The sequence below is a fragment of the Mercurialis annua genome, linkage group LG8 (assembly GCF_937616625.2).
Source record: "Mercurialis annua linkage group LG8, ddMerAnnu1.2, whole genome shotgun sequence".
Taxonomy (NCBI): domain Eukaryota; kingdom Viridiplantae; phylum Streptophyta; class Magnoliopsida; order Malpighiales; family Euphorbiaceae; genus Mercurialis; species Mercurialis annua.
The window spans coordinates 11,041,899-11,186,077 of NC_065577.1; the positions used below are offsets into that span (position 1 = coordinate 11,041,899).

General features: G+C 33.6%; 6 protein-coding genes and 2 long non-coding RNA genes across 28 annotated transcripts in view; 1 reads left to right on the forward strand and 7 right to left on the reverse strand.

The window, feature by feature from the left end:
* The window catches only part of LOC126662370 (E3 ubiquitin-protein ligase BIG BROTHER), a 3,447-nt gene extending 1,368 nt beyond the window's left edge, over positions 1–2,079 (reverse strand). The window contains exons 1-5 of the mRNA XM_050356337.2: positions 1,857–2,079; positions 992–1,211; positions 601–635; positions 469–513; positions 1–125 (exon numbers count right to left, since the gene is read on the reverse strand). The exon at positions 1–125 is cut by the window's left edge and continues 3 nt beyond it. Of these exons, the coding sequence (XP_050212294.1) occupies positions 1–125; positions 469–513; positions 601–635; positions 992–1,211; positions 1,857–2,006 (575 nt within the window). The 5' untranslated portion in view covers positions 2,007–2,079. The remainder of the gene's footprint in view (positions 126–468; positions 514–600; positions 636–991; positions 1,212–1,856) is intronic.
* Positions 2,080–13,377: 11,298 nt separating this feature from the next.
* On the reverse strand, positions 13,378–16,779 carry LOC130014523 (uncharacterized). Of its 4 annotated transcripts, none has more exons than XM_050353642.2 (4): positions 16,575–16,779; positions 16,383–16,465; positions 14,819–14,902; positions 13,378–13,641 (listed from the first exon to the last, which is right to left on the reverse strand). In XM_050353642.2, the coding sequence occupies exons 2-4, from the start codon at positions 16,454–16,456 to the stop codon at positions 13,536–13,538; spliced, it is 264 nt and encodes an 87-aa protein (XP_050209599.1). In that variant the 5' UTR covers positions 16,457–16,465; positions 16,575–16,779; the 3' UTR covers positions 13,378–13,535. The 4 variants fall into 4 exon arrangements, with proteins under 4 accessions (XP_050209599.1, XP_050209598.1, XP_050209592.1 ...); XM_050353641.2 differs by having other exon boundaries at positions 16,559–16,774; XM_050353635.2 differs by having other exon boundaries at positions 13,379–13,641; positions 16,383–16,772.
* A 39,818-nt stretch (positions 16,780–56,597) lies between these two features.
* On the reverse strand, positions 56,598–64,614 carry LOC126660256 (uncharacterized). 3 transcript variants are annotated; one of them, XR_008789722.1, is made up of 5 exons: positions 64,459–64,614; positions 64,160–64,236; positions 63,136–63,221; positions 57,793–57,852; positions 56,598–57,010 (listed from the first exon to the last, which is right to left on the reverse strand). It is a non-coding gene; the product is annotated as an uncharacterized LOC126660256 (long non-coding RNA). The 3 variants fall into 3 exon arrangements; XR_008789723.1 differs by having other exon boundaries at positions 64,160–64,614; XR_008789724.1 differs by lacking the exons at positions 56,598–57,010; positions 57,793–57,852 and adding an exon at positions 61,679–61,898 and having other exon boundaries at positions 64,160–64,614.
* A 4,560-nt stretch (positions 64,615–69,174) lies between these two features.
* Positions 69,175–72,146, reverse strand: LOC130014590 (uncharacterized). Of its 5 annotated transcripts, XR_007635300.2 has the most exons (4): positions 71,955–72,135; positions 71,656–71,732; positions 70,632–70,717; positions 69,175–69,394 (listed from the first exon to the last, which is right to left on the reverse strand). XR_007635300.2 is itself a non-coding variant. In XM_056103901.1 (3 exons), exons 1-3 carry the CDS (start codon positions 72,137–72,139, stop codon positions 69,289–69,291), a joined length of 357 nt encoding a protein of 118 aa, XP_055959876.1. In that variant the 5' UTR covers positions 72,140–72,146; the 3' UTR covers positions 69,175–69,288. The 5 variants fall into 5 exon arrangements, 3 of the variants coding, with proteins under 3 accessions (XP_055959876.1, XP_055959878.1, XP_055959877.1); XR_007635315.2 differs by lacking the exon at positions 70,632–70,717; XM_056103901.1 differs by lacking the exon at positions 70,632–70,717 and having other exon boundaries at positions 71,656–71,721; positions 71,955–72,146.
* Positions 72,147–76,667: 4,521 nt separating this feature from the next.
* LOC130014524 (uncharacterized) lies at positions 76,668–79,639 on the reverse strand. Of its 6 annotated transcripts, XR_007635302.1 has the most exons (4): positions 79,448–79,628; positions 79,149–79,225; positions 78,125–78,210; positions 76,668–76,887 (listed from the first exon to the last, which is right to left on the reverse strand). XR_007635302.1 is itself a non-coding variant. In XM_056103904.1 (3 exons), exons 1-3 carry the CDS (start codon positions 79,630–79,632, stop codon positions 76,782–76,784), a joined length of 357 nt encoding a protein of 118 aa, XP_055959879.1. In that variant the 5' UTR covers positions 79,633–79,639; the 3' UTR covers positions 76,668–76,781. The 6 variants fall into 6 exon arrangements, 3 of the variants coding, with proteins under 3 accessions (XP_055959879.1, XP_055959881.1, XP_055959880.1); XR_007635308.1 differs by lacking the exon at positions 78,125–78,210; XR_008789634.1 differs by having other exon boundaries at positions 79,149–79,628.
* Positions 79,640–84,162: 4,523 nt separating this feature from the next.
* Positions 84,163–87,134, reverse strand: LOC130014526 (uncharacterized). Of its 6 annotated transcripts, XR_007635305.1 has the most exons (4): positions 86,943–87,123; positions 86,644–86,720; positions 85,620–85,705; positions 84,163–84,382 (listed from the first exon to the last, which is right to left on the reverse strand). XR_007635305.1 is itself a non-coding variant. In XM_050353646.2 (3 exons), exons 1-3 carry the CDS (start codon positions 87,125–87,127, stop codon positions 84,277–84,279), a joined length of 357 nt encoding a protein of 118 aa, XP_050209603.1. In that variant the 5' UTR covers positions 87,128–87,134; the 3' UTR covers positions 84,163–84,276. The 6 variants fall into 6 exon arrangements, 3 of the variants coding, with proteins under 3 accessions (XP_050209603.1, XP_050209605.1, XP_055959874.1); XR_007635311.1 differs by lacking the exon at positions 85,620–85,705; XR_008789627.1 differs by having other exon boundaries at positions 86,644–87,123.
* A 10,300-nt stretch (positions 87,135–97,434) lies between these two features.
* LOC126661610 (GDSL esterase/lipase At2g30310-like) lies at positions 97,435–98,995 on the forward strand. Its single transcript, XM_050355462.1, has 3 exons — positions 97,435–98,055; positions 98,459–98,723; positions 98,802–98,995. Exons 1-3 carry the CDS (start codon positions 97,435–97,437, stop codon positions 98,993–98,995), a joined length of 1,080 nt encoding a protein of 359 aa, XP_050211419.1.
* A 988-nt stretch (positions 98,996–99,983) lies between these two features.
* LOC126659709 (uncharacterized) lies at positions 99,984–103,377 on the reverse strand. Of its 2 annotated transcripts, XR_007635055.2 has the most exons (4): positions 103,244–103,377; positions 102,157–102,253; positions 100,905–100,972; positions 99,984–100,301 (listed from the first exon to the last, which is right to left on the reverse strand). It is a non-coding gene; the product is annotated as an uncharacterized LOC126659709 (long non-coding RNA). The 2 variants fall into 2 exon arrangements; XR_007635054.2 differs by lacking the exon at positions 99,984–100,301 and having other exon boundaries at positions 100,327–100,972.
* Positions 103,378–144,179: the final 40,802 nt, after the last annotated feature.

Sequence of the window (144,179 nt, forward strand, 5' to 3'; positions counted from 1 at the left end):
TCCCCAGCTTTTCTCCTGGAGAAAAAGCTTCCAAATTTGCATCTTGATGTTGGAAGCAAACTAATAAGTTCCTGTGGCAGGCCTCTACTTTGAGTTCCAACTGCCTCACCTAAGTCCAGTAATTCCTGCAGTACCAAGAACAAATAGCTGATATAGTCATATGATGCTTTCTACATTAAGGATTATATCTATCTAAAAGCATGAGAAGCTGATATACATCCATCAAGTTTCATAAATGCTTGGTTTAAGTTTGTAATGATAGCTCAATGAGATGCAGAAGGATTCTAATAAAAAAAATCAAATGACTAGATATTCAGTTTTTTTAAACTCGGCAACACAAACCCTGGTTGCAATTTTATCAGGCTTGATTCACATATTTATTGATGAAAATAACAATATTCAGCTCTACCATCAAACAAATGCATCTCAACAGAAGAAAGAGAACAGGACAAGTGACTTGAAGCAGACCTCATACGTCATGGTATCTGGATCAATATCATCTTGCCAAACAGCCTGCAAAAATGGCACCAAAGTTCTGATGGTTTAGTTAACTTATATATCAGTCCATATGAAGACATCATCAACAAGAGAGCTTCATACCTGAGGACTTTCACTGGTTGAATGATTTGGGATACCTGCAAAAAGAAAGCAATTGTCAAACAACCTCAGCTGTAATCTCGGAAAATAAGCAGACAAAGAAATTCTTCAACTTCCGATAAATATGCACATGAGTTTAAATGTTAAACAGGAGGAAAAGCTTAACTCAACTGTCAACCGCAGAATATATATTTAGGTCTCTCACATCAATAACATAAACATAAACAAGGCCCTTTAGCTTTTAAAAATGTTAGGTGACGTGAATCTACAAATTGCCAAGAGACTAAATGGCGTCATATCCATTCTGATGAATAAATAAAAATTAGACCTCAAATGTACAAGTAGGATAACCATGCAGCCAAAGATGTAAGATGGACAAAAATTTGTAACTAACATTCTTCTGGTGAAGCATGCACCCCAACAACTGCATCTCCTTCGGATTGTGTATCTATATTTGTTGGCTCTTCTATGTTCAACGCTGAAGGGTGTTCCCAAGTTGCCCTACTAAGATCAATTCTTGGTACATTATCATTTACCTCGTATGAATCATAATAAGTATTCCCAGAAAATCCATATTTATATGCATTCATGTTCATTGACCAATACGCGTACTCCTGTGCAAAGAGAAAGAAAAAGTTGATACGATGGAAAAAATTATTCAATACATAAAGTCATAAACCATTAAGAGAAGTATACAGAGCAATCCTAAAACACTGAAACTACAACAGTGTGTTACATACATGCATAACAGAGGACTACTAGAACATCGTCATAGATAGATCGTTATGCACTACCCAGGTTTCAGTCATCTAAAAGCAATGAATCCAACGAATATTGTTAAATAGGCACCTTGCCAGTAACTTAAGCTTTTCCATTTATTCATTTTTTGGTTCTATCTCATAGCTTAAGCTGTTGAAATGCTACCTTAATCAATAAATGTCACATATGACATTGACATCGGAACATCTTGCAGTTCGTTTCAATTTTCAGACAACAATGGACTATCAGCCTCTCTCTCCTTCAGAGTCTACATAATTTATAACACACCAGTTCACAAGCCGCATAATTTACTTCGTGGACATGTGCGCCTAAAAAAGAGGTGCATAAATACACATCCCTGGTCCATAATAGCATAGGCTAACTACTTTTATACATTGTAAAAACATGATCAACCTAATCAGAGACATTTGACGATCAGGCACATTAAGTTGTGGGTTAATCAAACCCGAATTCAAATAGGAAACTTTAAGAAGCACTACCTGAACTTGATCAAGCATTTGTCCGGCATGAGCATAATGCAGAGGCACATGTGTTGCCCCATCAAACAAGTTCATAAAACTCTCAGTGACCGTATAAGGGAAGCCGGTATTTATGTATTGCACCTCCATTTGTCTATTATCTTCATTCATTGCAAAAAACACTCCACCAAATCCTTAATCTAGTTCATCAAAAGAAACTAAAAATTTACGGCAACAATTACACCTGCAAAACCAAAAACACCAAACATAGCTATCATATCTTAATCAAAATAAGCACCAAAACAAATTTCATCTTCACAATTTTTTTAAAATCAAACCCAATTATTCCTTTTTAACATTTCACAAACCTTCAAACCTTCCGAATTTACGCAACTCATCCCGACGCAATTAAAACCTCATTATCCTGTAAAAATTACAAAGAAATGATTAGAACTAAACCATATTAACTGAAAAATTAGCAGTTTCTGTTGAAATTTGAGGCAAAAGGAAAAAAAAAACTCACATAAATTGAAATAAAGCAAATAATTTCACATATTTCAAACAAATACAACACTTGAAAAGGGAAATTTGCAACAGAGTCTAAAAATGGACAATCTTCATGTACAAATAGCTCATTAATATTTTAAATGGCAAAATTAGAAAGAAAGAAAAAGCAAACAGAAACTGAACCAAAAAATACGCAAAATATTGAGAAAAAGCAACAGAATTTCTGTTAGGATTTCTTATAATATTTTTGATTATATGGAAAATATATTTAAATAAAAGGAATGTGTACCTCAGACAGCAAAATCTCTCCACATTTTGACTGGCAAAAGAAGATTTCCTAACAAACAAACAAAGAAGAACTAGAAAATGTCAAAAGAAATTTTAAAAACACAATTAATTTAAATTTAAAGAGAATTAAAATAGAATGCTGCTAGAAAATTACAAGAAAAATGGTGCCTCAATTTAGTCTCTGAAATATTAAATTTGTGTGAAGTTTGGAGGATTTTGGTGTGTTGTAAGAGAGGAGTGAAAGAGAAAGTGAAAAAGCAGTATTTATGTGAAATGAAATTGGTTGAATGTTTCAATAGGATAAAACTATTTCATCATTTTATGTTTTAACAATTTGTTTTTTGTTTTTTTCTTATGTTTTTCTATCAATCTTATTTTAATTGTCCTTTTTTTTTGTCAAAGATTATAATTGTCCTTTTCACTACAACTTCATTGCAATTACAAATTTTAAGTTTAGGAAATATTATAAAAATAACCCCATTGTTTAGGAGTTATAATTAATCCATATTAAATTTTACATAACAAAATTCATTGTAATGTTTAAAACATTTCAAAAAAATGACACTTGTTAATCTTTATGCCATATAAGGTCAAAAGAAATTACATCTTCTCCCCCAAAATTAAAATAAAGTGTCAAGTTGATTAAAATTATATTATTTAGCAGTTTAGTCCTAATTTTAATAGAATTAAAGAAAAATAAAGTTTTCTATTAATCTAGAGCAGAGAAAAGTTAGTTTAATAAAATAAAAAAAATTAATTATTGTAGACACCTATTTTGCGGACAGGTGAAAAGTGAGAAGCAACTGAAGCGTCCAGCGATGATTTTCAGAAAAACTCGTCAGATAACGAGCTAGCGATCCGTGTGTTTGAATTTAAGCGGGCTAAACTCGTCAGATGACGAATTAGCGATCTGTGTGACGAATTTAAGGGATTGAAGCGTAATTAGCCGCAAATAGCCCATAAAAGTCCAAAGGGTAACAATAAAAGTCTAACAAATTAGACTAATTGTAATGCTTTTAAAGTTTATGGTCCAATTTATAAGTTTGACGGATTAAATTGGCCATATTCAAATCCTTGTGGCCCTAAAAATCCTTTTTAATATTTTCAAGCATCAAAACAGCCTTTTAGCCACCTTTTTTTTATGGCATTTATCATTTGTTTCGAATTGAATTAATTAATTATCTAGTATAAACATTTAATCTAATCTAAATACCTAAAGGAATAGTTATAACCTAAGTTAGAATCTAGGAACCCTAACCCTTAACATTATAAATTCAGCTTTATTAAACCTAATCAGGGGAGGCACCGATACATAAGAAATCAAATATACAAACCTTAATTCTACCCTATTTGGTCGAACCACCCCATCAAAACACACACCGCACTCATTCCAGTCCAGAAATCAAGCTATTACGCTTCAATCAATCAAGAATCTACTACTACCTATAAATTGAGAGCGGGATCCTACATCCGGATTCTAGAAGACGAGGCAAAGACTCAAAATGGTACTTTTGAGGACCCAATCTAATCTTCATCACTTTTTTTTATTGCCATGTGATTTGCTTTCAATTCTGTCAATTGGGATGCATGCTATAGACACCTATTTTCCGGACAAGTAAAAAGTGATAAGAGATTAAAGCGTCCAATGATGATTTCCAAAGAAATTTATCCGGGTAAAGAGCTATCAATTTTCTTGCTGGAATCTAAGTAGACGTAATCAGTTTATAGCAGCAAATTTGGAGGATTAAAATGTAATTAGCTGCAAATAGCCTATAAAAACCCGAAGAGATTGTAGTCTAAGTCTATAAATTGGACAAATTGCAATATCTTAGAAGTGTATGGACCAATTTGCAAGTTTGACGGACTGAAATTGACCATATCAGGGTCCCAAGAGTCGTTTTTAATACGTTCGGGCACCAAAATAAGCATATAACCCTGTGTTTCTTAGCCATCAAGTTCAGATACGAATTTAATTAAAAAAATTAGAGTTATTAGCTAATCCTAATACCTGATGATCTATCACTTAACACTTCTTTAACCTTAACCTTAACCTAAATTCTAATTAGACAAAATGGTAAATAGACTTAAGTAAACTCTAAACCCTAATTGACCACTATATAAACAGTCTTAAGACAGCTTAGCCAGAGGTCGGACCAGAAACACAAAAACCTAGAGCAAAATTCGACCACACCTAAAAAACCTAGTCTGGCCGAATTTCACACCACACACACACACACCAATCGCACTCGATTCCAGTCTTAAAATATAAAAAAACGCTTTAATTCTCTAATAACATAGCCCTACACATATTTGAAGCTGGATTCCGCATCCACTTCGCCAGCAAACGAGTGAAGGACTCAAACCGGTAATTTTGAGGACCCTCTATATATCACATCAATTTTTATGCCATGATTATCATATTTGCTGAATTTGTATGAATTAGGATGCATGTTTAGTCTTTTGTGAATTTTGTCATGAGATTGCCATAATCGCCAAATTATACATTTTTAATAAATTGCCATGAAATCGAAGAGAAAGCATGTTAATGGCTGAATTGATGTGTTTTGTGTGCTCAATAGCAGAATCCCACTAAATTAAAACACCTAGAGTGCATGTTTAGGTTGTTCATTTGCCATGAAAAATACTTGCTTAAAGTTGTTGTAAATTGGTATTTCGATGTTCAGAATCAGTTGTAAACACTCTTTAGTCGCCATATTTACATTCTTTGTTTCATTAATTTTGACTATTTTTGCACGGAAAACATAACTGAAACGACGAAACGATAAACTGCTGCATCTGTTGTCTCAGAAGCCGCCGCTGCCGCCACGGCAAACTACCGGCGCCGCCGACACTGAAGGTGGCGGCACCGTGAGTTCATGCCCCATGCCTAGAAATGTTTTTTCCAGATTTCCAGACTTCGGTCCAAAACTTCAAATTAGGTTTCCCGGGCTCGTTTGGGTTCGGAATGAGGCCCAGTTTGAACCCATGCATAGGGAATTCAATCTACTTTAAGTTTATGCACAACAACAATTTAGAACCGATGTAATCACCTCAAAGTCCATTGTTGTAACATAAAGAAAAAACTGGGCCTATGAGCCCACAACCGGTAAACCCAGCCACATCTAACACGAGTTCAGGGACCTGAACTCTGAATCGACCCTGATTCAAATTGATAGAACCGTATCAACGAGACGGACAACTTCAGTGTTCTGACCGAGAACCAACTCTGACCATACTAACGGTCAAACCTGTGCGGGTGCTAGGCACTCAAAAGTCAACGAGGTTTAAAAGTATTCCTCACCTTGTATGCATCCCAACTCCCCGTGAGCACATGTGCAATATGTTTACCGCTTTCCAAAAGCATACCAAATCCAAATATTAACAAGCTAAAGGACTAACCACGTTAAATTAGCTAATCAAATCAAATCCAGCCAGTCACTTAGACATCTTAGGACTGTGTAGTAAATGATTGTATATGGAATTTAAGATAACCTAATAAAATCAATCAAACTTAAACTTCCGGTTTAGGCTTTGTGCTGGTAATTAATCCAGACTAACTAGACTTCTGCTATTTGTTAGAAACCGCTAGGGTTAGATGTATGCTTAGGTGTATCTGCTACTTGCTTTACATGACCATTCCAGATCGAGTCCATGCGAGTCTATTTGTTTACACGCTTTCAGACTTGTTTATATTTCCAGTATTATATCCTGTGGACTGCCAAATGTATGTTGAGATGAGATAAATGAATATCCGGTAAGTAAAGCTAGTAACTGATAAGTTAAGCACACGAGTCTCGTGGAGGTCCACGAACCCGGTCTTTTGGTTTGATGCACGATAATCTTACCCATAAGCGAGTAAGGTTGGTATAAAAGGCATTTCCTAGTTGAACTAGGTGGCGACTCCATTTGCAAATCATTTCCAAATCAAGAAGTCAGCCATAGGCCTGGGCGAGCGGCCCCCGAACCCAGCTTCACTCACACATGCTTAGTTATTTTTATAGCAACTGCCGTAACTACTGTACTTGCCATGATTGTCATGCTTTGATCTTAGAAACATGTTCTAGGGTTGTTTTTACTATCTTTCATCAATATATTTTGATTCCAGATTTTTCCAGATTGTTTCTTATGTATTTTTATTATTTTTGCATGATTTTTTGGACTAAAAACCAAACCGATGTGAAAATGCCCCGGACTATGAAATGTGGCGTCGCTGCAGCCACAATGAAGTGGCGCCGCCGCCACTTCTTTTGGCGCCGCCACTCGTTCTTCTGGCGCCAGTGTTCGCCACTCCAGACCCTCTCCAAATCTTCAGCTTGTAGTTGTAGGTTTGTTATTGTGTTTTTGTGCTTGTTTGAGCCCGAAATTGGGACCCGTTTGAGCCCACGGACTTGTAATAGATGTAAGGTTATGTTTTTGTAATTTCCCGGACCCATATCAATTAGCATCGGCCTGCCACATCAGATACAAGCTTCTATATCATTGTGCGCATCGAAGGCCAAGCCTGGAAATGACCAGAAATTTCTGCGATTTCAGGTTTGTTTGAACTCGGAATTGACTTCGGTTTGGACCAGTAGACCCAGATCGATCTGACGAAGAACTTCCTTGTTCTATCCGGATCTTGATTCCAATTCCACAGACAGACAAACAACAAACAACTGCTAGACATTCCATATCTTCAAGGTTTAATAGTGTCTCTAACCTTACATGTATATCAATTGTATGTGTATATGTTCAAATTTTTTTTGTCGCTTTCCAAAGCATATCCAAATCCACTATTTAACAGGCTAAATAAGATAATCACATTAATTAGCTCTAAAATCCAACAAATCACCTAGAAATATTAGGATTGCCATGAAAAAGTAATTAAAGGTTGTATAGGCATTCAAGATGACTAAATTAAAATCAATCTCACATATACATCCGGTTTAGGCTTTGTGCATGCAAAATGAATAAAATCCACCTATGTTTGCTGCATGATAGAAACCATATGATTAGATGCTTGTTTAGGAGTATTGCTACATGCTCATATACCAGTCCAAATTGTGTCATATGTGCGTCTCACATATTTTCCAACTTTCCATTTACCAGCTTCCAAAACTTGTTTACTTTTCAACACCATTAGCATGTGGAATATTTGTATGATTGAAATGAGATATTACAAATATGCTTAGTAAATGAATGTAATCGATAAGTCAAGTACAAGAGTTTTGTTAGTGTACATCGAACATGGTCTTTCGGTTCAATGTACGATAATCTCACCTATAAGCATGTGAGGTTGTCTAGTCGGTATAATAGGCATTTTCTAGCTAAGATAGGTGGCGACTCTATTTTTTAAAACCTAATCAGATTCAAAGTCAGCTATAAGTTTGAGCGAGCGCCCCTGAAACCCGCTCCGCTCGAAGTGGAGACTCCACTGGGGATGACTAAAAAAATGTTTTTAAAAATTAAGAACCCAAAATATTTTCAAAGTTTTCCAAAAACAGTTGCCATGGACATAACCACACGACTTGCGTCTCATCGATCACATTCATTTACCAAATATATCCACACATGATGCATTGTATTAGATATTTCTCTTCTTATCTTACTTTCTAGTCCCTCTATCAGCCCCAATACTTATAGCCGATCTCACGTTCTGGCATTGAACTCCAGTGCCCAAAGCGTCTTATGCGGAGTAGCATCACTCACATCTCAATACCTCGGTCACTTGCACTCGTGATTGAGGAGACCTATCAAAGGTATAATATCTGTAGGAAACTTAAGCCGACTACTACCAAATCTATCGACTCAGTCCAATTGCATTCGCGATTAGACAATTTCATCTAAGGAAATACCCAACATAATGTCAATGTAAGGGTTCTAAACCCATTTTTTTCCAAATTACTCAGTTTTTAATCTCAGTTTTAGGTCATACCTAAAAACTTTTATCCAGTTTTTCTAAAAATAACCTAGTTAGGATGTACCTAAATACAACCATCCAATCAAGTAAAGTCCATTTACTTAATCAGCACACATATCCAGCTCCAATCAAGTTAAATCCATTTACTTGGCCAACCTCAATATCTAGTTCAATCAAGTAAATTCCATTTACTTGATCACCCCCCCTATTCGATTCCCGCCAAGTAAACTCCATTTGCTTGATCAGCCCTCTTATTCAATCTCAATCAAGTAAAGTATGTTTACTTGATTTGCCAACATATCCAATCCCGATTAAGTATACTTTATTTACTTAATTAGCCACGAGGCTCAATTATCTTTTTAATAAGTCACATTCCAGTCCTGACCTTCTAGGTCACCCTCTTTCCTGACCATAAGTCATTTCCAATCCCGACCTTCCGGTCTAGCTCTTTCGTGACTATAAGTCATATTTAAGTCCTGATCTTCCCGGTCACCCTCTCTCTCGTGACCATAAGTCACATTCCATATTTTGACCTTTAGGGTCGTTCTTTTTCCAAACTTCTATTCCAGTTACATCGACAATGCCGCTTGTTTTTTTTATAGAACTACTAGAAGAGAGTTTGCTTATACACGTCGACAAATAGTATTTCAGATGCGACAGTCTAAACCAAAACTCCTAGGAATTAACCTCGCTCAGAATTGTGTGCGAGAGTAATAAGGTTGGAAGAAACAACATATCTCTGTGATATCAACTGTTCCACGTGCTACGTGTTAATTAACCATGTGCATCATAAGCATGCATATCATTTATATCATGCCTCAAGTATGCCATGCATCATACACTAACCCTTTGTAGATGCATCCATCCTATCGACTGTTCTTTCGGTTACCCAGTCTAACATCTAGAATGTCAAGAATAAGTCAAGTTGTTAGTTGAAGCCAACATGGAAGCAACCAAAAGCAGGAATCATGGATTAAATTATGAAATAAGGGGAAGATTATTCAAACAGCTCAGTCCTACCAAGTCTTTCATGACTCCACATCGGAAATCTAGACAACCAAATGGATCAGCAAACAGTCCTACCAAGTCTTCCACGATTCCACCATTAATGATACAGACAACTAGATGGATCAACAAACGGTCCTACCAAGTCTTCCACGACTCCAGCATCAATCATACTAGACAACTAGATGGATCAACAAGCGGTCCTACCAAGTCTTCCACGACTCCGGCATTGGCAATCCAGACAACCAGATGGCTCACCAAACGATCCTATCAAGTATTCTACGACTACAACATCGACATTCCAGACAGCCAGGTGGGTCAAAAAACAGTTAAGAAATCCTTCCTTCAGAAGATCTTCCTCCAGAAGAAGTTCCAGATAAGCCAACTCAGCCATTATGCCAAAATCAACTAAGAGGGGATTACCAATACTCTCACAGACTATCAGAGGGGAATTTGTTGAAGCCAATTGATAAGTGACAAATTCATCACCAATTCCATGCATCCCCTAAGCTTGAGTGCACAATATTGATCAACGTAATGTGCTCAGACCAGAAGCTAATCTATTGTGAGGCATCCATCAAGCATCATGAGCTTCACAAGTAATAGCTCAAGTGATAGAGCATTCTGATTGAAGGATAAAATTGAGAATTCCAAACATAGCATATGGAAAGATATAGAAGTTCAGCTCAATGACTCTCAAGATCAAAAAAGTGGACTACAACAGAGTTCCAATGCATATATGATAACAATCATATGGAACAACAGAGGTTTCATGGTATCCAGAACAACCAAATGGAACAGTGAAGATTTCACATATCGACGACTTACTCAGATCCCAGAGAAAGATTCTACTACATACTCGGCGTCCTTTGTCAACCTCAACATCTGTGATGTTGCCACCGAGATAGAAGTGGTGACCCAGTTCATGTTTGGAGCATTCAGAGAATTTGTTTTTTCGAATGAACAATGCCTTTTTCCATTTTTACCATGCATTTAATTTTTTGAGCAATTTATTTATGTGATTTATTTATAGTTCCAGAGTTGATGATCAACTCTAATTTTGCTTATTTGTGTGATGTCTTGCCTGATGGGCATGTTAGTTTTAATTGTCATGCATGCATGAATGATAAACTTATATATATATATATATATATATATATATATATATATATATATATATATATATATATATAATTTGCACATTCAATACCCGGTATAAGGAAACGATGAAATCGATGTCTGGATGTAATTTGTTTTAATAGGTTCTACCCCTGAAAGGTGAGGGAGTGAAATTACAAATGAATACACTGTCTCAAAAAGGATAGTAACAGTCCTCTGAGAGGAACCCACAAGAAACTCTTAGGAAAAAATATTAGGCAAACAAAATTGGAGATTTCATACGACCCATAAATATCCTAGAAAGTAGGAGGGAAACATCAAATTCAAATTCAAACAGATTGATTTACCTAGATAGGAGTCAAGAGAGAGAGCTTCCCACTAGCTATGAAAGTCCAGCACCCAACAAACGCTCAGTCGACTATCATAGAGTAGGAAAATCTAAGTAGTGAGAGGAGGAGATCATTAAAGTCCTTTTGGGGATTATCGACCCGCTACAATGTTGTGTGAAACAAAAGGCGAGAGAGAGAGAGAGACGAAATAGTCAATTATGAAATTTCGTAAGGACTAGTTGACGACATAAAAAATCTCACTATGTCGATTATTTAATGAACCAGTAAAATGGATCTTTTGTCAGGTATGTATGTTGTAATTATTGACCAACACATGTTCCTAGAAATAATGGACAAACGACCGCCGTCGCCATCATGGATTGGCACCGCCGCTACTCCCATTTTTGTCGTAGTTCCCTCTTGATCCTCATCCTAGAATTGATTCCTAAATCTTCCAAACTCTAATCCAAACCTATTTTCATATTTTCAGGTTCGTCTGTTTGAGCCCACGTGTACATAATTAGTTTTAGATTCGTAATATGTGCTCTAATGGGCCCGTCCTAATTTATTTCAGGCCTCAAAGCCCATAATTATAATCTGCGCAGCCAACCGGGCTCTAAAGCCCATAACCGACAAAACCAACAACTTCCAAACACAATTTTGGGATTGTGTGAACTCACAATCAACCTTGGTTCAAACCAGTGGATCCATATCGATGGGACGAAGAACTTTCATGTTTTGACCAAGTCCTGATTCCAACCACCTCGATGGCCAAATCGCATCGAGTGATAGACACTCAGGTCTACAAGTTTTAAAAGTATTCTAACCTTGTATGTTTATCACTTATTCTTCGTGCATGTTGATATTGTTTAAAAGTTTTCTAAAAGCATGTCCAAATCAAAATATTTACAGGATAAAGGACTAATCACAGTAATTTAGTAATCAAATCCAGCAAGTCCAACAAACCACCTAAAAATCATAGGATTGCCATGAAAAATAAATTAGAAGGTTGAATTCAAGATGACTAATAAAATCAATCTCACTTAGACATCCGGTTTTAGGTTTTGTGCATGTAAAATGATCCAGACTTGCCATTATTTGATACGTGATAGAGACCACCAGGGTTAGATGTATGTTTAGGAGTACCTACTACTTGCCTCACATGCTAGTTCGAACCGTATGTGCGTCTTATATAGGTCCCTTTGCCGCTTTCATACGTATTTAATTTCAGCAAATCATACTATGAACTACATGAATGTCGAGATGAGAATAACCAAAATGTCCAGTAATAACAACGTAATCGATAAGTCAAGTACACGAGTTTCAATAGAATGTCCACGAGCCCAGTCTTTTGGTTCGGCGTATTGATAATCTCACCCATAAGCAAGTGAGGTTATCAAGTCGATAGAAAAGTCATTTCCTAGCTGAGCTAGGTGGCGACTCCACCTTTTCAAACCTTTCCAAAATAGAGGTCAGCCATATGTGTGGCGAGCGACCCCTGAACCCCACTTCGCTCACAAATTCAATAAGGATTTTTGAATAAATCCAAGCCAGAATAAGAATAACTTCTATTATAACTTTTATAAATAGACACCGCCTTAGTGAAACTACTAGATCACATTATGTTTTGAAACCGCTTTATCTTGAAAAATTATGTTGTTTCTACACTTCCAAATCTCCCAAACAATCAGAAACCAAAGAATCCGCCATAACTCGGAATAAGGGACCTTCAGGAAAATTTCCTGCCAAAGCACATAGAAATCGACAAAAGCATTCTGGGAAACCCACCTAATCTCCAACTTATGAAGAAGACTACACCACACTTCTCTTGCAAAACGACAATGAATGAATAAATGTTTTTATGTTTCCTCCACATCGCATAGAGAACACTTATCATTGTTCATATTGATAATATTTTCTCTAACAAGAAGTCTAAAGTCGACACTCTATCATGGAAAGTAACCCGTATGAATAACTTGACTCTAGGAGGCGCTTTCGATTTCCAAATCTGATTGAACAAAAGTCTACCATTATCACTCGTAAATCTAGCCATTTTGACCTCTACACCGTTGCTATTGTTCCCCCTACAACCAAATTTACCTCATATAGGTTTGTAGGAACCGATTTTCAAGCAACCAAGCCCCTGGCGTAATCCGTACCTGCTTGATGATGAGCCGCGTTTATCTCCAGATCAACGACTGAATGATAATTTTGAGCAGTAGCAACACTGGCGTTGCCTGTATTCCTCCTAGCAGCAGTGACTCGATGGCCTTATTCATCCCGAATCAGACCAGCAACACTAAACTCATCATTGCCAAGAACATCGATAAGATTCACTATAGCATTTGTGTCACGACCCGATTTCTCGAGCCGCGACCGGCGTTAGGGAATGGGAGTGGTAGCTCCGAAACCCGTAGCAAGCCTAAAAACCTGTGTAAATTTTTCGCAAATCACATCATTTTTTTTTTATATATCAAAATACATGTGACCCCATTTTACAAAAATATCAGAGTTAAAATACGCTAGTCAAATACATAGACAAAAACATCTAGACTACTGCGGACTGCTAGAATGAAAACCTTCTTTCACTTCTTGTGCAAATGACTTCCGAGAATTAAAACTTCGGAAGCTTGACTTTCCAAATGATATCATACCATCCCTGAAAAATGGGAGGAGCAACGGGGTCAGTATAAAACTGAGTGAGTTCACCAAATTACACGCAATATCACATAAAGGGTTAAAACATTTGAAAACCCATTTTATATATAGAAAATACTCTTTTGAAATCATATTGTATACTCTATTTACTTTCCTTCATAACTCTTTATTTATTTCATAAACTTATAGTCTATACGTATCTGACATCTTTGATTTCTTATTATGGTATTGATATTTTTCTTTCTCGTTTTGTTGTAATAGTTTTCGATCGGATCTTAAATCTTAGGTTATATCATCATGATTCTAAATCGAATTAAATCATTGGCAAGTCTCTTGTGACTTGATCCTTATGGTTGGGTCCCGAGATAGTTCAACCGAGTTACCCATAACCATATGGTACAGTCCCGAGATAATTCAACCGAGTTACTTGTACCATTTCTCAATCCCAAACGATCGATAGGAGTCCCGAGATAATTCAACCGAGTTACTCCTTAGACACGGGTCCCGAGATAGTTCAACCGAGTTACCTTCGTGTCTGCATTCGGACTCTGCACCCTGCAGGTCTTTTGAACTTAACTGTCGATTCATATAATTTCTATTGACATTTAATAGGAGTGTTTGTTCACATTGTGTCTCGATCTTGTTTCGTATTGATTCTCGATGTATCGTACTTACTTTTTATTACGTATGAGTTCCGAGAATTATCATCGAGAATGGATGAGATACAGGTTCCGGGATAATTCTATCGAGTTCAACCTTGTATCTCAGTTCTTATTATTGGGTGTACCATAGTACAATTCTCATTTTACGTTTACTAGTTGATTTTGTATTTTTCGTTATGTTATATTGATCCTTTATGGACCATGGCATGCACATTACATCTACAAGCATACATCTATAACACACGCACGTATGGGTATTTATTATGTTTGATAGTACATATCGGAATGTACTATATTCCCTTATTCATATTTGATTCGATTCATGTCATTTTACTTTACCCATCCCCGGTGCCTTAACATTTATGTTATTATCAAAATAACACATTACGATAAAACATCATTTTCAAAGCATACATTTTACAAACAAACATTTCAAATATATAAATATTCATATAGCTTTTCGTATTAAAATACGTAGCTTTATGAATATTAGCGAGTAATTTAAAGTGTACTCACCACTTGCTATCCAAATTCTTCAAATAAGCATGAAGATATCTCGATCCGTTTGCCTCAAACCTTGTCGATATTCGCTCGTCCGATCTACGCAAATATAATAATAGCAAGAATTAATTAAATTCTAGCTATTATTAACTTAACCAAAAATATGTTTCTAGCCAATTTCGGCTATCGAAACCGCTTACTTAAAATAGTCCGACCCCTAAACAAAATTGACATTCTTAAAGTTTAGAATGTCGCCTACAACTTTCATTTAGGTCTCAGACCATGAAATGCACCCGAAGGTGTCGGAAAATGGGTCGGAAGTTGGTTCTCTGATTTAACCTTTTAAGGCTGCACAAATAGTCCACTAGGGCTGCTACTTTGGGCCTTAAAACCGAGTATGTACAATGATCATTTTTCGAAACAAACTCGACATATTCAAACTTCATATTCATATTTACAACTTCCGTGAAGACTTCGACTAGTTTTGACATCTCGATTATTCACAATGAATTTCCAAAGTTGACTCCTTAATTCTTTTTAATCCAAATTCAGCATTTTTCATGCATTTTTGAGCTTTAGATTCACTTATCTTAAAGCATCAAAACTGTGATTAAATTGTTAATATTTAATCTATGTAATACGGTCTACAATTTCCATTTAGGTCCGAACTTGATTCGGTATGCGTAGGGGGTCGGAAAACGCACTCGAACTGCCTATCCTGCACCATTTGAAAACTGTTGGCAGCCCCTAAAACTGCCTAACAAGCCTACTTTGGATTGTTGTGGAGGGCATATTCTGCCTCGTGGGGCAGAACCGAGTTGTTCGGGGTTTAGTCCGACATGCACCCACGCCATACGTACAATTTCAGACATGAAAGATAATCCTAACGACCTCCGAAACCGCTCTCAAACTTAACTCAAACACAACTATTAAAACAGTATTTTATTAACATAAAATACGTTTAATCCATTTTTAATTCGACTTTTTCGAAGCCTATATCCTTTTTAACTTCGATAATTCATACTTTACACCTCCGACTATCCAATTTATTTTTCTTATAATTTTTCCTTAAAATTAATTATTTTTCCAAAGTGACTAACTAGTCGACTTTGGGCCGATAAACGACATGCTTACAAACAGCCAATGACCAAACTAATTGTGCATTCTTACTCATCAACATCCCGACTATATTTTTCGTTCAGACTTGAACCAAATCCGAGGTGCGTACGGCCGCCTGGGAGCTGCCAAAACAGCTCCCATGAGCTGCCCTGTTTCTGGGCAGAAACAGCCCAGAACAGGGCTGCATCTGCTCTGGTGAGCAGCCATGTTCTGCTCACCGGAGCAGATGGGTACTGCTCATTTGAGCAGAACCACCACTTCCGTGGTAAAGTCCGACATGCCCTCTTTCATTCCGACTTATTTCCAGCCATTAATACCGACTACAACACCCCTAAATCATAGCTCAAACTTGACTCCTTAACACCATCACAAACAGTTTTATAATTCAACAAAACTCAACAAACTTCAATTCATTCCAACTCATTTAACCATCAAACATCCAAAAATTCAAAGTCTATACCTTGGGTGATGTGGTAACTCCATGGAAGAATGAAGACCTCCAAGAATTCTCCAAATTTCAAACTTCAAAATCATTAATTTCACCTCACATACAATCAAATAAATGAAATCAATATTTAGCTCATAAACCCTACTCTTTCTAATCAACATACCATCAAAATAAACCATGGAACTTACAAATTGTTGAGTCTACCTTGATGTCTTTCACTCCATGATCATTTTGCCTCAAAGATTGTTGATTTTCATCAAGAAATGGTGACCCTAGGGGTTGATGAAGATGGTTCGGCCATCTTGAGAGAAAGATGAGGTTTTTGGATCTTTTTCTCTTCTTTCTTAAGTCAAATGATCAAATGAAGGTGGTGATAAGATTAAATCCCAACCTTATCAAGTTGATGAAGTCATTAATTGGCTAAAATTCCACTTTAACTCCAAGGGCTTAATTTTATTTTTAATCCAAACTCTTATTAACTCGACACACTTGCTTTTAATTCGATTTCGTAAATTTACAAAACTTTGGCAAATATACTTTGACGATAAATAATGAATGTTATCGTATTATTTATCGATCCGGGTCCAATAATTTATTTATTTAAATTTCTTTTTCCGAATATCCAAATCCCGCTTAATAAAATATTTCCGTCCAATTTTATGAATTTTAATCTTACATTCCATAATTGTATTTTACGATTTCTATCGTAAAATTTATTAGCTCGGGAATTTCCAATATTTTATTTTATTTTCTTTAGTCCCAACTAAATCCAACTTCTCGCATAATAATTTTCCATTAAAATTATTATTTTATGATAATTCCAATAGACCCACTTCGGTCTAAGTCCTTATTATCCAATCTAAATCTGATATTCTCGTTCTTAATCATTACAATTATGCCTCGTGGCACTACACGTAATACCTCAAAAATTTCAGTTATTACAATCTTCCCCCCTTACAAAAATTCGTCCTCGAATTTTCATAATCTCCTAATATCACTTAACCAATCCTTGTTCAAACCTTATCATTCACTTCCTTCCACACTTCCGCTGCGATACTCTGATTAGTTATTCACTAACTGTTGACTTTACAATTAGGTTTATACGGTCCTCTCGATATACTTATCGAGTAACTTCTTATGCTAACAATCCTAACCATCTTGTTATTTCTTAATTCATAACTATTATGAATTAATTCTCTTTATTTGACCTTTTTGAACAACATATGTTTGTTCGTAGGGTTCATATCCCCTGACGTAACTAACTTCTATGTTCGATTTCCTCGTCCTAGAGGTAAACGTGCTTCGAGTTTAATCATGGCCGCTATCACTTTACATGTTTGTAAAGTAGCGTCGTTGTTCTTGTATTTAATATACAAGACCGACATTAGAGATTTGCAATTCAAATCTCGATACGTTGCGATTCGCATTACACTACTCGTCGTTCTATATACTTGTCGTGTTACATACGTATGTTTTCATATAGGCCTAACAAGGTGATCAGTCTTGTTCTATGCCTCTATATACAGAGTCTCTGTCTGAGCTTACTTACGTTAGAAAACTCATCCGTTTAAAATCACGATACTTTTCATTTCTCAAATCATGTCATAATTGTGCGCCGGTGTGATGACTTCTCTCATCACAAGAGTTGCAATGACACTCCTCTTTTTCATTTTCAAACATACACAATGTATATGATGCATGTCCTATTAGTGAATGCAATATGGATGTAGTGATACAATTCTATTCGTGTCAATGCGATGTTTTTATGATTCGTGTCCGGGCACAATTATGTCTTTTCAAAACATTTTATTTCGATCAAATACTTTTCTTTTCATAAAACGGGATTTACGTAAGTTTTTCTCGACATAAGACTCTGCACTATTTATCGATTATCGTTCTATCTGGTTTTGTCTAACCAGACGTCATCGTGACAACTCTGTCTTCTAAGAAGAAAGTTGATTCGCGTTACCCGTGGTATCCTATAACACGGGGTGTTGCATTATTTCACATAATGAATTTACTACTTCCATGGTACGCATTCATTCGTCACAACTTAACATCTATCTATGTCCTTTCTACCGCATTGCGAGACAGAAGATTTTCAAGGTTGGTAACTTCCTTATTCCGATTGCAAACCAATGGTTCTAGCCTTCTTGGCTACTTTTATAGTATATATTTCGTATGAATCCGACTATATCATCTCTTTACTTCTCTTATACTTCTTGATCATTTCATATCATAATTCTTGTATTAATCTTTATCGTGTCTCTTAGTTTACAAAAGACACTTTGTTTACTCATTCTCGATGAGTTTCTCAATTCATCCAGTTCTTCTTGTCATGTGCTGCCTTCGGCAGTGTCTCTACTTGCATGTCTATCACTTATCTTGATTATTGATTTTCGGGTCTATGAACCCACTATTTTCCATTTGTCCTTGTTTATCTCCTTATTTTTGCGGGGAGCTTTGCCCATTCCTATGGCACTTGTTAATATCCTTTGCAATCTTTATGATATCTTTATCCTTGTGATTATTATCGTGTTTGAATCCTCTTTGTCATCGTATTGGCATCTTATGACTTATTCTCACCAAGTCTCCTTTGGACAATGTTTTCTTTTTCATCGTATTTTCACTATTCGCAACAAAGCGAATTCGTCTTTTAGGTTATTATTAACTATAGCATTAACCCTTGGGTTAATCTTATCGTTAATATCTTACTTCTCACTTATTTTCACCGTTTGTCATTCGTCTGCTTGGAATTCACAAGCAGTTTCTTCCACTTCTTTAGTAATTTATGTATGTCAATATCGAACCTCTATATGTATTCCTCTCTACATATTGATACTATCTTTGTATCTATCGTCCTATTATTGGTATACAATTCCTTATATCAGTTACTTCTGCTGTCGACTGATTACTATCATTACTGGGTTGTTACGGCACTCCTGGTGCCTGTACATTCCCAGTTTGTCTACTCTAGATCGCTTTTAACCCCCGCCTTATTCGCGACCTCTACTTGTCGAATGGACTGGGTATATTCACCTTCCTACTTCGGGTCTCTTCTCTGGTCTCATATACTTGCTATGTTGTAGCACACGCTCGAGTAGTTCTTCGTTTCGCCATACTATATATAAAGAATCCTGATGAATTCCTTAAACATTGGTATACGCCAGCCAGCGCAATTAAACGTTGTACGCGTAGGCTGAACCTTAGGAACTATCTCATTCCTTTAGGTCTTCTATGGATACGTTCGTTCTTTATGTCCCATGAGTATTTTACCCATTTTAGACTTAATAATCTCAGAATCATGTACTCGCGTCGTACATATTCTATGCGTGTCACTATCGTAGCTATAAACGATCTATGTTAGCCGAATCTAAAGAAAATCGGTGTTCCCTAGATTTTCCTTGGCTACGTCGCCAATCTTATGTCTTGCGAGCATTTCGCTCAGCATAGACTTAGCAAAACTTTAGGAACATATATTCACAACATTCATGTTCTATTCATACTCTACGCATATCTATAAACAATCTATGTTGGTCAAATCCAAAGAAAATCGGTGTCACCTAGATTTTCTTCGGCTATTTCGCGTATTTTAAGTCTCGCGAGCCTTTGGCTCACCATAGACTTAGCAAATTAAGCAACGTTCAATTATAAGGCACAAATCCTATTCAAAGCAATCAATCATGGTATACACATTTCATGTATTATATAAATTACCACAGGTTTACGTACCTGTGAGCATATCACTCTCCTGAGTGATTGCACTGCAAAACAATTCATATCTTATTCATCAATCATATAATATTCAATTAACTCGATCATAATCCATAACAACATTTTTATACAATATGAGTCTCGAGAGTGTACAACTCTTCGGAGACTATATATACTCGAAAGCGTATTGCTCATTCGAGTAAACACAGTTCATAGATTGTGTAATACACACATCTAACTCGACTCCTAAAAGCACATATAGAAGAGGACATTTTTGGTAAAACGTTTCAAAAATCGATGAAAATGATGATAACGTTCAAAAGACATGACTGGAAATCCCTATAATCCGCAGTAGTTCCTAGGATGTAACTGACTATTTCCTAAACTCCAATCACAAAAGAACAATGGCCTAGGAACACTAAACCAGGCTTTGATACCACCTTTGTCACGACCCGATTTCTCGAGCCGCGACCGGCGCTAGGGAATGGGAGTGGTAGCTCCGAAACCCGTAGCAAGCCTAAAAACCTGTGTAAATTTTTCGCAAATAACATCATTTTTTTTTTATATATCAAAATACATGTGACCCCATTTTACAAAAATATCAGAGTTAAAATACGCTAGTCAAATACATAGACAAAAACATCTAGACTACTGCGGACTGCTAGAATGAAAACCTTCTTTCACTTCTTGTGCAAATGACTTCCGAGAATTAAAACTTCGGAAGCTTGACTTTCCAAATGATATCATACCATCCCTGAAAAATGGGAGGAGCAACGGGGTCAGTATAAAACTGAGTGAGTTCACCAAATTACACGCAATATCACATAAAGGGTTAAAACATTTGAAAACCCATTTTATATATAGAAAATACTCTTTTGAAATCATATTGTATACTCTATTTACTTTCCTTCATAACTCTTTATTTATTTCATAAACTTATAGTCTATACGTATCTGACATCTTTGATTTCTTATTATGGTATTGATATTTTTCTTTCTCGTTTTGTTGTAATAGTTTTCGATCGGATCTTAAATCTTAGGTTATATCATCATGATTCTAAATCGAATTAAATCATTGGCAAGTCTCTTGTGACTTGATCCTTATGGTTGGGTCCCGAGATAGTTGTCACGACCCGATTCCCGGATCGAGACCGGCGCTAGGGAATGGGAGTGGTTGCTCCGAAACCCGTAGCAAGCCTTAAAATAAAATCCATTTTTCCCATTAAAACAATTTAACTTTTCTTTAAAAAGTTTTCTCATATAAATTTTTTTCGAAATTCACTATAAATTTTTCGCGGAATAAAATCATACATTTTAAATTCCGAAACGTAAATACTAGGTCACCCGTTTCATGGGACCTCTTTTCCATTTTCACAACATGTCAACTTTTATAACCCTTTTTCAAAACGTTTTTAGGGTAAGACATGCAAATCTCATTTATGCCACGTCGGGCCCACATATACATTTTGTTTCGATGCCAACAGTTTCATTTACTGTTTTCCACATTTATCTCGGTATCTCAAATACCCGAGAGGCATCACAAAATAACCATAACAAGCATGCATATATAAATATAATAATAACAAAGCGATGATAATTAAACAGAGTATTATCGTGGCAATTCATCGCAAATTAAAGCATGCTAAAGAGTTCCGTCTATCTAGACATTACTACTGCAGAGCTAAGATAGGAGAAGTATTTACAAATACCACATCGCCCAAAATAGAGACTTCACGAAACAAGAATATGAAGCCTCACCAAAAATGACAGTCTACGTACCTGAAAAATTGGTACAACAACGGGGTCAGATATACTGGTGAGTTGACATCTTACAAACACACATTAAATACTTAACTCGTTATAAAATAGGTATATTTAAATATATACTACCGGTTCAATCACAGAAACGTTAAAGCTTTTGAAATGAAATGCAATTTCTAATCCATATTCCTCTAAGTCTCCTTTCAGACTTAGATTAATAAACTAGTCGGCTGAACCCGTAGATTCACTCGACTCTAGTTTATTTTCCACTATCCTTTACAGTTCTAAACCTTTCTTTAGACTGTTCCCAACTTTTCTCATGAACTCAACGACCGATAACATTAAGTGTTCCATGACGCCGTTAGTTCTTAAATCAATCGGCCGAACTCTATCGTTCTGTCACCGTTAACTTGTTCGGGGTTCTAGACCGTCGTCATAGAAGCTCTCCCGCAATGTCTGGACCGTCGTCTCAGACTTCTAGACCGTCGTCTAGATTCACACAGTACATTCCTCTTTACGTAAAAATAAATATGCATGCAATAACTAGTGATCACATAGTCCTATTATAGCCCAAATAGGATGGCACGTTTCATAGACTCATTCCATAATAATTTTATTTACTCAAAATAAATATACGATATATTTAAAATGCTTTATGATATTAATTTTCCACATTAAAGTAATAATAGTAATTTTATTACTTTAATGTATGCATGTAATAATGCAAACTCACAGACTGTCGTTCCACAATAATTTACGCATGCTAATCCACAATTAGCTCCTCGACAATTACTCAATCATTGCCCCGTGAATGTCTCGCATTCCGAGATTGACCTTTCGTCAATTCTCTAAACGTTTGTTAATCAAAACGTTTCCCACTAATCATCACGATCGACATCGTGGCTCGTACATACACTACGTATCGGGTTCAATCTTAGGAATCCAATTAAATTTCATAATTTGGTCCTATCTAAATCTTAGGTAAATTTTACCATTTTACCCTTTCGAAAAAATTCCCATATTTTAGAAAATACTATTCGGTCCTTATAAATTTTCATATTCTAAAATACCCTTATTCAAAATCCTCTTTTATAAAAATATGATATACATATATACATCCTTTAATTAAAATTTTCCAATTTTAATTAAACAAAACATTAATTAGTTTATATCAACTAATTAATTCCAATTCATTTTAGAATATAAATCTTTTGGGTCCAAGCCCAAATTAAAAGTTTAGAATCTTAAAAAACTTTTAATTAAATAAATTCAAGATTTCACTTACCTTTTAAGTCCACCAAAAATCCATTTAGGACATATTAGTCCTTATACTTTCAAATCTTGCATTTTAGTCCTTTTACCAAATTTTAATTAATTACTTACCTTTTTAACTTTTTAACTTTGGGTCCAAATTATTTAGTCAAGTCTAAATAAAAGTCCAAAGTTCTAGTCCGGGATCTAATTACGGTTTCGGCCCCCTCTTGGCCTTGGTCCATTTTGGTTCGGTTTCAACCCGACCAAATCTTGGCTCGGTTAAACAGAGACACCGTGCTCCGTTTACCGGCCGGTAGTGGTTCGCCGACCACCACCCCACTCTCTAAACCACCTATACCAAAATTAGCCAATCAATTTCAAATTGAATGAATTTTAACTCTACTAAAATATTTAATCACACTTGATTAAATATACAACACTAACCACATCATAAACAATTAAACAATCACACCATATAGCCATCTATCCGGCCAACATACCAAATTTATCATATAACACAATTTTTAACAATTAAACATTTTCATGGCATGGTTATTAACTCAACAATTAATCAAGAAATTTAAAAGTAAAATTTCTTTTAAATCATAGATTTATTCGGCTTTTAGCCAAAATTTATCACTTCAAATATTTAACCCCCATAACATGTAAACATAATTTCAATCTCATCTAATCACCAAATAACATGCCATTTAAACAATACAAATCATTTATTTGCATTTTCATTTATTCGGCTAACAACTATTTATTATTCAAAATTAACATGTAAATCTAATACATACAATTTCAACAATTACCCATAATCAAGTTTCCACAAATTAAGCATGCAATTTCAAAGACATATTCGGCCAACCAAGAATTTTACAAACAAAATCTATAAATTCCTACTATCAACATATAACATGACAATCCCCATAAATCATTTTACAATAATTACATAAATCACACATATATACATTTCGGCATACCCATTAAATAATTTTCATAATATTTTCATGCCATCATAGAATTATATTCGGCCACATTAAAATTCTACTAACACATTTTATCAAAAATTACATCATGCATCACATTTAAATTGATCTTTGAACAATCTAATTAATCATGCAAACATTATAATAAACACAACAAATTATCAAGGAATGGAAAATCATAACACTATTCGGCAAATCACAAATTAATTACCCACAAATTTTTATTTCAAAATCTTAGACACATTTCACACATGATCACCCATTTTAACAACTTTCAAACTCAAAACAATTTATCTCATAAATATTCCTTTTTAATCTTATTATTTTCGGTTCAAAAGAAAAATTGTTAAATTTTTACACTTTGATCTTTGAAACCACTAAATTTCTTAAGAAATTTTAAATCATTTTAAATCATGAAATTTCAAACCCTACTTCATGAAAAATCATGAAAATATTCGGCCTTTTAACACCACAATTTAACCCTTTAAATTCTTCCTTTAAAAACCTTTAAGTTTTCTCAAGAATCAAGCTTTAACACTAAAATATAAATTTCCAGCATTTTTAAGCTTTGTTCAAACACTTGTTCAAGTTAAAATTTTAACACTTAACTACTTTAAAAACTTTGAATCTTTTAAAACCAACTCTTACCCATGTTTTATCTTACTCATTAAAGACACAATCCATGATTGCATGTAGGTTTTAAACCCTTGAACTAAAATTTTATCAAAACCGAAATTTTTCAAAAACAAATAACACCCAATTATTTGATCCTCTTAATAACCCATATTTTAAAAGAAAGATCATAAAAAAAAAACTTTGATTAAAACCTCCCATTTAAGCATGAAACCGTAGAAGAAGGAGAAGAATAAGAACTCACAAAACAATAATCACATAACACCCATTTAAAAGCTTTTAATCTTACCTTTTCAAAAGCTTGAGTTAAAAAAATAATGGGGTTTGTTATTTTCCTAGGGTGTGGTTCGGCCAAGACAAGAAAATATGAGTGACTTTTGGGTTTCTCTACAATCTACTTTTTCTCCTAAGAAAGTGGGGAAGAAAAAGATTTTCCACTTATAGCATTTTAGATTGAAAAATTGTGGGGTCTAATTTGCCTTTTTTTTAATTTCAATCATTAGCTCAACTCCTAGGCTACATGCATGTTGACAAGTGTCCAATATGTGTCATTTTCTTACTCACTTGCTTTCTCCCCAAGTTAAGTTAATCTTAGCTTATTTACTTATTTTTACGGTTTTCGAAGTTCCGTAAAATCTTTCTCGAAAAACGTTTCCGAACTAAATTAATTTCTTATATGATCAAATCTTGAGCAAATATATTTATAACTTAATTTTTTTAACGTTTTAATTATTTAAATCGGTTTTATCAATTAATGGCCGAAAATTACGAAAATGCCACCCATGCACAATAAATCAATTTTCGTAGCCATGCACACGTAAACATTTAAATAATTAATCACACATCGCAAATAAATCAATCACATGCATTATAACACCGAAAATAAATTTCTAAGCCGGTACTCTACCGCCGCTACTTTCCAATTCACCGCATTTTCAAAAATTCCATATTTTGAAAATTAGGGGTATTACATTCACTCCCCCTTATAAAAATTCGTCCTCGAATTTTCATAATCCTTTTCCCTTTCAACTTTATACCTTTCTTTCCATTTCCGTAACTCGGAACTTTTTCCGACTCAAAGGTAACTCTACCTTTCACACTACAACATTTCTTTTACGGAAATTCTCACATACTAAAACACACTCGCTAAGGCTATACTTAGTCTTAACTTAGGCATACCACCAAAATAACATCTACTCCGAGACTTAATATTTTCATGGGATTTCTATAGTCAAGTTTAACTAGGTTCTAGTTATCACTTAACTACCCAATTATCCTATACTCAATTAGGATAACCATATAATGTCTATACCACTTTTATCTTCTATTACTTCCTCATTTATTTTAATTTTTTTTTTTCTATAGACATTCCAACTCATACATATATTTTTCTTTAGGAATAACTCATTCTCATTATTCTAAAGATTTTAGAAGTTGACATACTTAACCAAAATAAAAATTTTAATTATACAAAATTTTCATTATTTTCGGGAGTACTTACCCGTTTTTACTCACTTTAAAAATTCTCCAAAAATTTATTATATATTTTTTTTTTTATAAAATTTTGGTCGACACAACTTTTTCTTGAAAACATAAAATTTTCATTCATCATTTCTCATATAACCATAGCTCGGGATAATGACGGCTCTCACTATCAAAGAGTTGCATTTCTCTTTTAAATTTTATTTTCATGATGAATGTAAATATTACCTTTATGCATTTTCAATATTTTACATGCATGCCAAATATTTTATGTTGGGTCCGAGCTTGCTATACCGTTTTTAAATACAAACATTAAAATTTCATAGAAAAATCTTCGTAAGTTACTTTTGGATTTGTACTCCGAGAATAATTAAGATTTTCTTAATCCTAAATTTCTCTTATGATTTCTATTGCCCCTTTCTTTTTATCTTATTCCATTATTTTATTTATTTACCATAAAATTCACAATCCATTCTACAACCGAATTATACTCCATTTTTTTTTATACACTATATTATTCCAATTACTAATTCATTGAGTGAATTTATTTTACTAATTCCATTTTACCTTTTTTTCATTCATGCTTCATTCTTATTATTTTGTTTTCTATTCATTTTATCATACTATTATTTCTATTTGCCAATTGTCTAACTTTAAACTTAAAACGTAACTTAATCTTAAAGAATACCTGTCGCTACTCCCGAGATCTAAATCTCACTCCTAATCCAACGGAACATACTCCTCGGGATCCTCCTCCGGGTCTTCTTCCGGATCCTCCTCTTGCTCCCCATCATCGGGTATCATCGCTCCAAAGATAGGATTCTCGGTATAGGGATAAAAATAAGCTTGCGGTGGTGTTCCTCGGGCTAACATATACTCCTCTAATGCTAACGCACGACCGTATAAGTACGGAAGTGGCCTCGCCCTCTCATTCAACAATCCGTAAAACTCATCACCTAAACCGTAAATGAAACGGGAATGAACATCCTCCGTATTCATCATCAAATCCGGTACCGCCGAATTAAACCTCATAAACTCCTCCATATACTCTCGAACCGATTTGCTTCCCCTAGTCAAAGTATCGAGATAACCTCCCAACAACACATACCTATACCTCTCACGGCTCTCGGTTCTAGCCACATCATCTAAGGCTTCGGCAACCCTTTCCTTAGCCTCTATAGCATTCATCTTAGCCTCCTTAAACTTGTCCACTCCCTTGGTGAACCAATCGGCTCTAAAGCTAGGGTTCGGTGGTTGCAACCCAACCGATTCCGATTGAAAGCCATTTCCAATAGCATTACTACCATTTTCAGCATTTGCGGTTTCCGGGGTCACGCTTCTTAAAAATTGCTCTACATTCACGTTGACCGATCCGGCATCCGCAACATACCGATTCCCTTGTGACATGTTATCCGAAAATCTAGACATACTGTCACAAAATAAAACCCACGTGAATCCCGTGCACATCAAACACACAACAATCACAATTATCACAATTTTCACATTATCACCGAACACATTTCGGTTCAACCAACACACCACGCAAAAATTAAATCACATACTCACTTTGCACATTTTTCACATAGCAATTACATCATAAATTTTTCGGTTTCAATAACCCAATCAAATCTCAATTATCAATCACGTAATTGCAAATATTCACAAAATCACATTCCCAATTATTACATCAAACAATTGCAATTAATCACCAAATCACATTTTCAAGCATTAAATCACGTAATTGCAATCAATCACAAAATCACATTATCGTTTAATCACAACAACACAAATTCAATTCCTAGGGAACGCTACGGAATAGAATTTTGAAAAACGATAACTTAGTCAAGACATGACATCAATTTCCTATTTTGCTGCAGTAGATTTCCTAGGGATACTCATTCCTTCCTATGAACTCGATAAACAACTCAACTTTTCACATAACGCCACATCATCAAAAATTTTCGATTCGCACATCGAAATAAAATCACAATTTTTCATTTTCTCAAAAATTTTCGATTTTTCTTTTCGAAAATAAAATCACTTTTTCACGCAATGGCCCAATTAATCGACCATTGCTCTGATACCACCTTTGTCACGACCCGATTCCCGGATCGAGACCGGCGCTAGGGAATGGGAGTGGTTGCTCCGAAACCCGTAGCAAGCCTTAAAATAAAATCCATTTTTCCCATTAAAACAATTTAACTTTTCTTTAAAAAGTTTTCTCATATAAATTTGTTTCGAAATTCACTATAAATTTTTCGCGGAATAAAATCATACATTTTAAATTCCGAAACGTAAATACTAGGTCACCCGTTTCATGGGACCTCTTTTCCATTTTCACAACATGTCAACTTTTATAACCCTTTTTCAAAACGTTTTTAGGGTAAGACATGCAAATCTCATTTATGCCACGTCGGGCCCACATATACATTTTGTTTCGATGCCAACAGTTTCATTTACTGTTTTCCACATTTATCTCGGTATCTCAAATACCCGAGAGGCATCACAAAATAACCATAACAAGCATGCATATATAAATATAATAATAACAAAGCGATGATAATTAAACAGAGTATTATCGTGGCAATTCATCGCAAATTAAAGCATGCTAAAGAGTTCCGTCTATCTAGACATTACTACTGCAGAGCTAAGATAGGAGAAGTATTTACAAATACCACATCGCCCAAAATAGAGACTTCACGAAACAAGAATATGAAGCCTCACCAAAAATGACAGTCTACGTACCTGAAAAATTGGTACAACAACGGGGTCAGATATACTGGTGAGTTGACATCTTACAAACACACATTAAATACTTAACTCGTTATAAAATAGGTATATTTAAATATATACTACCGGTTCAATCACAGAAACGTTAAAGCTTTTGAAATGAAATGCAATTTCTAATCCATATTCCTCTAAGTCTCCTTTCAGACTTAGATTAATAAACTAGTCGGCTGAACCCGTAGATTCACTCGACTCTAGTTTATTTTCCACTATCCTTTACAGTTCTAAACCTTTCTTTAGACTGTTCCCAACTTTTCTCATGAACTCAACGACCGATAACATTAAGTGTTCCATGACGCCGTTAGTTCTTAAATCAATCGGCCGAACTCTATCGTTCTGTCACCGTTAACTTGTTCGGGGTTCTAGACCGTCGTCATAGAAGCTCTCCCGCAATGTCTGGACCGTCGTCTCAGACTTCTAGACCGTCGTCTAGATTCACACAGTACATTCCTCTTTACGTAAAAATAAATATGCATGCAATAACTAGTGATCACATAGTCCTATTATAGCCCAAATAGGATGGCACGTTTCATAGACTCATTCCATAATAATTTTATTTACTCAAAATAAATATACGATATATTTAAAATGCTTTATGATATTAATTTTCCACATTAAAGTAATAATAGTAATTTTATTACTTTAATGTATGCATGTAATAATGCAAACTCACAGACTGTCGTTCCACAATAATTTACGCATGCTAATCCACAATTAGCTCCTCGACAATTACTCAATCATTGCCCCGTGAATGTCTCGCATTCCGAGATTGACCTTTCGTCAATTCTCTAAACGTTTGTTAATCAAAACGTTTCCCACTAATCATCACGATCGACATCGTGGCTCGTACATACACTACGTATCGGGTTCAATCTTAGGAATCCAATTAAATTTCATAATTTGGTCCTATCTAAATCTTAGGTAAATTTTACCATTTTACCCTTTCGAAAAAATTCCCATATTTTAGAAAATACTATTCGGTCCTTATAAATTTTCATATTCCAAAATACCCTTATTCAAAATCCTCTTTTATAAAAATATGATATACATATATACATCCTTTAATTAAAATTTTCCAATTTTAATTAAACAAAACATTAATTAGTTTATATCAACTAATTAATTCCAATTCATTTTAGAATATAAATCTTTTGGGTCCAAGCCCAAATTAAAAGTTTAGAATCTTAAAAAACTTTTAATTAAATAAATTCAAGATTTCACTTACCTTTTAAGTCCACCAAAAATCCATTTAGGACATATTAGTCCTTATACTTTCAAATCTTGCATTTTAGTCCTTTTACCAAATTTTAATTAATTACTTACCTTTTTAACTTTTTAACTTTGGGTCCAAATTATTTAGTCAAGTCTAAATAAAAGTCCAAAGTTCTAGTCCGGGATCTAATTACGGTTTCGGCCCCCTCTTGGCCTTGGTCCATTTTGGTTCGGTTTCAACCCGACCAAATCTTGGCTCGGTTAAACAGAGACACCGTGCTCCGTTTACCGGCCGGTAGTGGTTCGCCGACCACCACCCCACTCTCTAAACCACCTATACCAAAATTAGCCAATCAATTTCAAATTGAATGAATTTTAACTCTACTAAAATATTTAATCACACTTGATTAAATATACAACACTAACCACATCATAAACAATTAAACAATCACACCATATAGCCATCTATCCGGCCAACATACCAAATTTATCATATAACACAATTTTTAACAATTAAACATTTTCATGGCATGGTTATTAACTCAACAATTAATCAAGAAATTTAAAAGTAAAATTTCTTTTAAATCATAGATTTATTCGGCTTTTAGCCAAAATTTATCACTTCAAATATTTAACCCCCATAACATGTAAACATAATTTCAATCTCATCTAATCACCAAATAACATGCCATTTAAACAATACAAATCATTTATTTGCATTTTCATTTATTCGGCTAACAACTATTTATTATTCAAAATTAACATGTAAATCTAATACATACAATTTCAACAATTACCCATAATCAAGTTTCCACAAATTAAGCATGCAATTTCAAAGACATATTCGGCCAACCAAGAATTTTACAAACAAAATCTATAAATTCCTACTATCAACATATAACATGGCAATCCCCATAAATCATTTTACAATAATTACATAAATCACACATATATACATTTCGGCATACCCATTAAATAATTTTCATAATATTTTCATGCCATCATAGAATTATATTCGGCCACATTAAAATTCTACTAACACATTTTATCAAAAATTACATCATGCATCACATTTAAATTGATCTTTGAACAATCTAATTAATCATGCAAACATTATAATAAACACAACAAATTATCAAGGAATGGAAAATCATAACACTATTCGGCAAATCACAAATTAATTACCCACAAATTTTTATTTCAAAATCTTAGACACATTTCACACATGATCACCCATTTTAACAACTTTCAAACTCAAAACAATTTATCTCATAAATATTCCTTTTTAATCTTATTATTTTCGGTTCAAAAGAAAAATTGTTAAATTTTTACACTTTGATCTTTGAAACCACTAAATTTCTTAAGAAATTTTAAATCATTTTAAATCATGAAATTTCAAACCCTACTTCATGAAAAATCATGAAAATATTCGGCCTTTTAACACCACAATTTAACCCTTTAAATTCTTCCTTTAAAAACCTTTAAGTTCTCTCAAGAATCAAGCTTTAACACTAAAATATAAATTTCCAGCATTTTTAAGCTTTGTTCAAACACTTGTTCAAGTTAAAATTTTAACACTTAACTACTTTAAAAACTTTGAATCTTTTAAAACCAACTCTTACCCATGTTTTATCTTACTCATTAAAGACACAATCCATGATTGCATGTAGGTTTTAAACCCTTGAACTAAAATTTTATCAAAACCGAAATTTTTCAAAAACAAATAACACCCAATTATTTGATCCTCTTAATAACCCATATTTTAAAAGAAAGATCATAAAAAAAAAACTTTGATTAAAACCTCCCATTTAAGCATGAAACCGTAGAAGAAGGAGAAGAATAAGAACTCACAAAACAATAATCACATAACACCCATTTAAAAGCTTTTAATCTTACCTTTTCAAAAGCTTGAGTTAAAAAAATAATGGGGTTTGTTATTTTCCTAGGGTGTGGTTCGGCCAAGACAAGAAAATATGAGTGACTTTTGGGTTTCTCTACAATCTACTTTTTCTCCTAAGAAAGTGGGGAAGAAAAAGATTTTCCACTTATAGCATTTTAGATTGAAAAATTGTGGGGTCTAATTTGCCTTTTTTTTAATTTCAATCATTAGCTCAACTCCTAGGCTACATGCATGTTGACAAGTGTCCAATATGTGTCATTTTCTTACTCACTTGCTTTCTCCCCAAGTTAAGTTAATCTTAGCTTATTTACTTATTTTTACGGTTTTCGAAGTTCCGTAAAATCTTTCTCGAAAAACGTTTCCGAACTAAATTAATTTCTTATATGATCAAATCTTGAGCAAATATATTTATAACTTAATTTTTTTAACGTTTTAATTATTTAAATCGGTTTTATCAATTAATGGCCGAAAATTACGAAAATGCCACCCATGCACAATAAATCAATTTTCGTAGCCATGCACACGTAAACATTTAAATAATTAATCACACATCGCAAATAAATCAATCACATGCATTATAACACCGAAAATAAATTTCTAAGCCGGTACTCTACCGCCGCTACTTTCCAATTCACCGCATTTTCAAAAATTCCATATTTTGAAAATTAGGGGTATTACAATAGTTCAACCGAGTTACCCATAACCATATGGTACAGTCCCGAGATAATTCAACCGAGTTACTTGTACCATTTCTCAATCCCAAACGATCGATAGGAGTCCCGAGATAATTCAACCGAGTTACTCCTTAGACACGGGTCCCGAGATAGTTCAACCGAGTTACCTTCGTGTCTGCATTCGGACTCTGCACCCTGCAGGTCTTTTGAACTTAACTGTCGATTCATATAATTTCTATTGACATTTAATAGGAGTGTTTGTTCACATTGTGTCTCGATCTTGTTTCGTATTGATTCTCGATGTATCGTACTTACTTTTTATTACGTATGAGTTCCGAGAATTATCATCGAGAATGGATGAGATACAGGTTCCGGGATAATTCTATCGAGTTCAACCTTGTATCTCAGTTCTTATTATTGGGTGTACCATAGTACAATTCTCATTTTACGTTTACTAGTTGATTTTGTATTTTTCGTTATGTTATATTGATCCTTTATGGACCATGGCATGCACATTACATCTACAAGCATACATCTATAACACACGCACGTATGGGTATTTATTATGTTTGATAGTACATATCGGAATGTACTATATTCCCTTATTCATATTTGATTCGATTCATGTCATTTTACTTTACCCATCCCCGGTGCCTTAACATTTATGTTATTATCAAAATAACACATTACGATAAAACATCATTTTCAAAGCATACATTTTACAAACAAACATTTCAAATATATAAATATTCATATAGCTTTTCGTATTAAAATACGTAGCTTTATGAATATTAGCGAGTAATTTAAAGTGTACTCACCACTTGCTATCCATAATCTTCAAATAAGCATGAAGATATCTCGATCCGTTTGCCTCAAACCTTGTCGATATTCGCTCGTCCGATCTACGCAAATATAATAATAGCAAGAATTAATAAAATTCTAGCTATTATTAACTTAACCAAAAATATGTTTCTAGCCAATTTCGGCTATCGAAACCGCTTACTTAAAATAGTCCGACCCCTAAACAAAATTGACATTCTTAAAGTTTAGAATGTCGCCTACAACTTTTATTTAGGTCTCAGACCATGAAATGCACCCGAAGGTGTCGGAAAATGGGTCGGAAGTTGGTTCTCTGATTTAACCTTTTAAGGCTGCACAAATAGTCCACTAGGGCTGCTACTTTGGGCCTTAAAACCGAGTATGTACAATGATCATTTTTCGAAACAAACTCGACATATTCAAACTTCATATTCATATTTACAACTTCCGTGAAGACTTCGACTAGTTTTGACATCTCGATTATTCACAATGAATTTCCAAAGTTGACTCCTTAATTCTTTTTAATCCAAATTCAACATTTTTCATGCATTTTTGAGCTTTAGATTCACTTACCTTAAAGCATCAAAACTGTGATTAAATTGTTAATATTTAATCTATGTAATACGGTCTACAATTTCCATTTAGGTCCAAACTTGATTCGGTATGCGTAGGGGGTCGGAAAACGCACTCGAACTGCCTATCCTGCACCATTTGAAAACTGTTGGCAGCCCCTAAAACTGCCTAACAAGCCTACTTTGGATTGTTGTGGAGGGCATATTCTGCCTCGTGGGGCAGAACCGAGTTGTTCGGGGTTTAGTCCGACATGCACCCACGCCATACGTACAATTTCAGACATGAAAGATAATCCTAACGACCTCCGAAACCGCTCTCAAACTTAACTCAAACACAACTATTAAAACAGTATTTTATTAACATAAAATACGTTTAATCCATTTTTAATTCGACTTTTTCGAAGCCTATATCCTTTTTAACTTCGATAATTCATACTTTACACCTCCGACTATCCAATTTATTTTTCTTATAATTTTTCCTTAAAATTAATTATTTTTCCAAAGTGACTAACTAGTCGACTTTGGGCCGATAAACGACATGCTTACAAACAGCCAATGACCAAACTAATTGTGCATTCTTACTCATCAACATCCCGACTATATTTTTCGTTCAGACTTGAACCAAATCCGAGGTGCGTACGGCCGCCTGGGAGCTGCCAAAACAGCTCCCATGAGCTGCCCTGTTTCTGGGCAGAAACAGCCCAGAAACAGGGCTGCATCTGCTCTGGTGAGCAGCCATGTTCTGCTCACCGGAGCAGATGGGTACTGCTCATTTGAGCAGAACCACCACTTCCGTGGTAAAGTCCGACATGCCCTCTTTCATTCCGACTTATTTCCAGCCATTAATACCGACTACAACACCCCTAAATCATAGCTCAAACTTGACTCCTTAACACCATCACAAACAGTTTTATAATTCAACAAAACTCAACAAACTTCAATTCATTCCAACTCATTTAACCATCAAACATCCAAAAATTCAAAGTCTATACCTTGGGTGATGTGGTAACTCCATGGAAGAATGAAGACCTCCAAGAATTCTCCAAATTTCAAACTTCAAAATCATTAATTTCACCTCACATACAATCAAATAAATGAAATCAATATTTAGCTCATAAACCCTACTCTTTCTAATCAACATACCATCAAAATAAACCATGGAACTTACAAATTGTTGAGTCTACCTTGATGTCTTTCACTCCATGATCATTTTGCCTCAAAGATTGTTGATTTTCATCAAGAAATGGTGACCCTAGGGGTTGATGAAGATGGTTCGGCCATCTTGAGAGAAAGATGAGGTTTTTGGATCTTTTTCTCTTCTTTCTTAAGTCAAATGATCAAATGAAGGTGGTGATAAGATTAAATCCCAACCTTATCAAGTTGATGAAGTCATTAATTGGCTAAAATTCCACTTTAACTCCAAGGGCTTAATTTTATTTTTAATCCAAACTCTTATTAACTCGACACACTTGCTTTTAATTCGATTTCGTAAATTTACGAAACTTTGGCAAATATACTTTGACGATAAATAATGAATGTTATCGTATTATTTATCGATCCGGGTCCAATAATTTATTTATTTAAATTTTTTTTTCCGAATATCCAAATCCCGCTTAATAAAATATTTCCGTCCAATTTTATGAATTTTAATCTTACATTCCATAATTGTATTTTACGATTTCTATCGTAAAATTTATTAGCTCGGGAATTTCCAATATTTTATTTTATTTTCTTTAGTCCCAACTAAATCCAACTTCTCGCATAATAATTTTCCATTAAAATTATTATTTTATGATAATTCCAATAGACCCACTTCGGTCTAAGTCCTTATTATCCAATCTAAATCTGATATTCTCGTTCTTAATCATTACAATTATGCCTCGTGGCACTACACGTAATACCTCAAAAATTTCAGTTATTACAATTTGAGACGAAATTTACACCCTAATTTGCATTAAATTCCGCCCAGGCATTGATGTAAGAAGCCTTACATATACTTCTCTAGCTGCAAAGACACAGTAGTTCTCATACTATGAAGGGACATATAATAAACCGGAATATTGAACATGACATATTTTGTGAGAACTAACCTTCCTGCAGGAGATAATAGAGATCCCTTCCATAAAGCCAACTACGATTTAAATCGCTCAATCACATGATCTCAGGCTCTAGAGGAAAGCTTCTGATTAGCCAGAGGAACATACATATACTTAATCGGAAAAGACTCAACTTTGTATCCCACCATTATAGCCGTCGGACTCATTGACATTAATTTCTATTAAAGAGCTTGTATGGAAGTTAATTGTCAATCCAGAAGCTAACTCGTAACAAAGCATGATCCAAATTATTTGACTTTATCTAATATAAAAATTATTATTAAAAGATTATCAATATAGTTAATATTTTCAAATAATTTATTACTAACATTATAATATATATTTATTTTATTAGTTTTCATAAAAAATTACATTTCTTTATAGAAATTTTTAAATAAAATTATTATTTAAATAAAGATTAATTTGATTATGCGTATACACGCGGGGTTTAAGACTAGTTTTAAAATTATCTATGTAAATTTATTAATCTTATATTCAATTCAAACTATGAAGTTTTTAAACCTATGAATTTCATTCACACTTCATAAATTTAAAATTCATAAATTTTTTTAAGTCCGTAATTTTTTTTTGAAGTCAATTTAAATGATGATATATGTATATCTTGAACACAATTAAATTTAGGCCAAATAGCCAAAAAAATCCAAGCCTTTAATGAAAGATTCACAAAAGTCCAAATTTTTCAATTTTATCAAATTTATCCTAAAATGCATGATTTCGTTTCAATTATGTCCAACTACACAATTTTGGTTATATGATGCTGATGTGTGGCATGCCACATCAGAACCACGTAGGCGTCACATGAGCAAAATTACATAATTGGACATAATTAAAACGAAATCATGTGTTTCGGGACAAATAGGATTAAATTGGAACGTTTGGACTTTTGTGACACTTTCATGAAAAGTTTGGTCTTTTTTGATCATTTGACCTTAAATTTATTTATTCGTTTGTAGTTATTAATTATTTATCAATGACAAATTTTAAAGAATATTTTATGTGAACTTAAGAAAATTATCAGATTTTTTCTAAATAAAAAATATAAAACACTAGAATTAATTTAATTTATTAAATAAAAATCTTCCAAGCTCCTATAAAAAGACAATTGATTCATAAAAAAGAAAAGCAATAAAGAAAGCCAATTAAGCAGCCGGTAAGAAGACTGAGGCAGCCGCACTAGGCAGAGGTTAAAGTGTCGGTTTCTACACAATATTTGTCGTGCAACCTGTACGATTTGTTCACTACTCATTAGCATGATCCAATATCCTTTACAGTACACCCTAGCTTTATCAACTTGGCCCCCAAACTTTTTTTTTTATATTTATTTTGTTTCATAAATATAAAAAAAAAGTAGGCATTTTTTTCATAAAAATAAAAAAAGTAACAATATTTATTAATAATTTAAAATAAAATTATCAAATTATCTTTATAATTTTATTATATGAGTATTAAGTGCAATAGTTTTATAATACTTCATTTTAAAAAATTAAAAGTCATTGGAGGAATATTTAAGTATATTAATCATAATTAATAAGTTTTTTAATTAATTTTTATAAAAATCACTATTTTTTCTATTTTTATAGAACGTAGAAATTACTAAATAAAAGTAATTTCATGAACAGATCTAGCAATGAAGTTAGGGGAGTTCTACCATATGCAAATTTAAAACGTATACACCAAACCCTATGTTTTCTATTACAATGTGTTTGCATCTATTTGTTAGTGATATGCAATAGGTCAATCATGTTTGACTATGTTTTGACTTTATCATTTTATTATTTATTGATTGGCAGTTTTTATTATTTTATACTAATGATTAAAATACTTGAATGGTTAATTCTTTCTAAGGTCATCAAGTATGTGACTTGATAGTAGAACCTTAGGTTTTATAAAAAAATTATATACCATCTATCTTTAGTCTTAATAGAACATTGAGACTAGTATGATGTTGACTGATGATTATGTTTTACTAATCATGTATATGAGATATTAAGTCAAATCATAGGTGCTATTTGAGAAATAAGGCACCCACTATGAGAATACTACATAGATCACCGTCATAAGTAATTTTCATTACAGTTCTATTAGTATAATCCTTTAACCTTGAAATCATCATGGATTTCTACATAGCTATTTCATATTTTGATACAGTTTAACATTATCTTTAACATGAAAATAGAATATATTGACATTGGATATAAAAGTAACTATGTGAGAAATGTGAGTGACTGAGAAGGAATTTGTCCCTCATTTATTTGAGTAAGATATTTATGGGCCCCTTGAAGAAGATAGACTGAAGGAAATGCATGGTCATGCTAAATGAATTGATAAAGAGTTATCATTTTCAGTCTACTTAGACTCAAGAAACTAATGATTGAATATTATAAGGATGACAGGACTATGCCTTATATTCAATCTGGATATCGAGTGATAAAGGGATTAAAATATTATTATAAATGGATAAATCGATATTTTTGTTTGTATAACTTGGGTAATCGTATAGGTCGAACAAAAAACCCTCTCTGTCCATAATTGACTAACATACGTTTAATGGGTGACGTGGCTCTAAGAAAAAAAATTCAAAAACACCCTTAATTTTCAAAATACTTACCAAATTCATATCTCAAACTTTTTGTATTATTCTCCCCCAAAATAAGTTCAAAAATACTCTTAATTTTTAATAAATTTATCAATTTATAATTATAATTTTTTTATTGATTCACCCTCTTCTGCCTAATTAGTCTAATTTTTTTTAAAATCAATTTAAAATTATACCACTGTAACCCGACACTTCCGAAACAAATGACTGTTTGTCAAATCTGTTCACTGAAAACGTTTCTTATTTATTTTTCACGTATACTATATTTTTTAATTTATTTTAATCGATGACAATAACACTAATCTATTGCCTGAAAAAATATCTAAAAATTAAATAAAAATTTAAATAATTTAATTTTTTTCCCAATTCCGGAGACCCACTGATAGGAGTATTTTACTCCTATAATTAGGGTCGATTTTGCTCGGTTTTCATCATGTGTAGTATTGTTTTTATACATTATTTGGCGTTTTTACGTTTAATAGTGTTTGTTAGTGTTTCAGTGGAAATTAGGTGAAAAACGACTATTTGGGGCAAATTTATGGTGGATTGCGTGTACGAGTAAAAGCGTAGCTTGCGGACGAAGAAATTGAAGATTCACGAACGAGATTGAGCAAAATGGGTTGTTCCCGTTCGAAACAAAGGTTTCTCGAACGGGAACCATGCAGAATGAGCATGACTCTCGAACGAGAAAGCCTTGTCTCGTTCGGGACTCAAGAAGAAATCAACATCTCAAAGCTCTCGGTTTAAGTTTTTTCGAACGTGAACGAGGCTCCCGTTCGGGAACCATGTTAAAATTGGGCATGTCACGAACGGGACTATGGTTTCCCGAACGGAAAAGAAGGAAAATACACGTGCAACAGACTTTGAATTGGACTGAAATTCCTCCTCAAATTACAATTACAATTCCTATTACAAATTGATTTGTAATACGAATTAGAAGACTCCGGAACTTCTCCTACTATATAAAGACCTTGTACTAGACTCAATTGAAGATGTAGAATAGATTAGACATTAGATTAGAGTAGTTATAATTTAGTTTTTATTAAATAGCTTTTAGTTTAGTTTTTTTCCAGCAGTTTATAAGTAGTTTATAATTAGTTTCTGCAAGACGATTATTGAAGATTTCAAGTTTAATCAAGACGATTCTCTCCGAAATTGACAACTCCGGTATTTATTGTTTAATTATGCTTTCTTCTTCATCATCCTTCTTGTTTTGTTTCAGTTTTATTATGAGTAACTAAAACCCTTGTTCGAGGGTTGATATGAACTTATAAATTGGTAATTATTTGGAGTGGATGGATTAGTATTAATTCGTGTCTTAATTATTAATCTTATTGCTTGGATTAAATTAGCTACTTAGTTCATGATTTTGTGTTTAGTTAACTAATTGAGAGATTGTTAATTAAATAGACATAGATAATTAAGAACTTAGAGAAAAACGCCGTGAGAGCGGGTTGGAATTTAGGTAGTCGTTGAGTTTGCTTCATAATTATAATTTGATTATTTAATTCAGTTTTAATATCGTGAGAGCGAGTTAATAATTGGTTAGTTAATTAGGTTGTGATTTTATTCGGATCTTTGAGGCTTGAGAGGGCGGGATTCGGTGCTTTAGAATAGCTCGATTCGCGATAAAATCACTAAGAAATCCTATTCCATAATTTTGCTTATTTATTTGGGGTTATCAATCCTTGAACTTTTTAATCTTATTGTTTTAAACCCTATTTTATTATTTGTTTTCAGTTTATATTAGTTTAATTAAATTACAAAACCCTATTGATTTTTCTAGCTAGCCGATTAAAGAATATTTGAAATTAGTGATTAAGTCCATTGTCTCTGTGGGATCGATACTTGGTCTTCCAAGTTATATTACTTGAGCGATATCGTACACTTGCGATTATTTGCCAACAAGTTTTTGGCGCCGTTGCCGGGGACAATTGCGTACTTAATAAATTAAGAGTATTATATTCTTGATTGTGTTAGCTTTTATTTTCTGTTTTTTTTTTTTGTGTTTATTGGATTTTACGTGGGGTGTTCTTGTTTTTGGGTGTGCAGGAAATTTGATATTTGTTGGTTTATCCTCAATTTGTTTTTGGTGTACCTATTTTGGAAAGAGTAATGGCATGGAATCAAAATTATATGCAGTACCAAAATTTTCAGTATAATTGTGAAATTTGTGGGGATTTTGGTCATACTCGAGCTGACTGTCATGTACTCTATCCAGATTGGAATGGACATGCCAACTATATGGGTGATCAATGGCAAGCTAGTGAAACTTATGGTTGGAATGATACTTGGGAGAACTTCAATGAAAATTTGAACTTTAATTCAAGTTATCACCCACATAAAAACGAATGGGATTTCAATTCTAACTTTGATAATGAACCACAACAATCACCGGATTTTCAGCAAAATTGGAATGTGGATGAAGGAAGCAAGATTGACGAATTCATTGAGGAGATGAGAACCGGTTTCCAAAATCAAGCCGCGGTCAACCACCGTCTTGAGACGCAAATTTCTCAATTGGCTATTTTGATTCAAAATATAGCTCAAGATGGTCTACCATCTACAACAGAATCAAATCTAAAAGAGCAAGTAAAAGTAATTGAGCTTCGAAGCGGAAAATCACTTGACAATCCGCATGTTATGAAGGTGGTTCAAGTTGACGATGTGCCGATCAATAGTGAGGATGAGATGGCTGAAATTCCATATGTCAATGCTTTAGTTGGACATCATCCAACAAAGGTACATGTAGATGTCGAAAAAGAACAGTGGGAGGATGGCGAACTTGAAACTCCGATTTTCCACCCAGTCACAACACCCATGAGCTTAAATAATGAAAGTGGAGAGCAATTTGGTATTACGGTACTCTACAAGGAATTTAATAAAACCTTTGATTTTAAAGATCCATTCTTAGAAGGGTTTGATTCCAAGTATGATGGAAATAATACTAAATATATGAATATGCTTCATACTCCTCATGTTCCCTGCTATAGAGTACAAGCATACTCTATATCATCCGAGTTTTATTTGAAGGAGCCAACAAGGAAAAAGAGGAAGAAAATGCTACCAAGACGGCTTCCTCATGTTAGGTTGTATTTTTAGCAACCTTACCCGAAGAGTCAAGCTTTAGACTCTAACTAAAGCGCACTTGGGAGGCAATCCCAAGAGGTATTATTTTTCTTTCATCTTACACTCATGTTTTTCAATTTTTTTTATTTCATTACACTGAGGACATTGCATGAAATAGTGTGAAGATGGAGGAAAAACATATCGTTTAGTTAGGATTTTGATTTATTTATTATTGTTTGTTTATTTATGTTTTTTTAGGTTTAGTTTGTGTTTGTTTTTTATTAATATTTTATTTTTCTTGTGTTTTTATGCTTTAATAGATTGTTTTAGGGTGTTGTTAGGGTGTTAGTAGTTTATTTTCAATGTCTTGTATCGGTTTAAATCTTTGTCTTTCAAGTATGAAAAAAGTGTTAGTTGATTTGGTGTTATCTTTAAAATTTGTCAATCTTAGATTTCCCCAAATCAATGAATGTATGAACGCGACTTCTTAATTCGACAATTGATAAGTGATGCTTGCTTAATGACTTAATAATTCGTTGACATAATCCGATGAAATAAGGGTGAATTCAAAAATTAGACTTGTTCAAATCGTTAAAACATAATTGAATAACTTGATGCGGATTCATTACATGTCGATTGTTTATTTTTATAATCGTTTTTAAATTTTTGGCATAAGTAGCATAATTTTTGTAGGAATTGAGTTTATGGCATAACACTACACACCTTTTGAGAGTTTTTGAGCTTAATTTTCTTTTTGTGAGTGTTGATTTCATGTTTTATTCCTAGAACTTGCTCGGTGTCCGTTTAAAGTTACACGATTGAGTTTTCAACAATTAGATGATTATGGCAATTAGGTATACCCTTTTCTTTTAGACCACTTAAATAGACTACCCTTTATCCCCTAGATTACACCAATTTGAGCTTTAAGCCTTTTTATTGTTTTTACCGTATTTTACCCCTTTACCGTTCTATGCTTTACCTCTTTTGTTTACCTTATCGACTTTATATATTATTTGTTATGATTATGATGAATATAGGTGATTAATAACTCGAGATTAGTGAAAAGAGAAAGTGAACTACATTGTGCTTAAAAGATTAAGATTGCGCCTTGAAAAAAAAGATTGAAAAAAAGAAAAAAAAAAGAGAGATAGAAATTTGCAAGCAAAAGCTTCAAAAGAAAAAAAAAATTCTGAGATTGCAAAAAGCAATGAGGAGAGCGTAATTCAAAAAGAAAAGAAAGTTATAAGTTCATATAAACGCAAAACCGGAGTTAGATCAACCTAGAAGTTAATAGTAGTAATAAATAGTGTATTAAGTTGATAATTAGCCTTTGTTTAACCTTTTTACCTACCCTTTACCTTAGCCACATTACAACCCAATAAAAGACCATATGATTTTTGTTGATTACCGAATCAAGTAGCGGAGTCCGGGACTATGAGCAAGCTTATGGTGAATATTCATGTTTTCAATTGTGAGCTTTCTTTGTTATATACCCTACTTGTTGAATTATTGATGCCATTAGCTTAGTTTTTACTAAATTGTGCTATGATTTGCCTAAGTGAAAAATTGATTATTTTCCATGTCCCGCAAGTGATAGTGAAGCTTGAAGTGTGATTCAATTTGACCTTGTACTAATGAGTTAGTAACCGTTGTTATATTGAATTATGTCATAAAATTATTATTGTTATTCGATTGCATCATTATTTAGTTGTCGGTTTTAGAAGGTTGTTTTTCATATTATTCATAGGGTCGGGGATTTCTTTGATTGATTTATTGTTAAGTTATATGCTAAGGATTTCTAACATATTTTGTAGAGTAAGATTTATTTCTTGCTTGAGGACAAGCAAAGGTTAATTGTGAGGAGGTTTGATAGGAGTATTTTACTCCTATAATTAGGGTCGATTTTGCTCGGTTTTCATCATGTGTAGTATTGTTTTTATACATTATTTGGCGTTTTTACGTTTAATAGTGTTTGTTAGTGTTTCAGTGGAAATTAGGTGAAAAACGACTATTTGGGGCAAATTTATGGTGGATTGCGTGTACGAGTAAAAGCGTAGCTTGCGGACGAAGAAATTGAAGATTCACGAACGAGATTGAGTAAAATGGGTTGTTCCCGTTCGAAACAAAGGTTTCTCGAACGGGAACCATGCAGAATGAGCATGACTCTCGAACGAGAAAGCCTTGTCTCGTTCGGGACTCAAGAAGAAATCAACATCTCAAAGCTCTCGGTTTAAGTTTTTTCGAACGTGAACGAGGCTCCCGTTCGGGAACCATGTTAAAATTGGACATGTCACGAACGGGACTATGGTTTCCCGAACGGGAAAGAAGGAAAATACACGTGCAGCAGACTTTGAATTGGACTGAAATTCCTCCTCAAATTACAATTACAATTCCTATTACAAATTGATTTGTAATACGAATTAGAAGACTCCGGAACTTCTCCTACTATATAAAGACCTTGTACTAGACTCAATTGAAGATGTAGAATAGATTAGACATTAGATTAGAGTAGTTATAATTTAGTTTTTATTAAATAGCTTTTAGTTTAGTTTTTTTCCAGCAGTTTATAAGTAGTTTATAATTAGTTTCTGCAAGACGATTATTGAAGATTTCAAGCTTAATCAAGACGATTCTCTCCGAAATTGACAACTCCGGTATTTATTGTTTAATTATGCTTTCTTCTTCATCATCCTTCTTGTTTTGTTTCAGTTTTATTATGAGTAACTAAAACCCTTGTTCGAGGGTTGATATGAACTTATAAATTGGTAATTATTTGGAGTGGATGGATTAGTATTAATTCGTGTCTTAATTATTAATCTTATTGCTTGGATTAAATTAGCTACTTAGTTCATGATTTTGTGTTTAGTTAACTAATTGAGAGATTGTTAATTAAATAGACATAGATAATTAAGAACTTAGAGAAAAACGCCGTGAGAGCGTGTTGGAATTTAGGTAGTCGTTGAGTTTGCTTCATAATTATAATTTGATTATTTAATTCAGTTTTAATATCGTGAGAGCGAGTTAATAATTGGTTAGTTAATTAGGTTGTGATTTTATTCGGATCTTTGAGGCTTGAGAGGGCGGGATTCGGTGCTTTAGAATAGCTCGATTCGCGATAAAATCACTAAGAAATCCTATTCCATAATTTTGCTTATTTATTTGGGGTTATCAATCCTTGAACTTTTTAATCTTATTGTTTTAAACCCTATTTTATTATTTGTTTTCAGTTTATATTAGTTTAATTAAATTACAAAACCCTATTGATTTTTCTAGCTAGCCGATTAAAGAATATTTGAAATTAGTGATTAAGTCCATTGTCTCTGTGGGATCGATACTTGGTCTTCCAAGTTATATTACTTGAGCGATATCGTACACTTGCGATTATTTGCCAACACCCACCGGGGGGTCGAACAGACCCACCGATGGGTCTGCTAATCTGAGATCCACATGTAGAACATACCCACCTATAGAACAGACCCACCTGCGGTGGGTCTGAAAAAACGGACCCACCGATGGTGGGTCGGTGGTTTAAAAAAAATTAATTAATTTTTTGACGGTTTTAAAGGTAAAAGTGTATTTACATTTTTAATTTAAAATTTTAAAGGGTTTAATTTGGAAATTATTAAAAAAAAGTTAATCTGGTACACCGACGGTCATTTGTTTTGGGAGTGTCGAGTTATAGTTGTATAATTTTAAATTGATTTAAAAAAAATTAGATTAATTAGGAAGATGAGGGTGAATTAATAAAAAAATTATAATTGTAAAATTGATAAATGTTTTAAAAATCAAAAATATTTTTGAACTTTTTTGAGGGAGAAATTATACAAAAGTTCGAAATATAAATTTGGTAAGTATTTTAAAAATTAAGGGTTTTTTTGAACTTTTTTTCAAGTGCCACGTCACCCATTTAAACGTCTGTTAGTCAAAGTTATGGGCGGAGGGGGTTTTTTGTTGAAAAAATAAATTTAAGGAGCTGTCTTGTGCCCAAAAAAAAATTTAGGGCTGTCTTTTGCTTTTAGGATAATTTTAGAGGTTTTTTTCATACCTTTTGCTTTTTATATATTTTATATTTAAAAGTGTATTTTTTATTTATTTATTTTTAAATTTGAATCCCTCTGGAAAAAATAATTTGCGTCCGTTAGTGAGTCAGTGAGTGAATGGTCGAAATGTTCCAGCTTCTGAATGCAATCTAATGGCTAAATCTACGTAGCTAGAAGGATTAGTGAGTTTGGATACAGACCGTTATAATTTAAAAATTTCTCAGTGTTGCCTAGCTGGTTATATTAAGCTAATAATTCGGAAATTCGATTATTTTAATCCGTTTTTTTTGAAACAGAACCGAATTGAAATAATCAGAATTTTCATTTTTTAAAACCGAACCCAAAATTTTCTATAAAAAACTGAACCGAAATTTCAAAATTGGTTCGGTTCGAAAATTCAGATTCAGTCGGTTTTTGCACATCTCTAAAGGTGGATTTAGACTTGGACGTTTTACACAAATAACCAAGACTTAGTAAGAATTTACTTTTATACGGATTCATATTTAACATTTCAAAACTATCATACAAAGAAGAATTTATTACTTTTATACCGTTCATATAATAGAACCCTAATAACACAAACCCTTATAATTACAATTATTTTCTCTCTTCTTTCTCTCAACTCATGTTTCACACAAATTTCAGATCTGTTCTTCGCACCGTTCCGTCTCCGCCGTTCCGCCTCTTTCGTTTCGCCTTCGTCTCACCGTCATCTTTCTTTTATCGTTTTGATTTCAGATCAGAAATCTATTGTTCGTTTTTTGCAATTTGTTTGTTTTTTACTATTTTTTTGCCATTAAACATGTATAAATGTTATGTTTAAAGAATGCAATACTCATTTCAAGTTATGTAGAATAGTTTTGTGATTTTATAAAATAAAATTCTGTTATTTTTGCATTTTTCTTGTGTTTTATTGTATTTCTTCAACTCGATTTGTTGATGATGGTTGATTGCTGAATTATTGTAATGTTAAAGTGTTATTGATTTTATGTTGACTTTATGTTGATATCAATTGAAATTTTTTTTTGATTTTAAAATTGATAAATAAGATAATATTATCGGTGAAATAAATTAAGAAAATTAAATTAAATTAAATTGAGACTAGATAATAATATTTAGTATCCGGGATGAAGACAAATAATAATATTGAATTATTATTATCTTACAATGTTGATATTGTGTTGATTTCCTGTTGATATTTTGTAAATTTTAGCATTGGTGAAAAAAACAATAATAATATTAAATTATTGTAATGTTATAATGTTAAATTTTATGTTGATATTGTGTTGACATTATGTTGATATTTAGTTGATTTTAATATTAACAAAAAAGACCATATCATATGTGAACTAAAATAAAAATTGAAATTAAATTAAAACAATGTTGAAAAAATAAAATTTAGTGTAGAAAAGATTGAAAATTTTAAATTAGTCAGTTTATTATATAATGTTGATTTCGTGTTGATAATGTGTTGATATTAAAATTGACGAACAACATCAATATTAAAAAAAGTTAAAATCTAAAAAAAAATATCTATATATGATATATATTAAGTGCAGGAATATAATCGTGAAAAAATTTAAATATGATGAAAGAAAATATTAAAATAAATGAGAGTTAATATAAAAATAAATTTTTTTCAAGAAGTAGTATAAAAGAAAAAAAAACTGATATAATTTAAAAGAGATAGTAAAGAAAATAAATGTTTGAGAAAAAATAATAGTTCATATAAAAAGTTCTTTAAATTTATTTAGACCATACCAATTAAGTCTAACTCTTTGAAGAAATTGTATTTTTTTATTTATTTATTGTCAAAATATTTTAAGCAAATTACTTTAAGGCTCATCACGTTTGTCATAATTCACAGTTTGGTACCCCTTATTTGAAAATCAAACTATTTGCTACCTCAATTTTGATTTTGTAAACTATAAGGCCCTTCTATTAAATATAGGTATCAAATCGTTAACGGAATGAAACGTGAGGTACCAAATCGTTTGATTTTTAAGTAAAAGGTATCAAACTGTAAATGATGACAAACGCGAGGAGCCTTAAAGTAATTTGCTCTATAATCATTCATGGACCTCACTTAAAAATCCCCTTGCACTAAACCCTCCAAATTTAACAAACTTACACTAAACCTCATAAATTATGATTTTTGATCATGTGAGTCCCTTCTATTAAAAATAAGACTAACACCGTAAAAAATGATAAAAAAGAAAAATTAAAAGTATTTTAGCTATTTTAAATTTTTAGTGAGGTGACAACTGACGTGAAGTTATGTGTGAATTTATTTTAAGTGACACCTCATTATTTTTGACGGGTTAGCCTCATTTCTGACGTAAGAGATTTACATGATTAAGAACCATAATTTAGGGGGTTTAGTATAAATTTTTAAAATTTAAAGGGTTTAGTATAAGGGTACCATAAAATGAGATGTCATGGGTGATTATTAGCTTTTAACATGCTAATTTATTATATGAACCAAATGGTGATGCTATTCTAATTAAATCTATTCAAATAGGAATTTTTTTATTTTTATTTAATTGTTTAATTAAAATTTATTAATATTTTTCTTTTTTAACTTTTTACCATTATTAATTTCTAAATATTATTTACTTTACTTAAATATTATTTTTAATAATTTTTATTTTTTATTAACTTTTATTTTAATTAATTTTTTTATCTTTTGTTTAATTATTTTTTAAATTAAATCTTAATTATCTTTAGATAACATTTATAGTAACAATTTATTGTTTTTTATTTTTTACAGTAGTATCATTTTTTATTTTACTTAAGAAACAATAAATAGATCGATTAATAACACCAGCTTATTTTATCAAATTAGTATTTCTTGAAATTGTCACCTGGTAGTCATATCAATGCGGTTTGCCTGCTGCAAATAATTTTTTTTTGATGAAATCATAAATTGAATGAAACGTCACAAGAACTGCTAAAAACTTCCATTTCAAAATTGATGACATAGCAAATAAACCGATCTCAACAAGAGGCCACAAAAACCGAAAACAGATATAACCGAACCAATATAAACCGAAACATACATATGAACACATACCATAAAGGCCCACTTCAGGAGAATACAAACCCGATTAAGGGTAAATTCGGACAAACCGATCATTATGACACCAAAAGCCAAATACACATATCCCCGGTCTCACCGACCTTTAACTCTCTGATTATTAGGCGACAGCCTGACAGAAGGTACTCTGACACTTTCAACAATCTCTACACAGACAAAGAGAATTACATCAGACTTGTCGGTCAAGATAAAAAGGAGCAAAGGTATAGTATAAAAGTCTAGGAAAAAGTAGGTAAAAAGGTTAATACTCTTTTTCGGATATTAAACTCCCTGGGTCATTCAAGTCTCAGGAAATTTCAAAAAGGTCACTAAAGTCAATTTTTTTACAAAGTGGTCACTGAACTATACTTTCTATTACAAAAATAAATCTATTGTTACGAAAAGAACACTAAACTTTTTGTGAACTACAAAAAAATCATTAGGTCATTCCTTTTATTACAAAAAGGTCACTGAATTATGTTCCTTTTTGTAATTTTGTCTCGCCACGTAAGCAAAAATGTTAGGTTTTTACGTCGTTTTATATGGGTGAACCCTTTTGTAATAAAATGTATAGTTCAGTTACCATTTTGTAAGAAAATTGACTTTAGTGACTTTTTTTAAATTTTTCTGAAATTTGAGTGACCTAGGGAGTTTAATATCCACTCTTTTTCTTCCAGCTCTTAACTCCTTTCACTTCTCATTTCTTTCTCTCACTAAAACACTCATTGACTTGTCGGAGCGGTCCGCCGAAATCCCTTCCAGCGCCCTTCTAACTGTTGCGTTGTGATTTTCAGGTATTCCCTTGAAGACATCTCGAGACCTGAGACAAGCATCTCATTCACAAGTTATCAACAATTTTCACACAAAAAATAATTTATTAAGGAGCATATTAAAAGCTACGACTTAAAAAGAAGGCTAAAAAATTTACAAGGAGGAAAATAAAATATAGTATGGATTTCTAAAAAAATCCAAACCAAAATAAGAAAAACTCCGATTATAACTTTTAGAAATAAAAACTCCCTGAGAAAAAAAAATCTAAAGATCACTTCTTCCTTTAAAATAACTTTACGCTGAAAGACTATTTTGTTTCTACATTTTCAGATCTCCCATACAAACAGAAACCACAAAATACGCCAAAGAATCAAGTAATGCCCTTGTCGGGAAATATCCTGCCATTGCGCGTAAAAACCATAAAAGAGTTAGGAAAGACCCAAATAACATCTAATTTTTGAAGCACACTAAACCAAATACTTCTAGTAAAACCACACTGTATAAATAAATGATCTGGAGTTCCCACCACATCACAGCGGGTGCATTTATTATTATCCGTAATAATGATCGAACGTTTTGCCAAAAACTCCAGAGTTGGTATATCCTATTGTGAAAAGCGATTCATATGAAGAATTTGACCCTGGGACGAGCGTTTGATTTGTAGATTTGAATAAACATGTGATTACCTACATCCCTGTCTACTCTCCAACCAGTGTCGTGGTGAAAGGCACCGTCTCGGTTATCCTGTTCATCATCCACTAAGTTATGAACATTACTTAATTAAATCGAATTACCTTTACTAACCTAATCATATATTTCTTCTCAGTTCATTAATTAAACTTGTTCTTCTTGAGTTTAAAATACCTACACTCCCGCCATTGACAGAACAAATAGCCTATAAATTGCAAAATGAAGCAGTTGAATAAACACCAGACACTGAATTCCAATAAAGGTCATTTTGATTTTGACGAAGGCAAGCAAAAACCGTTTGGAAAGAAGTCAATCCTTCCTTTTCATTACCCCTCAATCAACGTCTCTAACGCTAACCTCGATCCCACACTTCAGTATTACAACATGTTTCATGTTGGAAAGGTTATATAGACGAGGGAAAAGAGAAAATGCTGGACCATTTCCCATCCAATTATCACTCCAAAGCGATATCAAATTTCTATCACCAACTATAAAATTGATATTTGAAATAAAGATACCCTAAACTATATTTTTCAGAATAAAAGAAGACTTAATTTTACCAATCCGAATCAATTATAGATGAAAGAACTTAAAAAAATTTGAAAACCACTCCTGATGACCTGAAGTGAACCTAGGTTTTTGCGCCATAACATGCACAGCTCGGTTAGCAGATCGCCTAACAAAACAAAATTTAAATTAAGGGATTGATTCGCCAATTCAGCACAATCAACAATAAGAACGTTGGGTTCCCCTCTATTTGGATTCCTAATGTCCATAACCACCTCCATAGCATCCGAATCCACCACTACTACATTAGACCATCCCTTTAACTATGACAACACTTCTTTGGATGCCAATAGCCTCAGAATTTTTAGGGGAGAACGAGTCTCGAATGACCATATTTTTTGCTTGAACAATATCGCCCTCATGATCACGAACAACACAGCCAATGCCAATACTGTCCCTGTCCCCAAATAACGTCGCGTTTATGTTACACTTCAACCAACCAACTTCAGGCAGCCGCCAACTAAAAACCCCATCTCCCATCTCAACTGAGCCCGACTTGCAGTCCTAACGACCAATATTAGCGAATTTGTAAGTTGCTAGCTACTACTCAACAGCGCTAACAATACATGAAGGCTTTCCTAAAATTTGAGACAACCAGATTTGCCAACAAATAACCGCTGAAATACAAGCCTTGTCTAGGCAAAGTTTAAACAGCCAGCTCCTGCACCAATCCACAATAGAATATACCTGAACACTGGTCACCTACAACTTGGAAATTCTCCAATAATCCAACGCAAAAGGGCACAGAAGAGATGCAAATCAGTTTCTTCGAATGAAGAACAAATTGGACATTGAGAATTTAAATCCGTAGATTTTAAAATTCCATCGTTTGAATTGAAAACAAACTCAATGGATTTTTAACATTATTTATATCATTTATAAAAAATAGTGGATTTGGACTTTCCCACCTAATAGGTGGGAAATCAAAACCCTCTGTCACGACCCGATTCCCGGATCGAGACCGGCGCTAGGAAATGGGAGTGATTGCTCCGAAACCCGTAACAAGCCTTAAATAAAATTCATTTTTCCTTTAAAAATAATTGAACTTTTCTTATAAAAGTTTTCTCATGTTAATTTGTTCCGAAATTCACTATAAATTTTTCGCGGAATAAAAATCATACTTTTTCAACTCCGAAAACATTATCATTCGGTCAACCATTTCACGGGACCTTTTTCCATTTTCACAACATGTCAATTATCACAACCCTATTCCGATACATATTAGGGTAAGACATGCAAATCACATTTATGCCACGTTGGGCCCACATAGACTTTTCGTCTCGATGCCAACAGTTTCATTACTGTTTTTCACATTTATCTCAATATCTCACATACTCGAGAGGCATCGCAAAATAACCATAACAAGCATGCATTTCAAATACATAAATATAAGCGATGATAATTAAACAGAGTTCTAACGTGGCAGTTCATCGCAAAATAAAAGCATGCTAAAAGTTACGTCTGTCTAGACAATTCTACTGCAGCGCTACGATAGGAAATATTTACAATATCACTACGCCAAAACAGAGACTTCACGGATCAAGAAATGAAGTCTCGCCAAAAAGACAGTCTACGTACCTGAAAAATGGTACAACAACGAGGTCAGATTAACTGGTGAGTTGACATCTTACAAACACACATTAAATAGTTTAACACGTTATAAAATAGATATATTTAAATATTTACTACCGGTTCAATCACAGAAACGTAAAGCTTTTAAATGAAATGCCATTTCTAATCCATTTTCCTCTAAGTCTCCTTTCAGACTTAGGTTATTAAACTAGTCGGCTGAACCCGTACATTCGCTCGACTCTAGTTTATTTTTCCACAATCCTTTACAGTTCTAAACCTTTCTTTAGACTGTTTCCAACTTTTCTCACGGACTCAACGACCGATAACATTTAATGTTCCATGACGCTGTTAGTCCTTAAATCAATCGGCCGAACTCTATCGTTCTGTCGCCGTTAACTTGTTTGGGGTTCTAGACCGTCGTCTTAGAAGCTCTCCCGCTATGTCTGGACCGTCGTCTCAGACTTCCAGACCGTCGTCCGGATTCACACAGCCATTCCACTTTACTCATAAAAATAAATATGCATGCAATAACTAGTGATCACATAGTCCTATTATAGCCCAAATAGGATGGTACGTTTCATAGACTCATTCCATAATAATTTTACTTACTCAAAGTAAATATACGATATATTTAAAATGGTTTATGATATTAATTTTCCACATTAAAGTAATAATAGTAATTTTATTACTTTAATATATGCATGTAATAATGTAAACTCACAGACTGTCGTTCCACAAATTATTTTACGTCACGCTAATCCACTTTTAGCTCCTCGGCATTTATTCATTCAACGCCCCGTGAATGCATCTCATTCCGAGATTGACATTTCGTCAATTCTTTTAACGTTAGATAATCATAACGTTTTCCACTAATTCTCACGATCGCCATCGTGGCCCGTACATATACTACGTATCGGGTTCAATCTTAGGAATCCAATTAATTTTAAAATTTGGTCCATTCTACACCCTTATGTAAATTTTACCATTTTACCCTTTCGGAAAAATTTCCATATTTAAAAAAAAAAAAATTCGGACCTCCTTAATTTCCATATTCCAAAATACCATTATTTTCAAATCCCTCTTTTATAAAAATAATATATATATATATATATATATATATATATATATATATATATATATATATATATATATATATATATATATATATATATATATATATATATTCTTTAATTAAAATTTTCCAATTTTAATTAAATAAATCATTAATTAGTTTATGTCCAATTAATTAATACTAACCCATTTAAAATACAAATTTTTTGGGTCAAAGCCCAAATTAAAAGTTTAAAAACTTTAAAAACTTTTAATTTAAAACAATTCAAGGCTCCACTTGCCTTTCAAGTCCACCAAAATTCCATTTAGAACATATTAGTCCTTATTCTTTTAAATCTTCCATTTTAGTCCTTTTAACCAATTTTTTCATTTATTACTTACCTTTTAAATTTAACTTTGGGTCCAAACTTTTTTAGTTCAAGTCTAAATAAAAAGTCCAAAGTTCTAAGTCCGGAGTCTATTTTTACGGTTTTGGCCCCACTTGGCCCCGGTCCATATCGGTTCGGTTTTAACCCAACCGAGTCTTGGCTCGGTAAAACAGAGCCACCGTGCTCCGTTTACCGGCCGGTAGTGGTTCGCCGATCACTACCCCACCCTCTACACCTATACCAAAATTTAGCGAATCAATTTCAAATAAAATGTAATTCAACACCACTTAAAATATTTAATCCCATACTTAGATTAAATATTACAACATCAAAATTCACATTTTCAATCATTATAAATAATCATGTTCTCACCAAATAATTTTCACCAAAATTATCAAAATTAATTTTAGTCTATTCGGCTAACACACAAAATTACCATTTAACAAATTCTCTAATAATTAAACATTTCTATTGCATGCTTATAACCATAGAATTAAATAAATTCTAATTCATGCTTCCTAATCCAATATTCCAATATTTAATCCAACAAACATATAATCACCAAATAATTTACACAATTAACACCATAAAATTTCTCAATAAAAATCTCTACTATATTCGGCCAAATCAAAATTTCACCAACACATTTTATAAATTTCTACCATTAACCACATTTCAACATATCATCCAATACAATCTAAATAGCATGAAAATTTCTATAGAGCATGTCACAATACCAATGGAAAAATCATAATATACTACGGCATTATCAAATAAAATATCAAATAATTTTCATTTTAAAATCTCAACTATATTTCACATATTTTCACCCATATAAAAAAACTTCAACACCAAATTCCACACTCAAATTATTTTCAAAAATAAAAACCAATTAATTCCCTTTTAAATCAAATTATTGTTTTAATCAATGCAAAATATAATTTCTCCCTAATTATTCGGTACATCAATTTAAATGTCCAAGATTAAATCTTTTTCCCATATTAACAATTTCATAGTCAAAATAATCTAACTTATAATTATTTTTAATTTTATTGTTTTCGGCTCCACCGAAAATATTAAATTTTTGAACTTTAAATTTTATAACCATAAAAATTTCCTCAAGAAATTTGCTTCATAAAAATTTAAATCTCACCTCTTGAATTTTATAAAAACCTTCGGTTTTCAAATCAAAAATTTAACCCTTTTAACTCATTTTTTTTAATACTTAATCTTCTTCAAAAATCACCATTTAATACATAAGAACACCCATTTTCAGCCTTTTAAGCTTAGCTACTAAAACTTGTTCAAGTTAGAAAAATTTAAAAACATAACTACTAATTTTTTTTTTAAATTTTTCAAAACTAATCTTTACCCAAGTTTTATTCTACTCTTTAAACTCATAATCCAAGATTGCATGTAAACTTTGAAACCTTAAACCACATTTTCTTGTTAATACCAAAATTTCCAAAAATAATCAACACCCACAAATTTGATCTTAAAAACCCATACCTTGAAAGAAAATCATATTTTAGTTTCATTAAACAAAATCACCCACACAAGTACAAAGATTCAAAAGAAAAATACCCCAAATCAAGAAGTTCATAAAAAAAGCACTTAAAGAAACCTTTAATCTTACCTTAAAAGCTTGTGTTTTTAACAAAACAATTATGGGGTTTAGTCTTGGTGTATTCGGCAAAGACAAGAAGAAAAGAAAATGACTTTTTATTTTCTCTAGCTAATTCTTTTTACTCCTAAGAAAATGGAGAAAAAGAAATTTCTAATTATAGCATTTTGGATAGAAAAGACGTGGGGCCTAATTTGCCTTTTTTATTTCTAATCATTAATGCCACCATTAGTCATAACATACCCTACATGCAACATGACAAGTGTCTCATTATGTGTCTTTTCCCAACTAATCCCTTTTGCCCAAAGTCAAATTTAGTCTAGTTTAATTAATTAATTATTTTTACGGTTTTCGAGGTTCCGTAAAAATTTTCTCGAAAAACGTTTCCGCACTAATTTAATCTCTTACAAGATCAAATCTCGAACGAATATATTTATAGTTTATTTTTTTTAATGTTTTAATAATTTAAATCGATTTTTACCATCTAATGGCCGAAAATTACAAAAATGCCACCCATGCACAATTAATCAATTCACGTAGCCATGCACACATAAAAATTAAATAATTAAAAATCTAACATCACAAATAAATCAATCGCACGAAATTAACAACCAAAAATTAATTTCTAAGCCAGTATTCCACCGCCGCTAGTTTCCGATTCACCGAATTTCCAAAAATTCCATATTTTGAAAATTAGGGGTATTACACCCTCAAAATGATGGATTGTAAAAAAATAAGGGAATTTATAAATTCATGGATTATATTAATTTTTTCCTAGGCAAACGGTGGATTTTGTCCAAATTCATAGATTGTTTAGAATATATCGTTTAAAATCCATCAATTCAAACGGTGCTTAAAAGCAGGGACTGAAATTTTCTAACTCCTTTCAACCTTTACTAATTCTTCTCAAATCTCAATCCAAATAAAAAGGAGATATTTTTCGATATTGTAATATTGTAAAGAATGTCGAGAGTAAATGAAAGAATCGAGAGAAATAAAAAATGTATGACTAGAATAAAAACTCTGCCGGCGGGTCTCTTGCCTTGTGAGAAACAAAGAAGCCATTGGAAGGTGAAGGTAGTTTTGATTCGTCGCCAAAACCAGCCGGTGTCACATATATCTGCGACTGCTGATAATAATAAGCCGATGAAAATGAAGGTGGAGATTAACGAGAGGACGATGCTGTGGATTGCAGGGATTGGACCGAGTGAAATGCGACAGTGAAATGGACAGTGGCGATGAGGAAGGAAGATCACAAATTCACGATGACGAGATCCCAACTGAGAAGGAATGAAAAGATGAGAAGAAAATGAAAAATTAGTATAAAAATAAAAATCAAATCCTCGTACCGTAGTTTAGAAAATAGAAAGTTGGTTCCGTATATTTGTAAACCGAAAGAGAATCTTAGTTATTTCTAAAAAACCCTCCGATAAATAAGACAAGTTTAATTTATTTAGGAGAAATCTATCTTGAGTCTCTTATACTTTATTAGTTTTATTCAGAAAATTCCTACCACAAACTTGTTCACATTCAGATCTCTCTCTTTTTCCAATTTCAATTTGCACATCCTTTTGCTGAAAGTGAAAGAAAAATATTTTATAAATAGAGAAACTGGAAGAGAACAAAAAATGATATACATACATACATACATACATACATACATACATACATACATACATACATACATACATACATACATACATACATACATACATATATATATATATATATATATAAGATAAGTAGAGAGATTAAAAAGAAATATTTTTATAATAGGGGCTTTCTGAATAAAATGGTAAAATACATGAGTTTCAGGATGAGCTTAGTCATTTATTTTCAAAAATATAGAATCTTGAATTTGTTAGGATTTTTTTTATCAAAAGATTATGATATTAAGGTTATTAAAACAATATTACAATCTAATGTTAAAGTATATTGTAAATCAAATTTTTATCAAAATATTACAGTAAAATCTAATAATTGATCTACTAGAAAAAAATGGAACAAGAACAAAAATTTAAAAATAAAATATTGTAAGTAATAATATATAAGAAAAACTCACGTGTTGAAAAATCTCCGCCACTATTTATAGCTTTAGAACTTCCCTTTTTAGCTTATTCCGCTGCAAATATAATTAAACGATATGAGCAGAATCTCGTTTATTAAGAATATAAATATGAAGTTTGAACAAATGCTATCAAAGATTAATGTAAACAATTGAACATTAACAAAAGGTAAAACGCACAAAATCACACGTAAATCTACACAAAACATAACAATTTATTCGAAAAACCAAGAAAACAAAAAAAATAAATGAAGTAAGAGGCGATAATTTCTGGTTAAGAGCCGAAAATCACCGTATGAAGTGCTCGAAACCGAAAAAAATCAACTCTCTCTAGAATAATTATTTCTCTCTCTAAAAAGATAAGCTTCACCGCTATTTTTAAGTAGTTTGTTATGATAACAACTAGTACTAACTTGTGCATAAGCTTTTTTGGAAACTTGTATGATAGCTCATTTTGCAATATTACTACAAACAGTTGAAGATATCCCACCAAAACCAGCTGTAGCTCCATTGTATTACTTTTTTTTAAAAGGCTAAGTAATTTTTTTAATAAAAAATATGTTTTGAACACTATAATAATATAGTATAATAATAAATGTTTTGTATATTATTTATCGAAATATTGCCAAGTGTTATGAATTATAAAAATATAAGTGTTTATGATTTAAATTTGAAGATCAAATTTAGTATTAAAATTGTGAAGTATATTCAATTTAACAATTTATTTTGAAATTAATCATCTTTAAGTATTTCTTTTGAAAGATTTAAGCATTTATAATAAATGAATATTTAAAATAATAAATATAGATAATATGATTAGATAGATGTCATTTGACCATTTTAGTTCAAGGGTTACATTAGATTAGTAATTTTTAAATTCTTTGAGTGTAATTTAAGGTGACATGACATTAAATAATAAAACTGACGATACATTTATAATAAAATTAGAAAAAGTATTGTTTATTATAAATTATTTTTCAATTTTCTATTGGTGTCATAAACAATGATGTAGCGATAAACAAGCATAATTTTAATAGATGTTGATTACAAAAATACCAGCTATTAAATTTCTATCAAGAACGAATAGTAGAATCTAGACATTAAATAACATTGATTTAAAAGAGTACCGATATTTATAAAATACACAAATATTGTCTGACCAACACCAAAACAACGTTTATTGACTCATAAAGTTGTTTAAATATTGAAACAAGGAAAGAAAAAGGTGACTTCCGGATCAAGAATAATAAATAAAATTGAAACAAGATAAAATCGTATATCGAAACGACTTCTGGCATCGCCGGAAGGATCGAAACCACATTCGTAGGCCTACAATTTTTCTGGATAGGTCAAACTATTGGAAGCAAATGGAAAAGGAACACCTCTAAAATAAACATAAACGAAAATGAAATAATAAGTCTAAATATATGACATACTCAAAAATTGTCATTTCGGAGGCTTAGATGATGAAATTCTACCCAAAAGCGACATAGATCATAAATAAAGTTGATGAGTATTGATCGTTGGTCCGTTTACAATACATTTAGGCTCAGAAACCACCCAAATTGTACATCTCCAATTTTGATAAAATTATGAAACAACCATTATGCTACTTTCTCCATGAACTCAAAATCTGTCTTCACAACCGCATCATTCCCGCCAAGATAGAAAAAATTCGACCTCAGATTTGCAACAGCCTCATCATCAGAAGAATCACCATGAAAAGAGATCAAATGCTTGACGTTGAACACATCAGTCATTCGGACATGGCTAGCCAGTTTAAAACGATAAGAATTGGGGTTGATTTTCTTGATGATCTCAAGTAGCCCAATCTTCTTGGCAAACAGCTTGTTATAGTCACCAACCAAAACTACTTCTTGATCTGATCAATGCAAACATAATCACCACTTCATACTCAACAAAATGACGCTCCCCATCCGCAGCTTGCTTGTATTGCGAGTTTGCTTGTTGTAAGTTAGCATGAACCGCTAGATGAACTTCCTGCAACCATACATAAAATTTACAGCCTTCAAATGCACTTTGACATTGCTCGATAATGGCATCAATATCCAAAGAACCTTTGGAGGCGATCGAGTACACCACCATAAAAGGACTACATCTAGTACTCTCACATGGTTATAAGCGAATTTCGCATAACACAAGATCCCAACTCCTCAAATGTGTGTCGAACAAACTCCAGAAAAAATGGCCCAACGACCGATTCACAACTTCAGTAGGCACTACTGAAATTCAGCTGCGTGTTCACCATCTTCCACAAGCTACGTCAAAAATGAATGAGGAGCCAAGTTTCTCTATCTGACACGATAAACGTGGACAACCCATGAAGATTGTACACCTCCCGAAATAACAGTTATGCAACTGAAACAAAATATGTCGACTTCTTGCAAGGAATAAAGTGGACCATTTTATAAAAACGATCAACAAAAACATAGATAGAATCATACCCTCCCTTAGTACGCGGTTACCCTAACATAAAATCCATGTTAATATCCGCCCATGACTGTTATGGCACTCGTAGCGGCATGTACAAACCCGCATTAGTTGTTGTCCCCTTTGAAACTTGACAAACACGACACCTCTGCACATACTTCTCCACCTCTTTTCGAATGGTTGACTAAAACTAAGATGACTGAACCAGCTGCAAAGCCACGGCCAACATGTCCCTCTCTATGCGGCTCATGAATAATATGCATCAGCAAACTACTTTCCGACATGCACATTGATTCCTTTTGAACAGAAATCCATCATACAACAAAAACTTCGCATGTTCTCATGCTTGCACTTTCCTCATGACCATAGAAAATAAGGATTAGTTTCAAGAAAATCAGTAAACGAGTCTGAACCGGGTACCTCAACACGTAATGATACCAGAAAGTTGCTGCAATGACCAAATGCATCCACCGCCCTATTTGTAACCCCAGCTTTATGTTTGATCACAAAAGTAAATTGTTGCAGATAAGCCACCCAGGTAGCATGACTTGGTGAGACTTTATCGTGGCGATGCAAATGCTTCAATGCCTCGAGGTTAGTTTACAGAACAAATTCCTTGTGGTACAAGTAATGTTTCTTAGTAGTACGTGCCCTAGTGCAATTTGATCGTGTATATTTGTAGAACTAATTCCAATGGCAAAAATATATATGTCTCATTTGAATTAAGTATTTCATTAACTAAGTGTTCATTTAGACACATTGTCCTTATCATGTTGTGAAATAATTTTTTCTTAAGTGTTAAGAATATAATTAACAGATTCTTTTATACAAGTGATATAAATAACCGTTCACGATCGATAGGGTCCTATGAATAAGGGCATCAGATTATTCCGAAAAGATCGTCACATCTGTATATTCTCCCAATTAGTAAAAAGCTAATAATGAGCAGAGGTAGTGAATTTTATGCTACTTAGTGAAGATCAAAATAAACAAGTGGACACTCAATGGTTGAGTAGGTCGAACAAGTGACACTAGATGACTTATACATGGTATTTCATATAAGTGAATATAACATCATCTAGTTCATGATTGTATGTAGACTTGCAGGACTATATCTCGTATATACGTGATTAGAGTTTGATACTCCTTATCACAAGATCTTTCATGAGCTAGGATCGTATGATATTTCTGGTCTAGTTAGTTGTATACGAAGATAGGTGTTCATCCAAGAGAGGATTCATTATTCTGGATGAACAGAGATAAGATTCTATGCTATCTCGAGTTGTTCTTTATAGATGAATTCTTGGCCAAGAGAATATGACTGTATTGGAAGAGTTATAATGTCACGACCCAAAATTATGAGCCGCGACCGGCGCTAGGGAATGGGAGTGGTAGCTCCGAAACCCGTAGCAAGCCTAAAAACCTGTGTAAATTTTTCGCAAATCAAATCATTTTTTTGTCATATATCAAAATACATGTGACCCCATTTTACAAAAATATCAGAGTTAAAATGCGCTAGTCAAATACATAGACAAAAACATCTAGACTACTGCGGACTGCTAGAATGAAAACCTTCTTTCACTTCTTGTGCAAATGACTTCCGAGAATTAAAACTTTGGAAGCTTGACTTTCCAAATAATATCATGATATCCCTGAAAAATGGGAGGAGCAACGGGGTCAGTATAAAACTGAGTGAGTTCACCAAATTACACGTAATATCTCATAAAGGGTTAAAACATTTGAAAACCCATTTTATATATAGAAAATACTCTTTTGAAATCATATTGCATACTCTATTTACTTTCCTTCATAACTCTTTGTTTATTTCATAAACTTATAGTTTATACGTATCTGACATCTTTGATTTCTTATTATGGTATTGATATTTTTCTTTCTCGTTTTGTTGTAATAGTTTTCGATCGGATCTTAAATCTTAGGTTATATCATCATGATTCTAAATCGAATTAAATCATTGGCAAGTCTCTTGTGACTTGATCCTTATGGTTGGGTCCCGAGATAGTTCAACCGAGTTACCCATAACCATATGGTACAGTCCCGAGATAATTCAACCGAGTTACTTGTACCATTTCTTAATCCCAAACGATCGATAGGAGTCCCGAGATAATTCAACCGAGTTACTCCTTAGACATGGGTCCCGAGATAGTTCAACCGAGTTACCTTCGTGTCTGCATTCGGACTCTGCACCCTGCAGGTCTTTTGAACTTAACTATCGATTCATATAATTTCTATTGACATTTAATAGGAGTGTTTGTTCACATTGTGTCTCGATCTTGTTTCGTATTGATTCTCGATGTATCGTACTTACTTTTTATTACGTATGAGTTTCGAGGATTATCATCGAGAATGGATGAGATACAGGTCCCGGGATAATTCTACCGAGTTCCACCTTATATCTCAGTTCTTATTATTGAATATGCCAGAGTTCACTTTTTCTTATCTCATGTATTTATCATTTCGATGATTTATGTTGGGTTTTCTTGATCCTTTATGGACCATGACATGCACATTACAATCTACAAGCATACATCTATAACACACGCACGTATGGGTATTCATTATAATTAAAAGTACGTGTAGGAACGTACAATGTATCTTTATAAATATATGAATAATAGTACATATAGGCATGTACTATATTTTTCTTATTTGTATTTGGTTCGATTTATGTCATTTTACTTTACCCATCCCCGGTGTCTTAACATTTATGTTATTATCAAAATAACATATTACGATAAAGCATCATTTTCAAAGCATACATACGTATACATTTTAAAAGTAAACATCTCAAATATATAAATATTCATATAGCTTTTCGTATTAAAATACGTAGCTTTATGAATATTAACGAGTAATTTAAAGTGTACTCACCACTTGCTATCCATATACTTTAAAGCGGCTAAGCGATGTCACAATCTTCTAAATTCCGAGCCTTGTCGATAGTCGCTTCTTCGAGTCTACGCAAATTCGATAACGCTACGAATTAATAAATTTTCTAAGTATAACAAATTTATCAAAAAGCTATTTTTCTAGTCTAATTCAGCTAACAAAACTCTTATCTAAAAATAGTCCAAACCCAAAACAAAATTGACATTCTTAAAGTTCGGAATGTCGCCTACAACTTTCATTTAGGTCTCGAAACGAAATTCGCACCCGAAGGTGTCAGCATCTAGCCCATAAGGTTTTTACATAGGGCTGTCCTAAAACTGCAGACCTGCTCTGAGCAATAAAATGTTCTGCTCAATTTGACCATCTTAGAGGCAGAATTAGAGAAAGCTTAAAACTAGACAATTGTAGAGGACACATTCAAGTTTATGTACAATCAAACAGAACCTGATTTGGAGTTATATAACTCCAGATATGGTCCTCGTAACATGACTCTTATGCAGAACAGTTTTCTGCAATTCGTCAATCTAGTTCGTACATTTGATTCGTAACTATAACCCGTCAAGACTCACACCTCTCGACTTCATGTTCATATACCAACACAATTCAGACCTTATACATCAATACCAATCTCAAATCCAAGATATAACATTGTTCAAGTTCACTTGAACAAGAACTTCACATCAAGGTCAAAACACTAATCCATTTTTCATTCAATTTTTACAATCTTCTTTACTAATCAAACACAACTTGACTTCAGCTCTAATTGACTCATAATCAATTCCTATATTCATACTTGAATCTCATATAATCATCATAGCTTAGGGGCCGAAACCCTTAGCCCTTTCTCCTTTCAAAGTTTCAATCAATCTTACTCAACACTACACAATTTCTTACAATCAATTCATCAACCACCTATAGCTCATGTTTATTGCCAACTCTATATGCCATTTCCATCATTCAATACATCAATCAACAATTCACAAATTTCAGAATTCAAAAATCTCACCTTGATGATTGTCTCTTGGCCGAAGGTTTCATGCCCAAATTCATCATCAAAAACCTTCCATGGAAGCTTGTAAACACCTCACAAAACAAATTAATAAAAATCCCTAAATTAGCTCATGAACACTAACCAAGAACAACTCTCACACTCATCATAATCAATCAATTTTCATCCATAATCACTACAACTAATCAACTACATAGCATAAACATCAAGTCTTAGTTAATCAAGCATCATCACCATCAAACTTGTAAAACTCGAAATATAACTCTGAAACCTTAACTGAAATTCGATTTTCTTACCTCAAATTCAACCCATAGAGCTGTAGATAATCGTTTCCTCGTTCCGTGGCCGCAAGAATCGCTAAATTTCGTTGAGAAACGAAGAAGTTATGATCATTTGAATTTTGGAGAAGAATTGAGAAGAAGGGTTGCGGATTTGATCCTTTGTTGCTGCAATTTTTGGCTTGAATTGAATGAATATTCATTTGTGAATGATGATATTAAGTGGGCAAAGTACCTCTTTTAGTCCTTGAAGTTTCCACCACCTTTCGCTTAACTTTCTAACTTTTCTTTCGTTCAATTTAGTCCACTAATCCTTTAATCATTCGATTCTCGATGAGTTCCGTATTATTTGTTTTCCAATAAATAATATTAGTGTCATATCTTATAATATCACCCTCAAATAATTTATTTTGGCAATTTTGGCCAAAAACGCTCAAATTTCCATTTTGAGCTAACTTGCACTTTTTCTCACTTTTTCGTCCAATTTTCATTTTAATGACTATCAATAACAACTTTATCGATATTATTTTCTTATCTTGAGAAAATAGAGTAAAACACAACTTCCTCCGGAAGTTTGTGGTTAAAAGTCCACTTTAGTCCTTAAAGTGGCTAATTTGCACTTTAACCCTTATTCTTAACTAATTGTCAAACTTTCTTCTAAAACGATTTCGTACACTTACGAAAGTTGACGATCATTTATTAATAATATTTCACGGACCTTGACGTGAATATTATTAACTCTGGCTTTCCAACTTATTTTATTTTATTCCTCCCTTTTTTTTTGTCTCGATTAAATTCAATTTATCACATAATAATTTTCCATTTAAATTATTATTCTACGATAATTCCAATAGACCCGCTTCGGTCTAAGTCCTTATTATCCAATCCTAATCCGATATTCTTGTTCTTAATCTTTACGATTATGCCTCGTGGCACTACACGCAAATACCTCAAAATTTTAGGTTATTACAATCTTCCCCCCTTATAAAAATTCGTCCTCGAATTTTCATAATCTTCTAATACCACTTAACCAATTTTAAATCATACCTTATCATTCTCTTTCTTCCACACTTCCGCTGCGATACTCTGATTAATCATTCACTAACTGTTGACTTTACAATTATGTTCATACGGTCTCTTATCTATTACTATTCCTAGGTGAAAGTATCTCGATATACTTATCGAGTAACTTTTTATGCTTACAATCCTAACCATCTTATTACTGCTTGATTCATAATTATTATGAATCAATACTCTTTATTTGATCTTTTTGAACAAGGTTTGTTTGTTCGTAGGGTTCATCTCCCCTGACGTAATTAACTTCTATGTTCGATTTCCTCGTCCCAGAGGTAAATATGCTACGAGTTTAAACGTGGTCGCTATCACTTTACATGTTTGTAAAGTAGCGTCGTTGTTCTTGTATTTAATATACAAGAATGCCTTAGATATTTGCAATTCAAATCTCGATACGTTGCGGTTTGCATTACACTACTCGTCGTTCTATATACTTATCGTGTTACATACGTATGTTTTCATATAGGCTTAACAAGATGATCAGTCTTGTTCTATGCCTCTATATACAGAGTCCCTGTCTGAGCTTACTTACGTTTGAAAACTCATCCGTTTAAAATCACGATACTTTTCATTTCTCAAATCATGTCATAATTGTGCACCGGTGTGATGACTTCTCTCATCACAAGAGTTGCAATGACACTCCTTTTTTTTTTTTTTTTTACAGACATACACAATGTATATGATGCATGTCCTAATAATGAATGCAATATGGATGTAGTGATGCAATTCTATTCGTGTCAATGCGATGCTTTTATGATTCGTGTCCGGGCACAATTATGTCTTTTCAAAACATTTCATTTCGATCAAATGCTTTTCTTTTCACAAAATGGGTTTTATGTAAGTTTCTCTCGACATAAGACTCTGCACTATCTATCGATTATCGTTCTATCGTTCGCAATTTATATACATCTTTTGCATATGAAAAGATGTAGTTCTATTCATCTGCTTCCGACGTCGTTCGAAGAGTACACCCTAAGCGTTCGTGTTTTCACTAGACTAGCTCAAAAGGTCTGGTTGCTATTGAGCTTCTAGCGTTCGGACTTCACGATGTTTGCTTCGACTACGTAGTCTATCTGGTTGTATCTAACCAGAAACTATCACGAGAACTATGTCATTCAGGAGACACTTGATTCGTGTCATCCGTGGTATTCCACTACACGGAATGTGACTATTCCTTACCATAATGACCTTGTTGTCCACACCGACTGCATACATCTATCATAGTTTGACCTTTACCCAAGTGACTTCTGCCGCATTGCGGGCACATGGGATTTGCAAGGTTGGAACTTCTTTGTTCCGAAGATGGACTGATAGTGCTAGCCCTCTTGGCTGCCTTCCCTTGTCTATTGTTCTTATGAGTCCGGCTATATCGCCTTTTGGTCTTTTCGCTTTTATCGTTCTTCTCGATCATCTCCTATTATATTCCTCATATTAACCTTCATCATATCTTCTAGTCTATGTGATACAGTTCGTTTATTCACTCCTGATGAGTTTCTCGATTTATTCAACCTTTCTTACCATATGCTGCTTTTAGTAGTTTCATTACTTCCATTTATGTTACTTATCTTGCTTATCGACTTTCGGGTATGTTAACCCACTCTCTTTGATTTATTTGAGTCTATCTCCTTATCCTTGCGGAAAGCTTTGCCAATTCCTATGGCACTTGTTAACATCCTTTACAATCGTTATGATATCCTGATCCTCCTGATCACTATTGTGTTCGAATCCTCCCTGCCACCATTTTGGCACCTTATAACTTATTTGCATAAGTCTTCTTTAGACCTTGCTTCCCTTCTCACTGTATTCTCACTATTCGCAACAAGGCGATTTCGTCCTTTAGGCTACTATTAATTATAGCATTAACTCTTGGTATATGCTTATCATTAACATCTTACTCATTTATCCAAACGTGTGATATTCATACTTCTTATGTTTACTTTTTATTTGACCTCCGTCATAATGGACCAGTGCACTTTCTATTTTTCTAGCACTATCAACAAGCTAATTAGATTCTTTATCAGTCTGGGTCAACTTTCCCACTACTGTGATCCTAATCCTTTCTCCAATATCATATAGATTCGGACTTGGTCTGTTATCATAATCTTGAGTTTATTTGTCTCTTCGAGTTAACGACATTAGCTTTTCTTGATTGTCCTCAATCAAGGCAAATGGTAGAAAGAATTTCTTTAAGTCGGGTCACTAACTCCATCCATGTTGCTTGACCCACTATCGGTGAAATTACTTATCGAAACCATTCTTTAGTTGGACCTTTCATTGACATCTTGATCAACCATACCGTTTGTCCTTTCTCCGTTCGACGTCTACGGGCATCTTACTTTACTTTTCCTAGAAGATCTAGCATATCGCTTGATCCGCCAAACTTCTTTAGTTTTAACTTCATGTAAGCCAATATCTAATCTCTATATGTTTTCCTCTCTTCACTTTGATACTGTCTCTGTATCCATCATCCTATTATTGGCATACTATTCCTTTAGTCAGTTACTTCTTACCGCTAACTGATTCATATTGACGTTGGGTTGTTGCGGCACTCTCAATGCATATACATTCCACCTTGTCAATACTAGGTTCCTCTGACCTTCGTCTCGTTCCTGACATCTACTGGCCAAATGGACTGGTTTACATTTTCTTTCGTTACTTCTGGCTTCATCACGGGGCCTTAAGCACTTACTGTGCAGTGGCACACGTTCGAGTAGAATGTTTTATGCGTATTACTATCGTGGGTATAAGCAATCTATGTTGACCGACTTCAAAGAAAATTTGTATCCCCTATATTTTTTTTTTTTTTTGCTATGCATCGCATCTTAAGTCTTGCGAGGATTTCGCTCAACATAGACTTAGCTAAATATCAAGAACGTCTAGTCACAGCATTCATGTTCTATTCGTACTTTACGCATATTTATAAACAGCCTATATTGGTCAAATCCAAAGAAAATCGGTGTCACCTAGATTTTCTTCGGCCATTTCGCGTATTTTAATTCTCGCGAGCCTTTGGCTCACCATAGACTTAGCAAATTAAGCAACGTTCAATTATAAGGCACAAATCCTATTCAAAGAAATCAATCATGGTATACACATTTCATGTATTATATAAATTACCACAGGTTTACGTACCTGTGAGCATATCACTCTCCTGAGTGATTGCACTGCAAAACAATTCATATCTTATTCATCAATCATATAATATTCAATTAACTCGATCATAATCCATAACGACATTTTTATACAATATGAGTCTCGAGAGTGTAAAACTCTTCGGAGACTATATATACTCGAAAGCGTATTGCTCATTCGAGTAAACACAGTTCATAGATTGTGTAATACACACATCTAACTCGACTCCTAAAAGCACATATAGAAGAGGACATTTTTTGTAAAACGTTTCAAAAATCGATGAAAATGATGATAACGTTCAAAAGACATGACTGGAAATCCCTATAATCCGCAGTAGTTCTTAGCTTAACCTAGTGACATCATACCTAGGAACTACAGACATCAATCGTATACAGGCAATGGCCTATGAATCTAAACCATTGCTCTGATACCACCTTTGTCACGACCCAAAATTATGAGCCGCGACCGGCGCTAGGGAATGGGAGTGGTAGCTCCGAAACCCGTAGCAAGCCTAAAAACCTGTGTAAATTTTTCGCAAATCAAATCATTTTTTTGTCATATATCAAAATACATGTGACCCCATTTTACAAAAATATCAGAGTTAAAATGCGCTAGTCAAATACATAGACAAAAACATCTAGACTACTGCGGACTGCTAGAATGAAAACCTTCTTTCACTTCTTGTGCAAATGACTTCCGAGAATTAAAACTTTGGAAGCTTGACTTTCCAAATAATATCATGATATCCCTGAAAAATGGGAGGAGCAACGGGGTCAGTATAAAACTGAGTGAGTTCACCAAATTACACGTAATATCTCATAAAGGGTTAAAACATTTGAAAACCCATTTTATATATAGAAAATACTCTTTTGAAATCATATTGCATACTCTATTTACTTTCCTTCATAACTCTTTGTTTATTTCATAAACTTATAGTTTATACGTATCTGACATCTTTGATTTCTTATTATGGTATTGATATTTTTCTTTCTCGTTTTGTTGTAATAGTTTTCGATCGGATCTTAAATCTTAGGTTATATCATCATGATTCTAAATCGAATTAAATCATTGGCAAGTCTCTTGTGACTTGATCCTTATGGTTGGGTCCCGAGATAGTTCAACCGAGTTACCCATAACCATATGGTACAGTCCCGAGATAATTCAACCGAGTTACTTGTACCATTTCTTAATCCCAAACGATCGATAGGAGTCCCGAGATAATTCAACCGAGTTACTCCTTAGACATGGGTCCCGAGATAGTTCAACCGAGTTACCTTCGTGTCTGCATTCGGACTCTGCACCCTGCAGGTCTTTTGAACTTAACTATCGATTCATATAATTTCTATTGACATTTAATAGGAGTGTTTGTTCACATTGTGTCTCGATCTTGTTTCGTATTGATTCTCGATGTATCGTACTTACTTTTTATTACGTATGAGTTTCGAGGATTATCATCGAGAATGGATGAGATACAGGTCCCGGGATAATTCTACCGAGTTCCACCTTATATCTCAGTTCTTATTATTGAATATGTCAGAGTTCACTTTTTCTTATCTCATGTATTTATCATTTCGATGATTTATGTTGGGTTTTCTTGATCCTTTATGGACCATGACATGCACATTACAATCTACAAGCATACATCTATAACACACGCACGTATGGGTATTCATTATAATTAAAAGTACGTGTAGGAACGTACAATGTATCTTTATAAATATATGAATAATAGTACATATAGGCATGTACTATATTTTTCTTATTTGTATTTGGTTCGATTTATGTCATTTTACTTTACCCATCCCCGGTGTCTTAACATTTATGTTATTATCAAAATAACATATTACGATAAAGCATCATTTTCAAAGCATACATACGTATACATTTTAAAAGTAAACATCTCAAATATATAAATATTCATATAGCTTTTCGTATTAAAATACGTAGCTTTATGAATATTAACGAGTAATTTAAAGTGTACTCACCACTTGCTATCCATATACTTTAAAGCGGCTAAGCGATGTCACAATCTTCTAAATTCCGAGCCTTGTCGATAGTCGCTTCTTCGAGTCTACGCAAATTCGATAACGCTACGAATTAATAAATTTTCTAAGTATAACAAATTTATCAAAAAGCTATTTTTCTAGTCTAATTCAGCTAACAAAACTCTTATCTAAAAATAGTCCAAACCCAAAACAAAATTGACATTCTTAAAGTTCGGAATGTCGCCTACAACTTTCATTTAGGTCTCGAAACGAAATTCGCACCCGAAGGTGTCAGCATCTAGCCCATAAGGTTTTTACATAGGGCTGTCCTAAAACTGCAGACCTGCTCTGAGCAATAAAATGTTCTGCTCAATTTGACCATCTTAGAGGCAGAATTAGAGAAAGCTTAAAACTAGACAATTGTAGAGGACACATTCAAGTTTCTGTACAATCAAACAGAACCTGATTTGGAGTTATATAACTCCAGATATGGTCCTCGTAACATGACTGTTATGCAGAACAGTTTTCTGCAATTCGTCAATCTAGTTCGTACATTTGATTCGTAACTATAACCCGTCAAGACTCACACCTCTCGACTTCATGTTCATATACCAACACAATTCAGACCTTATACATCAATACCAATCTCAAATCCAAGATATAACATTGTTCAAGTTCACTTGAACAAGAACTTCACATCAAGGTCAAGACACTAATCCATTTTTCATTCAATTTTTACAATCTTCTTTACTAATCAAACACAACTTGACTTCAGCTCTAATTGACTCATAATCAATTCCTATATTCATACTTGAATCTCATATAATCATCATAGCTTAGGGGCCGAAACCCTTAGCCCTTTCTCCTTTCAAAGTTTCAATCAATCTTACTCAACACTACACAATTTCTTACAATCAATTCATCAACCACCTATAGCTCATGTTTATTGCCAACTCTATATGCCATTTCCATCATTCAATACATCAATCAACAATTCACAAATTTCAGAATTCAAAAATCTCACCTTGATGATTGTCTCTTGGCCGAAGGTTTCATGCCCAAATTCATCATCAAAAACCTTCCATGGAAGCTTGTAAACACCTCACAAAACAAATTAATAAAAATCCCTAAATTAGATCATGAACACTAACCAAGAACAACTCTCACACTCATCATAATCAATCAATTTTCATCCATAATCACTACAACTAATCAACTACATAGCATAAACATCAAGTCTTAGTTAATCAAGCATCATCACCATCAAACTTGTAAAACTCGAAATATAACTCTGAAACCTTAACTGAAATTCGATTTTCTTACCTCAAATTCAACCCATAGAGCTGTAGATAATCGTTTCCTCGTTCCGTGGCCGCAAGAATCGCTAAATTTCGTTGAGAAACGAAGAAGTTATGATCATTTGAATTTTGGAGAAGAATTGAGAAGAAGGGTTGCGGATTTGATCCTTTGTTGCTGCAATTTTTGGCTTGAAATGAATGAATATTCATTTGTGAATGATGATATTAAGTGGGCAAAGTACCTCTTTTAGTCCTTGAAGTTTCCACCACCTTTCGCTTAACTTTCTAACTTTTCTTTCGTTCAATTTAGTCCACTAATCCTTTAATCATTCGATTCTCGATGAGTTCCGTATTATTTGTTTTCCAATAAATAATATTAGTGTCATATCTTATAATATCACCCTCAAATAATTTATTTTGGCAATTTTGGCCAAAAACGCTCAAATTTCCATTTTGAGCTAACTTGCACTTTTTCTCACTTTTTCGTCCAATTTTCATTTTAATGACTATCAATAACAACTTTATCGATATTATTTTCTTATCTTGAGAAAATAGAGTAAAACACAACTTCCTCCGGAAGTTTGTGGTTAAAAGTCCACTTTAGTCCTTAAAGTGGCTAATTTGCACTTTAACCCTTATTCTTAACTAATTGTCAAACTTTCTTCTAAAACGATTTCGTACACTTACGAAAGTTGACGATCATTTATTAATAATATTTCACGGACCTTGACGTGAATATTATTAACTCTGGCTTTCCAACTTATTTTATTTTATTCCTCCCTTTTTTTTTGTCTCGATTAAATTCAATTTATCACATAATAATTTTCCATTTAAATTATTATTCTACGATAATTCCAATAGACCCGCTTCGGTCTAAGTCCTTATTATCCAATCCTAATCCGATATTCTTGTTCTTAATCTTTACGATTATGCCTCGTGGCACTACACGCAAATACCTCAAAATTTTAGGTTATTACAATCTTCCCCCCTTATAAAAATTCGTCCTCGAATTTTCATAATCTTCTAATACCACTTAACCAATTTTAAATCATACCTTATCATTCTCTTTCTTCCACACTTCCGCTGCGATACTCTGATTAATCATTCACTAACTGTTGACTTTACAATTATGTTCATACGGTCTCTTATCTATTACTATTCCTAGGTGAAAGTATCTCGATATACTTATCGAGTAACTTTTTATGCTTACAATCCTAACCATCTTATTACTGCTTGATTCATAATTATTATGAATCAATACTCTTTATTTGATCTTTTTGAACAAGGTTTGTTTGTTCGTAGGGTTCATCTCCCCTGACGTAATTAACTTCTATGTTCGATTTCCTCGTCCCAGAGGTAAATATGCTACGAGTTTAAACGTGGTCGCTATCACTTTACATGTTTGTAAAGTAGCGTCGTTGTTCTTGTATTTAATATACAAGAATGCCTTAGATATTTGCAATTCAAATCTCGATACGTTGCGGTTTGCATTACACTACTCGTCGTTCTATATACTTATCGTGTTACATACGTATGTTTTCATATAGGCTTAACAAGATGATCAGTCTTGTTCTATGCCTCTATATACAGAGTCCCTGTCTGAGCTTACTTACGTTTGAAAACTCATCCGTTTAAAATCACGATACTTTTCATTTCTCAAATCATGTCATAATTGTGCACCGGTGTGATGACTTCTCTCATCACAAGAGTTGCAATGACACTCCTTTTTTTTTTTTTTTTTTACAGACATACACAATGTATATGATGCATGTCCTAATAATGAATGCAATATGGATGTAGTGATGCAATTCTATTCGTGTCAATGCGATGCTTTTATGATTCGTGTCCGGGCACAATTATGTCTTTTCAAAACATTTCATTTCGATCAAATGCTTTTCTTTTCACAAAATGGGTTTTATGTAAGTTTCTCTCGACATAAGACTCTGCACTATCTATCGATTATCGTTCTATCGTTCGCAATTTATATACATCTTTTGCATATGAAAAGATGTAGTTCTATTCATCTGCTTCCGACGTCGTTCGAAGAGTACACCCTAAGCGTTCGTGTTTTCACTAGACTAGCTCAAAAGGTCTGGTTGCTATTGAGCTTCTAGCGTTCGGACTTCACGATGTTTGCTTCGACTACGTAGTCTATCTGGTTGTATCTAACCAGAAACTATCACGAGAACTATGTCATTCAGGAGACACTTGATTCGTGTCATCCGTGGTATTCCACTACACGGAATGTGACTATTCCTTACCATAATGACCTTGTTGTCCACACCGACTGCATACATCTATCATAGTTTGACCTTTACCCAAGTGACTTCTGCCGCATTGCGGGCACATGGGATTTGCAAGGTTGGAACTTCTTTGTTCCGAAGATGGACTGATAGTGCTAGCCCTCTTGGCTGCCTTCCCTTGTCTATCGTTCTTATGAGTCCGGCTATATCGCCTTTTGGTCTTTTCGCTTTTATCGTTCTTCTCGATCATCTCCTATTATATTCCTCATATTAACCTTCATCATATCTTCTAGTCTATGTGATACAGTTCGTTTATTCACTCCTGATGAGTTTCTCGATTTATTCAACCTTTCTTACCATATGCTACTTTTAGTAGTTTCATTACTTCCATTTATGTTACTTATCTTGCTTATCGACTTTCGGGTATGTTAACCCACTCTCTTTGATTTATTTGAGTCTATCTCCTTATCCTTGCGGAAAGCTTTGCCAATTCCTATGGCACTTGTTAACATCCTTTACAATCGTTATGATATCCTGATCCTCCTGATCACTATCGTGTTCGAATCCTCCCTGCCACCATTTTGGCACCTTATAACTTATTTGCATAAGTCTTCTTTAGACCTTGCTTCCCTTCTCACTGTATTCTCACTATTCGCAACAAGGCGATTTCGTCCTTTAGGCTACTATTAATTATAGCATTAACTCTTGGTATATGCTTATCATTAACATCTTACTCATTTATCCAAACGTGTGATATTCATACTTCTTATGTTTACTTTTTATTTGACCTCCGTCATAATGGACCAGTGCACTTTCTATTTTTCTAGCACTATCAACAAGCTAATTAGATTCTTTATCAGTCTGGGTCAACTTTCCCACTACTGTGATCCTAATCCTTTCTCCAATATCATATAGATTCGGACTTGGTCTGTTATCATAATCTTGAGTTTATTTGTCTCTTCGAGTTAACGACATTAGCTTTTCTTGATTGTCCTCAATCAAGGCAAATGGTAGAAAGAATTTCTTTAAGTCGGGTCACTAACTCCATCCATGTTGCTTGACCCACTATCGGTGAAATTACTTATCGAAACCATTCTTTAGTTGGACCTTTCATTGACATCTTGATCAACCATACCGTTTGTCCTTTCTCCGTTCGACGTCTACGGGCATCTTACTTTACTTTTCCTAGAAGATCTAGCATATCGCTTGATCCGCCAAACTTCTTTAGTTTTAACTTCATGTAAGCCAATATCTAATCTCTATATGTTTTCCTCTCTTCACTTTGATACTGTCTCTGTATCCATCATCCTATTATTGGCATACTATTCCTTTAGTCAGTTACTTCTTACCGCTAACTGATTCATATTGACGTTGGGTTGTTGCGGCACTCTCAATGCATATACATTCCACCTTGTCAATACTAGGTTCCTCTGACCTTCGTCTCGTTCCTGACATCTACTGGCCAAATGGACTGGTTTACATTTTCTTTCGTTACTTCTGGCTTCATCACGGGGCCTTAAGCACTTACTGTGTAGTGGCACACGTTCGAGTAGAATGTTTTATGCGTATTACTATCGTGGGTATAAGCAATCTATGTTGACCGACTTCAAAGAAAATTTGTATCCCCTATATTTTTTTTTTTGCTATGCATCGCATCTTAAGTCTTGCGAGGATTTCGCTCAACATAGACTTAGCTAAATATCAAGAACGTCTAGTCACAGCATTCATGTTCTATTCGTACTTTACGCATATTTATAAACAGCCTATATTGGTCAAATCCAAAGAAAATCGGTGTCACCTAGATTTTCTTCGGCCATTTCGCGTATTTTAATTCTCGCGAGCCTTTGGCTCACCATAGACTTAGCAAATTAAGCAACGTTCAATTATAAGGCACAAATCCTATTCAAAGAAATCAATCATGGTATACACATTTCATGTATTATATAAATTACCACAGGTTTACGTACCTGTGAGCATATCACTCTCCTGAGTGATTGCACTGCAAAACAATTCATATCTTATTCATCAATCATATAATATTCAATTAACTCGATCATAATCCATAACGACATTTTTATACAATATGAGTCTCGAGAGTGTAAAACTCTTCGGAGACTATATATACTCGAAAGCGTATTGCTCATTCGAGTAAACACAGTTCATAGATTGTGTAATACACACATCTAACTCGACTCCTAAAAGCACATATAGAAGAGGACATTTTTTGTAAAACGTTTCAAAAATCGATGAAAATGATGATAACGTTCAAAAGACATGACTGGAAATCCCTATAATCCGCAGTAGTTCTTAGCTTAACCTAGTGACATCATACCTAGGAACTACAGACATCAATCGTATACAGGCAATGGCCTATGAATCTAAACCATTGCTCTGATACCACCTTTGTCACGACCCAAAATTATGAGCCGCGACCGGCGCTAGGGAATGGGAGTGGTAGCTCCGAAACCCGTAGCAAGCCTAAAAACCTGTGTAAATTTTTCGCAAATCAAATCATTTTTTTGTCATATATCAAAATACATGTGACCCCATTTTACAAAAATATCAGAGTTAAAATGCGCTAGTCAAATACATAGACAAAAACATCTAGACTACTGCGGACTGCTAGAATGAAAACCTTCTTTCACTTCTTGTGCAAATGACTTCCGAGAATTAAAACTTTGGAAGCTTGACTTTCCAAATAATATCATGATATCCCTGAAAAATGGGAGGAGCAACGGGGTCAGTATAAAACTGAGTGAGTTCACCAAATTACACGTAATATCTCATAAAGGGTTAAAACATTTGAAAACCCATTTTATATATAGAAAATACTCTTTTGAAATCATATTGCATACTCTATTTACTTTCCTTCATAACTCTTTGTTTATTTCATAAACTTATAGTTTATACGTATCTGACATCTTTGATTTCTTATTATGGTATTGATATTTTTCTTTCTCGTTTTGTTGTAATAGTTTTCGATCGGATCTTAAATCTTAGGTTATATCATCATGATTCTAAATCGAATTAAATCATTGGCAAGTCTCTTGTGACTTGATCCTTATGGTTGGGTCCCGAGATAGTTCAACCGAGTTACCCATAACCATATGGTACAGTCCCGAGATAATTCAACCGAGTTACTTGTACCATTTCTTAATCCCAAACGATCGATAGGAGTCCCGAGATAATTCAACCGAGTTACTCCTTAGACACGGGTCCCGAGATAGTTCAACCGAGTTACCTTCGTGTCTGCATTCGGACTCTGCACCCTGCAGGTCTTTTGAACTTAACTATCGATTCATATAATTTCTATTGACATTTAATAGGAGTGTTTGTTCACATTGTGTCTCGATCTTGTTTCGTATTGATTCTCGATGTATCGTACTTACTTTTTATTACGTATGAGTTTCGAGGATTATCATCGAGAATGGATGAGATACAGGTCCCGGGATAATTCTACCGAGTTCCACCTTATATCTCAGTTCTTATTATTGAATATGTCAGAGTTCACTTTTTCTTATCTCATGTATTTATCATTTCGATGATTTATGTTGGGTTTTCTTGATCCTTTATGGACCATGACATGCACATTACAATCTACAAGCATACATCTATAACACACGCACGTATGGGTATTCATTATAATTAAAAGTACGTGTAGGAACGTACAATGTATCTTTATAAATATATGAATAATAGTACATATAGGCATGTACTATATTTTTCTTATTTGTATTTGGTTCGATTTATGTCATTTTACTTTACCCATCCCCGGTGTCTTAACATTTATGTTATTATCAAAATAACATATTACGATAAAGCATCATTTTCAAAGCATACATACGTATACATTTTAAAAGTAAACATCTCAAATATATAAATATTCATATAGCTTTTCGTATTAAAATACGTAGCTTTATGAATATTAACGAGTAATTTAAAGTGTACTCACCACTTGCTATCCATATACTTTAAAGCGGCTAAGCGATGTCACAATCTTCTAAATTCCGAGCCTTGTCGATAGTCGCTTCTTCGAGTCTACGCAAATTCGATAACGCTACGAATTAATAAATTTTCTAAGTATAACAAATTTATCAAAAAGCTATTTTTCTAGTCTAATTCAGCTAACAAAACTCTTATCTAAAAATAGTCCAAACCCAAAACAAAATTGACATTCTTAAAGTTCGGAATGTCGCCTACAACTTTCATTTAGGTCTCGAAACGAAATTCGCACCCGAAGGTGTCGGCATCTAGCCCATAAGGTTTTTACATAGGGCTGTCCTAAAACTGCAGACCTGCTCTGAGCAATAAAATGTTCTGCTCAATTTGACCATCTTAGAGGCAGAATTAGAGAAAGCTTAAAACTAGACAATTGTAGAGGACACATTCAAGTTTCTGTACAATCAAACAGAACCTGATTTGGAGTTATATAACTCCAGATATGGTCCTCGTAACATGACTGTTATGCAGAACAGTTTTCTGCAATTCGTCAATCTAGTTCGTACATTTGATTCGTAACTATAACCCGTCAAGACTCACACCTCTCGACTTCATGTTCATATACCAACACAATTCAGACCTTATACATCAATACCAATCTCAAATCCAAGATATAACATTGTTCAAGTTCACTTGAACAAGAACTTCACATCAAGGTCAAAACACTAATCCATTTTTCATTCAATTTTTACAATCTTCTTTACTAATCAAACACAACTTGACTTCAGCTCTAATTGACTCATAATCAATTCCTATATTCATACTTGAATCTCATATAATCATCATAGCTTAGGGGCCGAAACCCTTAGCCCTTTCTCCTTTCAAAGTTTCAATCAATCTTACTCAACACTACACAATTTCTTACAATCAATTCATCAACCACCTATAGCTCATGTTTATTGCCAACTCTATATGCCATTTCCATCATTCAATACATCAATCAACAATTCACAAATTTCAGAATTCAAAAATCTCACCTTGATGATTGTCTCTTGGCCGAAGGTTTCATGCCCAAATTCATCATCAAAAACCTTCCATGGAAGCTTGTAAACACCTCACAAAACAAATTAATAAAAATCCCTAAATTAGCTCATGAACACTAACCAAGAACAACTCTCACACTCATCATAATCAATCAATTTTCATCCATAATCACTACAACTAATCAACTACATAGCATAAACATCAAGTCTTAGTTAATCAAGCATCATCACCATCAAACTTGTAAAACTCGAAATATAACTCTGAAACCTTAACTGAAATTCGATTTTCTTACCTCAAATTCAACCCATAGAGCTGTAGATAATCGTTTCCTCGTTCCGTGGCCGCAAGAATCGCTAAATTTCGTTGAGAAACGAAGAAGTTATGATCATTTGAATTTTGGAGAAGAATTGAGAAGAAGGGTTGCGGATTTGATCCTTTGTTGCTGCAATTTTTGGCTTGAAATGAATGAATATTCATTTGTGAATGATGATATTAAGTGGGCAAAGTACCTCTTTTAGTCCTTGAAGTTTCCACCACCTTTCGCTTAACTTTCTAACTTTTCTTTCGTTCAATTTAGTCCACTAATCCTTTAATCATTCGATTCTCGATGAGTTCCGTATTATTTGTTTTCCAATAAATAATATTAGTGTCATATCTTATAATATCACCCTCAAATAATTTATTTTGGCAATTTTGGCCAAAAACGCTCAAATTTCCATTTTGAGCTAACTTGCACTTTTTCTCACTTTTTCGTCCAATTTTCATTTTAATGACTATCAATAACAACTTTATCGATATTATTTTCTTATCTTGAGAAAATAGAGTAAAACACAACTTCCTCCGGAAGTTTGTGGTTAAAAGTCCACTTTAGTCCTTAAAGTGGCTAATTTGCACTTTAACCCTTATTCTTAACTAATTGTCAAACTTTCTTCTAAAACGATTTCGTACACTTACGAAAGTTGACGATCATTTATTAATAATATTTCACGGACCTTGACGTGAATATTATTAACTCTGGCTTTCCAACTTATTTTATTTTATTCCTCCCTTTTTTTTTTGTCTCGATTAAATTCAATTTATCACATAATAATTTTCCATTTAAATTATTATTCTACGATAATTCCAATAGACCCGCTTCGGTCTAAGTCCTTATTATCCAATCCTAATCCGATATTCTTGTTCTTAATCTTTACGATTATGCCTCGTGGCACTACACGCAAATACCTCAAAATTTTAGGTTATTACAATCTTCCCCCCTTATAAAAATTCGTCCTCGAATTTTCATAATCTTCTAATACCACTTAACCAATTTTAAATCATACCTTATCATTCTCTTTCTTCCACACTTCCGCTGCGATACTCTGATTAATCATTCACTAACTGTTGACTTTACAATTATGTTCATATGGTCTCTTATCTATTACTATTCCTAGGTGAAAGTATCTCGATATACTTATCGAGTAACTTTTTATGCTTACAATCCTAACCATCTTATTACTGCTTGATTCATAATTATTATGAATCAATACTCTTTATTTGATCTTTTTGAACAAGGTTTGTTTGTTCGTAGGGTTCATCTCCCCTGACGTAATTAACTTCTATGTTCGATTTCCTCGTCCCAGAGGTAAATATGCTACGAGTTTAAACGTGGTCGCTATCACTTTACATGTTTGTAAAGTAGCGTCGTTGTTCTTGTATTTAATATACAAGAATGCCTTAGATATTTGCAATTCAAATCTCGATACGTTGCGGTTTGCATTACACTACTCGTCGTTCTATATACTTATCATGTTACATACGTATGTTTTCATATAGGCTTAACAAGATGATCAGTCTTGTTCTATGCCTCTATATACAGAGTCCCTGTCTGAGCTTACTTACGTTTGAAAACTCATCCGTTTAAAATCACGATACTTTTCATTTCTCAAATCATGTCATAATTGTGCACCGGTGTGATGACTTCTCTCATCACAAGAGTTGCAATGACACTCCTTTTTTTTTTTTTTTTTACAGACATACACAATGTATATGATGCATGTCCTAATAATGAATGCAATATGGATGTAGTGATGCAATTCTATTCGTGTCAATGCGATGCTTTTATGATTCGTGTCCGGGCACAATTATGTCTTTTCAAAACATTTCATTTCGATCAAATGCTTTTCTTTTCACAAAATGGGTTTTATGTAAGTTTCTCTCGACATAAGACTCTGCACTATCTATCGATTATCGTTCTATCGTTCGCAATTTATATACATCTTTTGCATATGAAAAGATGTAGTTCTATTCATCTGCTTCCGACGTCGTTCGAAGAGTACACCCTAAGCGTTCGTGTTTTCACTAGACTAGCTCAAAAGGTCTGGTTGCTATTGAGCTTCTAGCGTTCGGACTTCACGATGTTTGCTTCGACTACGTAGTCTATCTGGTTGTATCTAACCAGAAACTATCACGAGAACTATGTCATTCAGGAGACACTTGATTCGTGTCATCCGTGGTATTCCACTACACGGAATGTGACTATTCCTTACCATAATGACCTTGTTGTCCACACCGACTGCATACATCTATCATAGTTTGACCTTTACCCAAGTGACTTCTGCCGCATTGCGGGCACATGGGATTTGCAAGGTTGGAACTTCTTTGTTCCGAAGATGGACTGATAGTGCTAGCCCTCTTGGCTGCCTTCCCTTGTCTATCGTTCTTATGAGTCCGGCTATATCGCCTTTTGGTCTTTTCGCTTTTATCGTTCTTCTCGATCATCTCCTATTATATTCCTCATATTAACCTTCATCATATCTTCTAGTCTATGTGATACAGTTCGTTTATTCACTCCTGATGAGTTTCTCGATTTATTCAACCTTTCTTACCATATGCTGCTTTTAGTAGTTTCATTACTTCCATTTATGTTACTTATCTTGCTTATCGACTTTCAGGTATGTTAACCCACTCTCTTTGATTTATTTGAGTCTATCTCCTTATCCTTGCGGAAAGCTTTGCCAATTCCTATGGCACTTGTTAACATCCTTTACAATCGTTATGATATCCTGATCCTCCTGATCACTATCGTGTTCGAATCCTCCCTGCCACCATTTTGGCACCTTATAACTTATTTGCATAAGTCTTCTTTAGACCTTGCTTCCCTTCTCACTGTATTCTCACTATTCACAACAAGGCGATTTCGTCCTTTAGGCTACTATTAATTATAGCATTAACTCTTGGTATATGCTTATCATTAACATCTTACTCATTTATCCAAACGTGTGATATTCATACTTCTTATGTTTACTTTTTATTTGACCTCCGTCATAATGGACCAGTGCACTTTCTATTTTTCTAGCACTATCAACAAGCTAATTAGATTCTTTATCAGTCTGGGTCAACTTTCCCACTACTGTGATCCTAATCCTTTCTCCAATATCATATAGATTCGGACTTGGTCTGTTATCATAATCTTGAGTTTATTTGTCTCTTCGAGTTAACGACATTAGCTTTTCTTGATTGTCCTCAATCAAGGCAAATGGTAGAAAGAATTTCTTTAAGTCGGGTCACTAACTCCATCCATGTTGCTTGACCCACTATCGGTGAAATTACTTATCGAAACCATTCTTTAGTTGGACCTTTCATTGACATCTTGATCAACCATACCGTTTGTCCTTTCTCCGTTCGACGTCTACGGGCATCTTACTTTACTTTTCCTAGAAGATCTAGCATATCGCTTGATCCGCCAAACTTCTTTAGTTTTAACTTCATGTAAGCCAATATCTAATCTCTATATGTTTTCCTCTCTTCACTTTGATACTGTCTCTGTATCCATCATCCTATTATTGGCATACTATTCCTTTAGTCAGTTACTTCTTACCGCTAACTGATTCATATTGACGTTGGGTTGTTGCGGCACTCTCAATGCATATACATTCCACCTTGTCAATACTAGGTTCCTCTGACCTTCGTCTCGTTCCTGACATCTACTGGCCAAATGGACTGGTTTACATTTTCTTTCGTTACTTCTGGCTTCATCACGGGGCCTTAAGCACTTACTGTGCAGTGGCACACGTTCGAGTAGAATGTTTTATGCGTATTACTATCGTGGGTATAAGCAATCTATGTTGACCGACTTCAAAGAAAATTTGTATCCCCTATATTTTTTTTTTTTTGCTATGCATCGCATCTTAAGTCTTGCGAGGATTTCGCTCAACATAGACTTAGCTAAATATCAAGAACGTCTAGTCACAGCATTCATGTTCTATTCGTACTTTACGCATATTTATAAACAGCCTATATTGGTCAAATCCAAAGAAAATCGGTGTCACCTAGATTTTCTTCGGCCATTTCGCGTATTTTAATTCTCGCGAGCCTTTGGCTCACCATAGACTTAGCAAATTAAGCAACGTTCAATTATAAGGCACAAATCCTATTCAAAGAAATCAATCATGGTATACACATTTCATGTATTATATAAATTACCACAGGTTTACGTACCTGTGAGCATATCACTCTCCTGAGTGATTGCACTGCAAAACAATTCATATCTTATTCATCAATCATATAATATTCAATTAACTCGATCATAATCCATAACGACATTTTTATACAATATGAGTCTCGAGAGTGTAAAACTCTTCGGAGACTATATATACTCGAAAGCGTATTGCTCATTCGAGTAAACACAGTTCATAGATTGTGTAATACACACATCTAACTCGACTCCTAAAAGCACATATAGAAGAGGACATTTTTTGTAAAACGTTTCAAAAATCGATGAAAATGATGATAACGTTCAAAAGACATGACTGGAAATCCCTATAATCCGCAGTAGTTCTTAGCTTAACCTAGTGACATCATACCTAGGAACTACAGACATCAATCGTATACAGGCAATGGCCTATGAATCTAAACCATTGCTCTGATACCACCTTTGTCACGACCCAAAATTATGAGCCGCGACCGGCGCTAGGGAATGGGAGTGGTAGCTCCGAAACCCGTAGCAAGCCTAAAAACCTGTGTAAATTTTTCGCAAATCAAATCATTTTTTTGTCATATATCAAAATACATGTGACCCCATTTTACAAAAATATCAGAGTTAAAATGCGCTAGTCAAATACATAGACAAAAACATCTAGACTACTGCGGACTGCTAGAATGAAAACCTTCTTTCACTTCTTGTGCAAATGACTTCCGAGAATTAAAACTTTGGAAGCTTGACTTTCCAAATAATATCATGATATCCCTGAAAAATGGGAGGAGCAACGGGGTCAGTATAAAACTGAGTGAGTTCACCAAATTACACGTAATATCTCATAAAGGGTTAAAACATTTGAAAACCCATTTTATATATAGAAAATACTCTTTTGAAATCATATTGCATACTCTATTTACTTTCCTTCATAACTCTTTGTTTATTTCATAAACTTATAGTTTATACGTATCTGACATCTTTGATTTCTTATTATGGTATTGATATTTTTCTTTCTCGTTTTGTTGTAATAGTTTTCGATCGGATCTTAAATCTTAGGTTATATCATCATGATTCTAAATCGAATTAAATCATTGGCAAGTCTCTTGTGACTTGATCCTTATGGTTGGGTCCCGAGATAGTTCAACCGAGTTACCCATAACCATATGGTACAGTCCCGAGATAATTCAACCGAGTTACTTGTACCATTTCTTAATCCCAAACGATCGATAGGAGTCCCGAGATAATTCAACCGAGTTACTCCTTAGACACGGGTCCCGAGATAGTTCAACCGAGTTACCTTCGTGTCTGCATTCGGACTCTGCACCCTGCAGGTCTTTTGAACTTAACTATCGATTCATATAATTTCTATTAACATTTAATAGGAGTGTTTGTTCACATTGTGTCTCGATCTTGTTTCGTATTGATTCTCGATGTATCGTACTTACTTTTTATTACGTATGAGTTTAGAGGATTATCATCGAGAATGGATGAGATACAGGTCCCGGGATAATTCTACCGAGTTCCACCTTATATCTCAGTTCTTATTATTGAATATGTCAGAGTTCACTTTTTCTTATCTCATGTATTTATCATTTCGATGATTTATGTTGGGTTTTCTTGATCCTTTATGGACCATGACATGCACATTACAATCTACAAGCATACATCTATAACACACGCACGTATGGGTATTCATTATAATTAAAAGTACGTGTAGGAACGTACAATGTATCTTTATAAATATATGAATAATAGTACATATAGGCATGTACTATATTTTTCTTATTTGTATTTGGTTCGATTTATGTCATTTTACTTTACCCATCCCCGGTGTCTTAACATTTATGTTATTATCAAAATAACATATTACGATAAAGCATCATTTTCAAAGCATACATACGTATACATTTTAAAAGTAAACATCTCAAATATATAAATATTCATATAGCTTTTCGTATTAAAATACGTAGCTTTATGAATATTAACGAGTAATTTAAAGTGTACTCACCACTTGCTATCCATATACTTTAAAGCGGCTAAGCGATGTCACAATCTTCTAAATTCCGAGCCTTGTCGATAGTCGCTTCTTCGAGTCTACGCAAATTCGATAACGCTACGAATTAATAAATTTTCTAAGTATAACAAATTTATCAAAAAGCTATTTTTCTAGTCTAATTCAGCTAACAAAACTCTTATCTAAAAATAGTCCAAACCCAAAACAAAATTGACATTCTTAAAGTTCGGAATGTCGCCTACAACTTTCATTTAGGTCTCGAAACGAAATTCGCACCCGAAGGTGTCGGCATCTAGCCCATAAGGTTTTTACATAGGGCTGTCCTAAAACTGCAGACCTGCTCTGAGCAATAAAATGTTCTGCTCAATTTGACCATCTTAGAGGCAGAATTAGAGAAAGCTTAAAACTAGACAATTGTAGAGGACACATTCAAGTTTCTGTACAATCAAACAGAACCTGATTTGGAGTTATATAACTCCAGATATGGTCCTCGTAACATGACTGTTATGCAGAACAGTTTTCTGCAATTCGTCAATCTAGTTCGTACATTTGATTCGTAACTATAACCCGTCAAGACTCACACCTCTCGACTTCATGTTCATATACCAACACAATTCAGACCTTATACATCAATACCAATCTCAAATCCAAGATATAACATTGTTCAAGTTCACTTGAACAAGAACTTCACATCAAGGTCAAAACACTAATCCATTTTTCATTCAATTTTTACAATCTTCTTTACTAATCAAACACAACTTGACTTCAGCTCTAATTGACTCATAATCAATTCCTATATTCATACTTGAATCTCATATAATCATCATAGCTTAGGGGCCGAAACCCTTAGCCCTTTCTCCTTTCAAAGTTTCAATCAATCTTACTCAACACTACACAATTTCTTACAATCAATTCATCAACCACCTATAGCTCATGTTTATTGCCAACTCTATATGCCATTTCCATCATTCAATACATCAATCAACAATTCACAAATTTCAGAATTCAAAAATCTCACCTTGATGATTGTCTCTTGGCCGAAGGTTTCATGCCCAAATTCATCATCAAAAACCTTCCATGGAAGCTTGTAAACACCTCACAAAACAAATTAATAAAAATCCCTAAATTAGCTCATGAACACTAACCAAGAACAACTCTCACACTCATCATAATCAATCAATTTTCATCCATAATCACTACAACTAATCAACTACATAGCATAAACATCAAGTCTTAGTTAATCAAGCATCATCACCATCAAACTTGTAAAACTCGAAATATAACTCTGAAACCTTAACTGAAATTCGATTTTCTTACCTCAAATTCAACCCATAGAGCTGTAGATAATCGTTTCCTCGTTCCGTGGCCGCAAGAATCGCTAAATTTCGTTGAGAAACGAAGAAGTTATGATCATTTGAATTTTGGAGAAGAATTGAGAAGAAGGGTTGCGGATTTGATCCTTTGTTGCTGCAATTTTTGGCTTGAAATGAATGAATATTCATTTGTGAATGATGATATTAAGTGGGCAAAGTACCTCTTTTAGTCCTTGAAGTTTCCACCACCTTTCGCTTAACTTTCTAACTTTTCTTTCGTTCAATTTAGTCCACTAATCCTTTAATCATTCGATTCTCGATGAGTTCCGTATTATTTGTTTTCCAATAAATAATATTAGTGTCATATCTTATAATATCACCCTCAAATAATTTATTTTGGCAATTTTGGCCAAAAACGCTCAAATTTCCATTTTGAGCTAACTTGCACTTTTTCTCACTTTTTCGTCCAATTTTCATTTTAATGACTATCAATAACAACTTTATCGATATTATTTTCTTATCTTGAGAAAATAGAGTAAAACACAACTTCCTCCGGAAGTTTGTGGTTAAAAGTCCACTTTAGTCCTTAAAGTGGCTAATTTGCACTTTAACCCTTATTCTTAACTAATTGTCAAACTTTCTTCTAAAACGATTTCGTACACTTACGAAAGTTGACGATCATTTATTAATAATATTTCACGGACCTTGACGTGAATATTATTAACTCTGGCTTTCCAACTTATTTTATTTTATTCCTCCCTTTTTTTTTTGTCTCGATTAAATTCAATTTATCACATAATAATTTTCCATTTAAATTATTATTCTACGATAATTCCAATAGACCCGCTTCGGTCTAAGTCCTTATTATCCAATCCTAATCCGATATTCTTGTTCTTAATCTTTACGATTATGCCTCGTGGCACTACACGCAAATACCTCAAAATTTTAGGTTATTACATATAATATTAGAAAGTCGTTCTAGTATGCAATACTTATCAAGAAATAAAATTGAGAGATGAGTTCATATGATCGAGAAATTTAACATTTGACTACCCTTGACACTAGTCGAGATCAGAATCTTAGTGTCATAAATCTCCCCAAAATGTAGCAAACAACTCTCCAAGCGGCGAGCACTATCCACTACACTGGTGAAATCTTGGTGAGTCTCAGTTAGGAGCCCAACAAACTTAGGGCCTAAAACCCTCACATACTGGTCGTTCACTCTCATCTGATAAATCTGAAGATCAGGAGCAAAACGACTCAAACAAACATAGTAAATCATAAACTCTTGTACGGATCACTCACCCCTGCTAAGCGTCAACAACATGTCTCTGAAACTCTCAGTAATAGAGAATGGCAAGAAGATCTCTCTGAACCAGTTGACAAAATCCGCCCACGTAACTGTAACCATCACTGGTCGGATAACTTTATGAAACCAGTCCTTAGCCAGACCTCTCAAAGGCATCTCCACTAACACAATAGTCTGACGTTCGGTAGCCTACAAATATTGAGAATTCTGCTCAACCTCCTTGAGAAAGTCTAAGGTGTTACCACTGCCATCAAACTCAGTTGGCTTCAACCTCATGTATGCCAAAACCAAATCCTTATATATGGATACCAAAACACCAACAACAACACCACCAGCCTGTGGTACTTGCTGCTGCACAAACTGCCCCAACATGGTATACTGATTCTGCATAGCGACCTGACCCGCTTGCAGTTGTGCTTGATTTTTCTGCAGTGCAGCAATCCCAGCCAAAAACGTAGTAAAGTCGAACGGATCCAAAGGCGGTTGTGGTACATCTAGTGCTAGAGCACCTGCACCACCGCGACCTCTACCTCTGCCTATGTGTAATACCTGCGTTTTCAAACTTGATTTGTAAGTTTAGTTATCCGTTACAAATTGGTTGTTTTCTTGCATTCGTTGTTATTTTGCATTTCAACATTTTTCTCGTTATGTTTTGAACTTGATTCTGAATGGTTATATGTTAGAAGTAACACTTGTGACACTTTGGTAGTGTCTTTTTAAGTTTCTTATATGTATCTCATGATCTCTTATGTGTTTGATGTTGATTCGATATATTTTCGGGTATTTATCAAAACAGTATTCGCATGTTTTCCAGAACTGCCCCGTTTTAGTAAAACATTGATGTATTGAAATGTCGAATCAGGCCCATCTTTTGATATGCTGTTCGTAAGAGTATTTTCTAGCATGAGTAAAATTTTTGCATCGTTTGGATGCTTCTAACTCTCAAAATTATAATTAAACCGTGGCTTTTATCAACGCCCAAGTAAAGCCCGCATAAGTCTATAAATAGACCCTTATCTTCATGTGAGCAGCCAGCTTTTTTGTTCCACAAATCCTAAAACGAATATCGTCATAGAAAATACACATTTCCTTTGTTCCAACAAGTCCGGATGAGATTCATTACGCTAAGAACTTGATTTTTCATCATACTCGCAAGATCTACGCGATTTCTACGTTGTGTTATTCTTCGTTGGTGGCTTGTGAATCCAATTGATTTTGATCCAGCCCTTTGAACCTTGGGTTAGTACATAAATTATAATCTTGTTCATCATTCTTAGGTAATGGTTTTACTCCTAATTGATTTATGGATTCGTTGTTGTGTGATTTTGCCTAGAAATGCATAATATAAGATTTTTATGGATTGAATCGCTGTTATTGATATGATATGTTTAAGCTACTGATCTTATATGATTAAATGATAAGTTATACATATATAATCTGATGTTATAAGTTTTGGAAAGTGTTTGGCATGATTCAATAACGAATTGGTGTAGTTAAACAATGATTAGGCAATTTCTAGACTTGTACGAATTAGATTTGTTTAATGAATTATATAAATGGTTGAATCCAAATTGATTGATTATTAAGTGTTCTTATATCAATAGATATTGATGCAAAAAGTTTTTATTTTTAAATGAGAATTGAAATTGGGTTGTGTTGTAAAATCTCTGCGATTTGCGAAATTGACAATTCTACGAAAGTTAAACGCTACGATTGCAACATGGTTTTCAAATGCTATATCTGCCGATCTAATATTTTATATATGACGTTTTGATGTTTTTAAATCAGTAGTAACATACTTTGGTTCATCGATTGTTGGTTTTGAATCGTTTGGCTAGTTTAGGCAATTTGGGCAAAATTGCCAAATTTGATTATTTGAATGCTTTGGCTTAATTTTGGTTTTGATCAAATTGTTAATGGATGGAAATACATTTTATAAACTATTTTGGAAATTTATAAAATGATAGTTTATCTTGGTTAGTTTTGAAAATCAATGGTTGTTACGGTATATAAGTTATGGTGAATTTTACAAAGGTGCTATAGCTATCTAAGTTAATATTTCAGATTTGAGTTTAAACCTTTAAAAGGTGTTTAAATCCTATTGACTGCATTTAAGGTGGCATTTTAAGTGATGCATACTTTGGGTGAAACTTGCCAAGTGTTGGCAAGCTATATGATTTATTGCTTTTAAGGTTGGCATTGTTAAGTTATGGATTGAGTTCTTATTTTCAAATGACTTTGGTTTATTTAAGGATTGGATTTAAACTCTGGTTTTCACTTAGGCTTATGGTTGGGTCGGGTTAGACTTGTGTCGTCCGACATGTTGTGTTGAGCTATGCTGCAGTTAAGGCTAACACACTACTCCGAGAAACTCTTTAGTTTTAAAAAAACTATTTAAGTTATGAAAAGGACTTCGGTTTTGTTTTTAAAGATACAAACTCATCTAAGCTAACTTGCCTAAATTGTTTAAAGTGAATGGTATGAATTTTTTGGTTTGTTTGGTACATAGATGTTTACCTTACTTGGGTTGTACTTTGGTTGTGTTCAAGATACTAGCCCTATGGGTGTCTAGTATTCTTAGAGTTAGGGGTTGTATGGATTATAACTTACACATTGTTTTAGACCCGTCGACTTCTCGTGCTTCGGAGTCTACGCAGGGTTAGCTGTTTGCCAAGATTTCACGTGGATAGGCAAGCAGTGAGTTTGTAGTGTTATTTACCGCTTTATTAAGTACCGCAATTATTGTAGTATATAAAATGTTTTCGAAATGTTTTAAGCGATTATGGATCTGGATTGGAACGAGCTACTCGATAGGCTAGTATCGAGACTGTCTGCGCCGGTAAGTACTCTATGATCTGCAGACTAAGGTCTTGCTTACGCTGGTATATGACGACGATTTGTTTCCGTCCACTCTGGGTTCAGTATGATACGTCATACTTACGCTGGTATCATTTCAATACTGTATTTCCATAATCTTAAGTATAATAGTGTAAAAAGATTTGTTTTAAGGGTTTTAAATTTAATAAATGTAAATAGCATTATGAACTCATCTCAGTATATCTGACCCCGTTCTTTTCCCAATTTTCCAGGCTTATGATTTGAGAGCGTTGGTCATCTCTGTTTCTTTATTTTCCTCGGAGGTTCTTATGTCAATAAAGCTACTCAACTGTTCTATCTCTTAGACTGCAGTAGAACTAGTTTATCATTTTGATTATCGTACTTTGGATTGTCGGATTGGTCCGATTCTTTTATTATTACCTTTGGCATGTATACTTTGGATTTATCTTGTTATATATAAGGTATGTTGTTGAGACTCGGTTCAGCTAAGTATTTTAGATATTTAAGTTGTTTATATTAAATCTGTGATATAAACTGCTAGACTTAGGTTGGAGTCTCGGTTGCCCCCGAGCAGTGTTTTCTGCAAGTTTATATGTTTGATTGCTTTCCGCGAGGCTTGCTACGGGTTTTGGTACGACCATACCCATACCCTAGCGCCGGTTGCAATCCATGAAATTGGATCGTGACACTATGCCTCTACCAGCCTAGCCTCTGCCACCTTGAACCCCGGGTTTATTCTGGTCGACCTCAATCGACATAGCGTCATCAGCCTCAGCATTCTCCTGCGCCGCAACACGAGCACGAGTGTTCATTCCTAAGTATGAAACAACAAACCTCAAAACGCAAAAATAAAGCATCACTCAAAGTAATCATATATAAAGCACAACATCCAATAAGAAAACACCCAAGTGTGAGCAATTAACATACCAAAGTAAAGCATTAGTTAAATATAAGACAGACGCACAACATTCCTATAGATGAAGGTAGAAAATTTTAAAATTAAAAGATGACCTTTCAAAAGACAAGACTTAAATCCTAATTCCGTAGTAGTTCTTATGACATAAAAACCGAACATGCCATAAACAATAAACACGTAACATGCAAAAATGCCTTGGATTTCATAACCAAAGCTCTGATACCAACTTTGTCACGAGCCAAAATCAGAGATCGTGACCGGTGCTAGGGTATGGGTATAATAGTACCGAAACCTGTAGCTAACCTCGCAGATAAAATACAAACTTACAAAACCTGCAAAGAAACCAATGTCCAGGGGCAACCGAGACTCCAACCTAAGTCTAACGGTTTAAATAAAACATTATATAACCAAATACTCGTCTCAAACCCGAGACTCCAGCAGCATGCCAATTATATAAATAAACTGAATTCAATGTAATTTGCCAATCACATAAAAAAACAGTCGTATCAGTCCGACAAACCAAAGTATAGAGAAAAAACAAAAGTAAACTAGTTCTATTGCGGTCTAAGAGTGTAAAATAATTTGACTAGTTTAAATAAATCAAAGAACCTCTGAAGAATGAAAAAAGTCGGAGATTAACCAAAAGCTCTCAAAATCATAAACCTTGAAATGGGGAAAACAACTGGGTCAGATATACTGAGATGAGTTCATAATACTATTTATATTTATTAAGTTAAAACCTTTAAAACCATCAACCTATTCATACTAATATATATAACATTATGGAAACATTATTGAAATGAAACCCAAAGTAAATCCCAAAAGTAAACGGGAACAAATCCTCGTCAATCCCAAAATAATACATCTTGTCAGCCGAACCCAAAGCACTTACTGATCGCAAAGTACTGTGTTAGCCGAATACCATACTATAAGCTTAACACAACATGTCGGGCGACCCAAGTCTAACCCGACCAGAACATAAACCAAAGTGTAAACGAAAGTTAAATCTGAAAATCAGGATTAGTTGCTCGCCAGTTATCACGGGGATAGCAAGCAGTGAGTTTATATTTACTATTTACCGCTTTATTAAATAAATTGTATTTTGCTATTTTATATACTATATACGCATAATTCGAACTGTTTTATCATTATGGCTCTTAGTTGGAACATGCTACTTAATGGGCATCATTAGGACTGCGTGCGCACCGGTATTGATCTGAGTAAGGTATATTATGAATTGGGATAACTCGGTGTGAGCCTAGCTCTCGGGACCCGGTAGAGTAACTCGGTGTAGCTCAGCTCTCAGGACTCTGGTTATGGATTAAGTGCGGTCGGTGGTAACTCGGTGTAGCTCAGCTCTCAAGACCAGACCTTTTGGATTAACTATATGAATTAGAATATTTGTGGTTTACAGTTCCAACTATTAATCGTAAAGCTTATATTAAATGTTTTAAACGGTTTAAAAGGTTTTCCATTTAATAAATGTATATATTGGTATGAACTCATCTTAGAATATCTGACCCCGTTGTTTTCCCAAATTTTTCCATTTAATAAATGTATATATTGGTATGAACTCATCTTAATTGATCCTGAATGTCACTGAACTTTCAAGTTTTTCATTTTAGTCACTAAACTTATTTTTTTTTCTTTTTTGTTACCGAACTTTTATTTTTTTCCGTTTTGATTTTTCCGGCTAAAAATGCATAGGTGGCAGCCGAAATTTGACATGTGACCCCCGGATTTTGGTAGTTTTATATGACAAGTTATAAAAATGAGTTTTTAGGCTTACAAATGAGTTTTTAGGCCAAATTATGCATATATGACAAGTTTTCACATAAAAGAAATAAATTTCAGGTGCCACTTAAGAAACTTTTGGTGGAAAAAAAATGAAAAACAAAAGTAAAGTTCAGTGACCGAAAAGAAAACTGAAAAAAAAAAGAGTTTAATGGATGTCAGTATCAATTACCCCAAATATTCAATCAAAAATAAATATAAAATCAATAAATCAAATGAAAAAGGTTTCCAATTCAGTAGTTATAATATTATAATGTGAAACGGCTTTCAATTTAATAATGTTTTTTTATATTATTTCATACGAACATAAATATTAACAGGCCAAAAATGGCCTATCATAATTCATAAATGTTATACATTTAACACTTAATCACTCAAAAGCCCCCCTCCTTTAAACTTTTTTTTAATTACATCCTGACGTAGGAAAATCCTCTCAGAACTCCCCCACCTTTAGATTCTTTTTCAATTGTACCCTAATGTATAAAATTGACCTCTTTTCACATGAAAAAAATTTTAAAATAATTTTTTATTTTTAATCTATATTCTAATTAAACACTAATATTATTAATAAAGTAAAAATTCATTCTTCCTTAAATTATATTCAATAACTTTTTAAATCAAAACCATAAAAAATTTCAATTTAGGGTACAATTGAAAAAATATATAAAGGTGGGGGGATTTTAAGAGGATTTTCCTACATCAGGGTACAATTGGAATAAAATTTAAAGGTGGGAAGGTTTTGAGAGAGTTTTTCAACGTCAGGGTACCATTGAAAAAGAGTTTAAAGGTGGAGGACTTTTGAGTGATTAAGCCTACATTTAATTATGATGTATTTATTTAATTTAATAAAAAAATAAATTATTTATTAAAATTTTATGATTATAATTTGCCTATTTAAATTCTATAATTATATATCTTTATCATTAATATTATTTTTATATATAATAAAATAAATATTTGCACATAATCGATTCAAATAAGTAAAACTTAATGTTTAAGTAGTATCTTGTAAATAAATTACTTAAAATTTTATTGTCTAATAATAAATAATATTATTATATAACTTTTTGTATGGATATATATAAAAGTTTAAATTTTGTATAATTGATAGACTATAAAATAAAGGCTTAGTCACAAAAAAATGTCAAACCTATACTTCTTGTGTCAATTATAGCCAAACCTCTAAAAATCACCTGATTTAGCCAAACCTTATATGTTCTGTTTCTTTTTTAGCCATTTTTGAATCGAACCGGTTTTTTTGACGCCATGTCGTCCACGTCACTGCCAACTAAGCAATTGGCTGGCATGACAGCTGAAATATTTAAATTAGATTTGACTATAACTGACACAAAATAAATAGGTTTAATATTTTTAGGTGAGTAAACCTAATTTTAAATTCAAACCAATTTTTAAATTCAATAATTAGTATATTAATTATATCATTTATAAAATTTATATATATTTAAAAATAATTAATATTACCTATTTCATACTAATTAAAATTAATTTTAATTTTTTACTAAACCTAATTAAATCTAATAAATTTATATTATAATATATTTAATGAATATGTAATTAAAAAAATGAATTAATGTATTACTTAGGAATTGATGTTGAATTAGATTTGGTGAAAGTGTTTAATGTTCATGATAATTTTGAACTTGATTTATTATTTTTAGTGTTGTTGAGATTTTATTATGACTGGATTTAGGTAATAAATAAAATAGTTATGTGTAAATTAAGGTAAGTTTTTTGCTATGCCGAGTAAAATGAGATATGCGTTTATGCTTATAAACATCATGATATATATTGATTACACCATAATGACCTTCACTTTTTAAAGAAAAAAAATGAGAAAAGAATTTCACTCATCCTTTAAATAAGTAATCTATTTAGTGATACTTTTTATGTTTATGTCTGTACAGTTGAATTATGAACATTGTCGTATGTTTGTTGTGTATATTACTCTCAGATTGTTCGTCGGAAGACGAACAATTGGGGGATATTAAACTCCCTGGGTCACTAGGGTTACCAAGAATTACATAATGATCACTAAACTTCATTTTGTTACAAAATGGTCACTGAACTATACCTTTAGTTACAAAGGGATGTGACCCATATAAAACGCATCGTTTTCACGCTAAAGTTGTTACAAAAAGAACACTATACTTTTTATGAATTACAAAAAAGTCATTGAGTTATATTTTTTATTATAAAAAGATCACTGAACTATGTCCCTTTTTGTAATTATAGCTTGCCACGTAAGCAAAAATGTTGCGTTTTATATGAGTGACATTCATTTGTAACAAAAGGTATAGTTCAATGACCATTTTGTAACAAAATGAAGTTTAGTGATCATTATATAATTCGAGGTAACTTTAGTGACCTAGAGAGTTTAATATCCAACAATTGGGTGTCAAACGGCGGCGGTGTCAACGAACTGGCAACTGAAATTTTAAAAAAACAAATTTTAAAATGAGTATGACATTTTTTAATTTTTAATAGAATTTAAATTAATTATACATCCATCAAATATGTAAAATAAATTTATTTGAATTAATTAAATTTAGTAAAAAAATAGATTAATGTTAATTAGTGTTAAATAAAAAATATTATCTTTTAGATATCTATAAATTTTATTATAATATAATTAATCATTTAATTATTTAATTTTAAAATTAGTTTTATTCACCTAAAAATACCAAAACTATGCATTTTGTGTCAGTTATAGCCAAATGTAATTTAAATATTTCAGCTGCCATGCCAGCCAATTGTTTAGTTGGCGGTGACGTGGACGACACGGTGTAAGAAAAACCGGTTCGATCAAAAAATGGCTAAAAAAAACAAAACATATAAGGTTTGGCTAAATCTGGTGATTTTTGAAGGTTTAGCTATAATTGACACAAGACGTATAAGTTTGATATTTTTTGGTGATTAAGCCTAAAATAAAAGCTCAATTTTTTAATGTCAAAAATGATGTTAGAGGTTGGATATAAAGAATCTTTTGCATTATTTCTAAACATTTACATTTTGTATAATGAAATTTCAAATAGAATTAGACTATAATTTATTTTTTATTTTTTTAATGATATGTCTCACATATACATTTTCAAAATAAATATGAATAATTAATCTAAAAAAAACTTTTAAACGTTGTAGTAATTAAATTTTCAATGTTTTAATTTCAAAATTATAGTTGAAACCTAATACAAACTTTGAACAGATGTATATGTTCTAGAGATAAAATTTATGTAAAGATGTTTAAACCAATAACAAAAAATGATATATTCTTGTTAAGTTTAATGATAAGGCAATGATTAAAAGTCAGTCATCCTTCAAACTATTTTCAGTTCAACATATCATTTGAAAATTAATATCAAAAGAAATTTTAAAAAATAAAAACTACATACAACAGAAACGTAACTATAAAATAAGTTATTGAAATTTCTTAAAATAGATATAAAACAGGCTGAATAAAAAAAATATTCTAAGTCAAAAACTAAAATAAAAAACAATTAACAAATGTTAATTGTAAAGTTTCTAATGTGCCATAAAGAATTGGAAAAAAATGCTTATAAAAAGATAGAAAAATGTATAATTAATATTATATTCATCCTTGAGTCCTTTCAATTTTTTAAAATGGAAACAACCATCAACATCTTTATTTGCTTAGCCATATTTTTATATAGCACTTCCTACTCTATAGCTACAAATAATACTTCTTTACCGAAGTTTTCAACAGTTTTCTTCTTTGGTGATTCTATATTCGATACCGGTAATAATAACTATATCAAGACAATATTTAGGGCTAATTATCGCCCTTATGGTCAAGATATTAATGGTGGAGTTCCTACGGGTAGATTTTCTAATGGAAAACTTATTCCTGACATGTTGGCTTCTGTTCTTGGAATTAAGGACAACGTCCCTCCATACTTGGATCCTAATCTTACTGATAATGATCTTATTACTGGTGTTAATTTTGCATCATCTAGTGGCGGATTTGATGAAAGAACGTCTCTCTTAACTAACGTTATTCCTGTTTCGACGCAAGTAAATTATTTCAATGACTACATAACAAGACTTAAAGGAATTGTTGGAGAGAAAAAAGCTATGGAAATAATCAATTCTTCTTTGGTGGTATTAGATGGTGGAACCAATGATTTTAACTTCAATATATTTGACATTCCTGCAAGAAGATTCCAAATGACGGCAACCCAATACATAGATTTTCTATTAAATAAGGAGGAAGATGCTATTAGGGTAAGAACTAAATTATCATTATAAATTATAGACATGCATTTAATTAAAACCAAAATAAATTAAACAGGAATTTTTAAGTTTTATTAAAAAGGAATAATATAATTTGTTAAAATACTTTTAAATTGTTTTTTGTTCTATTTGTAATGAAAATGAAATTAAAACTTTGTATTTTCAAAAATTGAACCAATTTGAACCAAATATAACTATTTTTTCATAATATCAAATTACGCCTATTTGGGGTTTGATTAAGTTATTCGAGTTTGCACATATATTATAGCTTGATAGTTTTTAAATACGAATGAGGTCCAATGATTAGTAAAATTATTGATTCAATATCTTATTTTTATTATTTTAAACTACTTATTAATATATATCTAATCATAAAATATATATTTGTAACCAGAAATTGTACGATCTTGGAGTGCGATCTTTTATAGTAGCTGGAATTCTTCCTATTGGCTCTTTACCCCTTCAAACAAGTTCAAGATATATTGATCCATTTCAGCTAAAATATAGTTTGGATGAACAAAATAAAATATCTCTGGATTATAATAAGAAGCTCATCAGCCTATTAATTAAATTACAGCAAAGTCTTCCGACATCAAAACTTGTCTATACTGACTTATATTTCACAATATTGGGCATGATCACCCATCCCGCCAAATATGGTACTTATCATGATTAAATTATATAATTTGATTATTTTTGAAAATAAATATTAAAACATATGTTGTTTCATTTGATAGGTTTTGAGGAAACAAAGAATGGGTGTTGCGGAAGCCTTATTCTAAAACAAGGTATCTTATGTGATCCGATAACTCCACCATGTAAAGATCCTACAAAGTATTTATTTTGGGATAGAATTCATCCCACTTCAACAGCTTATGGATACATTATTAATTTTATGGTGCAAAACGTGCTTCCTAAATTTCTCTCCTAGTTAAGGAATGATATGGAAAAAGTATCCAACAAGCAATGACCATAATATATCAAGACTCTATTTCAGTTAGAACAATATAAACTATTGTTATTCGGGAAGCCATAAGTTGTTTGAAACGTACCTCAAATATTATGGTGGAATAGCTCTGAAGGTTATTTATGATTTGATGCAGCCTTTCAAAGTCGGGACTGATTTATTTATTGATGAATTAATTTAGCTAAGGTAGATAATTTATTTTTTAAATTTGTAGGCGAACTATAGACTATTGATGCGCATGTTCTAGTTTAAGCATCTTGTTCTATGTCATGTTAGCAGGAATGGTTTCAAACATTTCTTACACTCCTAAGTTATGTAATTAATTTCATATTTGACTTAATGAAAAAACTATTATTATTTCAAAAAACATCTTCTCATATAACTACTATTTTTAATTGGTTTAGATTTTGTTATCACATTAATAGATTTTTTTATTAAATTTAGTTTTATTTTTTATTTTGCTCATACATTGTCTTCTTCATTAATAGATCAATGTTCTTGTCTAAATTTTAACTCATCATTAAGATCTTAAGCTTTAATCAATTAAAATGTAGTTAATGTTCTTAAAACAATTACGAATTATTTACTGATACTAGAACAAAGATAGAGAAAAAATGGAGAATTTAAATTATTATAAAATCAGCTAATCACTCAAAAATACCAACTTTTTTGAGTTTTTTAATTTATGACATAAACCTTTTAGAAGCATAAATTTTGGTCCAATTTTGATAAGTAGATTTCATGTGGTCAAGAAGAAATATTCATAAAAATAAAAAAAAATGCTTTTCGATTGAATTATTGATACGACCAGATTCTCGGATCGAAACCGGAGATAGAGAATGGGAGTGGTTGCTTTAAAACCCGTAGCAGACCTTATTTTCACTAAAAAAAATCGCGGGTGATTGATTCACTTTCAACATTTTAAATTATTTTAAAATGTTCAGGTTAAAACTCATGATGAAACGAGGCAACAATAATGATACTCAATTATTGCATCATGAAGTTTCATAAACCATATCTCATCTAACGGCCGACACATCCATCATACACATAGATGCCGTTCTCATACTTGCGCAGTTTTACGTATATACATACGTATTATTATCATAATAATATATCAGAATTTGGACGACATATTAAACCATTAAAATAAGACACGACTTCTACGATATCTATTACAACTCTAGAGTTTAAAAGTCATTGCACTTCATTATAAACCAGAAGAATTTCCAGAATAAGAACTGAAATTCCAAACGTCAAAACTATTCACCTGAAAAATGGTAAATTTAACGGGGTCAGTTTTATAAACTGAGTGAGTTCGCAAAATCTACTAATAAACATTAAGACGAAATCCAATGCGTCCAAATTTCCGATTCAAATGAAAGCCTATTCCATTAGTTCACGTTTCTATGTGCTGATATTGTCACGACCCGATTTCTCGTGCCGCGACCGGCGCTAGGGAATGGAAATTTTGGTTCCGAAACCCGTAGCAAGCCTAAATTTTACCTAAAAAATTTTCGCGTTTAAAAATCGTTATAATACTTAAGTATTTCTTTTTTCGAAAATTTGGCAATATAACGGCTGTAATTTTAACTAACCAACACCTGTTAAATCTCAAACCACCCTGCACGACAAACTTATACAACCATAATCTATATTGCCAAATTCCATTCTACGCATTTACAAAATACACATATTAAGTAGTTAAACTAAAACTACCTCTGATGTTTGTTCGTTAATCAGAAAACGAGGCCTAACAAAAAAACTATAAACATGAGCGGTCACTAGACCAAAATATACTTAAACCGCTAGTAGGACCTCGACAAAAGTGTAAGCCTGAACTACTGCAGCGCTAGAGAGTCAGAAGCTGTACATGCAAAAAGTGATGAGCCTTCCGAAACAAGGAGTGGAGGTTCGACTTGAACACTATCTACTGGATACCTGAAAAATTTAATAATCAACGGGTCAGACATAGCTGAGTGAGTTCACAATTTACTAACGGTATTATAATTAAAAACGAGGTCGCATTATCGATAAAATATGTTGTGCTTTATGATCAATCAATAACTTACAATTAAACATAATTCGATAATAAACGATAAATTAAGCATACTTCAATAACAAACGATAGATTAAACATACTTCGATAATAAACATAAAATATAATTTAATAGTTTCCAATATCGGATCCGTTCGAAACCCTAGACCCAAGTGCTACGGACTTTTTGGACATAATCGACGATAACTATTTTTCGAAATCATATCGTCCGAGTGGCCGGGTCCCGAGATAGTTCGACCGAGTTACCCGCGACCACGTGGCATAGTCCCGAGATAGTTCAACCGAGTTACTCATGCCACTACAAGTTGTGGGTCCCGAGATAATTCGACCGAGTTACCCAATAGACACAGGTCCCTAGATAGTTCAACCGAGTTATCTTGTGTCTACCACATTTTTTTTATCCTCCTTATTCCTTTAATTGATCGTTAATCATAATTTATCATTTCAAATCATTGACCATAGACGCCTAAACTCGTATCAGTACTGGTGATCACACAGCCTATTGACGCCCAATAGGCAGCTTGTTTCCCACGGATCACTTATTGGGTTTAATAAAATTTCATGTAATAAGCATATGTTTAATAAAAACTATTAAAGTAACGAGTATTTTATCAAAATGTTATAAACTTCTATATCAAATATATAAACCTTAAGCTTTTAGAATAGACAAGCATTTTAATTATACGCTTCGTGCTATTTAAAATGATACGCATCATTTCAAAGGCGTTTCTACGATATGGCAATAATTATTTTTACCCCATGATGCTATTAATAAAGTCAACGAACATTATAATTCGATGATATAGTAAAATGTAAAATTCTATAATTTAACTTTATTCGTATGCAACCTTTAACAAAAATATAACTTATTTTAATCGTTCATAGCATAAAATAAATTATTAATAAAAAATATAACTTATATTTTTAAATTACTTTAATGGAGTTTTAATAACACTAAAATTAGTTTTATAAGTAATTATAAAAGTCCTTAAACTAGAACATTCAATCAAATACATGTAGTTATGTATATAAAAATAATAATAACGAAAGTAAATCGCGAACTCACCTCGATCGCTTAATCCAAATTTTCCAAAAGCAAATATAATATAGCCCGTTGATTAACTCCAATTCTTCTATTTCTCCTATCCGATAACACGTAGAATCTATAATATAAACAAATGCTAAATTAACATTTTAATTTATAAACTATTTCACTTTTACAAACTTTCGCTTTTCTATTCAAGCGTTTACGCTTGACTTGACTCTAAATCCATTTATTTTTATTCTTGCCTTCTTAACGTCTTATCAACCTATTTCGACTTATCGCTTAATCAATTCCTCAATTAATTCATTTTTAACTCCTAACTTTCTAACACTTAGGCCAAATCTTAACTTACTTTAATCTTTACTTTTAAATGAATTAAACCAATTTTTAAATCATCCATTCAATCTAGAAACAATCTTATTCCAATTTAAACTTTAAACTCAAAGCCCACTTTTTACACTTTTAAAATCCATTTTCAGCTCTAATTTCAAATTTAACTCAATTTGTTTAAAGTTCCGAAAAGAAGTCATTTTCGTCACGTGAAGCGACGGCGGGGCTGCTTCCTCTTCGGCCATTTGCTGGCCGAAGGGTCTGCCTCCATTGGCAGATGACCTTGCTCGCTGAGCAAGCCATAGCTTGCTCAACGAGCAAGCAGATTCTGCTCGTTAGAGCAGATTACTGCTCTAACGAGCAGCGGCTGCTGCTCCTAAGAGCAGCCCGAGATCAGGCCGCCTCTTGGCCTGATCTTGGCTCCTCCAATCTCCAATTTGTTTTAGCAACAATCAGCCCTAAATTCCATCTTATACATAACACTCCAATTCCCATTAAAATCCATCTTAAAACCCATAAAATTCACATTAGAGTTGAGTTTAACACACCCAATTAAATTTGCTCTTAAACATTCTTTAAATCCTAACATTGAGTCATTAAAATCAGCTACTAAGTTGAGTATTAACATCAAACCCTTTAAATTACCCATGATAAATCAATTTAATTTCCATATAATCACTTAGAGATTAGAGATAGCCTTTGATTGAATTTTATTTGCAAAACCCATAAGTCCTAACTCTTCAATTCAATAATTCAGCCATGATTAAGAGATAATTACCTCCACTTTAGCTCCCAAAGTTGATGGCAAATGATGAATTGATCCTTCTTAAGAGTGATTGTTTGAAATTGCTACCCAAAATTCTACACCCTAGCTCTCTTTCTTCTTTAAATCGTGATGCGTAGAAGATGAGGATGAGAAGAAGAATTCCCTGGATTGTTCCTTTATGTGTAGACTAAATAAAAATAGCGTGGGCTTGCTAATTCATTTGGGCTCACTTTAATCTACTTGTCCACTTAACCCAAATTAATCACATTCTTCTTTTATTCATTTCTAATTAAAAATTCTTAGGTAATAATCTTAGAATTAACCAAGTCGTTTTTATATCGGGTTTTAATCCAATTTTTAAATGACTATAAATTATACGGTATCCTTTTCTAAATCCAAAATATCAAATATTGCCTTTCTCTTTAAAAAAAAATATTATCTAACCGTATAATTTATATGTCGCGCCTAAACCCGCATTTTAAAAATAATATTCCAAATATTTATGGATTCTCTTATAATAATCCAAATAATAAAATTTTCGGATATTATTCAAATATCCCTTTTTAAAATAGAACCATTTATTTTATTTAATGAATTTTTTTATATTCAATTTCACATTAAATCACAATATACTTATCTCGATATCCAAATACGAGATTAAATTTAATTCTAATTAATTTAATCTAATAATATAATCTAACTTTATTAAAATTAATTCCTCGTCAAAACGCTATTTTCCGCCTCATTTACGGAAATTCCCTTATTTTAGCTCCAGTTGGCTAAAATAATATAATTAATCCAATTAAATACTTTTCCAAAAATACGGGGTATTACAGATATATACATATATAATACTAATCAATTTCACAGATTCTCAGTTGTATTTCTTAGTACCTTTTGCTAGACAAATCTGTTTAAACATATTTGAAAGTCCTAGGCGTTTCTTACAATACAACAGATTCTGGTCGTACTTTAATATTTTCGCCTTTGAGAACTGTACAGAATTTATATGACACCGTCATAGAATTCTGTCCCATTAGTCTAGGTCGTCGCCTCAAATTTTGGCTAAAACACTCAAATTTCAATTCGAGTCTTATCACTCATTTTCTTACTTTCCCATTTATTTCTTTGCTCCATAAAAAATCGATATCCAATTAATCGATATTAACTTAATAACTAAAATAATAATTCTCATTAATAATCCTTTAATTATAGCAATGCCAAACTTACGAGGTATTACAGTATAGCTAACAATTAAATATAGCCCTCAAATCAATTATAGATTCACAACACCCAAGGTATAATCATTAACAACATGCTAAATCCAAATCTTAACATTCATTTCCAAATTTTAAACATGGAAAAATCAGAAAATGGAAGCCACAACAGCCAAAGTACAATTCCTCCACAACAACCTATAAATCTTTATATAATTACAAGGGAAATTGAATCACATACCTTTTTGAAGTCAAAGAAATTTAATAACCAGAAATAATTATCAAGCAAAACATAGAAAATATGATAAACAAAGAGCTATTGGATCTAGAATTTAATGAAATGATAAACCAATGATTAAACCATGAAAGTTATGAATAAAACACTTACCAATGGTGAAACAAAAGAGAGGAATAGGTGAGGAAATTATTTAAAATAGTGTCTCAGCCATTTTGGGTTTTCAGAAATGAAAGAAAAAGGTTTTAGGTCGAATAAGGGGCTATCTTTAGAAAAACAACAAACTCAACAGTGAAACGCCGCGCCCGCTACACATGTATATCGCGCCCACGACCCATTCTCTGTCACGCCCGCGAAAACCTTCTGCCTGGGAAAAAAATGCAATTTTGAGTTTTAAGCTCAAAGTCGCTCTTAAAGCCCATAACAAAACATCATATAAAAGGTAATGAACACCTAAGTCATTATTCCGAGGATCTAAACCAACCAAGAAGAACCCAAAGCACATCAAAAAGTTAATAAGAACAAGTCGGAAAACACGAGGTATTACATTCTCCCCAACTTAAAAACACAATTGTCCTCGATTTAAACACAAAGCGAACTAAGCACAAAAAAACACATAGAGCGCGTATAACATAGAAAAATAAAAACACAAACAACGTCAAACCCGACGTACCTCAAGGAAAGAGAAAAGGATAAATATTTCACATATCGAAGTCCGTCTTCCAAGTGCACTCCTCAATAGAATGATTACGCCATAGAACTTTGACCATCAGAATCTTCTTGTTCCGCAACTTACGCACTTGCATATCGACAATCTCAATAGGTTGTTCCGCATATGATAACTCTCGGTCAATCTCAACACTCTGTGGTACAATCACGTGAGAGGGATCTGAAATGCACTTCCGCAACATAAATACATGAAACACAGGATGCACTAACGTCATGTCTGATGGCAAAGCCAAACGATAAGCCACTACTCAAACACGCTCTATAATCTCATACCCTCTAACGTATCTCGGTGCTAACTTCCCTTTAACACCAAAGTGAACAACACCCTTCATAGGTGAACCCGAAGAAACACATAGTTCGCCAATCTAAAACTTAATATCCTTCCGCTTAGGATCAGCATATCTCTTATGCCGACTAAAAGTAGTCTCCAACCTACGCTTGATCAAAGGTGCCTTCTCTGAGGTAATCTGGATGATTTCCGCCTCAGAAAGATTACGCTCGCCGACTCTTCCCAACAAATAGGAGATCGACACTTGCGCCCATACAAAACCTCATAAGGTGCCATCTCAATACTAGCGTGGTAACTATTATTATACGAAAACTCAATCAAAGAAAAATGAGTATCCCAAATACCCTAAAAATCAAGTACACACATCCTAAGCATATCCTTCAAAGTCTAAATCGTTTTCTCAGACTGACCGTCAATATGAGGGTGAAAAGCAGTACTGAAATCCAACCTCGAACCCTAAGATTCCTGCAAGGACTTCCAGAAAAATTGAACCTCTATTAAAAATAATCGGCGCTGGTACACCATGAAGACTAACAATCCAATCAATGTGCAACTGTGCCAATCTCGAAGCTGAATAAGCAACCTTGATCGTTAAGAAGTGAGCCGACTTGGTCATATTGTCCACAATTACCCAAATCGAATCATACCCCTGCCTGGCACGTGGTAAACAAACCATAAAGGCCATAGCCATTTGCTCCCACTTCCTTTATAAAATAGGTAATGGTTGCAAATAGCCAAATGGTCTTTGGTGTTCCAACTTCACCTATTGGTAAGTCAAACACTTAGACACGAACTCCGCAACGTCCTTTTTCATTCCGCTCTACCAGTACATACCCTTGAGATCATGGTACATTTTAGTAGAACCCGGATGAACATTGTAAGCCGACTCATGCGCTTCCTCTAGAATCTGATCTCTCAAACCATTCAAATCACAATCGGGTACCGAACCTGAGAACTCCATCCATAAACACAAAATTGGTTGCCCTTGCAAATGTGTTGATGTTAATGATAAACCGCAAGTGACATTATCGCACAAGTAATATAATCCGGAAGTATGGATATCGATCCTACAGAGACAATGGATTTAACGACTAATTTTGAGAATTCTTTTGACCGGTTAGCTACGAAAATGGTTTGAGAGTTTGTGCCCAAAATAATTAAAAGTAACCAATTAACAAATAAATTAAGCAATTAAAATCAATAAAGTAAAAATGATTTAAAAGATGTTTTTTGTAAATAATAAGAGTAAAGGTTCAAGGGTTGATAATTCCGAATAAGAATATAAAATCATGAACAATGAATATCTTGGTGATTATCTAGAATCGAGCTATTCTAAAATATCGAATCCCGCTCTCTCGAGCTTCAAAGACCGAAATGATCAGAACTCAGTTGTATTGCCAAAATTATAGTTCAGGCTAGTCTAAAGCACATATAGCTCTCTCTCGAGTTACTATAAATAAAAATAAACAAATAATCAATATATGGGCAAATTACTCACTCTCGTGTTATAATGAACCTAGTCAAATGATTAAATGATTTTTATTTAGCAAACCTTTAAGAACACGTATTCATTAACTCACTCTCGTGTTATTAATTCATATGTTGTTGATAAACTGATCTATTTTAACTAAACTCTTGTCACGACCCAATTTCATGGATCGCGACCGGCGCTAGGGTATGGGTATGGTCGTACCAAAACCCGTAGCAAGCCTCGCGGAAAACCTTATATTCAATATAAACCTGCAAGAAAAACCAATGCTCGGGGGCAACCGAGACTTCAGCCTAAGTCTAACACTTATATAGCAATTCTAAAATAATAACTTAATAGTGATTCGAAACTATGAAACATGCCTCATATATAAATGATTCAATGTAACATGACAAAGTATAATAATATAAAAGTCGTACCACTACGACAAACCAAAGTACAATAATAGAGACAACTAGTTCTACTGCGGTCTAAGAAGTAACAACAGTTGACTAGTCTGATAACATAAAAAAGACCTCCAAGGAATCAAAAGATCGGAGATGACCAACGCTCTCAAAATCATAAGCCTGGAAAATTTGGGAAACAACGGGGTCAGATATACTGAGATGAGTTCATAATGCTATTTATATTTATTAAGTTTAAAACCCTTAAAACAAATCCTTTTATACTAAGATATATTTATTTGATTATGGAAAATAGTATTGAAATGAAATGCCAAAGTATATAACCCAAAGTAGATGGGAACAAATCCTCATCGATTTCCAAAGTAGGCCAGACATTGGTCAGCCAATCCCAAAGTGCTTATCAGTGCACACAGTCTGGATACAAGCCTATCGAGTAGCTCGTTTCAATCCAGATCCATAATCCTTAAAACAGTTTACAAACATTTGATATACTAAAATAATATGCGGTACTTAATAAAGCGGTAAATAACACTACAAACTCACTGCTCGCTTATCCACGTGAATCTTGGCAAACAGCTAACCCTGCGTAGACTCCGTAACACGAGCAGTCGACGGGTCTAAAACATTATATAAGTCAAAATCCGAACAACCCCTAACTCTAAGTATAATAGACTCCACATAGGACTAGCATTTCACAACGCAACCAAAGAACCAAACAAGGTAACCAAAATACAACCAAGTATCCATACAACCAAATAACAAATAAGGCAAATTAAGCTTAGGTGAGTTCTTATCTTTTTTAATGAAACCAAGTACTTAAATACTTATATAGTCCTTTTAAAATAATTACAGTTCTCAAACTAGTGTGTTAGCCTTATTGTAGTATAGCTCAACACAACAAGTCGGAAGACCACGTCTAACCCGACCCAACCATAAACCAAGTTTAAAACCAAAGTCTTAAATCAAACCTTAAATGAAATCAAGTTATATTAAATAAGAACTCACACCGTAACTTAGTAATGCCATAAACAATAAGCGTGCTAACACTTAGCAAGTAGCACCCCAAGTACATTTGATTATATCACCTCGAGTGAAATCAATAAGATTCAATCAACTTTCAAGCATCAACTTGAAGCTAAAATAGTTCAACTGACACTCTACATGACATATAACACCTTGCATGCCTTATATTACTTAATTCAAGCCAAACCACAACCTAAGATAAACTAATATTCTTTTAACAAGTTTTAAACCATTAAAAGAATTTCCAGCAAAGTTACTTATTCGAAACAGCGAATATAAACCTTTGTAAAACCTAAATTTATCTACGATTTAGCTTTGGCCAATTTATCTTAAATCACCCAAGGTATGAGTTGTTATCTAACAACCTTTTTAAGTATCAAAGGATAATTCCAGCTTTTAGTAATAAGTTCAAAACAAAATTTAAATTTAAAAATTGTTAACCAAACTATACGCTATTCCATTTAAACGATTTCTCAAAATCACCCAATGTATTGCTTAACATCTAATACCCTATGATCCATTACTTTGAAATTTCCAGATTTTAGTTTAATCATAAAACAGAATACTCAATCACAAACCCCAACAATTTGATTAATCCTTCAATTATAACGTCTACACCAATCCCGCCAAGATACAAACACCAAACACATGCTAAAAACGACATAGCAAGATTATTTACAGATTTTAGTTCTATACAAAACAGAAAATATAACCAAATCACCCAAGGTATCGAAACAATTGAATATATAGCAATCTCTACGAATCAAAACAAGGGATTTAAGCCACTAACCTCTTGAGATGGATTAAGAACAAACAATAAGAGAAAACCCAGAAAGTATAATACCCAAATCAGCCTACAAGTCAAAGAAAACGGTATCTATTGATTAAACAATCCATACGAATGATAAACCAATGATAGGACCTTAAAAGATTGAAGGAAATACTTACAAATGATCAATATAGGCTAAGGAATGAATGAGAGATGATATTCAGAGAGTAGGTGCCGTTTTAGGGTTTTAGGAAAAGTGTAAAATCTGATTAGGTCGAATAAGGTGAGTTTAAATAGAAATCAGCGGACTGAACAGTGCACGCGTCGCGCCTGCTACACCTCTATCGCTCCCGCGATACATGAATCGCGCCCGCGATTCATGCACGTCGCGCCCGCGAAATGCTACTGCCTCCGATGAAAATTCGAGATTTTAAAAATGAAATCGAAAACGTTCCAAACTCCGAGACTACTTCTAAAATATCTTAAAACACATTTTAAAAGGTTTGGAATCTTTGAAACGCGAATCTAAGTGGTCGAACCACTCAAACGAACTCAAGGTACCGTTTAGGCTTAACGGAACAAGTTAGAAAAAAATGCGGGGTGTTACAGCTCTCTCGAGTCAATAATTAAAACATAGGGCAATGAATGAATTGATCAAAAACATTCAAGCATGAAGAATATTAATCAACACCAAATTTCAACACCTAATTAATCGATAATTAACTCACTCTCGTGTTATTAAAAACCAATTAACCAACTAAATTGTGATTATGAAGCAAACTCAAGATTACTTAAATTCCAACCCACTCTCGTGGCGTTATCCTTTAAGTTTCTGATTATGTAGATCTATTTAATTAACAATTTCTCAATTAGTTAACTAAACATGCATCATGAATCAATTTCTCAATTTAATCCAAGCATTAAGTTCAATAACTGAAACACGATAAATCACAAAAATATCCAAGCCAATCAATTATATACATATACGTTCATATCAACCCTCAAACTGAAGGTTTAGTTACCCATTGTCATATGAATTACAACAATGGATAAATTACAACTTGAGTACATGAGAAATAAAAGATATAAATAATCTATACTAAAAGAGTATTTTTAGTGGCTAAGCCTAAGTCTACACTAAGTGGTATCTATTTTCTCTACACAAATGGGGTCTATTTATAGAGTCACTTGGAGTGGAATTCAAGCCATATATATCATCCTTCCATATGAAACTTGAATCATGATCAAGTTGAGAATATCTTCTTTCCTTTGAAACTGGAGTAATGATCAAGTCCTTCCATAATCATCTTGAGTGGACCAATCTTTAACTTGTCTTGTTTTCAAAAGAGCATAGCTTCTTCCCTTAATGAGCTTCTATCTTATTGTAAAAGCTCACTTCTTTGTGTGCAAGTCAAGAAAGATCACTCTCTTGAGTGTGAATGCAATATTCTGCTGATTATGGAAGGTCCAATATGATAACTTCAGAATTTCATTGCCTTATTCCAATACGAACACATTTTTGCGCATCTCCAGGTCTCAGCCGGCCCTTGGCCGGCCTGATGTCGTGGGCCGGCTGATATGCTGATCTTTTGGTTATTGACCGGTTCGATTCAACTCGAACCGGTTGGGCTCGGGTTTGGCTCTGGTTTTCTAAATTCTTATGGCTTTGACTATTTAACCCTGTTTCAATCATAAATACCCCAAAAATGATGAGATTTAATATTTATTCATAAAAACTACAAAACATGAAAACCTAATTATATACGCTCTTATTTTATGCAATAGTAATGAAAACTAACGAATAAATGCTATAAAAACTACGTAAAATAATAGCTTATCAGCTGACAAACTGTCACTCTGCGAAATCTGAAAACAAAAACCCGAAGCTATCGAACCATACCACTCGCAAACCATGAGCCTACGCCAAACCTCAGAAATATAAGCCAAATTTCCCCAAGATTTACGACTCAAAAAATCGGCTACCACATTAGCGTTACATAGATGGTAATGAATGGTACAATCATAGTCCTTCAATAACTATGACCATCTCCTCTGCCTTAGTGTCACGACCCAAATTTATGAGCTGAAACCGGCGCTAGGAAATGGGAGTGGTAGCTTCGAAACCCGTAGCAAGCCTAAAAACACTTATATATTTTTTGCTTTATAAATCGTGTTTCATATATGAAGCACTATCAAAATATATGTGACCCCATTTGAAACATACGACAGAGTTAAAACGAACTGTACAAATATATAGTCAAAACCATCTAGACTACTACGGACTACTAGAATGAAAACCTTTTTTCACGTCTTATATAAATGACTTCGGAATCTTCACTCTCCAAATCATAATTAAGTTTTCCTGTAAAATGAGAGGAGCAAAGGGGTCAGTATAAAACTGAGTGAATTCACCAAATTACAAGCAATATCACATAAAGGGTGAAAATGTTTGAAAATTGCTTAATGTAGAAAATACTTTTCTCAAACCATAGTTCATATATTCTTTAATTTCTTTCATCACTCTTGTATATTTGATAAACATATAGTTTATGTTATGTTCTCATATGACATCTTTCATTTCATATTGATGTTTTGATGTCTTTCTTTTAGTTTCTCAAGTGTTCGATTGAGATCCTAGTTCATAACATCGTAGTGGATCCTTATCGAACTGTACTTTTGACAAGTCGCTTATAACTTATTCCTTATGGTTTGGTCCCGAGATAGTTCCACCGAGTTTAACCACAACCATATGGTACAGTCCCGGGATAGTTCCACCGAGTTAAACGCGTACCATTTCTTACGTCCGTACTAATCGAGGTGAGTCCCGGGATAGTTCCACCGAGTTTAACTACCTAGAAACAGGTCCCGAGATAATTCCACTGAGTTCAACCTCATGTCTGTCGAAAATAAGATATCTTCATCTCTGATATGAAAGATTTTTTGAACTTTACTATTGATCGCATCGTTCCTATTGTCAATTAATAGAAAAGCTTATTTCACATCTGTTCTCACTCTATTTCGTGTTGATTCTCGATGTATTATGCTTGATTTTATTATCATATGAGTAATGAGGACTATAATCGAGAATTGGTGAGATACAGGTCTCAGGATAGTTCTACCGAGTTCAACCTTGTATCTCAGATCTTTATTATTGAATGTAGTATAATTCTTTTATCACGTACTTTAATCGTTTCGATACTTTACGTTTGGTTTTCTTTATCATTTATGGACCATGGCAATGCACATTACAATTTGAAACATACATCTACAATACATGCACATATAGAGTATTTTTATGCTTAATAGTACATATTGGAATGTACTATGTTTCTTTGCTCGTATATTATCGGTACTCGTTTTCGTATTATATAGCTTTACCCATCCCCAGTACTTTAAGCAATTTTCGTTCATATAATTATGTTATTATCAAAATAACATAAACAACCATTTTCAAAACATGTAATTCATACTACTTTCAAACATATATCAATATACAATTCAAACATATTTATATTCATATAGCCTTTCGTATATCAAAATATGCGTCGTTATTAATATCGACGAGTAATTAAAGAGTACTCACCATTTGCTATCCAAATACTTTAAACAATGCAAATTAATATCTCGATCCGTAAATTCCGAGCCTCGTCGGTAATTGTCACGCCGGGTCTACGCAAATTCGATAACACGACGAATTAATATTACGACTTTTCGTTTAAAAGCTGTTTTTCCAGTGTAATATCCCGGAAATTTTTTAAATTTTTCTAAATGTGTTTTCGGAAATAAATTGAGTTTTTCGGGAGGCGGTTCGATTCGTAGTTTAAATTTTGGTTCGGTTCGGTTTAGGTTCAAATAAAAAAAAGGAAATACAGTAAGGTGTGGTTCAACCAAGTGGTTGAACCACTTGCTGGTAACCCAGGTCTCGAACGAGACCTGAGGTTCAGCAACAGTTCTCGTTCGAGAACTTGTTGGTTCTCGAACGAGAACCCAACGTTTAAGCCTGGTTGTCGTTCGAAACCAGGGTTCTCGAACGAGAACCAGCTTAAAATGGCTGTTCTCGTTCGAGAACAGCCATACCGGTTGGTGGGGGCAGTTTCGACTTCCATTCTAATCTATATCGACCTACTTAAATACCTAAAACTCAACCCTAATATATTCTCCACACTACAAGCAAACCGTAGCCACCTTTAACATCCATTTTTACTGAGAAACGTTGCTGAAATCATCCCTCAAAGTTGATGATTCAGTAAGTTTCTTTAATCCATTGATTTCAGTTTTCACGTTTGAACGGCATTCCATAATTTGAGTCGTTCTCCTTCGTTTCTAGATCGAAATTGATTCTGTTTGATCCCGGAGATTCTAGACTCGCGTATCTACGTTTCCCTACCTCGTTTTTGTTGAACGGTACGTAATCGACCTCGTTTCAATCGCCATTCGGTTATCGTTTTCTTTAGTTAAAAAACTGTTTCTTGATTTCAATAAGTTTATGCCGATCTATCTTTGTTGGATGGTTGTGTTCTTGTTATGTTTCATGATTATTAGGCCTCTAGGAATGTTGTGAATGTTGTGAATCATAAACTAAACGATAGGTTGTGATAAATCATTCCGTTCTTCGATGTCGTGTTCATGTGAGTATTGCCATGCTTGTTCTTGCTATATGTCTACTGTTACATGGTTTGAGATTTTGAGTTATTGTTAGGTTAGGATTAATGATATGGATTGATTGTAAAGTTTGATTAATTGATTATGTTTTGAAAGTTGAATCCTTGATTAAGAAGTTGCAGTAGCTAAGAAAAATGAAGTTTTGCCTTATGAATCTTAGGCTTGGGCGGGGAGTGTTCATTTTGAAATGGAGATGATGGTCAAATGTCCTTTTTGATCATCTAATTGTTTTGTTTAAATCAAACAAATCCTTAATGTTAAACTTTAACTTATAGCTTGGATTTTATTTTAATTTATAATTAAATATTTAAAACAATAGTTATTTATAAATTAAGCTAATATAATTACTCGGGTAATTATAATTAGTTTCGAATTTCGATTTGGTATAAATCGGCTAAATTACAATTTAGTCCCTAAACAGTTTTAAAACTTATTTAATTAAGTTTTTGGTTAGTAACTTTATATTTTATTTTATTTATAAACAAAAGTAATTAATTTGATTTCAAATATCAAATTGGCTAAAGTACAGTTTGGTCCCTAATTGGCGAAAGTACAGTTTAGTCCCTACATTGGTTAAAGTACAGTTTAGTCCCTAAACTTTTATAAACTTAAAATGGTTAAGTTTTGGTTGTAACTTGGGTTACTTGAAATTGGAATTATTGAGTTCTGCTTTTAACATGGATTATTATTTTATCAAATTATTTTATAAATATAAACTCGGGTTTATATTTGATAAGCGTTTTAAGTCGGGTTAGACTTGGGTCACCCGACAAGTGAGATTAGCTTGGGAGTTATTAGTAACTCGGCTAATCCACTATTTGAAATTTATTATTATTTAAAGATTATTAAATAATATTTGTTAATCAGATTTTTAAACGAGAACTCAATAGACTTATATTAATCGGGCTTTATTACCTAATGGGTATTTTTGTGTTGTTCTGGACTGTTTATTCCGACGTGTTATATTGTGCTAGTCCTATGTGTTGTCTAATACTCTCTAGAGTTAGGGTCTGTTTTTAATAATTATTTAATTTGTCTAGACTCGTCTATTGTTCGTGCTCCAGAGGCGAACCAGGATTAGTTGCTTGCCGGTTATCACGTGGATTAGCAAGAAGTGAGTTTGTACTTACTATTTACCGCTTTATTAAGTAAATTGTTATTTTAATATTAAATATATATATTGTACGTATATTTCGAACTGTTTTTATATTATTGCTTTTAGTTGGAACATGCTACCTAATGGGCATCATTAGGAATGCGTGCGCACCAGTATTGATCTGGGTAAGGTATATATGGAAATGTGGTAACTCGGTGTGAGCATAGCTCTCGGGACCAGGTAGAGTAACTCGGTGTAGCTCAGCTCTCGGGACTCTGGTATAAGTGTGGTCAGTGGTAACTCGGTGTAGCTCAGCTCTCGGGACCAGACCTATTGGATTATGTTTATATTTGGAATTGTGGATTAAGGTTCCAACTATTATTCGTAATATCGTTATTAAATGTTTTAAACGGTTTTATAGGTTTTCCACTTAATAAATGTAGATAGTGGTATAAACTCATTTCAGTATATCTGACCCCGTTGTTTTCCCAATTTTCCCAGGGTTATGATCTGAGAGAGTCTGGTGATCTCTGCATTTACTTTTCCTCGGAGGTTCCATTTATTTTTGATAAACTGTAAAACTGTTTTATTCTTAGACCGCAGTAGTAACTAGACGTCTTTATTTTATTCTAGTTGTTGTCAGATTGGTCTGACTGATTATTTATTGCTCTGGCATGTTAAACGATTATTCCAGATTATTTATGTTAAGCTGATTTAATACTATTATTGGAAAGCATGTTATCTTAATTGTTGAATATTATAACTGCTAGATTTAGGCTGAAGTCTCGGTTGCCCCCGAGCATTGGTTTTCTGCAAGTTTACGTGTTAATATGTTAAATGAAAGGCTAGCTACGGGTTTTGATACTACACTACCCATACCCTAGTGCCGGTCGCGATTCATGAAAATGGGTCGTGACATGCAGCCTACTTCGATATAAAAAAAGCTTAACTAAAAATACTCCTACCCCTAAAAAAATGACATTCTTAAATTTCGGAATGTAGCCTACAATTCTTGTTTAGGTATTGGGCTGAGTTAGCACCCGAAGGTGTCGGAAATTAACCTGGAAGTTGCATCCTTGGTCTGTGTTAAAAACTCGAGGACATTCTGAGCAACATAATGTTCTGCTCCAAATGAACATCTTAGAGACCGAATTAGGACAAACTTAAACTTTGAAAAATTTAGAAAACATCTTAAGTTTCTGTAACAACAAACATAACTCAATTTGGAATTCTACAAATCAAGATAAAGCTCTCGCATTACGGCTATTTTGCATAACAATTTCTTGCAAAACGTTAAACTATTGTTTACAAACTCGGATTGAAACCATTACGCGTTGGAACTAAAAACCTATTGATATCATACTTTTGCATCAACATAATCCAGCCCTTAAATACAATCATAGACACTCGCAAACCAAAAATTAAGACCATTAAAATCACTTAGGCATGAACCACACAAGCTGAACCATTCATCAAATTCCAATCAAACATTCATCAATCCTAATCTGCTTAATTTCAGCTGTTAATCATGCAAAATCAAAGCTTATAACCATCATTTGAGCCATTTATCATCACCTTATCATAATGGCCAAACCCTTAGCCCAATTTTATTTCAACATTTCACTCATTACTTGTTATAAACAGAGATAGAGAATAAGTTGTTGTGTGTTATGTTCAACAATTACAAGGCTATTTATACAAGTATAGAATCTCTATTCTAGGAAGGAAATCCTACTCTAGGAAATAATCAATCACAATCAATCACAATCAATCATAATCAATTAGCCTATAATTTAGCTACTAATTAATAGACTAATTGATTCTAATATATCCACATTCCTAATATGCTTTAACACTCCCCCTCAAGTTGGAGCATAGATGTTAATCATGCCCAACTTGTTACAAAGATAATCAACCCGAACTCCGTTAAGAGCTTTTGTGAAAATATCTCCCAGTTGTTCTCCAGTCTTCACATTACCTGTAGAAACTAAACCTTGCTGAATCTTTTCACGAATAAAGTGACAGTCAATCTCAATATGCTTGGTCCGCTCATGGAACACTGGATTGGATGCAATATGAAGTGCAGCTTGGTTGTCACACCACAACTTAGCTGGCTTAGAAGCTTGCAAACCCAGTTCATCAAGGAGTTGGTATATCCACATTATCTCACAAATAGACTTTGCCATAGCCCTATACTCTGATTCTGCACTTTATCGCGAAACTAAATTTTGTTTCTTGCTTTTCCAAGAAATCAAATTACCTCCAACAAAAACACAATATCCTGTGGTGGATCTTCGATCTTCTTTCGATCCAGCCCAATCAGCATCTGAAAAACATTCAATCCTAATGTGACCATGATCACCATACAAGATTCCACGACCAGGTGCCCCTTTTAGATAGCACAAAATCTGCTCTACTGCCTTCCAATGATCAATAGTAGGAGATGCCATATACTGACTGACTACACTGACTGAATAAGCAATGTCCGGACGAGTCACAGTAAGATAATTTAGTTTACCCACCAATTGTCTATATCTCTCTGGATCTTCAAATAGTTCTCCATCTTTCGTAAGTTGCAGACCAGGAATCATTGGAGCACTACATGGCTTAGCTCCCAATTTTCCTGTTTCAGATAATAAGTCAAGCACATACTTCCTCTGAGATAAGAAGATGCATTTCTTGCTTCTGATCACTTCGACTCCCAAGAAATATTTCAACACTCCCAAATCTTTAGTATGAAACTGTGTATGCAGAAAAGAATTGAGAGATGAAATTCCAATGGAATCGCTGCCAGTGATTACAATATCATCCACATACACAACTAATAGTATAATGCCACAATTAGATTGTTTATAGAAAACAAAGTGATCAGATTTACTCTTCTTCATCCCAAACTTCTCAATAGCATCACTGAACTTGCCAAACCAAGCACGAGGACTCTGTTTCAAGCCATATAAGGATTTGCAAAGATGACATACTTTCCCATACTCCCCCTGAGCAACAAAACCAGGTGGTTGCTCCATATAGACTTCCTTTTGAAGATCTCCGTGAAGAAACGCATTCTTGATATCTAATTGATGTAAAGGCCAATGATGAGTAGTCGCCATTGAAATAAATAGCCTCACAGAAGTAAGCTTAGCAACAGGAGAAAAGGTTTCAAAGTAATCCACTCCATATGTCTGAGCATAACCTTTTGCAACAAGGCGAGCTTTTAACCTAGCAACAGAGCCATCAGGATTAACTTTAACAGCAAACACCCATTTACATCCAATAGTTCGTTTCCCTGCAGGTAAATCAACTAAGGTCCAGGTACCATTAGTATCCAAAGCATTCATCTTCTCAATCATAGCTTTATGCCATCCAGCATGGGATAAAGCCTCTTTTACAGACTTAGGAACAGAAACAGAATCAAGAGACGCAATAAAAAAACAAGATGATGACGAAAAATGGTCATACGAAACAAAAGAAGACACAGGATAAGTACAAGTACGCTTACCTTTACGAAGAGCAATGGGAAGATCATCGCTCGGAGGCGGATCCGATGACGAAGATGCTGGTTCAGGACATGGAACTGGAGGACCAAAAGTAGGTGTAGTTACATGATTAGACGGTTGTGTTCGACGAGAATATGTTTGAATTATAAGAGGCTTAGTCGGAGCACGAGGAGGAGGTACAGAGCGTGATCTAACAGTATATATTAGCAGATCATCCTCCCCCCTGACTAGTAGGACCTGAAGATAAAGAAAATGGAACATTTTCCAAGAAGGTGACATCAGCTGATACAAGGTACCTGCTAAGAGTAGGACTATAGCACCTATATCCTTTTTGAACACGAGAATATCCAAGGAAAATACACTTTAAAGATTTTGGATCAAGTTTCGTTATCTGAGGACGGACATCTCTAACAAAACAAGTACAACCAAATATCCTAGGTTCAATAGGAAACAAAGTTTTATTAGGAAAGAGAACTTGATAAGGAGTCTCACGAGATAGTACCGTGGAAGGCATTCTATTGATTAGAAAACAAGCTGTAGAAACAGCATCAGACCAAAAATATTTAGGAACCTGCATTTGAAATAACAAAGCTCTAACAGTTTCAAGAAGATATCTATTTTTTCTTTCAGCAACACCATTTTGGGATGGTGTGTCCACACAAGAAGTTTGGTGAAGAATACCATGATTCACCATATAATTTTGAAAGGTGTTTGACAAATACTCTTTAGCATTATCACTTCTTAAAATTTGCACAGGCTTACTAAATTGAGTTTGGATTTCAGCACAGAAATTAGTAAAATGAGAAAATAATTCTGAACGATTTTTCATCAAGTATAACCTTGTCGTTCTAGAGTAATCATCCACAAAAGTAACAAAGTATCTGAATCCAGTTTTAGCTGTAACTGGACAAGGACCCCAAACATCAGAGTGTACTAACTCAAAAGGTGCACTAGCTCGTTTATTGATTCTTGGACTAGAACTAAGACGATGATGTTTTGCAAACTGACAAGACTCACAATCTAGAGATGACATGCTAGAAAATTGAGGAAAAAGTTTCTTTAATAAAGAGAGAGAAGGGTGGCCAAACCGACAATTGCTTCAAAAGGAGTTACAATTCCAATGCAAGCTATAGATTTTGGTATTTCTGGATCAAGTATGTAGAGGCCTCCGGATTCATGTCCCTTACCAATAATCTTCTTCGTCATAAGATCGTGAAACAAACAATAATCGGGAAAGAAAGTGACAGAACAATTCAAAGTACGAGTAAGTTTACTAACAGACATCAAATTGAAAGATAATTGAGGTAAACTAAGAACAGATGACAAAGGTAATGATGATGTGGGTTTAATAGTTCCAGAACCAACAACACATGATTGCGACCCATCGGCTAAAGTAAAAGAAGAGCTAGACTGATTTGACTGAAATTTAGAGAACAAACTAGGATTACCTGTCATATGATCTGTAGCACCTGAATCAATGACCCATTTTGAAGATGAAGAAACAAGACATGTACTAGATTTACCTGATTCAGCAACGTCATTTACTGAACTAGATTGAATGAGCCTGGCATACTCATCTGCTGAAATAGTAACCGTTTTTACAGAGGTTTTAACCGTAGATGCAATACGAATTAACTGAGATCTCTTAGCCTGCAACTTCTTGCAATCTCGCTTCATATGACATGCTCTATGACAGTAGTGACAAATCACAATTTTATTTTCCGTCATAATTTCCACCAAAGTTGATGACCGACAAAGTTGCAACTGATTGCTTCGTTAGGCGGTAACACAACACTACTGCAAATACTACTACACTGCTTCTTTAGGCAGAAGAAAAAAAATCCTATTCTTTAGAGTAATGCTCTGATACCATGTTATAAACAGAGATAGAGAATAAGTTGTTGTGTGTTATGTTCAACAATTACAAGGCTATTTATACAAGTATAGAATCTCTATTCTAGGAAGGAAATCCTACTCTAGAAAATAATTAATCACAATCAATCATAATCAATTAGCCTATAATTTAGCTACTAATTAATAGACTAATTGATTCTAATATATCCACATTCCTAATATGCTTTAACATTACCCAAGCATAACAACAGCATTTCTATTACTACAATCATCAATTATCACACATTCAAAACACCATGAGATTGTCGAATACTCTAATCCATTTCTCATCCAATTCATTCAACAAAGCTCAACAAATTTCAGAATCTGAACATCACCTTTGTTGATGACTTATGCCAAAGGTTCAAGCTCCAAATTCATCATCCAATTCCTCCATATATGCTTACAATTACCTTGCACAATCAAATACACAAAACCCCAATTAATCCCTATAAACATGTCACGATCCAATTTCATGAATCGTGACCGGTGCTAGGGTATGGGTATGGTTGTACCAAAACTCGTAGCTAGCCTTGCGGATAACCAACTTAACACATTTAAAACAATGTACCTGCATAAAACCACATGCTCGGGGGCAACTGAGACTTCAGCCTAATCTAACAGTACATATAAACAACATATATTTAAAGTACGCTTATTGCAAAATAATCTCCAACAGTATGGTAATATAATATAAATACCATAAACACTGTAATCATGGCAAAAGCGATAAAATAATAGTTGGACCAATCCAACAAACAATAGTCAAAACTATAAACGTAAGACTAAGACATAAATATCTGAAACTACTACTAAGGTCTAAGAGTTTAAAATAGTTCGACACTTTATTCTGAAATAAATAAAGAACCTCCGAAAAATGAAGAAATACAGATCGACAAATGCTCAAATCATAAACCTGGAAAATTTGGGAAAACAACGGGGTCAGATTTACTGAGTAGAGTTTATATAACCATTTACATTTATTAAGTTGAAAATATTTAAAAACATTTAATAAAATATTTTCATTATGGATTACCAATGAAACCCTAAACCACAATTCTAAATCCATTGTCGTGTCGGTGAGACGTATCTCAATAACCGATCCCCGACTATCACTTAATAAATAGTGAGCCCAGGAGACGTATCTTCCACCGGTGCCTTCACTAAGGTGAGACGTATCTCAAACTTACCTTAATACCATAATTATTACTAGTGCGCACGCAGTCCCGATGATGTCCATCGAGTAGCACGTTCCAAATCAAATCCACAATGCTGAAAACAGTTCAAAAGTTGTTTATATATATATATATATAATATAATAATTGCTTCATAAAGAGGTAAATAGAGATATAAACTCACTGCTTGCTAAATCCACGTGATCCTGACAAGCACCTAACTCTGGTTCGCCTCTGAAGTATGTACAGTCGATGGGTCTAAATAAAATATTAAAATCATAATTAAAATCAGACCCTAACTCTAAAGAGTACTAGACACTACATAGGACTAGCACCACGCAATACCAAGCCACATTTAATAAATACTTATATTATATGTTTTCCAAATATAACCCAAGTTATAGAGTACAAATCATATAAACATATTTAGAATGATTCGTAAAATAATTTAAATAAACCCAAGTTAAAATCCATATCAGTGAGTCAGCCGAGTTATTAAAAACTACCAAACTTCTTCCCACTGATTGGGCGATCACAGTCTAACCCAAACCAAAACTTTATTAAATTTATAAACACGAGTTTATAAATTAAAATACTTAATAAAATAGTTATCCATTTAAAAAAAATAGAATTCAATATCTTCAAATCCAAGTAACCCAAGTTACAACCAAAACTTAACCATTTTAAGTTTATAAAAGTTTAGGGACTAAACTGTACTTTAGCCAATTTAGGTTTAAAAAAATGTTTACGTGCTAAACTGTAATTTAGCCAATTTGATATTGTAATATCCCGTAAAAAATTTGAAATTTAATTTGCGAGTTTCGGAAATTAATTGAGCCGTTTACGTATTTGAAATTTGTTTCGTGGATTAATTTGAAGTTTGGTATGAATAAGGGATCATTTATATGTTGTTTGTTAAGTCTGGGGGTGTTTCGACCTTTTGGTCTCATTTCTAAACATTATGTTCACGGATCAGAACCATTTCCTCCAACCTTCATTCTGCTTTGAATTTTAGCTGCACACGATTCTTTCCCCGGATTTTCAGCTTGATTCTTGCAATATTTAAATCGTTTTTTAAACCCTAATAAACCCTACACACAGTCCCCAAACCCTAGCCGAACATTATTGATCTCTAAGCTTCTGAATTCTTCCATTCCTCACTGAAAATAGGTACTTGGTTTTGAATTTCAGAATTTCTTCTTTTGTACCATTTCCGTTTTTAATCAAATTCAACATGCATTTCAGAACCGAAATAAGTTCTGAATCTCTCCAACGATAGAAGACTCACTAATCTTCGAGACCGAGCTTCGTTTTCGTGAAACGGTACGTTATCTTTTTCGTTATAGCAGCCGCCGAATTATCGTTTTCAAATTACACTATGTTTTGAGTTCTAAACGATACCTTCGTATTTTGATTCGTTTGTAGCTGTTTCTAGACCGAATCCAGTTATGTTTCCTCCCCGTGAAAGTAGACTCATTCCTCTACAACTTTGCTTTTGGAATTCCGTCAAACGGTACGTAGATTATCCCATTTCAATCGCAGCCGTCTTGCCGTATTGTTTTGCTTTAACTGTGAACTTGCAAAGTCTTTCTCTGCCGAATGTTTGTTCTTATCTTGTGTTGTTGATTATGGTATCTAGGATTGTTAACTTTTATATTTTGTATAATTGGATCGTTGAACTCGTAACCGTTGATTCCTCATGTTCTTCGCTACTTAAATTTTCGGTTTCTAAGTTTTTGAACTTTGATCTCGATTTCATTAATGAACGTTCTTGTTCTAGATTTAGTTAATTGATGGGTTATGAATGGTTAGGGCTTTGGGATAGTAGAAAAAAGTTTTTGAAATAATTGATGTTATTTGAATTATGGAAGCTGGACAAATTTTGGCTTGCTACTGTGTTCGTAATGCTGGAATGAAATGTTGAGTTTGGTTGTTTGGGTTTCATATTGATGAAGATGACAAGGTGGCAATGTGTGATTGGGTTTCATGATTTGTTTTTGGTTAAGTATCCTTTTAGGCCACTAACTTAATTGGTATTAAATTGTTTTAATCCTTTAAGTCACTTAATTAACTATTCTATATTAATTTTAAATATTAAATTAGGAAATTGATTTGGACTTATTTATTTAGCGGTTTAAATAATATTATTTTATAAATCGAAATTACATTAGGCATTAATATTTTAAAATTAGATTAATATTAATCTTATTATAGTTTATTTATAATTTTGTAAATTGACTGTATTAAATAGAAATTGGAGATTTCATTTAATTTGAAAGTTGTCAAATTAGATATATTATTTTTAAGACCTAAAAATAATATTTGAGTATTTAAAAATTAAATTAATAATCATTATTTATTATTATTTAATTGATAATTTGATATTTTCGGCTCAAAATGCCTTTGTGATTAAAGTTATATTTTGCTTATTTTGTTATTTAATTATTTGAGATATTTTTACCGGTAATCTTTAATTACTTGGGTTTTAAGCTATTGAGTTCTATTTTAATATCGATTAATATTTTATTAAATATTAAATTATAAACTGTGGTTTATAACTCTGGTTTTATGGTTGGGTCGAGTTAGACATGGGTCGCCCGACATGTGGGAATAGCTTGGTAGTTTTAAGAAACCCGGCTACCCCACTATTTGAGGAAATGATTTTATTTATTAATTAAATATTATTTAATTAATATTTTCGGATGATTTTTAAATATGAACTCAATAGGCTTGATTTATTTACGGCATTATAATTTATTCGAGACTGTGTTTCTCTGTGACTTATCTGGCTTATTATTTGTGCTAGTCCTACGTGGTGTCTAGTATTCTTAGAGTTAGGGGTTGGAGCGATTTTAACGTATGATTTATTTTTAGACTCTTCGACTACTCGCGCTCCGGAGTCGAACCAGGGTTAGCTGTTTGCCGAAGTTTCACGTGGATAAGCAAGCAGTGAGTTTGTAGTGCTATTTACCGCTTTATTAAGTATTGCATCGTATTTTGATATTATAAATTCTTTTGAACTGTTTTTACGGATTGTGCATCTGGATTGAAACGAGCTACTCGATAGGCTTGTATCGAGACTGTGTGCACCGGTGAGTACTCTGGAAAACGGCAGACTAAAGTCTTACTTACGCTGGTATATATTTATGACGAGGATTTGTTCCCGTCCACTCTGGGTTTATCAGTATGCTATGTCATACTTACGCTGGGATCCTTTCAATACTGTTTTCCATAATCATACTATATTAGTATAAACTGTTTTGATTTAAGGGTTTTAAACTTAATAAATGTAAATAGTATTGCGAACTAATCTCAGTATATCTGACCCCGTTGTTTTCCCAAATTTTTCAGGTTTATGATTTGAAAGCTGGTCCACTCCGATTCTTTTGATTCTTCGGAGGTTTTTATGTTATTTAACTAGTTACTCTTTTCGAACTCTTAGACCGCAGTAGAACTAGTTATTTATTGCATTTGATATTACACGTTGGGATTGTCGATATATTCGATTATTTATATTTGGCATGATTACTCTGGATTACGATATTGTTATATATAAAGCATGCTGTTGAACATTTAAGATATTTAAGTTATTTATACTAGAACTGTAATATAAATTGCTAGACCTAGGTTGGAGTCTCGGTTGCCCCCGGGTAGTTTTCTGCAGGTTTAAATGTTTATTTGATTTCCGCGAGGCTTGCTACGGGTTTTTGTATAACCATACCCATACCCTAGCGCCAGTCACGATTCATGAAATTGGGTCGTGACAGATATTCGAAATCAAGTTAATTATTCGTTATCAATTTATTAATTTATAATTCAAAAAAAAGTTCAAAAGTTATCCAATAGGCAAAACTTAACTTGAATAAGCTTTTAGAAACTTTAGAGGCTAAATTGTAAATTTGCCAATAATGACATATCAATCAAAATTAAATATAATTACCCGAGTAATTATATTAATTTAGATTATTAAAATAATTATCGTATTCAAGTGGTCAATTTTAAATTGAAACAAATAGAAAAGTTATTATTTAATAATAACATAGCTAAGTATATAATTGATTTCCAATAATAAATATCACCAATCCAATTAAAATCAAATCAAATATTAATTTCAAATTTAAAATAATATTAATCATCGGCCAAAAGTAATTGAATCGGTAATCACAACGTATGGTAAGAATCAAATCAAATGTAATTTCAGATTTAACATAATGCAAACAAATAGTAATTTAACGACCAAATCGCTAATTGGAAGTTTAGTTTTAAAATCGGCATTTGCCCAAATCAGTAGCTAAGTTTATGATTATACCAAAACAACTTAGATATAAATTCATGCCAACAACACTTAAACAATCTAATTCGCAATCAATATAACTATATTCCCATGGACTAAACTGTCACATTTTATAGTTTAAAGATTAAAATTTTATTAATGGAAAACATGAATATAGCCTGCGTACATCAATTCCATATTGAAAGTTTATACAGTCGACCCTCTGATAATTAATACATATGGTGGATCAAAAATTTATTAATTATTAGAATTATTAATTTATTGAATTTGGATAAAAAAATTATAAAAGATATTTTAAAGCATATACATTAATAGACCTAATATTAATATTATATTATAAAAAAACTAACTAAATACACTTTACAATCACTCAATTTAAAAGAAATAATTTTATATTCAATTTAAAAAATATCAATTAATATAAAACCAAAAAATAATTATTAAAAAATTGTATTCATAAAATAAAATAATTTTAAATATTTTTTATACTATAGATACTTTACTTACTTTAATTTATTTATCTAATAACTTTTAAAATTTCTCAAAAGAATAAGAAAGTCATAATTTGATGGTATTTTAACTTCCACTTTATGAATTAAGGTTAGTATTGCCTCAAATAAATCATCAATTGTTATATATTTCTTTAAAAAAATCTCTCTAATAATTAATATTCATGTAGAATATATTTTAAATTTTATTAATTATTAGATAATAGAATTATTAATTATCCGACGTGGAACGAAGTTGGTTCTCTCAATTTTCTATTAATTATTAGAATTATTAATTTATAAAATATTAACTATTAGAGGGTCGACTGTACCCGCATCAGAGTATTATGGCTTCGTATAACGTGAAACAAAATAATTTAAAGTTTTGTTTTTTATTATGAAAAGCAACCATAATACTGAATCCTTTATTAATATGCTACTCATTTAAAAAGCCATGAGACTTATATAGCTGTGATATCAATGCTTATAGGGAAGTGTGATTTATATTCTAAATAAATGAATTGCATCGTTAGAGAAAATAATGAATAAGGATAGTAAGAAATCATACCTTAGGCTAATTGATTTAGAAATGACGGCACAGAGGACAACAGTATGACAGTTTTTTTCTTTTCTTTTCTATCAAAGTTTTAGCATAGAGGTTATGGTTTGAGTATTTATAACTTATTAATATTTTAGGATTTTTATTTTAAAATTAAAATTCCAACTCACTCTTATTATTATTATTATTATTATTATTTTACTTTATTCACATTATTATAATAATAATAATTATTATTATTATTATTATTAATATTTTATATTGGGTATTACAAAGAAATATTGAATTTTGTTATAAGGCCCACAAGTGAAGACGGGCCAAACTTAAAATTTATTCAACAAGTCAAACAAGAAAACCGAAGCACAAAAACAATCAATCCAACGGCGGAATTTACAATAAAAAGGAAAAGAAAATACGGGGTGTTACAAAATTCTAACTTTTCCCTCCATCAATTCATCAAAACCAACCATGAAATCCATAAATTACTCATCTTACCTTCCTAATCTTTGATTTTATGATTAATTTGCTTCGAGAATCATGGAAAACTGATGGAGTTAAGGTAAGGGTAAGGGTAAGGGGTTTGACATTCATGGAGGAGAAGAAAGGGTTTTGATGCTTTTGCTTGAGAAAATAAGAAATGAATATCCAACCCCTTAATGAACAAGTTGATGACATTATGTAGTGGTTAAAATTCCACTTTGGTTCAGTTAATTTTAACTTTAACTCAATCGATTAACCGACGCGCTTAACTTTTAAATCACTTCGAAAATTCTTTTTCTGATCAATTCTTAATTGCTTTAAATAATAATAATCTTTACTTCAAATTATTATTATTTCTTGATCCACATATTAATCTTATTACGATATATTTCTTAATTTACTTCTCATTTCCGACATACTTGGCCTAAATTTCATAATTCAGGGCACGTGACACGATCCAATCATCGTAATACTTTTAGGGTTATTACGCCATCATTGGCTGACATTCCATTTTAGGTCAAAGGCCTAAATTGTACTTTAACCCAAATTATTAATTAATCGTCGAGCTTAATTTTAAAACAATTTCGTAAATTTATGAAACTTCGACGAAAATTTATTAATAATATTTCACGGGCTTTCGCGTGAAAATTATTATCTCGGGCTTTCCAATTTATTTATTTTATTTCCTTTCTTTTTAATTCCGCTCAAATCCAATTTGTCAAATAATAATTTCTCATTTAAATTATTATTTTATGATAATTCTGATAGACTCGCTTCGGTCTAAATCCTTATTATCTTATCTTAATCTGACATCATCAATCTTAATTTTCATAATTATGTCTCGTAGCACTATATGTAATACCTTAAAAATTTAGGTTATTACACTTAGATTCAACTCATGCTAATCAAAGATATACTTCAGAGTCTTGTGATCAATGAAAACCTCGCAAGTCGCACCATACAAGTAGTGCCTCTAAATCTTTAAAGCGAAATCCACAGCTGCCAACTCAAGATCATGAGTGGGATAATTTACCTCGTGCTTCTTTAACTGACGGGAAGCATAGGCAATCACCCTACCATGTTGCATTAACACGCAACCGAAACAATCCGAGAAGCATCATATAACATAGTGAACCCCTCGATTCTAGATGGCAAAGCTAAAACATGAGTTGTAGTCAAAATCTCTTTAAGCTTCTGAATACTTGACTCACACTTGGCTGCCCATTCGAACTTAACACTCTTCCGTGTCAATTTCGTTAACGGTGCAGATGTTCGGGAGAAATCTTTCACGAAACAACGATAGTAGCCAGCTAACCCAAGAAAACTTCTGATCTCGGTAAATGACCTCGGCCTCTACCAATCCATAACTACATCAATCTTCTTTGGATCAACCTTGATCTCATCTTTCGAAACAATATGGTCTAGAAAGGTAACTTTGTCCAACCAAAAATCACACTTGGAAAACTTGGCATACAACTGGTGCTCTTGCAACGTCTGTAGCACAGTCCTCAAATGGTATGCATGCTCCTTCTCACTTCGAGAGTAAATCAAAATGTCATCAATGAACACGATAAAAATTAATCCAAAAATAGCTTGAGAACACGATTCATCATATCCATAAACACCGCTGGTGCATTAGTTAACCCGAATGACATATCCAAAAACTCAGAATGCGTATAACGCGTACGGAAAGCAGTCTTTGGCACATCGACATCCTAAATCTGAAGTTGGTGATACCCAGATCTTAAGTCAACCTTAGAGAAACACTTCACACCCTAAAACTGGTCGAACTAATCATCAATATAAGGAAGACAATATATGTTCTTGAAAGTAACCTTATTCAACAGCCTGTAATCAATACACAGCCAAAAGGAACCATCCTTCTTCTTAACAAACAGTAGGAGCACCCCACGGAAAAGTACTCAATCTGATGAAACCGTTATCCAGCAACTCTTGCAACTGTTCCTTCAACTCTTTAAGCTCGTCAAGAGCCGTCCAATACATAGGTATCAAAATAGGAGCTGTTCCAGGAATAACATCGATACAAAACTCGATGTCACGATTAGGTGGTAATTCAGATAACTCCTCAGGAAAAACATTAGTGAACTCATTCACTATCAGAATATTGTCCACACTACCCACATCTACATTCACATGATGAACAATCGTTAAGAACCCTTGGCCACATTTGCCCAATATACGCTTGGCCTTGATAGTAGAATTGAGATTCTTAGGTGTCTCTGTCTTCTCCCCTTAGAAATAAATAGGCATTATCACCAGGAATCCCAAACACAACTGACTTCCCCCAATAGTTGATTGAGGCATAATGGTGTTAAAGCCTATCCATCCCCAAGTCAAGCACAATTAAATCTGCACATCAATCTCTACCATGTATAACCAAAGAACACGATAGATAAACAACATCTACCATAACACTATCAGACATAAGCATAGATATAGATAAATGATCAATCAATCTAGATGGTGCTACACCCAACTTGTCAGCAAAACTCGAAGACACAAAAGAATGGGTTGCACCCGCATCAAATAACAACAAAGCATCTAAAATAAATATTGGAATAATACCTTGCACCATGGGATTTGATGCACAAGCATCTTGAGGAGTCAAAGTAAAAACTCTAGCTTGACCCTAACCCTGCTGCGGTGTCTAAACAGTACTGTAACTATTAGCATCACGGCCACTGTTACATCGGCCACCAAAATCACATCCTCCTGAACCACGGCCCCGCTGGCCACCAAAAGAAGCGGAAGGTTGAGAATACCCTAGCGAAGGAGAAAATACAGGCCTCTGCTTCTGAAAGGATGGCTGAGCAACACTGGCTGAAGATACCTGATGCCTAAATGTTAGACACTCTCTTGAAAAATGACATGGTTGGCCACTTGCAAAACAATTATCCAGTAACACCAAGCACGCTCCAAAATGCCTGCGCCTGCAGTTATGACAAAACGGGATGCTAGAAGCTTCACTATTTCCACGTCCAGAACCACATCTACTTATACTGCAACTAGTACTATAGGAGTATGGATGATACCATTTTCAATCATTCCCCTTCTTGCTCTTGAACTGAGAAGATCTTGACTGATAGCTGCTACTACTACTCTGCTTTCCACCATTAGGAACAACACTTCCAGTCTTCTTAGTGTCATAAATCTCCCCAAAATGTAGCAAACAACTCTCCAAGCGGCAAGCACTATCCACTACACTGGTGAAATCTTGGTGAGTCTCAGTTAGGAGCCCAACAAACTTAAGGCCTAAAACCCTCACATACTGGTCGTTCACTCTAATCTGATAAATCTGAAGATCAGGAGAAAAACGGCTCAAACGAACATAGTAAATCATAAACTCTTGTACGGATCGCTCACCCCTGCTAAGCGTCAAAAACATGTCTCTGAAACTCTCAGTAATAGAGAATGGCAAGAAGAACTCTCTGAACCAGTTGACAAAATCCGCCAACGTAGCTGTAACCATCACTGGTCGGATAACTTTATGAAACCAGTCCTTAGCCAGACCTCTCAAAGGCATCTCCACTAACACAATAGTTTGACGTTCGGTAGCCTGCAAATGTTGAGCATTCTGCTCAACCTCCTTGAGAAAGTCTAAGGTGTCACCACTGCCGTCAAACTCAGTTGGCTTCAACCTCATGTATGCCAAAACCAAATCCTTATCTGTGGATACCATAACACCACCACCAGCCTGTGGTACCTGCTGCTGCACAAACTGCCCCAACATGGTATACTGATTCTGCATAGCGACCTGACCCGCTTGCAGTTGTGCTTGATTTTTCTGCAATGCAGCAATCCCAGCCAAAAACGTAGTGAAGTCGAACGGATCCAAAGGCGGTTGTGGTACATCTAGTGCTGGAGCACCTGCACCACCGCGACCTCTACCTCTGCCTATGTGTAATACCTGTTTTTTCAAAGTTGATTTGTAAGTTTGGTTATCCTTTACAAATTGGTTGTTTTCTTGCATTCGTTGTTATTTTGCATTTCAACATTTTTCTTGTTATGTTTCGAACTTGATTCTAAATGGTTATATGTTAGAAGTAACACTTGTGACACCTTGGTAGTGTCTTTTTAAGTTTCTTATATGTATCTCATGATCTCGTATGTGTTTGATGTTGATTCGATTTATTTTCGGGTACTTATCAAAACAGTATTTGCATGTTTTCTAGAACTGCCCCATTTTAGTAAAACGTTGATATATTGAAATGTTGAATCATGCCCATCTTTTGATATGATGTTCCTAAGAGTATTTTCTAGCATGAGTAAAATTTTCGCGTCGTTTGGATGCTTCTAACTCTCAAAATTATAATTAAACCGTGGCTTTTAGCAACGCCCAAGTAAAGCCCGCATAAGTCTATAAATAGACCCTTATTTTCATGTGAGCAGCCAACGTTTTTGTTCCGCAAATCCTAAAACGAATATCTTCATAAAAAAATACACATTTCCTTTGTTCCAACAAGTCCGGATGCGATTCATTACGCTAAGAACTTGATTTTTCATCATACTCGCAACATCTACGCGATTTCTATGTTGTGTTATTCATTGGTGGCTTGTGAATCCAATTGATTTCGATCCAGCCCTTTGAACCTTGGTTTAGTACATCAATTATAATCTTGTTCATCATTCTTAGGTAATGGTTTTACTCCTAATTGATTTATGGATTCGTTGTTGTGTGATTTTGTCTAGAAATGCATAATATAAGATTTTGATGGATTGAATCGTTGTTATTGATATGCTATGTTTAAGCTACTGATCTTATATGATTAAATGATAAGTTATACATATATAATATGATGTTATAAGTTTTGGAAAGTGTTTGGCATGATTCAATAACGAATTGGTGTAGTTAAACAATTATTAGCCGATTTATAGACTTGTACGAATTAGATTCGTTTAATGAATTATTTAAATGGTTGAATCCAAATTGATTGATTAATAAGTGTTCTTATATCAATAGATATTGATATAAAAAGTTTTTATCTTTAAATGAGAATTGAAATTGGTTTGTGTTGTAAAATCTCTGCGATTTGCGAAATTAACAATTCTACGAAAGTTAAACGCTACGATTGCAACATGGTTTTCAAATGCTATATCTGCTGATCTAATATTTTATATATGATGTTTTGATGTTTTTAAATCAGTAGTAACATACTTTGTTTCATCGATTGTTGGTTTTGAATCGTTTGGCTAGTTTAGGCAATTTGGGCGAAATTGCCAAATTTGATTATTTGAATGCTTTGGCTTAATTTTGGTTTTGATCAAATTGTTAATAGCTGGAAATACATTTTATAAACTATTTTGGAAATTTATAAAATGATAGTTTATCTCGGGTAGTTTTGAAAATCAATGGTTGTTACGGTTAGGGGTGTGCATTCGGTTCAAACCGAACCGAACCGGATTTTGGCCTTTTTAAAAAACCGAACCGAAATTTTAGAAATAGAAAAAATTTCAAACCGATCCGAACCAGTCAGTTCGGTCGGTTTTTCGGTTCGGTTATTTCGGTTCGGTTTACATAGAAATCTATCTGAATTTTTTTTTAACTCAAAACCGAACCGACCAACCGAAATTTCTTTGAAATCTCAAACCGAACCGAACCGAATTTGTCGGTTCGGTTCGGTTTTTTGGTTTTGGTTCGGTTTTGCACACCCCTAGTTACGGTATATAAGTTATGGTGAATTTTACAAAGGTGCTATGGCTATCTAAGTTAATATTTCAGATTTGAGTTTAAATCTTTAAAATGTGTTTAAATCCTATTGATTGCATTTAAGGTGGCATTTTAAGTGATACATACTTTGGGTGAAACTTGCCAAGTGTTGGCAAGCTATATGATTTATTGCTTTTAAGGTTGGCATTGTTAAGTTATGGATTGAGTTCTTATTTTCAAATGACTTTGGTTTATTTAAGGATTGGTTTTAAACTCTGGTTTTCACTTTGGCTTATGGTTGGGTCGGGTTAGACTTGTGTCGCCCGACATGTTGTGTTGAGCTATGCTGCAGTTAAGGCTAACACACTACTCCGGGAAACTCTTTGGTTTAAAAAAACTATTTAAGTTATGAAAAGGAATTCGATTTTGTTTTTAAAGATACAAACTCATCTAAGCTAATTTGCCTAAATTGTTTAAAGTGAATGGTATGAATATTTTGGTTTGTTTGGTACATAGATGTTTACCTTACTTAGGTTGTACTTTTGTTGTGTTCAAGATGCTAGTCGTATGTGGTGTCTAGTATTCTTAGAGTTAGGGTTGTATGGATTATAACTTACACATTGTTTTAGACCCGTCGACTTCTCGTGCTTCGGAGTCTACGCAGGGTTAGCTGTTTGCCAAGATTTCACATGGATAAGCAAGCAGTGAGTTTGTAGTGTTATTTACCGCTTTATTAAGTATCGCAATTATTTTAGTACATAAAATGTTTTCGAACTGTTTTAAGCGATTATGGATCTGGATTGGAACGAGCTACTCGATAGGCTAGTATCGAGACTGTGTGCACCTGTAAGTACTCTGGGATCTGCAGACTAAGGTCTTGCTTACGCTGGTATATGCCGAGGATTTGTTTCCGTCCACTCTAGGTTCAGTATGATACGTCATACTTACGCTGGTATCATTTCAATACTGTATTTCCATAATCTTAAGTATAATAGTGTAAAAGGATTTGTTTTAAGGGTTTTAAACTTAATAAATGTAAATAGCATTATGAACTCATCTCAGTATAATCTGACCCCGTTCTTTTCCCAATTTTCCAAGCTTATGATTTGAGAACGCTGGTCATCTCTGTTTCTTTATTTTCCTCGGAGGTTTTTATGTCAATAAAGCTAATCAACTGTTTTATCTCTTAGACCGCAGTAGAACTAGTTTATCATTTTGATTATCGTACTTTGGATTGTCGGATTGGTCCGATTCTTTTATTATTACCTTTGGCATGTATACTTTGGATTTATCTTGTTATATATAAGGCATGTTGTTGAGACTCGGTTCAGCTGATCATTTTAGATATTTAAGCTGTTTATATTAGAACTGTGATATAAACTGCTAGACTTAGGTTGGAGTCTCGGTTGCCCCCGAGCAGTGTTTTCTGCAGGTTTATATATTTGATTGCTTTCCGCGAGACTTGCTAAGGGTTTTGGTACGACCATACCCATACCCTAGCTCCGGTCGCAATCCATGAAATTAGGTCGTGAAACTATGCCTCTACCAGCCTAGCCTCTGCCACCGTGAACCCCATGTTTATTCTAGTCGACCTCAACAGACATAGCGTCATCAGCCTCAGCATTCTCCTGCGCCACAACACGAGTACGAGTGTTCATTCCTAAGTATGAAACAAAAAACATCAAAACGCAAAAATAAAGCATCACTCAAAGTAATCATGTAATAATTCAGTTATTGGTTGCCTAAATGGCGATTCGGGCCAATAACAATATGTTGGTTGCCTATATGGCGATTTGGGCCAACATATGAATTATGCGCATAATTGAATATCCTTCTGTAAGCTTGATGTTGATTAGAAATGTGTGAATATGTTTGGTTTGAATTGAACATTGGACTACTATGTTTGTTATGGTTATTGCTTATGTTGAATGGATCATCACTTGAGCTATATTTTAGTTACTTGGAATGCTTATGAATGTATATATTTAGTATGGTGTGGAAGTTTTGTGAAGTTGTGTGGTGTGCGCTCGGTTGAATTATCCCGGGCATTATGAATTTTGTGTCTGGTGATTAGCCCAGAATTTGTGATGGACAGAAAAGGCAATACCTCCGTTAAGACTAGGCAAATACCTAGAGCGATATAAGTCTAAGATTAAGACTTGTTTGAATTTCCTATTTGCCATTTGAATTGTTTGAAAGTATATGTATATGAAAAGTTTGTATTTTTATAAAATGGTTTTAAAAAGGCGATGCTATTATGATAATAGGGTGAGTAACGTATATCTCACTCAGCTCAAAGCTGACCCCTCCCACAGTGTTTGCTTTCAAGTACCTAGATTCTGGACTTGGCTAGAAGTCCATTCTTTTATCGGAAGTAAGTCTTGACGTGTGCAATCCAGACTTCCGTAATTGTTGCAGTAGTGTCTTGTCTGACCAGAGTTGTGGTCTAGTACAACATTTTGATACAACGTCGGTTCTCAATTGCTGTTTTTTTAGTTATATATGTTTTGTACACGAAGTGTAAATACCAGTGATGAGATGGTTTTGAACACTATTATGTGTCGGGAAAGTACATACAAGATACGGAAACAGGAAGCCCAAGTATTTTGTATAAGTAAGTTACTAGTGTATAAATATGTGTGTGTGAATGCTTCCGCTTATATGGTCAATGAATGATTGATGTTTTGCGAAAAGGTTTTAGTGAATTTTTAGGCTTGCTACGGGTTTTGGAACAACCATTCCCATTCCCTAGCGCCGGTCTCGGCTCGTGATTTCGGGTCGTGACAAAGTTGGTATCAGAGCCTGGTTAGTCCAATTACTACTGTCTAATATGGTTTGGGGCAGATTGATATCACTGCCAGTCTGTGATAAGTATTTGTTTGACCCTAGGTTTTGTTATAAGGTTAACTAGGAACTACTGCAGCGATAAAAAAAACGTACCTGAGTCTGATTGTCATTGATTGATTCTTTTCTATTAAGGTTGATCGATCGATTTGCGAGATGTTGTGTGCTTTTCGTGAAGTATATGGTTGAGGCGAGGATGCGTACTACATTTCAATAACATATACATGTGCTTAAGGATTGTGCCAGTAGTACTTGGCATAACCATGCACTCGTGTAAAGAGGTGGAAGTAATATTAGACGCGCTGAAAAACGTCAAAGTGGCATCGTGACTCGAGAAAGGGGCAAGTCTAGTTAGGCACCACTAGATATGACCTGATTTTGTGTGTTGTGTGCCATACATGCTTATATGATTAGCAAGTTTATATGCCATATGTGAATATATGATTGATGTGTTTGCATTGATTGTTTGTTATGTGATTAATTGATAAGATGTGCATTGATGAGATGAAAGCTTAAAGTGTTGGATTGAGAAACCCGCGCACATAAGCTTTATCCTATACATAGATGCTAGTATAGGGATTGAACAAATAACACATAAAAATACATAATGAACATATAACGTGGAACGTAATCCCCTATATTACGTTTTAATTTAACACGAGAATGGTAAACGAGATAGAAAGGACGAAGGCTATGAAAGATAGATCCGTAAGCCTAAGGGCTACAAGGTATGAAAATGTGATCGGGATGGTGAACAATAGAGATGAATGAGTATTGAAACGGAGAAACAAAAGATTCGGTTAGCAATGATAAAAGAATAGCATTAGCTATAAAACACTTCGATATGTGTTAAAGGACAACGATAAGTCCAATATCAAAACTATTATAAAACCCAATAAAGAATAATGAAAAGCCGTTAATGTTGCAAAGTGGGTAATCTGGAGAGACTTGCTGTGATTTTCAAAAAGAGAGAATCCCATGATTTTAAACAGTGCAATTGTGCTCAGACCTCGCATATGATATGTCATGATCACGTTAATCAATGCATATAAAAGATGATTTTCAAAAACATCATGCATCATATCTTCACAAGTAGTGAAAGAAACGTGATTTTATCGAGCAACTCTTTAGTGATGAGAGGTGTCATCACTCTGAGCTACATTGTACTGATATTTCAAATGGTTTGAAAGAAAAGATTGAAAGACTCATCGATCAGCAATATCAGAAATGTTTGAAATGTATTTGTTTTGTAAGAAACCCAGATGTAAAGCCCTGCGACTATAAAATAAAAAGATTCTTGATAAACAAGAATGGACATATGTGATAAAATGTACCCCAGTATAAGAATTGAGCCCTGATGATAATAAGATACTATCAAACTAATCGATGCGAGACACAAGAAGTGTTAATAAGATATCTAAGATTGGTACTTACCTAAGTATGAGATGGGGGTATGAAATGGAAAGTATAAAGAGTAAAGAAAGGAAAGATAAAAGATCTGAAAAGAGTACGGGCCATGGAAAGACCATGTGATGATAAGAAAGATTGAGTAATACGCGTAGAACGCTTAATACTCTATAAAGAGTAAACGAGAAAGGCAGTAGATCGTGATAAGGTAGTCTAATGGAAAGACACCTAACATAAAGAGTAAGGAAGTAAGATATAAGGAAATGGATTCGTAATAGCCACAGGCCAAGAGAGCCAAGTGGAAGTACTTTATATAAGTTTAAGATGGACCTTACCGATAGAACAAATATCTGTAAGAGTCGAATATAAGGATGCACACAATAGCGAGAATGCAATACGTTGATAGATTCGAGAAGGAAGAAGTTAAACCTCCTATCGATAGTCGATATTAGAAATATCGAGATGAGAAGTATAAGATGATCAAGAAACATAACAATAAAGAGAAGGGAAAGGAGTACATCGCACAGTGGTAAAAAGGTTAGCAATCTGATATGGACGATCAAAGTTAAAAGATCGAGGGATAAGGAGTACGACACAAAAGATGGACGCAACGTTTAGTGAGGAATGTTTGATAAGCATTCAAGTTCATGGAATTCAACGCTAGAAAGCCATGAAGGGTGCAGTGGTATAAAGAGAAAAGTATTTCTATATACCATAAGATATCAACAAGGATATCTGATGAAAGATCATATACATCTAACTGTAAAGACAACAGTTAGTAAATGGTTAATCAGAGTAGCGCAATAAAAGCGTGAAAGGAAAAGATGAATGTATACGCGATCTAGTATGAGATGAGAATAAAATAGAGATCCATCGAGAAGTAGTATAACCTAACGAATAAAAGTTAGGATTATGAGTTAAGACCTCGAGAGACAATCTGAGGGAAGTCGATGAGACTATTATGAAATAATAGTTCATTACAAATATTAAAAGAAGTAAAGGACCTCGTTAAGCCAACTCCGATAAGCATAGTTGGCAACGACTAAGAGAATAGTATTGGAGATTAAGGAGATGTCGAAAGTAGTTCGACTCTAAATGAAAGTTGTATACAAGAAGATAAGGTATAAGAATACTGAATTTATTTCAGGAAAAAAATGTGTGAATGTTTAGTCTATAGACTCAAACAACAGTCTATGTAAGCAATTTTACAACTCTAAGGTTAGCCCAGGGAAGCGACTTCTGCACCAGTTTTTGACACTTTCGGGTATTGTTGACAACCCGATATTTGAATGAAAGTCGTAGACAACATTGTTGACTATAAGAATACCTATTTTTTTGGTAAATAGACGCTTCTAGATAAGCGGTTTGGATAGCCGAAGTAGGCTTGAGAGTCAGTTTTGGAAAAGTCTATGTTGACTTAAAATGTTAAGTCAACTCATTGGATTGCTAAAGATTAATCAAATATAGTTTTGATTAATGTCTAAAATCGATAATAAGACAGTTTAAGATAAAGCAAGTTCGTATATAAAGAAATTAAAAAGGCCGGTTAGAGTTGGTACCGGATTAAAGGAATAAGAATTATGAAAATTCGAGGACGAATTTTTTTTAGAAGGGAAGATTGTAATAACCTAGAATTTCAGGATTTAGAAAAGAAGCGATGAGTTTTATTTTGAATTGTCAAAATGAGAAAAATAAGAAATTAAACGGAATAGTTGGATAAAGAGAACACGAGTAGGTCGATTGGAATTTTAATAAGAAAATTTTTAATAATAATATTCCATAAGAAATATGGAATTGGGTTAAAGAGATAAAGTTGAGAAAGTGGTTAAAAGTCCACTTTAGCTGAAAATTTGAAAATGAGTTTTTGATTTCCAGAAAATAGAAATTAAATAGAATATAGACGGGAATTGATATTTATAAAAATAATATCGATAAAATGGTTATCGATAATTATAAAAGTGGAATTTGGACACAAAAAAGAGAAAAAGTGCAAGTTAGTTCAAAATTGGAATTTGAGCGTTTTTGGTCAAAATTGCCAAAATAAAATATCGGAAAGTGATATTATAAGATATGAGACTAATATTATTTATTTGGAAATAAATAATATGGAATTTGTCAGACTTAAAAGATTTAGCGTTCGACGGACTAAATTGTACAAAAGAAAAATTAGGAATTAAGGTATAAGGAGGTGGCAAACTAAAGGATCAAAGAAGGACTTATGCCATAAATATAAAAGCAAGAGAAATGAAATTTAAAATAATTAAACATCATTTCTCTAGCTGAAATAAGAATGAATCCCGTAGCTCCTTCTTCACAAAATCACAAAATCTTCAATTGGCCATATCTTTTCCGTTTCTTAACGGAATTGAGTGATTCTCGCGGCCATGGAATGAGGAAACGATCCTCTACTGGATTGTGGCTTCAATTTGAGGTAAAAAAAATTGTTTATGGTTAGGGTTTCAGAAATAACAGTTCATGGTTTTGATTAAAATTGAAGTTTTATGGTGTTTGATGTTTATAGGTTGTTGTGAGCTTGTTTATTGGATTTTGATGATGGATTTTGGAGCCTAGATCTTCGGCATAAGACAATCTACCAAGGTGAGCCATGATTCTGAAATTTGATTGATAATTTGAATAAGAAATTGGCTTAATGTTCAGCAATTGTATAGCCTTGGTGATGTTGAATTGTTTGATGATTTTAGTTATAGAATTGTGTTGGTAATGAATGAAATTGTGAGATGGAAGTGAGCTAAGGGTTTCGGCCCTTATGTCAAATTCATGCTTGGATATTTTTAACAATGTCTAAGGCATGAATTGTGAGTGTTTATCATTAGGTATCAGGTCTGAATTGGTTAGAATAGAGAGGCATAATCTTGATAGGATTATAGCCTCGACGCGTAATAGTTTCAATTTGAAACTACGCGATCTAGTTTGACAATTTTACTATAAATTGTCAAACGATTGTAAGTAAGGTATAAATCATTCTAAATAATGAATATAAAGTATAAAAGTAGTAAGGAGACTAAAGAGGAGTTAAAGAAGTCAACCTAAGTTACCTACTTATGACTGTATATGCGGCATACGTTTATTGAATTAAACGTATTTGATTGTATATGTGACAGACTTGTCGACAAACTTTACGATTGACGACATCGACTAAGTGGAATGCGGTGGACGTATAAATATTGAATGAATGGAATAGCAAGTTGTGAGTATATTTTACTTACTCGCATTATCGTATTAAAAATTATGTTATATACTATATGAATAGTACTTGAACGCATCGCAAATGTGTATTGTTTGGATTGTTGGATTGGGTTGCATTTGTTAGGATGGTATCGATTTGGATTGGATGGTTTTTGATTGAATTGTTTGGATTGTTTGTATATGGATTTTATTGGTTGTTTTGTATAAGGATTGATTTGTATTGTTTGACTTGGATTGTTTGTATTGGCTTGAGTTGATTGGATTGGTTGGTGTCGTTTGAATACGACTTAATTGTTTTTCGAATGGTTTATCTTGCATTGTATTGTTTATATTGCTTTATGCTTATATTTGAATAATTATTGAGAATTGATAATAGTCGTTGGTTGCCTAAAATGGAAATTTGGGCCAACGACGTGAGAATGAGTTATTGGTTGCCTAAAAGGCGATTCGGGCCAATAACGTAATGTTGGTTGCTTATATGGCGATTTGGGCCAACATTGTGATAGTTCAGTTATTGGTTGCCTAAAAGGCGATTCGGGCCAATAACGTAATGTTGGTTGCCTATATGGCGATTTGGGCCAATAACGTAATGTTGGTTGCCTATATGGCGATTCGGGCCAACATTGCAATAATTCAGTTATTGGTTGCCTAAATGGCGATTCGGGCCAATAACAATATGTTGGTTGCCTATATGGCGATTTGGGCCAACATATGAATTATGCGCATAATTGAATATCCTTCTGTAAGCTTGATGTTGATTAGAAATGTGTGAATATGTTTTGTTTGAATTGAACATTGGACTACTATGTTTGTTGTGGTTATTGCTTATGTTGAATGGATCATCACTTGAGCTATATTTTTGGTTCCTTGGAATGCTTATGAATGTATATATTTAGTATGGTGTGGAAGTTTTGTGAAGTTGTGTGGTGTGCGTTAGGTTGAATTATCCCGGACATTATGAATTTTGTGTCTGGTGATTAGCCCAGAATTTGTGATGGACAGAAAAGGCAATACCTCCGTTAAGACTAGGCAAATACCTAGAGCGATATAAGTCTAAGATTAAGACTTGTTTGAATTTCCTATTTGCCATTTGAATTGTTTGAATATATGTATATGAAAAGTTTGTATTTTCATAAAATAGTTTTAAAAAGGCGATGCTATTTTGATAATAGGGTGAGTAACGTATATCTCACTCAGCTCAAAGCTGACCCCCCCCCACCCCCCACATAGTGTTTGCTTTCAGGTACCTAGATTCTGGACTTGTCTAGAAGTCCATTCTTTGATCGGAAGTAAATCTTGACGTGTGCAGTCCAGACTTCCGTAATTGGTTCAGTAGTGTCTTGTCTGGCCAGAGTTGTGGTCTAGTACAACATTTTGATACAACGTCGGTTCTCAATTGCTGTTTTTTTAGTTATATATGTTTTGCACACGAAATGTAAATACCAGTGATGAGATGGTTTTGAACAATATTATGTGTCGGGCAAGTACATACAAGATATGGAAACAGGAAGCCCAAGTATTTTGTATAAGTAAGTTACTAGTGTATAAATATGTGTGTGTGAATGCTTCCGCTTATAAGGTCAATGTATGATTGATGTTTTGCGAAAAGGTTTTAGTAAATTTTTAGGCTTGCTACGGGTTTTGGAACAACCATTCCCATTCCCTAGCGCCGGTCTCGGCTCGTGATTTCGGGTCGTGACAAATCATATATAAAGCACTACATCCAATAAGAAAACACCCAAGTGTGAGCAATTAACATACCAAAGTAAATCATTAGTTAAATTGTAATATCCCGTAAAAATTTTAGATTTCATTTTCGATAATTTCCGACAAGCTTCTGGTCGTTTTGAAGTAACTTGAACGTTAGCGGTTTGATCCTAGTTGAGTTGGGTTGGGGTTGATTTTTGGTTCAACCATTTGTTTTTTTTAATTAATTAAAAAAAAAAAAAGAGATTTCAGCCATTCCCGTTCGGGAATTGAAATTCCCGAACGGGAATCCCTTTTTTTTGGGCCTGGTCTCGTTCGAGACCAGGCATTCCCGAACGGGAATCATGGCCTGAAAGGCCATTCCCGTTCGGGAATCACACATCCCATAGGACCCTTCCATTCGGCCCTGTTCGATCTCATTTACGGCTCACTTCCCTACGTTATTTCAAATCGGTTTCTTCATATAAAACCTAGATCACGCTGCAAGGTAGCCCTAGCCACTTTTCTTTCGTTCTTTCGCTGAGAAACGTAGCTGTAATCATCCTCCAAAGTTGCTGCTCGGGTAAGCTCCTTTGTTCATCAATTTCCAGATTTTTGCTTTAATCGACATCTCTGTGTTTTTGATCGTTCTCTCTCGTTTCTAGATCGAAATCAGAACCGTTTGATTCCAGACGATCTAGACTCACGTATCTACGTTTCCCTACCTCAATTTCGCTGAACGGTACGCCGTCGATCTCGTTTCAATCGCCGTACGGTTTACGTTTTAAAGCTTTATAATTTCTGTTTTAGTTTTTTTGTTTCTGCCGTATGCCTTCTTCTTCTTTTGGCTTGATTTTGCTAAGATCATGATTGTGAATCATGGAATGCCAGTTAGTTGTATTTAGCTTTCGGTTGTGGATTGAATCCATAGTTTCGTAACCGTCATGTTCACAATTCTCGGATTCGTTTATTATAAGTTACTGTGTTGCTTTGTTTAATTCTAAGTTCATAGGATCCATGGCTTTATTGCCACCCTTGGTGATTATAGTGATCCCTTATGATTGCTTATGTATTTTGGGTTGAGTTTGGTGTTGAAACATAGAAGGTTGGTAAGGTTCGGCAATGGCAGCATGGGTTTAGGCAAGGGGGGGAATTCCTTTTCTTTTGAAAGGGAGAAGATGGCTTAATAGCCATTTTGATTACTTGAGTTATTTTGACCAAATCAACTAAACCCTTAAAGTTAGAATTTAGCAATTGTCTAATATTAACTTTTAAATTTAGATTTGATTATAGTTATAAAATTGAAAACGATTGCTATTTATAAATTTAGCTAATATAATTACTCGGGTAATTATAATTAAATTCAAATTTCAAATTGGTTTAAATTGGCTAAATTACAATTTGGTCCCTAAACGTTTTAAAACTTATTTAACTTAAGTTTTTAATTAGTAATTCTATGTTTTGTTTTAATTATAAAGAAAAGCAATTAAATTGATTTCGGATATCAAATTGACTAAAGTACAATTTAGTCCCTAATTGGCTAAAGTGCAATTTAGTCCCTAAACTTTTATTTGACTTATTTAATTAAATTTTTGGGTCGTAACTTGGGTTACTTAATATTGAAGTTATTGAGTTCCGCTTTTAAATTGGATTATTATTTTGTTAATTTATTTTATAAATATACACTTGGGTTTATATTTGATAAACGTTTGGAATCGGGTTAGACTTGGGTCGCCCGACAAGTGAGGCTAGCTTGGTAGTTTTTGATAACTCGGCTAACCCACTATTTGGAAATTATTTATTATTTAAAGTTATTAAATAATATTTATAAATTGGATTT

Coding starts and splice junctions, on each gene's coding strand:
- LOC130014590 (XM_056103901.1), bottom strand. CDS start 72,139: ATGAATATTCATTCATTTCAAGCCAAAAATTGCAGCAACAAAGGATCA. Junction 71,722..71,954: donor CTCTATGGGTTGAATTTGAG/GTAAGAAAATCG, acceptor GGTGTTTACAAG/CTTCCATGGAAGGTTTTTGA. Junction 69,395..71,655: donor GCCAAGAGACAATCATCAAG/GTGAGATTTTTG, acceptor CCCATTTTTCAG/GGATATCATGATATTATTTG.
- LOC126661610 (XM_050355462.1), top strand. CDS start 97,435: ATGGAAACAACCATCAACATCTTTATTTGCTTAGCCATATTTTTATAT. Junction 98,056..98,458: donor AGGAGGAAGATGCTATTAGG/GTAAGAACTAAA, acceptor ATTTGTAACCAG/AAATTGTACGATCTTGGAGT. Junction 98,724..98,801: donor CACCCATCCCGCCAAATATG/GTACTTATCATG, acceptor TTCATTTGATAG/GTTTTGAGGAAACAAAGAAT.
- LOC130014526 (XM_050353646.2), bottom strand. CDS start 87,127: ATGAATATTCATTCATTTCAAGCCAAAAATTGCAGCAACAAAGGATCA. Junction 86,710..86,942: donor CTCTATGGGTTGAATTTGAG/GTAAGAAAATCG, acceptor GGTGTTTACAAG/CTTCCATGGAAGGTTTTTGA. Junction 84,383..86,643: donor GCCAAGAGACAATCATCAAG/GTGAGATTTTTG, acceptor CCCATTTTTCAG/GGATATCATGATATTATTTG.
- LOC130014523 (XM_050353635.2), bottom strand. CDS start 16,549: ATGGTTTATTTTGATGGTATGTTGATTAGAAAGAGTAGGGTTTATGAG. Junction 14,903..16,382: donor GAGTTACCACATCACCCAAG/GTATAGACTTTG, acceptor ATATTTGCGTAG/ATCGGACGAGCGAATATCGA. Junction 13,642..14,818: donor AAGAATTTGGATAGCAAGTG/GTGAGTACACTT, acceptor CCCATTTTTCAG/GGATGGTATGATATCATTTG.
- LOC130014524 (XM_056103904.1), bottom strand. CDS start 79,632: ATGAATATTCATTCATTTCAAGCCAAAAATTGCAGCAACAAAGGATCA. Junction 79,215..79,447: donor CTCTATGGGTTGAATTTGAG/GTAAGAAAATCG, acceptor GGTGTTTACAAG/CTTCCATGGAAGGTTTTTGA. Junction 76,888..79,148: donor GCCAAGAGACAATCATCAAG/GTGAGATTTTTG, acceptor CCCATTTTTCAG/GGATATCATGATATTATTTG.